At 41.4% G+C, this 112,500-nt stretch overlaps 10 protein-coding genes across 13 annotated transcripts in view; 5 read left to right on the top strand and 5 right to left on the bottom strand.

Moving 5' to 3' along the window:
- Window positions 1-7,791: 7,791 nt before the first annotated feature.
- On the bottom strand, window positions 7,792-23,226 carry LOC308073450 (cystathionine beta-synthase-like). The gene is made up of 15 exons (XM_080412372.1): window positions 23,096-23,226; window positions 18,942-19,304; window positions 18,329-18,435; window positions 16,043-16,177; window positions 15,839-15,918; window positions 15,540-15,744; window positions 15,340-15,431; window positions 14,844-14,969; window positions 14,501-14,585; window positions 14,222-14,327; window positions 14,033-14,110; window positions 12,615-12,749; window positions 12,376-12,484; window positions 11,593-11,677; window positions 7,792-9,153 (listed from the first exon to the last, which is right to left on the bottom strand). Exons 2-15 carry the CDS (start codon window positions 19,295-19,297, stop codon window positions 9,011-9,013), a joined length of 1,842 nt encoding a protein of 613 aa, XP_080268498.1. The 5' UTR covers window positions 19,298-19,304; window positions 23,096-23,226; the 3' UTR covers window positions 7,792-9,010.
- A 1,879-nt stretch (window positions 23,227-25,105) lies between these two features.
- LOC308073641 (splicing factor U2AF 35 kDa subunit-like) lies at window positions 25,106-34,409 on the bottom strand. 2 transcript variants are annotated; one of them, XM_080412664.1, is made up of 8 exons: window positions 34,334-34,409; window positions 33,224-33,311; window positions 29,724-29,790; window positions 28,367-28,416; window positions 26,345-26,443; window positions 26,096-26,229; window positions 25,641-25,733; window positions 25,106-25,550 (listed from the first exon to the last, which is right to left on the bottom strand). In XM_080412664.1, the coding sequence occupies exons 1-8, from the start codon at window positions 34,375-34,377 to the stop codon at window positions 25,346-25,348; spliced, it is 780 nt and encodes a 259-aa protein (XP_080268790.1). In that variant the 5' UTR covers window positions 34,378-34,409; the 3' UTR covers window positions 25,106-25,345. The 2 variants fall into 2 exon arrangements, with proteins under 2 accessions (XP_080268790.1, XP_080268789.1); XM_080412663.1 differs by having other exon boundaries at window positions 25,106-25,553.
- A 950-nt stretch (window positions 34,410-35,359) lies between these two features.
- On the top strand, window positions 35,360-45,067 carry gabpa (GA binding protein transcription factor subunit alpha). 2 transcript variants are annotated; one of them, XM_080456596.1, is made up of 10 exons: window positions 35,360-36,312; window positions 38,014-38,116; window positions 38,231-38,375; window positions 38,789-38,873; window positions 39,016-39,240; window positions 39,462-39,656; window positions 39,764-39,814; window positions 40,176-40,301; window positions 43,845-44,037; window positions 44,309-45,067. In XM_080456596.1, the coding sequence occupies exons 2-10, from the start codon at window positions 38,040-38,042 to the stop codon at window positions 44,529-44,531; spliced, it is 1,320 nt and encodes a 439-aa protein (XP_080312722.1). In that variant the 5' UTR covers window positions 35,360-36,312; window positions 38,014-38,039; the 3' UTR covers window positions 44,532-45,067. The 2 variants fall into 2 exon arrangements, with proteins under 2 accessions (XP_080312722.1, XP_080312721.1); XM_080456595.1 differs by having other exon boundaries at window positions 35,361-36,272.
- Window positions 45,068-45,461: 394 nt separating this feature from the next.
- Window positions 45,462-62,930, bottom strand: LOC308105694 (amyloid-beta A4 protein-like). 2 transcript variants are annotated; one of them, XM_080456591.1, is made up of 18 exons: window positions 62,695-62,929; window positions 58,771-58,938; window positions 58,367-58,496; window positions 58,086-58,198; window positions 57,502-57,692; window positions 56,088-56,326; window positions 55,744-55,911; window positions 54,293-54,426; window positions 53,996-54,070; window positions 53,483-53,641; window positions 52,980-53,108; window positions 52,116-52,215; window positions 51,744-51,811; window positions 50,530-50,674; window positions 49,341-49,394; window positions 48,255-48,346; window positions 47,956-48,102; window positions 45,462-47,817 (listed from the first exon to the last, which is right to left on the bottom strand). In XM_080456591.1, the coding sequence occupies exons 1-18, from the start codon at window positions 62,752-62,754 to the stop codon at window positions 47,716-47,718; spliced, it is 2,274 nt and encodes a 757-aa protein (XP_080312717.1). In that variant the 5' UTR covers window positions 62,755-62,929; the 3' UTR covers window positions 45,462-47,715. The 2 variants fall into 2 exon arrangements, with proteins under 2 accessions (XP_080312717.1, XP_080312718.1); XM_080456592.1 differs by lacking the exon at window positions 55,744-55,911 and having other exon boundaries at window positions 62,695-62,930.
- Window positions 62,931-64,496: 1,566 nt separating this feature from the next.
- LOC308105697 (uncharacterized protein) lies at window positions 64,497-69,797 on the top strand. Its single transcript, XM_080456597.1, has 5 exons — window positions 64,497-64,858; window positions 66,885-67,205; window positions 67,432-67,710; window positions 68,279-68,400; window positions 68,498-69,797. The coding sequence occupies exons 1-5, from the start codon at window positions 64,780-64,782 to the stop codon at window positions 68,618-68,620; spliced, it is 924 nt and encodes a 307-aa protein (XP_080312723.1). The 5' UTR covers window positions 64,497-64,779; the 3' UTR covers window positions 68,621-69,797.
- A 5,056-nt stretch (window positions 69,798-74,853) lies between these two features.
- piga (phosphatidylinositol glycan anchor biosynthesis, class A) lies at window positions 74,854-87,539 on the top strand. Its single transcript, XM_080457193.1, has 7 exons — window positions 74,854-74,969; window positions 75,704-76,184; window positions 76,427-76,697; window positions 78,379-78,511; window positions 81,703-81,835; window positions 83,292-83,498; window positions 86,422-87,539. The coding sequence occupies exons 2-7, from the start codon at window positions 75,738-75,740 to the stop codon at window positions 86,719-86,721; spliced, it is 1,491 nt and encodes a 496-aa protein (XP_080313319.1). The 5' UTR covers window positions 74,854-74,969; window positions 75,704-75,737; the 3' UTR covers window positions 86,722-87,539.
- Window positions 87,540-88,328: 789 nt separating this feature from the next.
- asb11 (ankyrin repeat and SOCS box containing 11) lies at window positions 88,329-90,664 on the top strand (the record flags this gene model as incomplete). Its single annotated transcript, XM_080412149.1, has 7 exons — window positions 88,329-88,335; window positions 88,623-88,759; window positions 88,918-89,025; window positions 89,184-89,340; window positions 89,471-89,605; window positions 90,193-90,381; window positions 90,482-90,664. The coding sequence occupies 7 exons, from the start codon at window positions 88,329-88,331 to the stop codon at window positions 90,604-90,606; spliced, it is 858 nt and encodes a 285-aa protein (XP_080268275.1). The 3' UTR covers window positions 90,607-90,664.
- A 490-nt stretch (window positions 90,665-91,154) lies between these two features.
- LOC308073272 (gastrin-releasing peptide receptor-like) lies at window positions 91,155-95,296 on the bottom strand (the record flags this gene model as incomplete). Its single annotated transcript, XM_080412150.1, is given in 6 exon segments — window positions 91,155-91,225; window positions 92,093-92,357; window positions 92,848-93,116; window positions 93,119-93,198; window positions 95,116-95,132; window positions 95,135-95,296. Coding segments are annotated over 6 exon segments (864 nt in total).
- Window positions 95,297-99,673: 4,377 nt separating this feature from the next.
- On the top strand, window positions 99,674-106,093 carry xk (X-linked Kx blood group (McLeod syndrome); the record flags this gene model as incomplete). Its single annotated transcript, XM_080412151.1, has 3 exons — window positions 99,674-100,212; window positions 102,305-102,567; window positions 105,141-106,093. Exons 1-3 carry the CDS (start codon window positions 99,968-99,970, stop codon window positions 106,091-106,093), a joined length of 1,461 nt encoding a protein of 486 aa, XP_080268277.1. The 5' UTR covers window positions 99,674-99,967.
- A 3,163-nt stretch (window positions 106,094-109,256) lies between these two features.
- The window catches only part of LOC308105948 (dynein light chain Tctex-type 3-like), a 4,028-nt gene continuing 784 nt past the window's right edge, over window positions 109,257-112,500 (bottom strand). The window contains exons 2-5 of the mRNA XM_080456919.1: window positions 111,876-111,917; window positions 111,657-111,780; window positions 111,441-111,518; window positions 109,257-111,134 (exon numbers count right to left, since the gene is read on the bottom strand). Of these exons, the coding sequence (XP_080313045.1) occupies window positions 111,064-111,134; window positions 111,441-111,518; window positions 111,657-111,780; window positions 111,876-111,917 (315 nt within the window). The 3' untranslated portion in view covers window positions 109,257-111,063. The remainder of the gene's footprint in view (window positions 111,135-111,440; window positions 111,519-111,656; window positions 111,781-111,875; window positions 111,918-112,500) is intronic.

The raw sequence follows: 112,500 nt of genomic DNA on the forward strand, positions 1-112,500 counted from the left end.
TCTAAACTATTCTCCTGTCCCTAGAGAGACTGTGTGTGACGCAAAAGGGGCATGCAAATCAGAGTAAACAGTCTGAACAGCTGCTCTGGCCTTTTTCTGTTTAATTCTGAATAGTTCCCATTGATCAATCAATCAATCAATCAATCAATCAATCAATCAATCAATCTATAATTATACATTTGTTCCCTTGTTGAACATTTCACCTGTCTACAGTATCTATATGTTGTTTTATCTGACTTTGCTGCCACTGACCCATTTTCCTCCACTCTTTCTTCCTGTACTCTTATTCATTCTCCTGTTCGACCTCTGCCATGGTTGCAGGGAGATGGGAGGGGAGGGGTGGGGCAGGAAGGTCTCCATCGTTGCTCGATATGTCATGTCTGTGATTTATGTGTTTGGAGGGGTAATGACGCAAAATGAGAAAATTAAAACCAAGACGTGCTTTCTCCCCTGCCACTGCCTCCTCCTGCACACACTTCACAGCCTTATATAAAAACCCTGTGATTCCACACAATGCTCTCCATTGTACCGTGTTCCTGTTAGCTAAAGAGGCATTTCCCAACAGAGATCAGCCTCCGGGAAGTGGTCTCAATATAGGGCTGGGCGATATAGACAAAATCAAATATCACAATATCAGTATTGTGACTATAAGTATAATATGTATTTTTTTCTCCACTTTTTCAAAAAGTTTCAAAAATAGCTGATTAATAAGCTCACGTGTCACATCACGATGCAGCTTGTAGATCTGCAATTTTTTCTATTTTGAAAATGTTATCCATCCATTATAGCCATGTTATGTGTTCTTATGGGGGCTCTGTGCAGGAACCTAGGTTAGCCCTTTGGTAATCAGAGTTCCCAGAAGTTCTTGCATAAAAACAGAAGGGGCGCCCTTTGGAAGCTCTGTGCAATATACTGACCTTCATACCTGCAATTATATTCAGTGCATTGAAATATAATTGAAATTGAATTTCAATGCATTAGTCAGGGAAATATGTAACAAAATATGTAACAAAAAAGTTGCATATGGCATCTTTGAAGGATGCTGATTAAAAATTTTGCCGGATCCAAGCACTTTTCCCATGGGATCTGGTCGTGAAGACTACCAGGAAACAGACCAGCCCCAGTTATGTTACTGGAATAAGGTCCTGCAGTTGGAGTGTCTTCTCCTGAAGTGACCTCCAGGAACTTCCTAATGATTCCCGAGATACCCATTGTGAATTTGTCAAAGAAAACTTTGTCACTCAGAAGTCATCACACAAGTTCTCTGCTTTGGCACACGATCAGATACATGAACAGCAGAACACTATTGTGAAAGATGATGGCGGAATCGTTGGAATTATTGAGAATGAGGGGGCTCTTCGCTTTGCTGAATTAGCCTCGCGTAGCCAGACTATATTACTGCGTGGACATGAGTCTGGTGCTTCCATGAGGACGTTTTTTTTCCCAAGGTGCGGGATCAAAACAATGGCCCTCGACGCAATTGGTTAGACCTACAACCATTACAATTACGTCTCCCACGTTCAAATACTGGGTCCTGATTGGTCACTCACATCTTCTGGAGCAGGAAATTGATTCTCTATGGAGCGGTGCCAAACCCAAACTAATTTTTTTTTTGCACTCGCAGATTCGTCTGGTCCCAGGCTATTGCTGAATGCCCTCAGCAAAGTTCATGGCCAGCCACCCATTCGAGTTTGAGATGTCTTGTGTGCAAGCAGTGGTGTAAAGTAACTAAGTATTTTTTACTTTACTGGAGTACTTCCAATTTTCATTACGTTTACTCCAAATATTGTACTTTTATTCCACTACATTTATTTGAAAACTTTAGTTACTTGTTACTTTGCAGATTTTGACAAAACATTATTACAAAACATACATTAACCATTTCAGCACTTTATATACTTCAGCTATTTGAAAATAGCTGATTGCGAGGCGTTGTGAACTTGTAGATCTGCTATTTTCAAAAGATTTAATTACATTTTTAAAACTTGTGAAATAGGACATTCTGCATAATGACTGCTTTTACTATTGGTACTTTAAGTATATTTTGATGCCAATACTTTTGTACTTTTACTGAAGTAAATTTTTAATACCGGACTTTTACTCACAAAGTATTTCTACATTGTGGTATTCAATGTGAGTACTTCTGTAACACTGTGTGCAAGTGGGAAATGTGTCCTAGAGCTACATGTTTCACCAAAATCAATTGGGTCATCCTCCAGGGGGTATAATGGTGCACAGCAAATTGAAAACTGATTGTTAACCCTGATTGGATACCAGGTTAAATTAAGAGGGGAAGATAATGGTGGTGAGCATTGTTTGTAACTGTCCTCTATCTATATCATCCATATGGATCAGACATCTAAAAACATGGAACAGATCTTCATCACCAGTAATTTAAACACTGTGGTTATAATGTCGCTGTCAGTAAAATGTTCACGACAAAAATAGACGAGCTCTGCAGATTGGCTAAGTTTTCTATTTTTCAAAACCTTTGGAAGTATAAGATAGGGATTAAGTGGTTAAATCATTTGTAAAACCCACAGAGAGAAGTGTGTGTGGCCAATAGCATTGATCTATTTACAAATATATAGTCATGGAGATTTCCAACTACGGTGACTATATGCTTGTTTGGAGGTAAAATGGGGACTATGAACTGACGCAAGTCTGGCTTTCTTGGCACTGGGTCATGGCTGTGCGGTGCTGTGCCCCAGTCACCCCCCTCCAGTGAGTTTAGGTAACGACAGCTGGGAGGTGCTCTGTATTACTGGCCAACATCTAACAGGGTGACATAACCACGGCAGCAGTGCATTGACGAGGGTTCTCCGTCATCGCCTACGGTGGCGCACTGGCTCGGAAATTGATAGGGTCCAATTAGTCCCACAAAGACTGAGACATGTCATCCACACCATGATGTGACCATGTGATTGGTGTACACTCTGTGTGTGTGTGTGTGTGTGTGTGTGTGTGTGTGTGTGTGTGTGTGTGTGTGTGTGTGTGTGTGTGTGTGTGTGTGTGTGTGTGTGTGTGTGTGTGTGTGTGTGTGTGTGTGTGTGTGTGTGTGTGTGCGTGCGTGCGTGCATGTAAGGAACTTACAGGTTAGACCAGATATCATGGGAACCAATGGTTCAAACACCATTGGTGAGTCATTGGAAGACACTAATGGCATCCTGGGGGTTTCCTTATGCCAGGCCAGAATTGATGATGACAGATCAAATGATGACCATGGAGGACAGTAAAGGATGATCACGGGATGATCTGTATTATTTCTCAGGACAATGCTATGACTCATCTCAAGGCTAGCTTGCCTCTTTTGCTTAGTTGATACCAAAAGTTAATGGTTAAATGGGGGTGGCCAGGGCTGTGGCTGTGCCGGGTAAAGCTCCTCCCCTGGAGATTGTTGTTGGATGTGTCCCTTCACAGGATAATCATAATATATACCGCCTAGAGGGGTGAGGCGAGTGTGAGCTGGTGGAAAATGGATATTATGATTGTGTTTGCTTTAGTTAGATCTTTACGTACTAGTTACTAGTTGTATTTTCTATGGTTTGCATTATTTTGCATGTTGTATTTAGATTGTGTTTTTCTTAATGATTTACTTTGTGTTTTGAGTTGCACGTTTTGTTTAGTTCCACCACTGACTAGGCAGTTGATTGGCAAAGACCTGCAACTGAGTGATTGCAGTGGCCTGGAGTGTGGGAGTGGCAGTCCAATTAAGGTGCCTTTAAGACAAAGACACAGAGACAAGGTGAATAGACATAGACAGACGCTGACACATGGCAAACACGGGGGAAATGAAGGAATCGAGATATGAGAGAGGATGTCGAGAGAGGAGGAAGTGGGGCACAAGAGACAGTGCTGAATGCTGGAGATGGCCGTGGGGCCTCGGCATGAGATGCTTCCCATGACCGGCCTACCGACCCAGTGTGGTGATGAGGGGATAACGCCAGCTTACAGTGCACAGACTTGAACTAATTCCCTTGGTTTACATGCAGCCAGCGACGTGTGTCTGTTTGTATTTTCTTTTGTACGTTTATTACATTTGTGTTGTACAATGTTTGTACTTTATGTTCTACATGTGCGTTTCTTGCTTATTTGTACAGTTTTTGTACAGTTTTACGTTAGCCTGTTAATGCAAGAGTGCGTTAATAAAGCCACCAGTATGCAGAACAAGATGTGTCGCTTCTTTGTGTTTCGCATCTACATCATTTTCTGCAGCCGTGGACCAGCTTAGAACAAACACTATTTCTGAACGACTGTGACCTTTGTGAAATACTCTGCCCAGGAAAATAAAAGACATATCACACATTGTTTTCTGCGGTGTTGCTTTTCGATGTGTACACTGTATACGTTTATTTACAGTAGCTATCTCAAGAGCACAAAGTAAGTTTCTGAACGTGCCAAAGTATCACGAGACTGTCCATCATTGACAGCCTGGCAACCAAATCTTGCAATACTGCCGAGCCGGAAACGATACATGCCGCTGTTTAGATGCCTCAATAAAATAATACAGCGTGCACATCAAAAAACAAGTCATTGGAAAACAACCTGTAATATGTCACTGACAAAGGTCCCAATTGTTCAGAAATAGTGTTTGTGCACAAGCTGGTCCAGCCGGGTCTCATCGACTTCACCCTAACTTCCGGTTCCAGTTTTGCCTCCCATGCGCATCAATGGCGTCTGACTGGCCCGTGGATTGGGGCCAGTCAGGGCGGACACTTCCTGGCAAGCAAATCTGTATTGCCGAAAACAGTCCGCCTCCTTTAATATCTGTTTTCGGAACCAGATATACTGTATAATGATAATAACATAATAATAATAATAATAATAATAATAATATATCAAATATAATCAGAAAATAATAAGTACCGTACAAATATATTAAGGGAGACAGCAACAATTAGTCTGCCAGGAAATGCCCCCCCCCCCTCTCAGACCAGGTGAATGTTACATGAAAACGGCCGTTGCAACTCCAAACAGCCCCAAAGACACAATGTCAGCATTATTTGATCCCAATGATTCCGAAAACAGAAAATAAAGGAGGGGAACTTTATTCGGCAATACAGATTTGCTTGCCAGGAAATGTCCAACCCCCTTTTCTCAGACCAGGTAAGTGGTAAATTAATGAAAATGGCTATGCCAACTCCAAACAGCCCCAAAGACACGGTGCCAGCACTATTTGACCCCACTGATTCCGAAAACAGAAATGAAAGGAGGCAGACTGTATTCGGCATTACAGATTTGCTTACCAGGAACAGTCCACCCGCCTTTTCTCATCTGCTGGCATCATGATAGGCAAGCAGTTTTTTACCCCCATATGGTGTAAGTGAACGCTCCTCCTTTTATAGCCTTATAGTGTTAAATCATCCTACAAATAGAATAGCCTATATCTGTGAAACTTATAGTGGACACTATTAAAAGGCATAGAAGGTCTTTCTTCAATATTACTACTGTATGGAAAAGCCCATTTACTTCCAAGTTCCATCCTACTAGACTTCAGTAACTAAAGGCTCTGGAAGTGACCAATCTGCTGGAGACACGTGGTAACACTGCCCCCTTGTGGTTTAACTACACAAAAGACCTTCCCAGAAGCTTTTTTCTTTATTTTTTTCTTTCTCAACAATAGCCGTAACCTTAGTTCATGAAAATGTCCCCCAGGGTGACCTGAAGAATTAACCCACAAGGTCAATATCTCCACAATCACCAACCTCACCAAAAACCGCTCCCCCAGCTTCTCCTCCTTCCCCCAGTCCCCTTGACTTTCTCCACTTTTTCAATGACTAAGTGGAGTCGATCAGAGAACAGGCCAAGAACATGCCCATAGCCCCGTGCACGACGCTATATACATCCACGACTAGCTCTCAACCGCCATCTTGCACGTCCACCACCCCTCATTCCAGCAGCACCCTATCACAGTTTAATGTAATCACCTGGGATAGGCTACTTGCACTAAACTGGTCTCTATCTCTAAATCTACTACCTGCCTATTAGACCCAATTCCATTCCCACCAATCTATTTAAAGAGCTGCTCTCAGTACTAGGTGCCCCACTTCTCCATATTATAAATGAGTCCCTAAATAGTGCCATTGTTCCATACATTTTCAAAACCGCCATAATTACAGACTCACACACTCTAGCGAATTATAGACCGATCTCTAATCTCCCATTTATGTCCAAACTACTGGAAAGAGTTGTTTGCAGTCAGCTTACAGCCTATCTCACAAATGATAATCTTTTTGATAGTTTTCAGTCCGGTTTCAGACCCCACCATTCTACAGAAACAGCCCTGGTCAAAGTTACAAACAACCTATTAATGGCGATGGACGCAGACAGGAGCTCTCTCCTGCTGCTCCTCGACCTAAGTGTCGCATTTGATACGGTCGATCATACCATTCTTCTTGATCGGCTGGAACATCTAGTTGGTATCAGGGGTCTCGCGCTTGACTGGTTCCGCTCTTACCTCTCACATTATAGATCACAACGTGAGCTTTTCAATAACTTAATGTCAGATTACTCTAGCGTCAAATATGGTGTCCAACAAGGTTCAGTCCTCGGTCCAATTCTCTTCTGTGTGTATATGCTACCATTAGGGGACATCTTCAGAAAGTCTGGCATAAACTTCCACTGCTACGCAGATGATACTCAAATGTACATCCCCATCACAGCCAATGATTCATCTAACCTTCACAACCTCGAAGCCTGTTTAACTGAGGCTAAGAAATGGATGAACAGAAACTTCCTGCTCCGGTAAATCTGAGATGCTGCAAGTCGGCCCAGCTAAGCACACTCATCTGTTCAATAACATAACTTTAAACCTTGATGGCTGCTTAATAACCCGCAAACCAACAGTCAGCAATCTAGGAGTAGTTTTTAACCCATCCGTATCCTTCGTAGACCATATAAAAAGCATCACAAAATCTGCTTTCTTCCACCTGCACAACCTAGCTAGAATTCGCCCAATACTATCACTTCCAGACACGGAAACCCTGGTCCATGCTTTCATCACTTCAAGAATAGACTATTGTAATTCTCCCTTTTCCGGTTTACCATCAACATCAATAAATGTCCTTTGACTAGTCCAAAATGCACCAACTAGGAAAAGGAAATTCAACCACATCACACCAACACTCAAAGCTCTACACTGGCTGCCGATACAGGCCAGAGCAGAGGTAATGTAATCAAGGTGCTGCTGCTGACCTAGAAAGCCTTAAATGGACTTGCTCCATCCTACATGTCAAGTCTAAAAGAACCGTACATCCCTGGACGATCACTACGCTCCCAGGATGTTGGTTACCTCAGTCACAAAGTATAATTAAAAAACTGTTGGGGCAGAGCATTCACACATCTTGCCCCGTTTCTGGAATGCTCTCCCTCCAGCTGTTGATCCCTCCAGAGATGCCAACTCTTTGGACATTTTTAAATGTACCCATCTTTTTCCCTTGCATTACGGTTCTCCCTAGTTTTATTGATTGCATTGTTATATGTCCACCACTTCTTACCCTGTGGTTTTAAACACTGTGTAGTAAACTTTCTTTGTTTCTGATCTGTTCATCGTTCAGCTGTGCACTGCCGCATGGTGATTGTTTGACCATACATGCTGGCACATTTTACTGTGTATTCTTTGCTACTGTGTTTTGTTGTACGACTTATTAAGTGTACAGAGACCCCTGGGGTGATGTTGCACTATAAATAAATACAAACTGAACCGTACTCTATCTATGGGGATATTTTGTCCTCACAGGGATAGTTGATTAATAGTCTACATGCACACTATAATGGTAAATAAGAAACACCTTTTCAGCTGAACAAATTTTTATTGAAAGCCAGCCATAAAATAATTACATCACAAGTAATGCTGAACCAAAAGATTAAACTAAAAGCAACTCTAACCTGGAAAAGTAACAGGCGGAGAAATTTTGGATAAAATTGCACATTTACATGAATCAGCATGTCCCTTTCCTATTTATACATATCCATGTCATTTGATATCCTATACTGACCATGCAAACAGTAATGATTTATACATCTAAACTAAAAAAACAGTACAAAGAATAGCAAAAACAAATCAATGAAGTACAACAACCCAACCGCACAACACAGACAGACCTCTATAAAAGACCTGTCTTGTGTAACTAGGACCATACAGTTTAAATACAATTAGCCATCAGCTCAACATAAGTCTTGTCTCAATACAAGAAAAAAAATACCCAACACCTGTCTAAATGTTAGGGTTCCAGTTTGGCTTTGTGCCAAACCCTCTTGATCTTTGACCAACCCCATATGCATGGTAAGAGTGCCAAACGATAGTCTCGAACAGATACCCTGTAATTTCTCTTTTTATTTTATACTAAGTTGTATGACAGTGCCACTCCCTGAAATATCTGATGTTCAACAATTCAGGCTATTTTTGGTGGGCAACACTCTCATGCAAAGAAGTATAAGCCTTGCATCAGTTTCTCTTCTCTTTGTATTGGATATGTTCTGTTCTGTTTTGCCATTGTCAGCCACAAGGTGGAGCTGTTGATTTGCATTGCTGTAGACCTACATATCTACAGCAGAGCTAGAAAGCCAAGCCAGATACAGAACTGTAATTGTGTGACACCATTACTATACTGTATGATAACCACAAACCAAAAAGTAAACAAAAGTGTAAATGTGTTAATTGATAAAAGGCATCCATACTGATTAATGTAAAAAGAGGATTAGTGTATTCCTTGAGAATACTGTAACCTTCAAGATGGAATGAGTGAGGCAAGATACTGTAGAAGGCAGTCTTAAGATGTGATTTCAATCACTCAGATGTTAGCATTAGACAACGTAATCTGCACTACCGCAGCATACAACTAATTTGCAGCATGTAATAATTCACCCTCACAGATGGAAATCAATCGATGATGTGCAAACAGGTGGAAATAGATGTGATTTAAATCTAAAATCACACTAGATTTATATCATCATCGCTCATGTTTTCATAGATGGGAGGCCGGATCGGCAGAACTTCAAAAGGAAATGGTTACAGAGACATGTCATCAGACAGTGAGCACTCAGACAGTGTGCGCTCCCGCCTCTCGTGTGTGGTGATGTAGTGGAGGAGGTCAACAGACGTCACGACGCCGAAAACCATATACCTTGGGCAAGTGGACCCATCAGCCATATCTAGAGGGACAGAGTTGTTAGCAGTTACACTGACATTGCTGGACAAACAACGGAACAAATGGGCATGATAAAGAAAGTCTTACTCGCTATGATTTTCCATCCAAATTAATTACAACCCAAATCATGCGATTATGAACATTGTCCAACACCTCTGTGTCCAGGTAATCATAACTCATTTAGGTCAAAATCCAGCATTTGGCTCATTGACAGCATGGAAATAACGAGTAAAGAATTTGGCATTCCCCCCCGTAGATCAAGGATATCACAACACAAAGCTGGCAATTGTTCAACACAAACAAGCCTAAACGCATCTCTTGAGAGGTTATGCAACAACGGGAACTTCCTTTTACTGGAATCGAGAGTTGTTTTTGTCATGCGTCACATAATAGGGCTGGCGAGGAACTACAACCCTCTGGATACAGATACCACACAAAAAGTTACTTCCATTATACTGTATGGCTGTGTAACACAGTAGTAGATGTGTAATGTGTGTTCAGCAGAGCAGTCATGTCATTAAATATGTCAAACTTAAGCCAAATTGTTTCTTATTTGTTTCTTATTCAAATGTAATATTGTACTTTAATGATCATCCACTTCCAACAAAATTTGTGTGTAGGTCGGAGAGACTTATTGTCTACATTAGCCAAGAACACAAGAGCCTATCCCCATTTCAATGCACTAGACCCCTGTGAGATGGATTGTTGAGGTGGAGCGCAACACCTACCATCAGGTACCATTACTACTCATACACTCGAGTCAGGATCGAATCCATAACCTTGAAGTCCAGAGGCGAGAGCTCTATCGACTGAGCTATCCGGACACAATATGTCTCAGACGTGTAACTGCTGAGGCAGAACAGTAAAATCCTTAGTGTTAATTTACTCATTTGTAACTTTGACAGGGTACAACATTTGGTTACATTTGTACCCTCTCAGAGTTAAATGAACACTAAGAATTTTACTGTGAAGAGACCACGTAAAAATAAACTGTTGCCTCTGTACCACAGTACACGCATAACCCATGTTGGTTGGCGCCATTACACAAATCTGTGTTGAATCTCTGCTCTGTGAAGATGCAGATCCCTAAAATGGAAAATGGCTGACTTTGGGAGGAGTTTGTTCCCTTCTGCCATGATAACACCTTTGTTTTGTTATAAGCACGAATACAGCTCCTGGCGAGGACTGGTGGACCTTGGTGCCACCATATGAGCTTGGCGGAAATACCAACACGCCCTTATTTACTTAAGCCACCCCAACGAAAAATGTCAGCACCATGATTTAATCTCAGGTCCTCAAGGCTGTGAAGAAGGTAAATAAGGCTTACTCAAACCTCTCATGTGAGTGTTTGTTGAAGCTTATCTCTTTCTAGTGATAAACAGCCTGTAAAGCTGCGCTGATGCAATAACTTTGTGCTGTTGATTATCAGTTAAGTTGGAATATATAGGGGACATGGCTTAATAGGAAAAACCCACCATGAATGACAAATGACTTACTATTACCTGGAGATGAGGCAGTGGACATTTTACTAATGACCCCTGAACCATGCAGCTCTGGGTGTTTATTGGTCAAGAGAGGATGGTCACCTGGCCAACAAAACAGAGCAGTGTGTGTCTCTGAGAAATTTGTTCTCTACTCACCACTCTCATAAGTCAGAAGAGATACAGTATATGGCAAAGCAAGAGTGGGCCAAATTGAAACCATGACATGGGACAGTAGTCAGGGGATATTAGCAGAAAGATTTCCAATCTTGGAATAAATTCCTTACCAAAAAGAATCTTCACCAATGTGTTTGTAAAAGGTGTCTAGTAACACATCTCACAAAGACTGAAATGCAGTTTCCCTAGGAGAATTTTTGACAGCTGCTGAAAGTTGGGGTACCCACCATTTCCCTGCATTTCCATGCAGGGGAAAAACAAAAACAAATTTTAATTCTGTTTTAAGTAGCATGTGAGGGGTCAAACTAGGGTGTTTTTATGATTCTGAATCCATTGCAAGCATTTGTTTTGCACCAAAACCACTTGGGCTAAAAACAGCCCAATCTCAATCTCTTTTTACACAAAAAGTATACCTGGAAAAGGATGGCTATGGCCATTTTTAGCCCAAGGAGTGGTTTTGGTGCAAAACAAATGCTTGCAATGGATTCAGAATCATAAAAACACCCTAGTTTGACCCCTCACATGCTACTTAAAACAGAATTAAAATTTGATTTTTTTTTTCCCTGCATGGAAATGCAGGGAAATGGTGGGTACCCCAACTTTCAGCAGCTGTCAAAAATTCTCCTAGGGAAACTGCATTTCAGTCTTTGTGAGATGTGTTACTAGACACCTTTACAAACACATTGGTGAAGATTTTTTTTGGTAAGGAATTTATTCCAAGATTTTTTTAATATCCCCTGACTACAGGAAGAGAAAGACAGGAAGGATAACAAATGTTTACTTACATTGGAGCTGCTCATGCACCACCAGGGCAAAATGATCCGTTTCTAGGATACGGGACACTTTTCCCAGGTTATCTGTCAGGCGCACCTGAGAAAGGGAAAGCATGCGAGGTTGGACATATGGCCGGATAAGCAACGCCTCAAAGCATCCATTGACATCAACATGTTTTTACCAGATTCTACAGCATTCTGAAACTCGTATAAATGTATACAAGATAAACCATTTTTAATCCCCGGAGGGAGATTCAAGTGTCATAGCAGTAAGACCGAAACGGTAGCACAAGTGCTACCATATATCTTTTAGAAATAGTCTAACAACAGTCTATGACTGTCATAATATATCGTTGCTGTCGAGTAGAAACCTTGTATCGCCACATTTTCTATTTGTTTTATATATTTTTGTAATGTAATGCCCTGCTTCGTCATACAACCATGTCACACAGAAGTAGCAAAAAATAGCAGATCTACAAGCTCACAAAGCGTCATGATGTGACATGAGCTTGTACAAAGATCTGCTATTTTTGCAACCTTTCTGAAGTCAAAGTTTAACACAGCTTAATGTGTCTGGGGATTTCATAAATATTGAACCAATGAAAAATATTAACAAAAGCTTAATATTCACTACATTGGATCCCCCCCCCCCCCATTTCCTGAAAAGTAATGGTTTTGGACATATGAGGTTTCCACCTGACAGGGCCGATATGTGGGCCTATACGTTTGTCTGCATATCTCCATGTGACTATGGCCACGCACATGTGTGGTTGTAGTCATGTGCATTTGACTAACCTGTTTGAACTGCTTGTAGAGCACCTTGCTGACAGGGTCTGAGGGCTTCACTTTCCCGGCCAACACGGAGGCCAGCATGTTCCCCAGAGTCACCATTCCCAGAATCACACTGTGTACAAAGACACACGCAGATAACACACCATTGATCATGGTTTCACGATCAACTCTGTTGTCTAAAATAATGGCAATTGTTCTATAAGTGCAAAAGCATTGTATTCAAATGTAACAGTTTGGTGTACCCTGATTCGTCAACAACTGGGGCTTGGTCAAAGGCTCTCTCTTTAAATATCTTGATGGTCTTCTGACAGGAGACCGAGGGCAGGACTGTAAGGGGTGCAGAGAGATTCAGACCCTGCAGAGTCAGATTCCACCACCTAATACACAGGGGGTTGGAGGCAGGTTTTAGTAGAGAGAGAGGGGAGGGGTAGAAGATTTAGAACGGTTATGGAACATGGTATAATCTAGCCCTAGAATCACTATGATTGTGCCATAAAGTTTACTTGGGGTCAGCTCTTGTCATCTAGTTTCATTTTCATTTTGATGTTGCAACAGAAAATGTGTAGTTAGTAAAATATCCACTTTTCAGTGAAATTCACTCGCAATCAATTATGTGTGCTCTATGGCTGTGTACAGTATATGGAAAACTTGAAATGTATGGAATATCATAACCAGTTTAGGGCTAGGTATAATCGGGTGTTTTCCCCACACAGGAGTGAATTGTGACTAATGCACAGTAAATTCCTCAGTGTTAATTTAACTCGGAGAGTGTAAACATTTTGTGTCAACTTTTACATTTAAAGGTATTCTAGGCAACTTTAAGCCTACGTTTTAAAAACATTTATATATATATTTTTTCCCCCTCTATCAGCCACTATATAATGATGCTGGGGTGTTTTCCTGCATTGAAACACAGTCCTCTTTCTGAAATCCGTATTTTCCCTACTATTTATGTTTTGACATCCGGGTATCCGGGATGTAAATGAAATGAAGTGCATGTGCGTGTGTGCGCGTCCGTGTGAACTGTCCCATCAGCGTCAGGTGGCGAGTTCGAGTGAAACCGAATGGAACCGAGTCCAGCCTGAGTGCACCCGACCAAAAATGAGCGGCAGCCATCTTTTCTGACCGCTATTTTAAAGGAATTTACTTATAAGACATCGTTTGGATAGAGTTTAGTTGTTTAACTTCATTATGTGGTCAATTAATCATGACAGAGCCTATTCAAAAATAAAAATTCAGAGAACCGGCAGGGGCGGGCAGTGACACGCATTGTATCCGAATAAAGCGACCTATTTTCGGCATGGCCCTTTCAGAAGTCCCTCTGCGTCACTTGTCTGGTGGTCGGGGAAACAAAATGCTGATGAGGAGGGGGGGGGGGTTGAGTGGAGGGGCGGTGTTTGACAACAGTTTTTTTTTTTTTTTAATCTCTGAAGTTGCCTAGTTCAATTAATTGTACTGCATTTAGCTGTGATGGAATTAACAATATGGAAGAGTCACATGCTTCTTAGATTAGCTGTGACAGTTATTTTCACACCAACATTTCAGCTAGAAAGCTTTCATCAGACACACACACACACACACACACACACACACACACACACACACACACACACACACACACGTTATTAAGTCTATTTATTTTGCAGCTGACATTTCTCACCATGGCTTAGAGACCATCAGGTCATCTGGGCTGAGGAAACCTTTTTCACACATCCACTTGTCGCTTAGGAACTTGGACCTAGAAGTAAGCAGACCAGGGAGTCATTAGAGCAGATTAGTCTCAGGGTTTTAAGTCAGGACCAGACGCAGTCAAGCGTTGCTCCCATCCCCCACCTCCTCCTAAACTTACATGTAGTTGCGGATAGAGTCTGGCAGGATGACCACACAGCGCTGTCCCTCCTTCAGCTCCTGTGCCACTCTTACGGCTGCTGCCATGGCTGTGCCAGAGCTGCCACCTGCAGTAACACACATTGTATCAAATATAAAACTAGTGGTAAATAAGGCATTTATAATCTCCGCCTGACAACAGAATAGAGTCAATTTAAGCTTGCAGGCATAACCTGCCAAGTTGCTGTTCAACCTAAACCAACGACTGAACAGCGTTAGTGAATGTTAAATTCAAACCTACCACACAGGAGTCCCTCATCTCTGATCAGCATGCGTGACATGGCGAAAGATTCCTCATCATTGGACTTGTACCATTGGTCCACCAACTGCAAGAGGAGTCGGGTAAGGGTTAGAACAACAGCACAATTATCCACTTTAACTCTATATACTTGGTTTACCAGTGTCCCCAGGGGAGTTACACTTGGTCCCCTCCTTCCCCCCCCCTCCCCATGTACAAGAAATCTCTTTATTTACAATGATAAGCAAATGTTTGCCTATTATGACATTGCCCAGAATAGGGACGCTAGGGTTCATGTGGTTAATGACATGTTTCTGAATTACGAACAGATAACAAACACACTTACAGATCTATCCATCACTGTGGGGATGAAGTCGTATCCAATGCCCTCCACTTCATACTGAGTCTTATCAGTCTTATTCAGCTCTTCTGGTTCAGCCAGGATTGAGCCTTCAGGGTCTACTCCCACAATCTACGACAAATAAATAACATTGCTGATGATATTTGTCAATCCAGCATCACACAATCATAAGTACATCACCATCGGTTTTAATGCCGTCATATTGGGCTGTATACAGGAACAAAGTTATCTTGGTTATCTTGAAGCTTTTGCAATGTGTATTATCTTTATCAAAGACAATTTATGTTCATTGGCATGCAGTCACGTGCCACTTTTGGGGGAAACTAATATGCAACAATAAGCTTACCAATGGTGTATCAGCGGGATTTAATAACACACCGACTGATGGATCAAAATGATGGTACGGCACACAAGTCTGCCATAAACATTCCTTTAGATTTAGCATTAGGAAAACAGAGTCAAAATAGTGTCAGCGCCTTGCCTTGATGTTGGGGCATCTCTCCTTCAGCTTGCGGGCAATGCCAGTGATGGTGCCCCCTGTGCCAGCTCCAGCCACCAACATGTCCAATTTACCTAGAAGGAAAGGGTACACTTTAACCTTCATTAAAAGATACATTATTTGGCATGTTATACATAGCTTGTGTCTAAAAAAATATTTTTCTGTTAACACTAACCACATACCGTCACATTGTTCCAGAATCTCCTCAGCTGTAGTATCATAGTGAGCCAAGGGGTTGCTGGGGTTACGATACTGGTCGAGGATGTGAGAGTTGGGGATCTCGTTTTTCAGACGCCAAGCCACACCAACGTGGGATTCTGGCGAATCAAAGCTTGCAGCAGTAGGAGTGCGCACAATCTCCGCCCCAAGGGCTCTCAGTACATCCACCTGGGAACATAGGACCAGATTTCAATTATAGACATCTGATATAAAATGTCCCCAGAAGGAGCCATGAATAGTAATGTGAAAATTACCACCTCACCTTTTCCATGCTCATCTTCTCAGGCATGACGATGATGCAGCGGTAGCCTTTGACTGCGGATGCGAGGGCCAGGCCGATGCCTACAGTCAACCAGAGATAAGAGTGAGTCATTATAATGTAACGTAACTAAATGGATACGGACTGTGGATTGTACTGTGAAGCATCATTATGCATGTATCCCCTTTTTTATGGCCCGTAATGTACCTGTGTTTCCAGAGGTGGGTTCAATGATGGTGTCCCCTGGTTTGAGCAGGCCAGCTTTCTCAGCATCTTCCACCATCCGCAAGGCAATCCTGTCCTTCACACTTCCTCCAGCGTTGAAGAACTCACACTTGGCCACTGAACACAGACATTTCACGTGGGAGGTCATTTCATGTCACTTAACACATACGTTGGAGGCCATTTCATGTCAGTAAACACAGACAGTCACATGGGAGGTCATTTCATGTCACTAAGCTCAATGAGTGGCTATAGTTCAGCGAGTCTGTATGGGTTATCAATGTAGATTAAACAAACCCAAAAATATTTTATGTGCACTTTTGTGGTACTTGAAATGTCATTTAGCAGCATTCTGTTGCTGCTAATGTAGAATCTGCATAGCCTTGTGACCCATTATCTGAATGTTATCTGCCACATTTAAAATACCTGTACTGTTACTGTCTGCTAAATACCTAAACTGCTATCATTCATTAAATCGAAGAGCATTGTCAGTGCCAAGAGAGGTAATCCAATTAAGTTAAACACCCTTGATAAGATGATCCTCAAAATAAGAATTCTGTGCAATTAATTAAATCTACTTTAGAGCACCAGTCAGTACAGTTCATGTTGCCCAAGCCAAAGGGTATTACAAGAAACGACTGAGCCGATTTTGAGAATTAAAGAAGGTCAACTAAAGGTCCAGAACTTTTCCATACACACTCACTTGCAAGTCTAGACTAAAAGACTAATCTCAGTCACGTGAAAACCATAGAAGTATGGATACAAGGTCCTTTGTTTCATTAAGCCATGGGAACAAACCAGAGATTGATATTCGACAATTACAGGGGTGCACAATGGCATTCTTTGGAAAGAAGCTTAAATTATGGCTATGACAGGGTTCCTCTTGAGTGAACCCTGCAACCTCATGGAGCCAGTAGTATAACACTTTACAGACTAGCACATACTGTACAAAAAACAACTTTCCAAAACAACTTTCTAAGTGCTGGGAAGAGCATAGCTGATGTCCTAAACAAGTCACTGATAAGGGCCTGATACAACACTGGCTTATGAGGACATGAGTATGACACACCATGTACCACTGCAGCCCCCTGGCTCGCTCTCTTGCAATACCTCTTGGCTTCAGAACCTGACCACCCAAATCATGTGGGAGTCACGATTCAGTCTGGTGTCACCTTAGACCAGTCACCATTCCATGCCAAAACCACCCTCCCCTCCCTATTTACACCACACTGGCTCTTAACTTTGCCAACCAAGAGACAGCAAGTCTTTCATGTTCATCTCCCCACCTCCTGGAGGCCACTACCTCAGACAAAACCCCTACAGTCACAGAGTGTTGACGTGAAGGACAGAGGAAAAGGCTATGTGATACCTTAATGTTCCTGTTGTTGTACCAAAGGGTTCTTGGTGCAAGTAAACAGGATTGTCCCACCTCACCTAAGCCTCACCTAAGCAGTTCCTCCATTTGAAAGCCTAACATTTATCCACATGCCGGCATGCTACATTCCTTAAAAGTTATTGCAGTCTCAAACCCAATGACTGTGCAGTGCTCAAGACCACTGCCTTCCCAACCACACAAATCCCAGCTCAATCAGGACCAAATCCTCTCATTTTCTTGTTTCAGTGAAGAGAAAAACACAAGCTGAAAATAATGCAGTTGAGTAAAAGTTTACCCTCAAGCCTATTTATACTTCGCCCAAAAATTATGATCGTGAAGTAGATTTTAGTGTCCATCTATACAATTTACATTGGTAGGTGTGTGGGTCACATGATATCTGTTGGCTGAGGCACACCGAGCGGCTGCCAGCCAGTTCTCCAAAATATGTAAATAACACAGACCGAAACAAAAACATGTTGCTAGCCAAGTTATTTCAGGAACCAATCAGTGTGCAGTGCAAATGATACTCAACCTTGCGTCTGAATCAGCCTTAATACAACATGGAATGTAACAAGGGCTAATTCAAACCTTAACAAGCCAAGCTTAGACAGTACCAGTGAAAAGAACTTTACTACAATTTGTACATTTGACAGAAAATATGTTATTAAAACATATACAGTACATATTCAAAGGTCCTAGTCAGATAGGCCTAAAAGAACAATGCATTTCCACTTTCATTGGATAACAAGAATTATTTCTCATGAGCAATTTCTGAACTGTCCCATGGGTCTTTAAAAAAAAAAAGGTTTGTGATTGGATGTGTTAAAGATAGAGTTTGTGTATTTGTGAGTGTCACATGATTTTTTAATTTAATATTTTTTTTTGCAATTACTCACAAAGCTCACACTTGAGTCCGAAGGCTTTGTTGATCTTATTCATACGGACCAGTGGTGTGTCTCCGATCCTCCTGAGGATGTTGGGAAGGATACTGGGTGCTTTTGTGCTGTGAGAACACATTTTTAAAAGAATGTTGAAACACAAGCCAGAAAATTCAGAATCCTGGCTGATTCACTTTTTCTTCATGAAATGTATTTTCCTAGTATCAACTCAATCTTCCCCAATAAGAGGAAGGGTTGTGAGTCTCTCAAAGTCACAGGTTATTTTTTCATTTACGCTGCACCTCTCTAGTTGCTTTGATAATGCCACTTATGTTCCCCCAAATACCATGATCAAGCACAGCCTGCTGCAGTGGACTTACTGATATATTATATGAGTACTTTATTGATTTCATGGAACCAGTAGAGCAGAAATTGTCAATGTCAAAACCGGAAAAGCTGTACTGGATGCGTAAAAAATAGACCACACATACAGTACACCCATTAACTCCTGTATTAGAAACTGAAATGTTATGATACATATACTGTAGGTGAAGGAACTGTGTACACCTAGGTTGATAGTGTCACTGTTGACACTACACTTTAAAGTGCATCTTATTTCTAAGTGACTCACCTTACTGGATGGGTGTGAGGTGACTCAGAATTGGGCATGCCTAGTCGCCACGTGCACCTGCTAGGCAAGTCAGGGCGGATCCACACCCTACCGTCGCTGGCCACGTCTCCCTTCTCCATCTCATTCTGACTTTTGTCCTCGTTCACGTGGGATGATCCGTTTGTAACCCTGAAGCCATCTTTGTCTCCAGTAACATGGGCTGATCCATTCATGGACAACTTCAAGGTTTTTGCATCTCCATTTGTGTGGGTCATGGCATCTCCACTGAGGTGAAGTTGCGCATTGCGAAGTTTAGCTGCATGGGGGCAGATGGAAGGAATAGGACTCACATCTGTGCTGGAAGGAACGGAAGGCATGTCTCACCTGTAAGGAGAAAAGAGATATAATGCACTAGGTTTAGAGACAAGTACACTGCTCAAAAAGGGAACACTTTGATCCCTTAATTATTTTGAGTTTTCATGAACTGTGTACATACTGCTAACAAAAACTGCCCAAAAGAATTAAGGGATCAAAGTGTTCCCTTTATTTTTTTGAGCAGTGTACATTGCCTGATTGTACAGAATTAAGTACGGGTGAATGACCTCCCCCGCTACCTTGATAAACAACTTTTGTTTTGGTTATTTGCAAAGCAGTTGTTCCTTTTGATATCAGTACAATATTGCCAGATAAACCACACAATACAAAATAGCATAGCAAGCATATACTATATTCAGCAAAAATACTTAATAGAATATGTAACCAAAGATAAGAAAACAGGCTGCACAGCTTTCTTCAGTCTAGTCAAGGACATGTCTGAAAAACATGTACTGAAAGATCACATAAGGCCAGAAACCTTCCAAAGCAACAGGTCAGGATAACATTCCCACCAGATTTTTAAGACATTCAGCTGAAGTCATCACTCACTGCATAACCTATATAACAAACTTGTCCATCGAACAACTTGGTAACTAATTTTCCTCATGAATTCAAACTGCAGAAACAAAAAAGAAAGAAAATGTTAACCCTGTAACTACTGTCTCCGTTTTGTGTTCCGTATCAAAAGGTATTAGAAAGCATCATATACTGTATGAACAAATGAGATGACAGTTCACACAATCTGCCGTTTGTAGAGGAGAGGCTAATGCAGTCGAGTGAAGGCATAAAGTTGTCTCTCCAGCTTGACAAAACAGAATTGATACTCTTTAGGTCTAATGCGAACTAAATAGGTCCCCTGGGTGGGAGTGGTGTGTGACTTTTGAAGTTACAATAAGTAACTACATAGCATATTAGTTCACAAAATATCTGGAGAGAGTATAATGGCACTAAATTAAGATTTCAAGGTCAATCAAGAAGTTAAAATGTCTAGCTAGGATATCAACCTTTATAGATAAAAGAGCTCTTGAAATATTGGCAGGGGCACTTGTTCAATGGCATTTTGACTATACCAGCACATGCTGGTACACTAGCATCCCTAAGATCAAGAAGCTATAGAACTTAAAATAAATGAGTTAGGTTGATCCTTAAACCAAAAACACATCTCCTCCCTGCTCATTTTATTAGCCTCAAAGGGCTCAAATTGGAGGAGAGTATCATATTAAAATGGATTTTGTCACAAAAAATGTCAACGAATCAATAGAATGGCATAGAAAGTATTTTGCTAAATCAACTAAAGTGCAAAACATGGTTCTCTCTTTGGACAGATCAAATGCGCCAACCGCCAATAAAAGTTTCTTCTGTGCCTATAAGTATGGCCACAAGAAGAGAAAACCACTACACTAGTAGCCTGGCAAGATGGCCGTTATATAACACAGCACACACTGCATCCATGAACTGAAACAGCTGGGTTAAATCACACTCAATACACACACGCACACATATGTACACACACACACACACACACACACACACACACACGTGCATATATGTACACACGTGACTTACGCACACATGTGCTGCACACACATAACACACAAAAAGCCAGAATAAAGAATAAGAGGGCATTAACTGAATTAGACAAAGCTGACAAGAAAATAAAAATAATAATCAAAACTTCAAGAATTCATTGTAGGAATAGTTTTTCATATTGGTGTGGTGATGTACAGAATAATCTCACAGCTCAACGTTTTTAACTGCCTTCTGCCCCATTCACTGTACACTAAATATCTTCGCTGAAGAATAGATGATCTACAAGCTCACATCGCTCCACAGCACGACTTTGTGAGCTTGTAGATCTACCATTTTCGCAGAATGTTGACCCCAGAATAGGGATGCCATGGGTTAACTACTTGAACTATGAATAGATGTTCTTCGTAACTATCTCCTTAAAGGACCCTGGTGTTATGGCCCTGCAACCTGAACCCTGCTTCTCAGCCCACAAGATGATGGCAGTGCACACTGGAGGTGTGTCCATCAGCTGCAACAGACACCACCAGTGCGTGAGTGCTGAGTGTGTATAATAACATGGCGTGCAGAAAATAACACTGCATCTGAGACAGCAAAACAGATTCACATGCTCATTATTGCTCTCATGCAAACATGGGGTAAAATAGGGAAAGGTTGATACTCTTCAGGTTTATTTACCACTTTAATAATTTTGGCCCCATTTTGGGCCGGTCGTTAAAGGAAAAGAAAATATTCAAAACATGTCAGAAAATGTAAACCTTAAAAAATTGCAGATCTACAATCACAACAGGTTGCGATGTGATTGCGACACATTGTGAGCTTGTAGATCTGCTATTTTTGACAGGACATAAGTGGTGAAGGTGCACAATAAATGCTGTATTCAGGTAAAATAATTGTTCATCCAGTATGGATGAAAATGGCAATAAATTTAAGTTGGCAATTCTCAATGATTTGATATGATAATTGTGGTACATCCAACGAAATATGAAAATGGGGTCAAAGAATGTGACACTTTAACAGAATACTTTTTGATGTAACTTCATACACTTTTGGAAGATGACCATGAAATGATCATCTTGGTCTTAAGCCTATTTACCTTAACTAGGCTAATCCCTTTTAGTTACACTGGTAGGAGCATAGTGTGTGAACCTGATGAGACCACACATTCATTAAGTCAGGACAGTAGCCAACCTCTCAGAACCCATACCAGTAGCCTACATGAAAGCATTGAACATCATTTATTACTTAAGCAAGCTTATAATACTAATATGTTAAGCGTAGGGTATAAAACAAGTGTCCTCTCTATACTAAAGAAAGACAAAAAAAAAAATGATGAACATATTCCAGATAATCAGAGCAGACCAGACACCCATGAACCCATTCATCAGTGAGAATAACACATTCGATTATTTAGTATTAGCCCATTTATAATAGGATTCTGAAGTACTACTGGGAATTCAATTCATTGTGATTCAGTGATAGTCAACATTGTATTGACAAAATTGGCAATAAGTGATGGATTCTGTGTGGTTCTTATGTTAAGAGGTGGCTAATATTTAAAACCATAACTCCATTTAGGAGATTCAGATGCACCTCCATAAGTGTAAGGGGAATATTCAGTTGCAGTTTTGCAGTAAAGTACAATTATTTACGGTCTACATAGTGATTGTTAAAGATGATGCAATAACCTAGCATAGACATGATCTGGCTGGTCAGGATGCTATGACGAATACCAAAACGCTCGCCCCAAAACATAGTCGCCCCGGGGCATTTCCGGCGGCATTCACCTGGTATTCCTAAACGTAACCTCAGTAAACTATGCCTAAACCTACCCTTACCCCTAAACTTAACCTCAGTCAAACTATGCCTAACCCTAAACATATTTCTAAACGTATCCTCAGTAAAACAAATACAAGAACCACTGGGTCCGCGACAAAATGGGGGCGAGCGTGTTTTGGGGCGAGTATTCCTGTTACATGATGTAGCATTGTTTCATCATACAAGGTTATTGTCATCCACGCAGGCGCCGGTTGATGTTTCTGGTTACAATAGTGTTTAGTAGACAGTCAAAATGTACTCTACAGACAGAGGGAAAAAAACTAGATTGTCCAAGAAACCGTGGTAAAGTTTTGCGCAGCGTGTAACGCTAATCCTGATGATGGAGCGCATGTGGCGAATCACTCTGAATGAAAGCACCTAAATGGCTTGAACACAGAGCCTATAGCTTTAAATCATCATTCCATTTCTTAAAGACAAAAAGAATGTTCACTCACCGTTTTGTCAGTGAAGCTAATGAAGGCAACTGGATGCGATTATGATGTTAACCTTTCGTGTAACTCAGGCAGACTAAATAAAAGACTAGCCGTAGTAGGCTGACTACTAGTAGGCTCACCTCACCTCATGCTTAAAAGGGAGAAAACGCTAGCCAACCTGATTGGAGGATTCTTCTTTGGTGTTTACGTTCATTGGCTGTGGTGGGGGAGGCTTAGCAAGTTCGCCCTCCAATCAGGGCTCAAATATCTGTCGGGCCCCCGCCTTGGACGAGTAGAAAGTAGATAGTCGCAGGGGCCAATTTAAACATCCCAAGATAGAAGAGCTGGCACACAGCATCACAAACATAAAAGAGCAATAAAACAACACTGACTTGTTTACCAATTTTAAGTGTATTACCGGCATTGTATGATACAATATAAAATATTGCCACAATTTCTAATAATATTTTTTGAAAGTGTTGATAGGCAACAGTTTGAGAATTTTATCAAATTTGCAGCAGATGAGGCCATCTGGAAAACGCCACATCATACAGTAGGTGTTGTTCACTTGCTTTTCCCCTTCTTTTTTAACCTAAACCAAGCACATTTTATAGTTTATGGTAATCATTGCCAGATTTTGCTCCAACATGAGAGCTTGCGGGCGTTAGTTTTATGTACTATATAATCATCATTATAGTCAAACCCAGAAGGGTCTGGCAAACAAATATTTGTCATGGAACCAGTAGTGTCAACCTAGCCACAATGTTCCTTCAACTTCTTCAAAAACTGACACCCACAGACACAAAAATCACGATGCTGACATTTCTCAAAATACTGCAAGAATGTGTAAGTGTGTAGGGCAGGGCTACTCAACTTAAAGGAGGAGTTCACCCAAAAAATTACTTATTTTCTATCAATTACACACCCCATGAAGCCTTGATTTCATGGATTTATTTTTGTTTTTGTGGCATTCCTAAGACAATAATTTGATGACCGTGTGTATTTCCGGTAGGAGACACAAATAATCTAATTTGTGTCTCCTACCGGATACATTAGCCGGTAGGAGACGGGAATCAAATTATTATCTTAGGAATGCGACAAAAACCAAAAATAATCCATGGATTCAAGGCTTCATAGGGTGTGCAATTGATAGAAAATAAGTAATCTTTTGGGTGAACTCCTCCTTTAAGATGGCTCAGGGGCCACTCAGCAAAATACCAAAAGTCCAAGGGGCCGCCATAAAAATGACGGTCCTATTTTGGATTTTTCGATTTTGTAACACACAAGAAAATGTACATTTTAACATCATATTCTTTTCACTGTACCAGTTTATTTTGTGTGTATGTCCAGTGGCATCAGTTCAGCAAAAGCTAAGGTATGGCAAGGTTAGGGTTGCCAACTCCCAGAGATTGAAATAAGGGACACCTATCGGCGCACGGCGCGCGGCCGGAAAAATGTGGGGGTCAAACCCCCCCAAAAACCTGAAATGCATAGAAAACTATGCATTATACCTGTAACACAGGTACCTGACGCACCTGTATGTATGTCTGTCTGTTTTTGAAAAATGTTTTAGCAACCCATATATTTGAACGGAAATGTATATTTTTATACTGTGCTTAAAAAGTAGCGCTGGTGTAGGGGTAGGGGCCCTAAAATAATGTGTCAATACTCATGGAAGAATAAGCAACTTTGTTACCATCAGCATACTGTTGAGCAGAGGTCAGTGTCAAGAGTGATCTCACTGGCCGAATGATGTATTGATTGTAAACATGTGATCATACAGTGAGTGCATTATCCATTTCTGGAGTGGCGGTAAATAGATAAGCTATATACATAATTAATCTGCCAAACCTTTCTTTGTATAACTGATTACAAGTTTCCAGGTTTTGCTTCCGTTTAAGCCGCTAGTAATAAAGTGTAGGGCAGCTTTACATACACTGTAATGACAACTATTGCATGGTGCACAGGGCCATGTACAAAATAAATTATAAAGGAGAAATCATTTAAACTGAACTATCAAAAACTATGCAGTGTAAGTGAGGAAAAAGAGTTATATTCAATACAAATCTTTTAAATTTAATGACACATTGTTATTTTCAAACACACAAAAGAAATCAATAAAAGAAAAACAAGTTTGTCACATTTTGGTCATTCATGACACCTTTCCATTAGGCTGGCGTTGAACTGGGAGAACAGAATAAAAACAGGCTGCGGTTGAATACAGGGGTAGATGTAGACGGTGTGGGGAGGGCTTTTGGCCTCGTCTCCAGTTCAGAACCTTCCTGAACGCTCCCTGTCTCTTGAGCGGCGTCTCTCGCGGTCACGGCCACCTCCGCCTCCGCCTCCAGCTCCAGCTCCACCTCCGCCTCCGCCTCCACCTCCACCTCCGCCTCCACCTCCACCTCCGCCTCTAGGCCTGTCCCTTGAGCGAGAACGCCTCTCTCTGGAACGAGACCTAGACCTACCACCGGTATGTCTTCTGAGGAGGAGAAGAAAGGAGGCGTTATGAAACAGCTTTATAACGTTTTGTGCACAATAATTGGTTTCAGAATCAGAATCTATGTACCCCTTCCTCCTGCGTCCATAGAGCTCTCTCCTAAGTTCACGGGAGATGGGTTTCAGATGCATGAAGTTACAGAAGCCACCACGGGTGCACTCTCTGTGGAGAAAGAGGGCATTGCAGTTTAAGGCTATGAGGAAAAAGCAGGAAAACATCAATGTCGCAGAAGAATCTTAGTCTATGTGCAGAGTGACTGACAAATCCAATATTTGGACTATTGGAATCAGATTGGAAACTAACAAATGGAAAAGTGAAAGCTTTGAATCACATTCTAAAGGTTATTTTAAATGAGATTCGAATCTGATTTCTAGTAAAGATGTGTCTCGATCTGGACACTGAAAAGTTCAAGTGCATAAAGTAATCTTACTTTATGCACTTGAACTTTTCAGTGTCCAGATCCTCAACGTTAACTTAACTCCAAGAGTAATGATTTTTTGGAGATTCTACACTGCAGTACTGACCCCATTTCATACTGGCGACAACAGGCTTCTCTGAAGTCTGTGACCGGAGACAGTTCGGCATGGACGGCTTGTGCATTGAACCACCGGTTATTTAGGTCCATCACTGCCTTCTCAGCATCCTCCTCACGGCGGAACTGTAAAAAATAAGTAAGAGGCATATTATACATATAAGTGTTCAATGCAGACAAGCATGGCAGTGGTAAATGTGTGTGTGTATGTGCGTCAAACGCACACATACACAAAACCAACCTTCACATACACGTTCCCAACCAGGTGGTCTCCAAGGTTATCGCACACGTTCATTTCCTCCACCTCTCCATATTTTTCTTCCATTTCTGTGAAGACCTCCTAGAGCAGCAGAGGATACAGAGAGAAAGGAAAATAGAGATGCAACAGTGATGTATATTGATAGATCTGTGTTAATAATCATTTGTCCAGTCAGTGTCATAACTGGCCTAATGTCAAGTTCATATAAAATGTCAGGCAGTCTCAGATTACTTCTCTCTATGCGAGGCCACTGGCTGCTCAGATAACACTCTCTTACTCTAACTTCCACTAACTTTGTTTTGGTCTGATGGGCTCGGCTTGACTGCCAGAGTATTTTCATAATGTACTCACCCAGTGCCAAGCGATTTTCGAGCGATTTTCGTGTTTTTAGGAGTTTTAAAGTTGTCATAAAAGTTTAGATCCATATTTATCGATCGATTCACTGTGTGTTTCCGGAGCAGGAGTCTCTGACTATTGCTCCGGATGCAAAACATTGCACCCGGAGCTAGTGTCCCCTTCGCTACAAGCCGTTGGAAATGCGCGTCTCCTCGGAAAAATTGACACAAAAAAAAGAAGAGAGATACAGGCGAAAGAAAAAAAACTACAAACATGGAGTCGACGGGAACGGAATGACGTTATATCCACTATTTCCGTATCCGTTTGTGCTACAGTTTTACTGCTCCCTTCGGATTCAAGATTAGACCTCTCCTTCTCTAAAATAACAATAATTACAAACGTGCGTCTAACGCGTCGACGGCCAAGTGGACAAACTAGCAATTGACTCGATAACGCGTCGACGGCAGTCAAAGAGTTAATAGTAGGTTAATCTCGTATTGTTTTAAAAACTTTCTGAACATTTAGGTCACGCCAACTCTGGACACACAACTGAACTTGAGTTGATTAAGCATGGAGGAAATTGGTTGCCACGGAAACAAACCAAGATAGCCGCCACTGACGAAAACGTGTGATATCTCTCATCCAACGAAAGGATTCCACCTCCGCCCGGAAGCTCTCCACTGTCAAATCCATTATGTCATATGTTTATGTTACCAAACTGATAAGGGTCATGTTCAATGTTTTTAACTTTCTGCAAATTTTCATATCTTCATGCTGGCTTTTGTGACTTTGTACACAGTCCCCAGGACTGCTACAACAAAATAAAGAGCAGCAGCAGAGTAGGCTCTGCCCCCTGACTACAGTTGGCTAGCTGTATGGAAACCACCACCAAACTGCTCAACTATTACGCCATCACTGTTAACAAGAACAAGTGACTCATCGCATTCCAACCGACACTGACCTCCACAAAGATTTATACCCTCAAGGACCCTGCTACGTCTCACACTGTGCTTTTACACTGGGCAGGGACCTGATGTGAACCCCGCTGGCTTCCTCCCACCGATGGGGATGCTGATCTCTACGTATTTCATCAGTGTTAGGACTAAAGGTAGATTAAAGGGCGGATATCCAACCCGCAACATAAACACATCAACTCTTTTCATATTCCACTACTAGCCTTTGCAGCAAGACAACAATGCACTGTAACACTTAACATGGATAATTTTATCGTTTTTCAGTGATTAAATAAAAGCATTAGAAGTGCTATATCCTCAAACCTATGGCAAACTCCAGGAATGGTGACACTCCCGTATTATCACCAGAAATTCTATATTTCAGTATTGAAGATCTATTGCATAAAAGTAGTAAATATGCTAAATTCTTCTACTTGCTTCTGGGACCGCATCCCAACTAACATTAAAAAAAATATGTCAAAGTGTCTGCTTATCTGCTATGGGTTTTCAACCACTCTGCAGACTGGATATTTCCCATCCATCTTTAAAACAGCCGTTTTATGACCGCTCTTGAAAACAAAACAAATAATTAATTATGGAATTATAGACTACTACTCTGCAATAGACCAAAAAAGCGTTGGGAAAACTGGCAGGGGAACTCATTGCAAACTCACTTCCTGTAGCACTCTATAGTAGGCACTAGGCAGGCACTCACCTCAAAGAACTCATCATAGTGCTCCTGCATTTCCACATCACTGACAGCACCTAGTGGCAATAGTAGAGAATTACACACTAAATATAGCTAAAGGCTGCCAGTTACTCAACACAGGTTAATTGTTACAAAACCTGCATAAAGCAGCTCTGGACAGCAGTAAACTTGTTTGACAGTACTTAAGAGATAATTTGATGTCAAACCATTCAGTTAACTAGTCAAAGACTCAACTTCAGTAAAATATTAACAGCAGTTTAAAGCAGCACTATGTAACTTTTTGTTAATGAATAAAATGTAATTGTGTACAATATTATATAACTTGTACACAGGATCTGACACATTTTGAGTCAAGATTCAATGTATCCCCTGAGCAAGCAGGCGGGCTCTATTAGCTCAATGGTAAAAATGTCAGCACTTACGCAGGAAACCGGGTTCAAATTCAGGGTAGAAGAGGAAAGTTACATAGTGCAGCTTTAAACAAAATAAAGCAAAAGGCACAGGAAGGAAGACAGAACACATTCACCCACAGAGAAAGTAACATCCATTTGCCCCAAACTATGTTGATGATGACACATTACGCTTCCAGTATTATGTAGTTGCTGGAAGCCATTAGTTGTGGATACACCTAATTCAGCAACAGACTCCCTAAGTGTAACAAATAGTCAGTGCTTGCTAGTGCAATTAAAATGTCAGTATTCCCAAAAAGACCAAATAAAAATCTGTCTTCTGGACAGGTCTCCAATGATGCACATTTATTTATATAGTACATTATATAGAATGTAAAATTGTGATCATTTAAAAAGACAGCGGCTATCTTCTTCTATCACTGACAACATTTCATATTTATACCATAGAAAGCTTTGTTAAATGTTTAACTCTGTCCCAGTGCTAGAATTTCAGGAACTAATGTTTATCTGGAGTGTCTCCAAGGCAACAAAGAGAAGTACAGTATTACCCCACAAGCACAATATGAGACCAACATTACAGTTACCCCTGTGGGTGGGTGTACAGTAGGATTAAATTCAGCATCACAAAATCATTCTAGGGTGTAAGTATTGGAAGGTTATCCTATGAACTTGTGTTCTATTTTTGCATTCAGATCTCCAGAAGGTAATTGTCATCATAGGGAAGCATATGTATTTCAAGAAGTAGATTTTTAGATTCACAGAAACAAACGATTAAACATTAGGTGGGGTAGCTTATACATTTACACTAACTGAAATATGCTATGGCAGTCTACAAACCCAGAATTACCATTTCATATTTTTGGGATGATGTCAGATAAAGAGAAAGGTGGGTGCATGAAAAGAGTGTGTGTTTTTGAGACCCACAGGTCACTGTTAAGGGGTACACAACTTACAGTTCAAACCGTCAGCAGACTGGGCACTGTTTTGAGGATTACGGTAAATGTTCAAGAGGGCAATTGTCTGAAATACAAAATGTACATTAGTGAGATTTGGTTTTATGCAGAAGATTTTACATAAACAGGCTAATTTGTAACAGACTCAAAAATAGTCTCCAAAAAGCCCCAGAAAAGGATTACATAGAATTAAAAAAATACATAATCATCATCATCCACTCCACTGGTCCAGGCTGCTGCAATTGCAAAAATCAGAAAGCACAAGTGAAAATCTCAGAATGTAAAATGAGACCAAACATTTTTTTCCCTCTCAGTCAGTCAGTCTGGGAGATGGATTGCTGAGGTGGAGAGCAAGTTACATCTACCATCAGCTCAGTACTTAACACACGGCTAAGTCACCCAAGCCTTAGTACTAATACACCGAGTTGGCGGTGCCCGGGATCAAATCTAGGACCTTGGGGTCCGACTGAGCTACCCGGACACAATTTATTTTAGCATTTCATTAACAAAATAAAAAAAATCTAAAAATGTTAATATAAAATGTACTGTATGTAATGTTATGTCAAAGTTATTAGCATCCACTCTGAGATTTTCAACATGACAACACAAGATTACCCATTATTATATGGTTTTGTAGGGACACGGAACAAAAACAAGAGGCAAAAATGTTATAATCAGAGGGGTACTTACTATTTACACAACTTAGTCTACTAATTTTCCAAATTATGATATATGTACGGTAATAAGTCTATAACAGATGCTAGGAGAGCATCTATGCAATCTAGGAATCCATCCGTAAAAAAATAATTTAACCTCTGGGGCAAGCTCGTTTCAAAACCAGACACTGAGGCTTTCGGTCGTGACCCTTTTCGATAATTTTATTGACCGCTCTATCTGGTTCTTCCTGTGTTTACAGTCTGACCAGCAACAGCACTGCAAAAGAAACATGGAGTCAACAGACGAGCTGTTTTATGTTGTTCTTTTGCATGTTGCTAAAGTACACAAAATTCCATATTTAAAACTTCAGCACCTTTGTCTGAGGTGCTTGTTAGAACAGTGAAATGTGTTGGCAAACTTGGCATGTCTGCCTAGTGCCTACACAGGATTTGGAAAATAATTTATCAAGCTTTGCCCACGTATAGTCACTAATTTTTAATGCATGCAATTAGAAATTTCGGAACGATACAAAAATCCTCCCCAGGACACAGGATATAAAAAAAATCCACTTGAAAATGTCAACGTAGCCAACTGTCAGTGCTCATATCACTGTCACTTGCAAACGGTGTTTAGCTGGTGCGATTGACATCAATTGGAGCCTTCCAGAAGCATTGTACGCACCGAGTAAATTCCACACATGGACGCGCATAGGCCCGTCTGATGTAGCCCGGGGCGTAATAAGGAGTCTATAATGTCAACACACAGAACCCGAGAACTCAAGGAATTCAAGTTTTTCTCAAATTTGTTTTCAACATATTTAAGGGTCAATGGACAGTGGGAGAAATGTAATCTGTTCTCAGGTTATTTTGATTTGAAAGATATACACACAATTACATATATGTTTTTGTTTTGAGAGGCATATTGAGGAGCACCACACCCTAACATTTGTTTTTGTTTTTTTGGGGGGGGGGGGGATCGAGCATTTTTTTTTACTTTGCATTAAGGTTTTTTTTCTGCGAGGCTGCGATCAATCACTAGTATAAATATTTCCCGCTTTTAGCACCCCCTGCTACCAGTACTGAGACCAACCCTCCAGAGCACTGCATCTGCTATTAGACGCAGAACTTAAAAAAAGTGAAAGAAGCGGGATTCAGCTAGAATGAAAACCTGGAGGGCTGAGAGAGGACTGGAGCAGAGGCACTTACAGTGGGAGCCGTCGGCCGTCTGTTCACTGTTTTGGGGGTTACGGTAGATGTTTTGTATCAAGATGGTCTGCAGAGGGAAAAATAAAGATATATATTTATAAAAAATAAATGTATTATCCTCCCCCAAAACTACAAATGCAGACTTTGAGGATTAAAGTTTATCATAAACAAAATCCAGGACCTAGAGGAACCTGGTAGTGATGGGGAGTGGAGGAGGGCGGTCTCTGACCCATACGACCTTAGGAAGAGGATGGGGGTACTTCTTGGACCTAGAAGCTGGTAGTAAGTTGGGGCGGAAAATGCCTGGACTTAAAACTTTGAAAGAAGAAAAGGACACCAAATTCTTTTTGGGAGGTTGCCAGAACTTGACTGGTGGAAACAGGTTTTGGGGCTTCAGTATTTGTAGTTCATTCCTCTTCTGGGACGATTATGTCTTATGCCTGAATAAAAGTTAAGGAGCAGGAGGCTCATTCCTGGTTTGCACACACTCAAAGACAAAATACGAAAATATCTAGCAAAGATTATCCCAACATTTGGTTATCTGAATGATTACAAACACCCATGACCTGCAGACAACTTGGAAAATACAAAGGAAACATCCATTTTAAAAGTGTGTGTGTGTGTGTTACACACACACACATGTAACCCTTAAAAGTGAAACTGTAAGTACTATCGATTAGAGCCAGACCGATAAACAGTTGGCCAATATTGGCTTATGGATGGCAGACATTAAGCGCACATGTGTCTAACCCAGTAAAAAGTGCTTGACATAGTTTTATGTCAGTCAAAACTCTGTATTAGCTAGCTACATAGCTCAAGCTGCATACCTTTGTCACAACCGAAATTGAGGGATCCATGCTAAAAGTGAGCATGTGAATATCGGATATATCGAAGTAATTGTTTTTACAACCAAAATTGGTATTGGCCACAAAAACCCATTATTGGTCAGGCTCTACTATCGATTAGGCTAGACCCCAGAATACTCAAGTAGTGGAAAACATCAACAATCAAAATTATCTTTACATACTACAGTAACAATGTAGTATATCTGACAGCTCTTACAGTACTTGTACAACAGTTGCAAAGCTTAGCCAAGAAATGCCATCAACAAATTAGTATCTTTGATGCATTATAATCATTGCACTTAATTACATCAGCAAGGTGTAAGCATCTCTTACATTAGCAACTTCTTGATTATCACATTGAAAGTCATTACAATTAGCAACTTCGAGACCTGGAAAAAAAGTGTTATATATTAAGACTTCCAAGGTGATGGTGAACCATCCCCACATGAAGCTGAGCATTGTCCTTAAATTAAAAGTTAGATTTAGGCAGCATCATTACAAAAGTCCATTCACATGAAAATGTATAACATAAAAGTCAGTGTGATTTATGCCAAAAGAATTCAACTGTTAAAAGATAGAGAAATGCATTATGGAGAATATAAATCATTAAAACAGTATTTAAAGATAACCTGCTCATAACATTTTATAAAGCAGAATAATTCACACAAAGTACTAAATAGTGTTGAGCAAAAACATAATGGAAAGCCTTGATATGACACCTACCTCCATACAGGTATGGCTATATTACATTCTTGGGTTACAATATATTTCAGCACTAGTAGCCTCAACTTACCTGGCTGAACGTGGGCTTGTTGTGCAATCTCGAGCAGCGGTCGCCATGTCGACAGGCACCAATTTTAAAATAAAAGGAGCAGTTCACCCTTTAAAAAAAACAACAAGACAATGGTGAAATGAGGGGGGGTAGTACAGTAATTAATGTTCTTCGGGTAATATATGATTGTCTAAATGTATAACAGATTCCATTTTATTTCAAGGTCTTTATCCGGTGGCAAAGTAACTAAGTACATTTACTAGTACTGTACTTAAGTACAATTGAGGTATTTGTACTTTACTTTCCAATACTTTTACTCCACAACATCCTTTTAATTTATTTGAAAACTTTAATTACTAGTTACTTTGTAGATTTTTATTATTACTACAAAACATTCAGTACCCACTTCAGCCCTATAATCCATTTGAAAATAGCCGATCTACAAGCTCACAATAGATCTGCTATTTTCAAAAACATGTATACATTTGAGAACTTGAAATAGGACATTCTGCATAATGAGTACTTTTACTTTTGATACTTCAAGTACATGTTGATGTCAATACTTAAGTACTTTTACTCAAGTACATTTTGAATTCCAGACTTTTACTTGTAACAGAGTATTTCCATATTGCAGTATAGATACGTTTACTTAAGTAAAAAATGCGAGTACTTTTTCCACCACTGTCTTTATGACGGGCAAAAGCTCACGACACCCTGACCCAACTCAACTTGAGGGTCGCACATTGCGGCGGTTAGTTGCTGGTTGTCTTCATTCATTCGATTGTTCCCCCAAGAAAAACGTGCCTGCTAATTCCCAGCATTATGCTTGATCGTGGTAATTTCACCCACGCAAATTGTACCAACTATACTTAAGCCTCTTAACTTGACTTTTTAACACAGTTATGAAGAAATAATAGCAATGAAAGTAAACACATTAATTAAGATGTTAGTTACGTTACGTTAGCATTAGCGAGTGGTAGCATCAGCTAATGCCTGAACGCTAGTCTTAACTTTAATCCAACCAACCAGTTCTTGCATTATTATTATACATGATACGACCAAGAGGGAGGGAAAAGTACCAACGGCTGAAGAAAAGCATACAATAGTAAAGTTATAACTCAAATTACTCACTTATCTTTTTCAGTGCCGAAGATGGACGCCAAGTATTCTGCCATCTTGGATGGAGCTACAATAGGCGCTTCGCAGTGTTGCCAGATTTTGTGAGATAAATAAGCAACCGGAAAACAAGCCCAAAAGAAGCAGTAGGTCACATGAGCACTTTAAACCTTTGCGTCGGATATTTGAAAATAGCCGATCTACAAGCTCATGCGACGTGTTGTGAGCTTGTAGATCAGCTATTTTCAAAAACTCTTGTAATAAATACAAAAAAATATATTAAAAAAAAAAGAAACATTCTAACAACACAAATGCTCCCTGGCACAAAACATTTTCATGAAAATATTTGAGAGCCACTGGTTTAAAAAATAATTAAAACATTTGGAAGCAAGCCTAAATAAGCAACTAACACTTTAGAAATTAGCCCAAAAACCCGCAACAACCAATATTTACAAGCAACTTACCAGAAAAACAAGCCCAAAATCGCTTATAATAAGCAGACATGGCAACACTGGCTACAATGGTCGCTTCCGGCTTGATATTTTCAAAGTAAGAGCAATTGTTTACGCATGGTGAAGTAGGAACAAGGATTCAAAAATGTTTTACATCAATATTAAGCTGTAAATAAAGTATGCTATATCAAGTATTTGTGTTTTGAATACTTTTTATTTAAAAACGGTACAAAACAGCTCGGAGGCAGCTAGAACAAGTAGTCCTCTAACGTGTTATGCTGTGTGAATGTTGATTGATTGAATACTTTCTTAAACAGAAATGTAAACAGCACGAGTACAGTCAAATACTTGGTCTAAAAGGATTACACCAAAAAAGTCCTGAGGACTTGTTTCCATTGTGGTCCATTCATCAACATAGTATAAAAATAACACCAAAATGCAATATAGTCAACAAATATAAAACACTATATGTGCTATGTAGGCTACTATATGTAATCGGGGGATTTATAGAATTAAAACAGTCATAGAGTGTGAGTGTGTGTGTCACACAAACACACACACAGAGAGATAACTGTGTACTTGAACTTGTGTACTATGTGAATTGAGGGATTACAGGAAAACTGAATTGACTGGGTGTGTCGCTGTTGATCTGTTCATAGCTTCTGAATTTTGTATTCAAAAGGGGGGGCTCCAAGGGCCCCGGCTCCCACTCTGCAAGCTGAATAGTAAAACATTCAAAACAAAGCCTGTCAACAGTCCATACTATCTATAAAGGCAAATCTATTTAGCAAAGCAACCGCATTTGTACACAATAACGTTAAATGAAAAACAAAGGGCCACCAAATCTGACATGTTTGTTTCTAAAAGTTTGTATTTATTTATTTCCAACAATTAACCAACAAACAAAAGATCATTAAAAAAAAACATGTCTAAGTTTCAGTACTACAGAGGAAAAAAAAATACAATTTGACAGCATTTTCCACATAATTCTGTCTGGTTCAGTCTCCTCCCCCTCCTCCGTGTGATGACCAAAACTTACATGAATACGTTGGACTGGCCTGGCTCACTAACTACTAGGGCTGTTTGTTTTCCTAACACTGGAATATATGATAAGACCATTTGGGGGCAATATCATCTGAGAAGCTATGATAACCTTGACAGTGTCCAAAGACTCAGTAATTCAACTGTAGTACATATATTCAGGGGAGTGTGTAGTAGGTTTCTATCCAGGTTCAGAGACGCACTCTTCCCGCTCTGCTGTACAGATCTCATCCAGCCAACCCACAATCTGCTGGAAGAGGCCGCCTACTGAACAACATTAGCCACAAACGAGGCTAAAGCTAGCGCTGACTGCCTGCTACAGACAGGGATCCGGGGGGGAAAAAAACGTCCGTCTTTGGGGTTCAACTGGATATCCGAGCTAATCTACGTAGTTTGATAACTTGCTAACATTAAAGAAGTTGTCCTAGTTGTTACGAGATCTCGGCTCCAGTGGGGAAGAGGTAAGCTGCTGCCCGCCGCGTCCCTGGACAACAACAACAGGTCGTACCACGGGCTTCCAAATGCGACAAAATGTTTCTTAATCCTTCTTCTCGGTGCAGTTACGATTCATGACGATTTTGGATGTTGTTGTATTGTTACCAAAACGAACCCACAGCCATGAGCACTGCATTTTATACAGCGAAACAACGTGCCTGGTGCATTTCGTCGCGCCCGCTCTCGGAAGTCTTAATAACGCTGTAAACCTAGCCAGGATTTCCGGCTCCTTTCCATTTGCCCTATGCTGTTTTGTTTCCGTTTATTCCATTTCCGTTTCAAAAAAGTTTTTCTACATTCAAAGTTGGCCCGTGTTTTTTATTCGAATCTACAGTAATATACGGCGCGATGTGTTTGAACGATGATTTAAGTGTTGTTTTGTTACACCGGGGAGCGACGGCCGGTCATGCGGGCGACGGGCGTGTTGTCTCGGCTCCTTCGAAAGTGGAGCTCCGTGTCTCGGCGTGGTTGGAGGACCAGACACAACCAGGCGACACGTGTAATGTGTCCAACTATTATAGCAACATATCTCTATATTTCTAACGACGTGGAGGTTGTTAAGACTCCTGTGTTTATAGTTTTTGTACATTAATGGCCTAGCATTTGGCCTTTAGACGGGAGTGAAGCCTCGCCCTCGAGTTGGCTAACGTTAGCACTTGAAGCACACTGTTAACTGTCCCAGACGGCCAATGATGAGTCGAGGCTGAAGCGGCCCTTCCATTTCAAACTGCTTTGTACTACATTGTACATACATGTACATACATCTTACATAAAGCAATCCGAACTACTCACGATTGCTTTTGTTTTGCAACCCACAGTACAGTAGTTTTGATCATTGTAATATATATATATATATATAATTTATATGCCGATTATGTTTTTTATTAAAACTATTATTATGCTCTTAATTAGAGTAGTATTACGAGCGTAATATTTTTTTATTTTATTATTTGCGTATCAATTTGAAAAAATATTTAATTTCGAACGGTTTTTGCATTTAAGTTAGTTTCCTGTAATTCACAGCATCTTTGAGATCTGTCAAATGCATTCCAGGCCGGAATTCTCTTATCTCATTCTCAGTAGACTACACTGTACTCTGTATAGTCATTATACAGGCCACCTAAAGTAATGCAGATAGTAGATTTATTGCATTGCCACAAAATGAGCGTTTCCTAACTAACAAAGTTGACCCTGTGTAGTGGTGGAATTGATAGAAGGCAGAGTATGTTTGTTTTTATTTCAAGTGCCTTTCATGTGTTTAACCCATCCTAACAGTTTTCTGAAAACCCTATGTTGCTATATCAGTCGTGCTCAAAACCCTTTCATGTCAAGGACCCCCATAATTATATGTATTTGGCAGCGGACCCCGATCTCAAAATATTTTGTTCCAGGGACCCCCAGAAGCAAAGATTTGAGTTAAAAATGTTTGCTTTATATATATATATATACATAATATTTGCACAAATGTTCACGATTTTTCAAAAATAGCAGATCTACAAGCTCTGCTTGTACATCTGCTATTTTTGAATAGAATTTAAAAAAAAGCTTTTTAGCTAAAATATAAAATGACACTGATGCTTTCCCGGTTTAAATGGGTTAAATGTTTACTTGGTTCAATCTTTGCTGTTTTGGGTTCAGTTTTGTCCCTTATGATAATTGTGTCTCTATGATAATTAAATATTTAACATTCTCACCTTTCTACAACAGCTTGCCTCTTGGGCGTCTAAAAGAAAATGTCTAAAAGCGAGACTGAAGAAATGATAGAGATTGAGATTGATGGCCAGGACAAACAGGAGTGCCTGGAGGAAGGGTGAGCATTATGACATTAGAACATGCACATAACAGTCCATGCAGGATTCCTATTTTTTCAAGTCAACCTTTTCCCCTCTAAATTCATGCATTCCTTCTATTATTTCCCACGTAGTGTTGAAGAACATACCATCACTGCTTCAGATTTGATCCAGCAAGATATTGACATCAATGAGCCAATCGGCAACTTGAAGAAGCTCCTAGAGCCTCGTATACAGGTGTCACTGGATGCATACGAGATCTGCCTACAAGACATTCAGGTAGCGATAAATGCCAGATGACAGTTTTCCGTTGGTGTTACATCTAAAGTTGTAAAGTGATTTTATTTTCATAGTTTTTCTTGTATGTTATTGTGTAATGGACGATTTGAAAGGAAAAATGTGAAAATATTGTGACTGTTCCTTCTAGTAATCTATTTCATTGGCATTGTATTGCCATAAAATTGCAGTTGTAGGAAAGAATTGTTACGCTTGGCAGTGTTTTGAAGAATTGCATGACAAGTTAAATGTGATGATGGTTATTAAATTGCTAGCCTTAAACTATTTATATTTTCATGGATTTGTCAGATCAGTAAAACTTCATGCAAGTTCTTGGAGTGATTGAAGTGACAATGAACTTGAGATTGAAATTCAGATCCATTCATTCTTTTCACCTCTTCCTCTCTTTTTTCTAGTTGCATCCCGATCACAGCCTCTTTGATCAGGGAGTGAAGACTGATGGCACCGTGCAACTCAGCCTGCAAATCATAACCAAACCAGGTATAGATTTGCTTAAGTACCATAATATATTCTTTCTTATTAATAATGATACGAGGAAACATGCAAGCTTGCCCTGTAACCTCAGATTGGATTTTTTTCCCAACGTGTAAAACGACTCTTGTATTCTTCTCCTCTTGCCCAGGTGAGGAGAAGTTGAACATCCTGGAAATCGTGAAGCCAGTGGAGACGGTGGAGGTGGTGATCGATCCAGATGCGGCGGGGGAGGATGGGACTTTGATGGAGGACGGACAGCTCATTGCGGTGGAGCGCTCTGCCCTCACAGACGACACTTCGGAGCAGGTCACACGCTGGGCTGCAGCCCTAGAAGGCTACCGCAAAGAGCAGGTCCGCCTGGGAATACCATATGGTAAGGAATCCTTTCAAGAATATTGCACAGTAAAATCCTCTGTGTTCATTTATCCATTTGAAACTCTGAGAGTGTACTAACATTTATACGCTCAGGGTTAAACGAACGCTGAGGATTTTTACTGTGTGTATACAGTGAGAAATGTACCATAGTGAGAGATAAAGATCTGCTCTGAATGTTTTGTATTCACGTGTGAATTTGTGTTTTTATCCATTCTTCAGACCCAGTTCTGTGGTCAGCTGACCAGGTGATCCACTGGGCTGTGTGGGTCATGAAGGAGTTCAATATTGACGAGATGGAGGTAGGGGGCATTCACATCCCCGGCCGAGACCTCTGTTCATTCAGCCAGGAAGAATTCCTTCAAAAAGTACCCAATGGAGAGATACTCTGGAGTCACCTTGAACTGCTACGCAAATGTAAGTCAGAAGGGTTTGGGTTTTTAAATGGGCCTCAAGAAACCGTGGTGAACTTGGTCAACATGAATTTGATGGACTTTTACCTAATCTTTTTGTCTTCATTTCAGATGTGTTGGCCAGCCAGGACCAGCAGGATGGCACTGTCACCATTGATCAACGTAAGGCCCTTCCCAAGATGTCCCTGCTTAAAAGTGGAATTAGTTGATATGATATGATTCATGGTATCCCTTTATATCCACATTTGTGGGTATTTTTTATTTTCTGACTCTTATAATTTATTTATTTTGGTCTGTTTCTGAATGTGAAAAGGAGCAAGATTAAAGCTTAAAAATTCATAATTTTGACCTAGCTATTTATAGTCTGACAGACTAGTCAAACTTGTGTTATGAAGATAAAGACATTGCTGTTGAATATTTCCTCTGATTGGAAATTATTGAAAGAATTCTGATCCAGAAATGTACAACTTGTTTTGAATGTGAAAATACTATACATCTGCATTTGTTCTGTATGTGGCTCCAGCTGTGCAGATAATCCCAGCCCCAATGAGTACACCTACTTCCATAAAGGTTATGAAGCAGAACCGTGCCCCCAGAACTCCCCGTATCTCAGGTGGTGAGGAGCGCAGCTCACCTGGCAACCGCACAGGTACACATAGTACACAAGACCACTTACACTGTATACAGTGTGTCTGTCTGTCTGTCTGTGTGTGTGTGTGTGTGTAGGTCATTCTGGCAGAAAGATCAAACGTTTGCGTGGTATGTGTGTATAAGTCTCTGTTTATGTGTGCATATGTTTGTGTGTGCAGTCTTACAGGACCACTTCACCCATTTTCAACCTATGGTCATATAATTGGTACTCACTAATGCTAATTATAATATGGTACCATTTTGTTGTACTTGGTCTGCGACTCAGAGGAGGGTTGTGGACAGTTCACCCCCCACCAGTGACATCATCGATTGGGAATCCAAGCTAATAGAAACTGCATGCTTTCTATTCCTGGAAAGTTGCCATGCTATAATAGAAGCCGTTGTTTTTGCATTAATAAGAAATACACATTTTAAATCTTGTTTGAAATGGCCACTGATGACATCACTGGTAGGCAGGTTTCTGAACTGTCCACAGCCCTCTTCTGAGACACAGAGGCCACTTTTACACCTGGGTTGAACCGGTCCGGTTCTTGTTTCCCCCGCCTAATTTTGAACCAACTATATTGAAGCAACTATATAAAGATAGGTTGAAAACGGGTGAAGTGGTCCTTTATTATGCAAAGTGCCATTTAGCGTGATATGATAAAGGCCAGTCCACACCAATGCAACTCCTTGCAACATGCAAGGAGTTGCAGTTGCAAGGAGTTGCATTGGTGTGGACTGGCCTTAAAGCTGTTTTGTTGCGACTAGTTGCATTGATGTGGTCTGGCCTTAAATAGTGAGTTAGGGGTGTTATGTGCAATTGTGTGTATGTAGCTGCCTCTGTGTGTTCGTACTGTCGTAGGCAATAGTGGGATATTTAATTTGACTGGTTCTTATGCCTATTTTAGCATGCTACGACAAACTGCTGTTGCCACAGGGAATCTGGAAATGTGATTACATTACAGTCAGTCATTTAGCAGACGCTTTTATCCAAAGCGACTTACAATAAGTGCATTCAACATAGGTAGGGAACGAAAACTACTAATCACCAGAAGTCTTTAGTGCATTTTCTGCAAAAACAAGCAACCAAGAGTATACCTAGCGCTAAGGTAAAAGTGCAATATATCAGCTACCTATTTCCTTAAACAGATGAGACAAAATAGCTAAATCAAATGAGCATGAGCTAAAACAAATAAGTGTATCGACTAAACAAGATCCAATAAACAATCCAATAATCCAATAAACAATACAGCAATAGAAAACAAGCGTTCGTACAACTAGTTAACAACAAGTAGGTCAGGCAGAGAGGAAGGGTAGTGTTTCCTGAAGAGGTGAGTTTTCAGCCTGCGGCGAAATATGGGCAGTGACTCTGCTGTCCTAACATCAGTGGGAAGTTCATTCCACCACTGTGGGGCCAGAACAGAAAAGAGTCGTGACCGTGTGGATCGGCCAGAAGGACCCTTGAGTGACGAGGCAATCAGTCGCCCCGAGGTGGCAGACCGAAGTGGTCGGGCAGGGGTGTAGGCATCGACCATAGCCCGGAGGTAGGAAGGAGCTGTTCCTTTCACTGCCCTATAGGCTAGCACCAGGGTTTTGAACTGGATGCGAGCCGCTACGGGGAGCCAGTGTAGAGAGCGGAGAAGGATGGTTGTGTGGGAGAACTTGGGGCGGTTGAACACCAGACGAGCCGCAGCTTTCTGAACAAGCTCCAGAGGTTTGATGGCAGATACCGGAGCACCAGCAAGGAGGGAGTTGCAGTAGTCCAGGCGGGAGATGACGAGAGCCTGGATGAGCACCTGGGCTGCCTTCTCCGTGAGGAAGGGGCGAATCCTCCTGATGTTGTAGAGCAGGAATCTGCAGGACCTCGTCACTGATGCGATGTTTGCCGAGAACGTCAGTTGATCGTCCAGGGTCACACCCAGATTCTTCGCAGTCCGAGTTGAGGTCACCACAGCATTATCAATGGTGATGGCCATGTCTCGGTGCTGACAGCCCTTCCCCGGGAGGAACATCAGCTCGGTCTTGTCCAGGTTGAGCTTCAGGTGGTTTGTCGACATCCACTCCGAGATGTCAGCCAGACAAGCAGCAATGCGTGTCTCCACCTGGGTATCAGAGGGGGGGAATGAGAGGATTAGCTGGGTGTCATCGGCATAGCAGTGGTAGGAAAAGCCATGGGAGTGGATGACAGCACCCAGAGATGTAGTGTAGAGAGAGAAAAGAAGAGGACCCAGAACCGAGCCTTGGGGAACCCCAGTTGTGAGCCTGTGTGGTTCTGACACAGACCCTCTCAGCATCACCTGGTAGGAGCGACCCGTCAGGTAGGATGCAAACAGGGAGAGTGCAGAGCCTGAGACACCCATCCCCTCGAGGGTGGAGAGGAGGATCTGATGGTTCACCGTGTCGAACGCTGCAGACAGGTCCAGGAGTATCAGAACGGAGGAGAGAGAGTTCGCTCTAGCGGCATGGAGCGACTCCGTCACTGCCAGGAGGGCAGTCTCTGTCGAGTGACCCACTTTGAACCCAGACTGGTTGGAGTCCAGGAGGTTGTTCTGGTGGAGATAGGAGGACAGTTGTTTAAAGACAGCACGTTCGAGAGTTTTAGATAGGAAGGATAGAAGGGAAACCGGTCTGTAGTTCTTGATCTCAGAGGGGTCAAGTGTCGGTTTCTTCAGGAGGGGGGTGACTCTGGCAGTCTTGAAAGTAGAGGGAAAGTAGCCAGATGTCAGAGAGGTGTTAATAAGGTGGGTTAAGAAGGGAAGAAGTTCAGGTGCAATAGACTGCAACAGAGTGGATGGGACCGGGTCCAGAGAGCATGATGTGGGGCGACTAAAGGTAATAAGGAGAAGGACCTCGTTAGGGGAGAGGGGAGAGAAGTGGGATAGAGAGGGGATGGGGGGGGGGGGAGAGGAGTAGATGAGGGTAGAGAGGGGGGGGTGGCAGGCAGACGGGTGTGGGTAGTGCGCAGGGCACCAGCCGGGGGAGGAGGGAAGGAGGATCGGATATCGTTCACCTTCTTGTCAAAGAAGTTGGCGAAATCGTCGGGGAGGAGGGACGAGGAGGGAGGAGGGGGTGGTGGTTGAAGGAGAGAGGAGAAAGTTTCAAAGAGTTTTTTAGGGTTGGAAGCAGAGGCCTGAATTTTAGTGCAGAAAAAAGCAGCTTTAGCAGCTGATAGAGAGGAGGAAAAAGTAGAAATGAGGGAGGAAAAAGTAGAAATGAGTGATCATTGATTATCTGTTAATTTGTCCCATTCTCCAAACTCACTCCAAACTCACTCCAAACTCACTCCAAACATGCACATTTTGGAAAAAGAGAAACCCCCAACCCCCAAGAAAAAATAACACTATAAAACTATACTTCAAAATATGCTATTTAAAAGGTATGATTTAGCCTGAGACGGGGACTACAATAACTCACAGTTCACAGGCTCACAGTTTGTAAAAACCCACGTTGTACAGTATGCTAAATAATGCAAATGTTTCAGCAAAGTGATGCCACTCTAGGGATGAAATGCCAGTAGATATTTCTCATATAAATACTAAATATCTTTCACCGTTACTAGGTAACAACGGTCAAATCCAGCTATGGCAGTTTCTGCTGGAGCTGCTGACGGACAAGGATGCAAGAGACTGCATCTCCTGGGTGGGCGAGGAAGGGGAGTTCAAACTCAACCAGCCTGAACTTGTGGCTCAGAAATGGGGCCAGCGTAAGAACAAGCCCACCATGAATTACGAGAAACTCAGCAGAGCCCTCAGGTTTGTGTAATTATTATTTTTGCGTCTCTATTGTTCTCTTTGTTAACAAATTGGCGTGTGAGTAAAACAATTTGTTTTCTCAAATAATCTTTTTCTGTATTATCAATATACTACCAGTTCTCACATCCATGCATTTGTTTTGATATACTGTATAAAACCATTTTCTATTTAATAAAAAGTATGATAAATGGAGACTCTCCATACAAGAGTATTTGTTGCAATTTAACATGCTTCGTACGTGTGGTAATTGTTATTTTATATTCTTGCCTAGGTATTACTATGATGGAGACATGATCAGCAAGGTACAAGGCAAGCGCTTTGTGTACAAGTTTGTGTGTGACCTGAGGACTCTGATTGGCTACAGTGCTGCAGAGCTCAACACATTGGTGACAGAGTGTGAACAGAAGAAGCTGGCTCGGATGCAACTGCATGGGCTCGGTCAGCCTATCACTACAGTGACGCTGTCCACCACTGCAATGGACAAGGACAGTTGAAGGAAGCAGGGCACAGCGCTCTTTGACTGCTCTGGCATAGGTTGCCGTCACCCACTCATTAAAAATTGGTCGACTCGTTCCTGTAAGGCAAGGATCTTTGATCCTTGAGAAGAGTGGATTGACAACTTAGAAGAGTGGGCCTGAGGCAAGCGGAGAGCGCCTATAAGTTGCTTTTCTGTTCTTTTATTCTTTCTTTTTTTTAATTTCTAACCAAGGAGAGAATTTTGTTCAGGAGAGAGAATGCATGTGACGTGAGATGTTTGAGATGCAAAACCTCACTATTGTACGTGTGTCTGGATGTTTGAATGTGATCGACAACCCAACTTTGAGCTCTGCATCATATGTTCCTCGTCTGTAGCTTAGCTTTGTTTCCATTGTATATACCGGTACTCCGTGTTTTTGATAGCCACATGGGCAAGTGTATTTTCATATTTTCCATTCATAGAGGATCTGTTTTTGTATTTTTATTTAGTGTCTTTTCCCTATATTGTGGACCCTTTTTGTCCACCAGGGGGAATAAAGTGGAAAGCATTTTTCTTAATGTCTAGGATTCTATTCATTCAACTTTAGTAACTTCAGTAGCTTACTTTTAAGAGGTGCACACATTCAGGACTTTAAACTAAGAGGACACAACCTCATAAATCCCCACTAATAGAAACAAAGGTAAACTGGAAAAGGTGCTCCTCGGAGCACAGGTCTCCGCCAGGTCAGGTAGGTTAGTGTGGGCCAGCAATGTTCGGAATTCCCCAATGAGGATGGAATATGAAAAAATCGGGACAGATCTGTATTGATCACATGTCTATAGCGATAATGTGACCGATTTGCGCGATGTTTGGACAAAATCTGTAGGAGTAATATAAAAAAAATGTTAAGCAAAAATCTGCCTCCTGGTCGCGCTATAACGGGTGACAGAAGAAGTACAGAGCCAGATGGTTATATGTACATTCAAAATTTTATTCATGGGATAGTGAGTGTCGAAAGCTTTTCTCATGTCTAAGCAAATGGTTCATTTAGCTACGCAGGGAGAAAACAAATACTAGCTTCCAAAGGATACCCAGAATGAGAATCCACACAAAATTTAAACATTCACCTGATTAAGAGCTTCAGTTAGTGTCTTGTGTATGTACATGTAAGTGGAAAGAGGGTGTGAAGGTGATGGTGAAGTGCATGTGTCATAATAGCACAATATGCATGTCACATTCATGTTTATTGGAGGCGGTATCTGGATATTTTGGGGAGAAGGAAATGTCTTGTCTCAATACACTGCTCAGATATGTGCTTCCAAACTTCAGAGAAGCCATTCATTTGGTGGTGATGCTTGACTTAACCCTACATGATGTCCAAATACTGGCCTACAAGTAACATTAGTGTTTAGCCTCCATTTTAACACAAAGGCCTGAGACTTGAAAAAAGAGACATAACAACAAATAGGCAAGCAAGGGATATCCACCACAAACGGACACTGTACATGTATAAACAACCTAAGAAATATAGAAAAATAGAATGTGTTTGTGCGACATGGAGAAGGGAATGTGAGACAGAGTAATGTATTGAGTGTAAAAGGGAAGGGCCAGGGCAGAGAATGTTGGTTTGACACATTATAATCTCTCTAAGCTAAGACATAAGTCCCATCTCCTAATCAAATTCTTGCACAGCCTCCAGGGTGCTGCACTGCACAGTGCTGCTGACGCAGCTGAAACGGAGGAGACGGGGGACGGGGGGGGGATCAGAATATTCGGAGCAGGATCGAGGAGAACACAAAAAACGAATGCGAGATGGAGAGTTAAGAGTTTGATATTGAAAATGGACTATTTGCATCTGGAATGTAAATGATCCAAATATTTACAGGCAAGAAGGAGAGTGGAATGTTAATTCTGGAATGATTGGAGGAAAAAACGCAATGGCAATGTCATAAAAAACAACAAAAAACATAGAAATGGAACATTTTCAGACTTCCTAAATGAAATTCAGAGTGCATAGAACGCAAACAGTAACACAACTGACTTCCTTTCGGACACTATCACACTTCATAATATTATATTACATATAGATAAGAGCATTCTGCCCATGCAGCGAACACAGAGTGAGTCATGGAGACGAACTTAAAGAGCAAAGAGATTCAGTTAAAGCACGTCTCTGTGTGACAACAAAGCAGACCAGATTCTAAATACTCTTTTTTTCTTTTTTTCCTTCTTCATATCACAAGATCACAAAGAAGACACTAGAAATGTACAATCCTGCTAAAACGTCTAGTACGATGAGGACCAGTCTCACAGGTGAAGCTGAGGACCTCAATGTACAGAATACTGTATCTGTCATCAATATTGCCATGCACTACATGTACTTACAGCTAATCTCTGTCTTAAATTCAATACATTACACAAAATAAAAAAAAGAATAATAAGAAAACAAAACATTCAATATTTTTTCAACTTTTACATATTCTGATGATGTGTAGATATACTGTATGCATTTTTTTCAGCTTTTTCTCCTTTTTTGAAAAAACAAACCTGTAACGCTTGGGGTATTTTGATCCTGCAGAGAGGCGCTCAGAGAGCCCCTCCTCCCATCGCCAGCTCTAAAGAGCTTGTTATGTCACCAAACACAGCACAGCTGTCATCTGAGAGTACGGGAGCAGGAACGCATGGGAGAGATGGAGAGTAAGGGAATATTGAAATAGTGGGGCTTTGCAGGCTTTGTGGTTTACCTTTGAGGTTTGAGTGCAATACTGCAGGGGGATGTCTGAACTCTCGATAAATTACTTGATATAAATAGTAGATATGGTGTTGTTGGCTTCTCTGTACAAACACTATGGCATATCTTCTTTGATTGGCTAAAATGTGCAGGTGAAACAGGGTGCCCTTGTCTGACCAAATTGCCGATGTATGGATGTTGAAGTGCTGCACTTCACAATCAAGGGATAGAGGCTTAAGAAGGCATTCCATTTATGTTCCATGCCATTTCCTTTAAACAAATCCACCAAGTTAACCATGCCTTCAAACAGGATGAAAATCGACCTGTAGAATACTACTTGGGCCTCTTTGTTGCCGTCAATACTACAGGCAATAAACAGGTAAGAGGTGAGCTGGAAGGGGAAATGGCAGCGAACCAGGATGGAACAGCGCCAACAAGCAGAATAGTGACATGGGAGTAAGCCAAAAGAAAAATGATTATGAGCAGCTTCTTAGTTATGCATCTGCTCAAAGAATTTGTAGGTGGGGTTCTCATAGCCGTTCTGCTGCATCTTGGACAGGTGGCGCTCCTCCGGTGTCACTGCAGCATCCACCTACCAACACAGAACATTAGGGTTAGCAAAACAGAAACTACCATATTCCTTTTAGCCCGTGTACTACAAAGAGTCAATCTTCAACAATAGTATATGACCACACACACTTCACCCAAGTTAAGAAGTGCTCTCCTTTACCTCAATGACTCCATGGTGGATGGAGGTGTACTGCTTCTTCCTCAACATCACCAGGGTGATGACGATGACAGTCGCAATGACCACTCCTCCGACCATCAGTCCGATGATGGCGCCCTTGTTGGACCCTACGTCCTCTGCGAAGAACACCTGTGAATCAAGACAAAACAAAAAACCTTCAGTCAAACCCGACACTTGCACATGAGAGCTCAAATGAATGAGTGATTCTGTCCCACTTCAGCAAGGCCAAGGTTAAGGCGATGTACTAAAATTTAAATATAATAAGTGATGGGGTTTAATACCAGTTTTTGATGGTGAACTTCATAGCCGGCACTTATTCTCTCCTCTGTCTCCATCCGCACTTCTGGCATCTCCTCTGGCTTAAGAGCAGATACTGAACACACATTTGGGAGAACATAGAGAAAATATATGGTCAAAAAGTTAAACACACACACAAACACACAGCACTATAGAGGTTAAGATGTATGAGAACACTATAGTAGTGTTTTCGCATGCATAGTTTATATATATGCAATCAATGACATAAATGCAGCATTTTATTGCTATTACAGTATATGGTAGAATACTCTGATAGAGAGATCATGTGTATTTGTGCCCCTCTAAACAAACAGGCATGTAGCCCGAAACATCACAGCACTTTAAGGGTGCAATACACATTTTCTTTAAATGGAGCCCATCATTGTGTGAGTGTTTGTTATTTTTTTACTGGGATACCACCCCCATTATGTAAAAAGAAGACAGTAAAATGTTATATACATTGTTGTTTAATAAGGGATAAATGTTAAATCGGTTACTTCAACATTATTTTGTAAATATAAAGACAATCAAAAGTGATATAGCCTACATTGGTGATTAATAATGAATAAATAGCCTATTTAATAGTTTAAACGAGGGGGATCCGCAAAGGTATTGAAAATACTGAAAGGGTTCCTTGGGGACAAAAAAGTTGGGGACCCTGCGGTAGGGGATATATGTTTTACATACACAGATTTACAAATAAAAGACAAAATTATGTTGATGTTACTTCCTCATTTTCCTGGTCTGCTTGATGCGAGAGAGGCGACTCAGAGCAGAGCTCATACTGTCACTGATAACATTGTCTGGCAATCAATCTGTGATATGTCCCGCCCTGTTTTCAGACTGGAATCCCCGTCACATTTATGTCATTTGTTCTTAGTTCATTGTTATTTTTTGCTCAGCACCTGCCCAACACGTGCAAGTGCACGTCTTTCTACTCTTTTCCTCTAAACAAATGGCCATAACAATCACAGATTCTAAACTACAAAAACGTGCATATTCACACCCATATCAGATAAACTACCAGAAAATAGACCACAAACAATCACACATGCACATCACATACACACCAGGTCGTGTGGGGAGGCCTCTGTCTGGCACTGGACGAGCATCAACAGGTTCCACTGCAGCAAAACAGTCAGACCAAAAGAGAAACATAAACATTTTGGAGGATAAACATTAGGCTTCAAAATCGTGAAAAAACAAGCAGTATTCTCTGATCTCCCTGCTCTGAATGCTGGGTACATGTCAACTGAAGCTCGCAATGTTGATTTCTCAGGTTGCCCCTGGGCGCAGGAAGTGTGTTTTATTGTGTTGTTTACGTTGTTATTTGAATATGGGAATGCGTTGGGGATATATGTTGTGGGGCTGTGTGTAGACAATGTGTAGTGTTGTGTCATGTTCCATTTCATGTAATGGTTCATTTGGTGGTTTATGTTGATATAGGTGTTTTATTGTAACACCATGACTGATTTCTATTTGTACTGGGATTACCCCCTCTCCCTTTTCCCATTGATTTTGAGTTGGTTTGTGTGTGGTAGTGTCATATGCAGTTCCCACAATCAAGGCTAAAACGAAGCTCAAGTGATGGTCTTTGCAATACTATATAAACAAAGATGACTGCCAATATTTATTATTTTTGACGCTGTTGGATCTCTGCTTGCACCGATGGTGACGCAAGTTGCTGCCTACGTGTCATGTGTGAAGGGCTCGTTATACAGAGGTACTATTTGGGGCAGAGCTGAAATCAAGATTAGTCATAAGGCATAAGAAGCTGTGCAAAATAGGGCCCATTGAGTTAAATGAACAATGAGGATTTTACTGTGTACAAGTCTATTGTGTGTATGTGTGTTTTACCGTGGTTCTCTGTGAGATTTGGGGCGGAGCTGAAATCATGGTTCGATGATGCATTGCAGTAATGATTGGAATAAGGCTACAGTAGGGAAATGTCTTCTTTATCTTACAATGTGCGAATGTAACCAGATGGACCCTTCCAGGTCCATTTGCGTCGTATGCCTTATAATTCTTTATTTTTAAAAACATTTTCAAATAGTGAAAATAGCCAATCTACAAGCTCACAACGTGCAGCTATAGATAGGCTATTTTCACTATTTAAAAATGTTGTTCAAAATAATATAATAAATGTGTTATAAGATTAGTCATAAGGCATAAGAAGCTGTGCAAAATAGGGCCCTCTGAGTTAAATGAACAATGAGGATTTTACTGTGTACAAGTCTATTGTGTGTATGTGTGTTTTACCGTGGTTCTCTGTGTTGGGCTGGTTGAAGCTCTCTGGGTGGATAAAGCCCAGTCGGTCAAGGTCAAAGCCAGGCTCCATTGGAGCAGAGCTATAGGTCTGATCTGGCATCAGGGCGTCGTTACCATAACTCACTCTGCTGTCCGCCTGGAACGAACACATACATATTACTTTCTGTATGTGTACACAGTGTTAATTTAACCACTTAAGCCCCCCATACATACTTAGAATCCCCCAGGGGTCTATACTAGGCACCCACCTTTTTTCCCTGTATACTAAGAAATAGCCGATGTACAAGCTCACAACGCGTCCAGTTGTGACACGTTGTGAGGTTGCAGATCTGCTGTTTTTGCAGAATGATTGCCCCAGAATAGGGATGCTTCAGGGGTGTAGTGCTATTTTCAGAGGTGGGGGAGCACACCTATAATGCATGTGCATGCGCATGCTCCTGGCCATGTGCATTATGCATGCCAATATGAAAATATTGTGAGAGCGCACGCACCTTTACAAATATAAAATCATTACATTACATTAGCCTACACATACATTATGAATAGTAGACAATAAAATCAGTAAATATAGTAACAATAATAGCGTGTGTATGTGAAACTTGCAACTACTGCTAATAAGAAAGAACTGCCGAATAGATTAATTATTTAAACTGACCTGATGAATTGAGACACTCACTTTAACGATTATGTGAAAAGCTCACCAGATGGGGGAGGTATTCCTCTGGGTAAAGAATCACAACTTAGTTCGGTCCATTCATCAATCAAAATTTAAAATAGAAAATTATTGATATGATCACGTAAGTTTAATTTACCTGTGCGTGAGTGTGCTATGACTTTTTGATCACACATAGCATGTTATTTAGACAGATGCCAGGTTCATTTGTTGACCTGGCATCCTTTTTTTTATATCATACTATTTAAACTGTTGCTAGGTTCTTGTTTTACCTGATCCTAGATGATCCTAGATTACTGAGGCACTTCTTTCTATTTCATGTAATTCCTTATATCACCATGTGAGGTGCAAGTGAGCACATGCTCGTGCTGTATGCTTCTCTCTCCTGTGTTACCTTGACAGAGAGAGGTGGTTCTATTTATGTCTCAGAGAGAGAGTGAATGAGAGAGAGAGAGAGAGAGAGAGAGAGTGCAGTTTATATGAGGGGAGAGAGAGAGAGAGTGCATATGTGAGTGGGTACAACTCAACTCACCCTCCCATCGCTCTGCAGGGAGGAGACTTGCTGAGACAGCTCAGACTGAACCCTCTGCATCAGAGCAGCTAGAGTGAGAGAGAGAGAGAGGGGGGGGGGGGTGGGGGAGGAGAGAAGGGTGTAGAATGAAGTTAAGCTGGAGAGGAAAATGCAAGCTTGATGATGTCCAGATTTACGACACCTATTCTACTTACTCAACATTACAGAGAACCTGACTATAGAATACTATACTACCAGCAAGGCATACCACAATTCAGACATGCTACAAAATGCTTCATTATAGTGTAGGCTTTTGTCCTCCATAAAGTAGCTTAAGGCACTGAGGCGTGTTCATGAAGTATGTCTTCATTAGATATTAAAACCAAAACTCACAGACTTGGTCCTGGATCTCACTGGCAACACCAGGCACCTTGTAGAGCAGCCCCAGTGATTGGTTCATCCTCTCATCAATCACACGCAGGTGGGTCAGAACCTGATGACCAGATAAAGTTAATTTCAGTCCAAATTCCTTTAGAAACAGTATTTAATGCAGAGAAGACAATAAAGATTGAACACAGGCTAATAAGCACTTATTGATTTAGTTGTATCAACTCAAATTGTGGTCTCCTACATACGTAGGTTCCTTGGGGAACCACCGACAGAACACATTAAATGTTATGACAACACTAAGAATTTTCCGGCATTAATTGGGTGCACTCTAAAAGAACATATTTTATATTAGCACATTTATGATTAAATAACGGTGGCAATCTGTTTCTTTAAAAAAAATAGATAAATAAGCCTTTTTTTTGGGGTGTCTTCTGTTTCTTTTCCCACAAGGATTTGGTCCTGTGAGTTTGTCCTTGCCAGATTAAGGGTTTTAAACAAATGATTTGTTTCCTTTGTTGTGGCCATGTAAAAGCCTTTGTGACCGCAAGAGCCTTAAGGAGGTATTACAGTTAAAAGTTGTAATTGTGTCCTGTGTGTGTGTGTGTGTGTGTGTGTGTGTGTGTGTGTGTGCGTGCGTGCGTGCGTGCGTGTGTGTGTGTGTGTGCGTGAGTGAGTGCACGTGCGCGAGAGAGTATGTGCGTGCGCATAAAATACTCTCACAAAATACTATACATACAACATTGAAATATTATATATAATATTAATAATTAATTATAAGAAAATTCAACAAAGTGACCAATGCACCATTGGTAACATTGGTAACTTTCCCTCTCCAACTGTACTTGTGTGCGGACGATTTAAGAGTACCTGGGGTCGGATCTGTGCAGCTTTCTTGGGGTCCACGGTCCGGACATGCTCATAATGTTTCAAGGTGTGCTGCCTGTCCTTCTGCTCAGCACGTACGTACTTCTTCAATAGACTCAACACCTGGCGAGGCTGGTTGTAGGAGAGGAATGGTTATATCACACTGTATTGTAACCATTTAGTCACTAAAGTACGGTAACAACACAATAAGACAAAGAGGGAACGACAGTAAGGATTGACTTCTCCATGAATTAGATAACTGTTCAAGGTGCTCACTGCCACTTAGTACTTGCAGAGTGTTGATCAGAATCGTACTTTGATGATGCTGTATGCTTTTATACAAGATTAATTAGTAATTATTCAGCTTAAGAATAACCCTGCCTTTGTATGCTAACAGCTCGGCATTCAGAGCAATGTGTGTGGTACAGTAGTGTGTAATATTTATCTCCTATGGTGTGACTGTGTGTAATGTGTATATGTGTGTGTATGTGTGTGTGCGTGTGTACCCGTGGAGGGTTAGCCTGCAGGGAGCCGAGGTAATTTTCCAGAGCCAGGCGGCGGCGGCTGTTGAGCAAAGCCTCCACCCGTGCCATGTGAGTCTCCACCAGCTGCTGCCTCTCTCCTGCAGCCTCCTGCTCCAGAGCCTCCACCTTCTCCTGGAAGTGCTGCACACCCACAGCACAGGAACAGCTCAACGGTCACACACACAACGGACACACCTTCTAACCCTCTAACCTAATCTATACAGTATAATCCTCAGTGTTCATTTAACTCTGAGAGTGTACATTTGTACACTCTCTTAGTTACAGACATGTAAAGGTCTATTTGGTTCTTAACTATCAATCCTTTAGCTGGGAACCCCTGGAACCCCCTCAAGAACCCCTCGTGGGATACAGGATAAGACATGCATTCTAATGCATAGGCAAATGTTTGCCTGTACGTGTGTGTGTGTGTGTGTGTGTGTGTGTGTGTGTGTGTGTGTGTGTGTGTGTGAGCGTGAGTGCGTGTGTGTGTCCTACCTGGATGACAGCTTTCTTGTCAGCACGAGGTAGACTCTTGGCCTGCCTCTCCGCCTCCTCCCACTCCCTCATTACCTAGATAGACAGAGTCTCATGTCAGGGTGCATTAATAACCCTCTCTGCCTGCATAGTATGACTGTGATCCACTGGACAACCCCCTTCAGGCAACATGATGTTGAAACATACCCGACAGCAGGAACTGAGGTTAAGTGAAACAAGCTAAACGTCACATTAATTAAGGGCACACGTACGCACTCACACACTCGCACGCACGCACACACACACACCCACACATACCTGGGACATCCTTTCGTGGTGCTTGGCCTCGAGGCTTTCTTTGGCCTTCTGGAAGTCTGCATGTTCGTTGTCATCTCCAGGAGCTTCCAGGTAGCGGTCCACGGCATCAGGCGGGCTGGGAGCCATGGTGGGCACTGGAGGAGGGCAGAGGAATTAAATGGAAGACGGGGTGGAGTGTGGTGTAGGAATGAAGAGGACACAGAGGGAGAGAGATGCAGAGGATGATGGGGGGAGGGAACGAGAAGGATTCATAAAAGGGAAAGAAGGCAAAAAAACATCAATCACACGGAGTGTGAGACATGCATTTCATTGCAAAGTATATCAGTCGTTCAAGTTTAGTTCAAGACACACTAAGAAATTATTACAAGTTCAGTGAGAGCGAAAGGATGAACAATGTTAGCTTATGCATTGTTCGCAGTAAAATATGTGACGAGGACGAAGAGGAGTCCTAGACTGCCAGATAGTGTGTGTGTGTGTGTGTGTGTGTGTGTGTGTGTGTGTGTGTGTGTGTGTGTGTGTGTGTGTGTGTGTGTGTGTGTGTGTGTGTGTGTGTGTGTGTGCGCGCTTGCACGTGTATCGTTTGTTTTATGTGGGAGAGTAGAGATAAGATAAATACTGCTTCGTCAGGATCAGGGCAAGCGCTGCGTCATCCTCTACCACTGAGGGAGAGTTGTGCTTAACTGGGCAGAAATTGTCACCAAGACTAAAGCAACGATTGCCCTTTACAACCTTCGTACACACACGCACGCACGCGCGCATACACATACACACACACACACACACACCACCACCACCATCACCACCAAACTATCTATGAAAATATTGCAACACTCTGCTAGTCAGGACATGATGTCATTAATAGACAGACAACTGACAGGTTTAGTAGTATAAGAAGAAATATCAGTTTGTGCTACTGAGCAGGTTAGAGTGAAGGCCTGAGTATTACTTGAAGAGATAGTATTATTTGAAGAGAGAGTGAATGAATGATTCGTGTTAATGTGACAGGTAACTAGTAGAGCATTGTGGTTGTTTTCCACCAGGGACATTGGGGCTTGATCAACTTGATCTTAGTTTTTTTGTTTTCAGACCATAGATTAATATCGAGGGCATTTTCTATGCTGATGTCATAAGACACAACCAAACCAGTTATTCCAGGGGAATAACAGGTTTGTCTGTTTACTTTTCAGATCAAAGGCACAGCAGCAAGTATTAGCTTGTTGAGAAATAAACGCGATAACATCCTGCCCTTTGTTTGCTACTGTGCCATAATGCACCACACACCTATCATCGGGCCCAAGTGGTTAAGAACCATCAGACACTCAGGAGAAGGAGAGGGTGAAAGAGAAGGCATGACGGGGTGCAGAGGAAAAGAGTTGGAGTAAGAGACCCCAGCCTGGAGAGCGGGATCAGGCCAGTTAAGGCGTCAGAGGGCTCCAAATCCTGGCACTTACAGGAACTGCTGCAGACAGATAGGCAGTACTCCTCCGAGTCAAAGTTATTTCTGTTTCCCCCACAGCCCCCAAATAGGAAGGGGGCACAGGTGCCCTTCTCGGGCATGAAGTACCAACGCTCCAGCATGGCATGACACGGGCCAGAGTCAGCACGTGCCCAACATACCGCTGAAGTACATACAGACAGCCAGCAAAAACAAGCACACACAAATGAAATGTAAATAATAAAATAACATGAATTCATGATGTGGACATTTTCAAAGAAAACAATGATTACAATGATGGAAAATCAACTCCATGCATAGTGCACACGCCTGCTAACCGGCTTGCTCCAGAGTTCCTACCTCGAACAACTTCCTCAACCGATTCAGTGGTGGTGGTGGTGGTAGTGGTCATGGCGACATTGGCGTTGCGCTCGTCGCTATCCCGCTCCTCCGTCATGTCGTCCTCCTCATCCTCATCGTCGTCATCGTCGTCTTCGTCGCCGTCTCCATTCTCGTCCCTGTCAAAGGACTCCTCCTCTTCGTCCTCGTCCTCGTCGTCCTCCGTGGTGGCAGGCTCTGTGTCTGCCTGACGGGACATGCTATAGAGACAGTGGTAGTGGTAAATAAAGACAGTATGTCTTGTTCATTAGAGCCAGATCGATATATTGGTCGGGCTGATATATTGGCTGTTATTTGACTTTATTGAGGAAATTAGTATCGGCAATTATGCTGTCGATATGTCCCACTTTGTAACCCTGCAGCACCTTACAGCACCCTGTAGCACCTTACAGCACCCAGTAGCACACTGTACTCTTTTGGGCATGACATCATAGGTGGCATGTTTTTTTGGGCGGTGAAACCGCCCCTATAAGTGAGGTTTGGAAATTTGTACAATTATCCTGCGCTGTGATTGGCCAAAAAGTACCCCGCCTAACCCTGCACCGTGATTGGCCAATCACAGTCTATTCAAGACTGTGATTGGCCAGTGTCACATGACACATGTGCATAGCCCTATATAAGAAACCATAACTTTAAAAAAAACATAAATTTGTTTTTTTTAAGTTATGGTTTCGTCCATCAATAAATGTATTTATTTTTTGTACATGATTGGTTGACTCCATTCAGTATTGTGATTAGCTAGCAAGACACCGCCCACTTCACACAGGGTGTGATTTTTTTATGTTGAACAAGATCGCAACGCACTGCGTTGCAGCAAGTTGCAATCTTGTAAATCACCTATTTCTGATTTGACTATTTTCTAAAACTTTTAATCAATTCAAGGTTTTTCAAATCGATTTTGCAATTATTTATAGCTTTTTTTTACCCCCTTTTCTCCCCAATTTGGTAGTTATGCCAATTGATTCCTCCCCACACACATTTTTGTGTTGTCACTGCTGTTGTATCCTACTGATTCACCTGCCAGTGAGGAGCCCCCCGCCGCCCCACCCCGTAGGATTACATGACAAATATCACCCTCATCACCCGGCTTCCCTCCCCCGAACACGGGCCAATTGTGTTCGTATAGACGCCCCAGAAAGCCGGATGCACCACGGTGGATTCGAACCCACAACCTCCGTGGTGGTGGGCAGGTTTAGCAGTGCGCCATCCGAGCACTATAGATTTTCACTTTTTGATCAAATATCGGTCAAAGCATCGGTAAATGGTGAGCTAGGACTCTCCAAAAACAGGATCGGACAAAGAAATCGGCCATTGGTCAGACATAAGCAGATACACCTTTAATGGAGTCCGTAGGCATAGATGTGAATGACGATACCTGTTGTCGGCATATTCATTCTCGGCTCCACCCCACCAGACGTCTGACTCCTCCCCCTCCATTTCCACGCTATCGGAATCCCGCTCTGCCTCCACCGGACAGCAGACGAATTCCACCCCTCGGAAACGATCAATGCCGCACGGCAACAGCATCCCGTAGTCGTGGAGATTCATGGAGCGGTCACCGCAGGACTAATAATAATAACAGCCATTAATCATAATGCTGCTACAGCACTCCTCCTAAGCACTGACTTCTCCCACTCATCTATAAACAGCACACGAAATGAGAGTACAGAACCTATAAATCATAACAGGCCTTTGTGAGGGCTCACTATTGTGGTAAAACCTCAGTGACTGACAAAAAACAGCAATAAAGATGACAGCATTGACCATATTCACAGAGTTACCTGACGGGGTGGGGACTAGACAGAAGGTGAAGATAAGGAATCACTGAGTAATTTGAGAAAAGACATCCCAGGGAAAACTACAGGGAGTCTACAGAGGACCAGAAATGGAGTTCGACTGACAGCCTAGCTGTGACTATAAGCAAGATAGTGCGTAGGATATGTGTCTCTGTCACCTCACCTCTTTGGCTACCGTGTGCCAGTGCAGGTGGCTCTCACACTGGTCCATGCGTTCCTGGTGCAGGAACTTGCACTTGTCCGGAACAAGCAGAGCATCGCTGACAAACTCCCCGACTGCAACATGAAGAAGTTTCAGTTCCCCACAAGTAGTAATGTAGTATTGCAAACAGGCGCGCACGCACACATGCACACGCACACGCACACGCACACGCACACACACACACACACACACACACACACACACACACACACACTCATATATACATTGTTAGGAATGCTTACCCAGGCAGCGGTATGGGACCACAATGTGTACAGGACTGCGGTACTGCTTGCGGCCCTTCTTGCTCCAGTTGTGGATGCTGACGGGCTGGTTGGCCTCCACAACGTTCGTTATCTGCAGCTCAGGGTACACCTGGAGAAAAGCTGAGAGCTTGAGTTTTCTGCACAAACACCAGGTCTTTGCTCTGCTCTGCACCCCTTACAGCCATTTCCTCTAATCTCACACACATGCCGAAATGTTTTAATATCACGCTCCCTCCTTCTGTAACAATCACATAATAACGTTTTAATGTTTTTGTTCCGTTCTTCTATGCTGTCTCCTCTGCATAAATTTCAGACATCTCCTATGCAATACCCCGCCTCATTTTTCTCTCTCAAGTCGCTCACTCTCTCTCTTTGTCTCTCACCTCTTGGCAGTACTGCAGGATTCCCTCCTTGGTGCCAATGCAGCTTTTGGTGCCCGAGGGATCCGACTCCCATTTGCCACTCTGCACATTGACGTGCATGTTGAGCTTCCCACAAAACATGGCCACCTGGGGCTCCGCTAGCAGACCCACAGAGTCATCAGCAGGCACCTGGAGAGACAAGTGGTCAAGAGAGCAGAGGCATGGGAAAAGGTCAGGATGAGTAACGAATGGCACAAGTTAATAATTGTTGATTATTTACAATATTTAGTTACAGTTAAATACAGAATAACAATAAAACGATGTTCATTCATTCACATCCCTAGACATTGTGCTGAGAGGGTTGTGGCATTTGAATCCCATAGCAATGCCACTCTTTATTAAAGTTGAGATTCTAAAGAGCATAAGTATGAAGCAAAAAGCTACGCATTCTATTTTTGTGTGCGCAGTAGTTTTCTTCTCTTGTGCACGAGTTATATCCTGCTATCCCCACCATCACCAAAGAAAATACGCACCACAGCTGTGCACAGAACACCCTAGTTTTTAGCATAAATAGTGCTTTAAGCCCGAGCCGGGCAAAGCAGTGTGCTGAATCCCTTACACCCAACAGGCCTAAGAGCTCAGCATTCATACTGCAGGGTGTGTGAATGTATGTCCACCTTTATTAGGCCCATTGTCTCACTGAGTCAATAAGGTGTGAGAGAAATGTCACAAGGAAAGAGGAGAGTGTGAGGAGGTTGAATCCTAATATAGGAAAAACAGTCATTAAGTGTTAGTATTATAATCTATAAGCTATAGAAATGTGGCTCTGGGCGAATACCTTTAAGAGGAGTTACTCCCTGTACTCTCTGACGAGGCACAAAAGAATCACGAGCTTCCTACTACCCAGCTGAACGAACAGCATTCTGGGACATTGGTTTTTCCCCTCTTTTTGTTTGCCAATACAATTGGAGGAAGTCTCACTCAGACTAGCTTACCTTCTGGTCCTTCCATTTATCTTGGAAACACTGACAAAAAAACTGACACTGCAAGCTAACAAAACACTTGCCACCAAGCCATCTGTTGCCATTCTGGTGGAAAAATCACTAATTCGAAGTTGATGATGGCTTGTGGTGTGAGGAAGGGTGAAAGAGCAATGGCACATTTATTGCAACAGTGCAACAACAACAAAAAGTCGGACGGACGGACGGACGGACGGATAGACAGACAGACAGACAGACAGACAGAGATAGATAGACGTGTATATACATTTAAGTATTAAAACCAACATTTTAACAGCATTGTCTGGTTTGTGCCGCAACACATAAAATTTACCAGAAGTGATTCATGATGGGATGTCCTAAAATGATTTTCTTATCAGCCTGCTGCAGTCTATGCGATCAATCAATCATACCATTATGTGTGTGGTTGGACCACTTTGTGTGTAGAGCATCTGTCTTGCCCTTTAGGTTCTAATCATAGCAGTGGCGCAGAAACAAAACTGCAATAGTAAGCAGACTAAGTGCAGGAACCAACACCCTAGTGTGTGGGGATATCGGTTATGCTACTGAAACCTTGTTCTTATGGCATTTCTGACAACATTGTTATGGTTGACATCTGCCATTCAACTAATTTGGTGATCAAAGCACTTTAAAGCAGTGATACTGCATGCATAAGATGGTTTATGTCAAGTGTGAAAGAGCTTTACTTCATTACTACTGTATCCTGTGATTTTAATTCTACTAATTAGTGATAATAATTTTTTACTAATTGCATCTACCTTCAAGAAAAAACTCCCCTTTTTTCACAGAATGTGCAGAGTCAGACTACCAAAAGCATTTCAGTAATGACTCCAGATACAGTTCTTCAATCTACAATACAACAAGCCACAAGCCAAGTGACATTTATTTTATTATTTTGTCTGGGATATGCAGAGGTTTCCCTTGGAATGCTGCTGGTGCGTATATCTGACATCTAACATGCTACAGTATCTATTCTCGCAAGTGACACATCCGCACATTCCTCGGTAGAAAAATGCTCATACTGTGTAATTCATACAATGTGTCAATGACAGTGGTGGAAAGTAACTATGTACATTTACTCAAGTACTGTACTTAAGTACAATTTTGAGGTACTTTTACTTGTACTGGAGTATTTCCAATTTTCAATACTTTTACTTCTACTTCACTTCATCTCAGAGACAAATATTGTACTTTTACTCCACTAAAATGATTTGAAAACTTTAGTTACTAGTTACTTTGTAGATTTAGATTATTATTACAAAACCTACATTAACCACTTCAGCCCTATGTATACTTAGGCTATTCGAAAATAGCTGATCTACAAGCTCATAACGCAGCAACATCATACAGATCTGCTTTTTTCCAAAGCATTTTTATACATCTGAAAACTTATGAAATGGGACATTCTGCATAATGAGTACTTTTACTTTCAGTACTTAAGTATATTTTAATGCAAATACTTTTGTACTTTTACTCAAGTACATTTTGAATACCAGACTTTTTTATTTCTACATTGTGGTATTGGTACTTTTACTTGAGTACAAAATGTGAGTACTTCTTCCACCACTGGTCAATGGCTCTTCTAACTAGGACTGACTGTGTGCAATCATCTCTGTCTGTCTGACTGACTGCCGTGGTCCAGCGCAGCAGCAGCAGCCAGGCAGTCGACGCCATCTTGCTTGTGTCAAACTAAGCTACACATCCTTTTCCATTCTCCTCTGCACACACAGGCCTGCGTTAACTATCCCACCAGTGTTGCCATGTCTGCTTATTATGAGCGACTTTGGGATTATTTTTCTGTAAATATTGGTTATTGCGGCTTGCGGTTTTTTGGGCTTGTTTCTAAAGTGTAGTTGCTTATTTGAGCTTCCTTCCTAAATGTTGTTTAAACCAGTGGCTCTCAAATACGTTCATTTTACGGACCCCCAAATTAATGTGTATTTGTCTCCCATAACTCCCATTTGCAAATATTTTGTGCCAGGGAGTCCCATACCAGATTTGTGTTGTCTTTCAAAAAAATGGAATGGTTGCTTATTTCTCTCACAGAATCAGGCAACACTGTATCCCACCCCTGCAGCTGGAGATCTGCAACAATGTAACAACGTCGACGCAACGAGAAAATATGTAGCATTTGAGCAAATCAAAAGTGAAGCCTCTATAAATTGCCATAATAAACGACTAAACAGACAATCATAGAGCTTGCAGGGTATTCTCCATCTATGTGGCCTTTAAAGCAACTGACAAGTCACCAATCTATGTATTGAACGTAACGTTGCACTGGAAGAATTATTATTTTATAGTACAACAAAGTATAGCGACTGCTCAAGTCGACCACCAGAAATGAACAATTAGTCATTTCATTTCCCATTAAAGGATAACTGTATAATGTCACTGGTGGAAAATAAATCACCAACACGTCTGCTAAACAGGGTGTTAAACGGCATAAATAATCTATCATCTGCCCCAATCAAAACATTTCCAACATGGCCAGTGGCAAGCTGTCAATCACTGACTGACGTCTAACGGTTAGGCCCTCGTAGCATTCCTGCAGCTAGGAATGCGTTGTCTACTGGTTTACACACTATTGATTTAAGCAGATCATTGTAATAGATATATATATACGTGTTACGACGAGTATATGTTAGGTCAGATCTTCGTTCACCCGGACAAGCAGGCCGCCCCAAGCTGAGCTGGGATTATGTTTTAGAAATAGAATTGCGCACATTGTCCAGGGTTGACCAGTAACGCACATAAGTAGTAAATATTTGTTTATTGACCATTTAAAAAGAAAGAATAGTAAGATATAAGGTGGTCGTGTTTCAGTTTATGAAGCTATCTTTCAGCTCCTAGTTCTGGGCCTGTAGGCACACACGACTCTCGGAGAAACGTTAAGAATTCCGAGATTTCTCCACATTTATATACGCACCTCAGATGAGAGCGTCAAGGTCGCCACCAATAACAGCAGAAATGCCGTTTGCTCGCCCATTCCGTCGACCCTATATCCAGCACGGTGTATGTTCACGATTGTTCAAGCAAATCCGTTAGAGATTGATGCAAGGGGCCGAGCTGCTCCGTTCTGTCCCGATCCCTCCCTGCCGTGTCCCGGTGATGATGATGTAGCCGCGGCTAGGACTGTGTTTGGATGATGGAGGGCGATAGAGAGGCTGGCCAGCCAGATGCTCCACCAAGGTAGCGTCAAGAGCCCATAGCCCGGATGGTCGGTCACGTTATGATTGGCCAGTTTTTGGTTGTCAGGCAACTGCAAAAGATATGAGGATCACAATTGTATTGTTGTTACAATTGTAAAGCTGTGGTTGTCATGCTTGGGCTGCTACATATAGCCTATAGGCTACTGTATATTTCACTGTCAACAGACCTTATTCATCTGATGAAGGGCATGAGTTCTTGGTGACTACTGTAGTTTTAATCAGGTGTGGTGGAAGGCATTTCCTGCCAGGGAAATATGTAGACCTATTGCCGAACAAAGCCCCCCACATTATAATTCTGTTTTCCAAATCAGTGGGGTCAAATCGTGCTGGTATCATGTCTTTTGGCCTGTTGGAGTTGGGTAGACAACTTCATGCATCCGAGCATGCAACACTCACCTGGTCTGATACATACATGTTTTTTAGGGGCATTAAGGGGTGCTGAATCAAAATCTGCTGTATGCCCAGCTCAAAAATGTCTAGAAATGTTATTGAATTTTGTTGTATAGGTTTTCATATATGGGAATACATGCCATATTCTGATTTGAGATCAAATGTGAAGAAAGTGCTTAAAATTCATATCTATTGTGAAAATGTATAGGGGATATTACAAAAAGCTTGGGACAAATTCCATAACAAGACATTTCTTCACCAATGTGTTTGTAAAAGAGCTAGCAAGACTTTCAACTCCCAGTGTTTCCCAAACAATGGGTTGAGACCCATTTTGTGTCACAGACCCATTTTATGAGTTGCGAGTAAAAAATATGCAATTATTTCACAAGATAAAAAGTCAAAACATTTTCAGAACTTAAAAAAGTCAAACATTGGTGGAGATACAGTGAAGAGATATGGCCCCTAATATTGGCCTGGAGAGGACAGTGTAGAACTGTCAGAACCTACAGTGTCTACTCAGGTCGTAATGTAGGAGTATGCAGGATAGGATTTACCTTTGCTTGGAGCTTTTTAACAGTTAGAGGGGAAAGGTGAACATGATGCATGGGGTCCATTCTCTATTATCCTAGTGTAACCAACCTCCAGGCCCTATAGCCATGTCCCTGCTGCTATGCTATCCGAAAGACAAGCATTTCCTTCCGCATATACTTAATGCTCTGTGGTTTTTGGTTTAACTATGGAGAGGGTAGAGGGGAACAGCAGGCCCTAATGATAAGTGCACTTGTGACCCCTGGTAATATAATATTACTTCAAAATCTATCAAAAATGGTTACTTAATAGCCAAATAAAACATTGATGAGTCAGACATCAGACCAATTATCATCATTAGAAAGAAGGTATATCGTATTCATATTTATTTTTAAGTTTCCAGAAGTCAGAACTCGGAATATTCCACGCACGCTCATATGTAAAATATTGAATACATGTGCTGCCATCTAGTGGGCCCAGAGTAGAGAGCAACCAGCCATAAAGTGCGGGGGCAATATTGTAGGCGTGAAAAAAGTGATTAGATTTCAGATGGCTCTAGATCAGATCAGGGCCATAGTCCGACTAGCCTAGCAGTCTGTTTCAACAGGTTGTCCAACCTGACAGTAGGCCTGCAGGGAGCCTGGGAGGTGAGGCTGGAAGTGTCGTCAGAACTGAAGAATGCACATAGCCTAACTATCTGCAATTTCTACTTTCACTTTTCTGATAAGTGAATGGGATCGGAGTTAGACTTTTTTTTTTGTGGAACGATGCCACTCTTTACATAAAGGATTGTACAATTGTTCTTGGATTGTAAAAATCCCTGTTCCAGTGTAATTTAAACCGGACAGGATTATGAAATTAACATAAATAAATCTAGCTGATTAATGAATCGTGCTCTTTGCAACACGCGGTTTAATATGCTCACCTTTCTGGGATTATCGTTGGTTTTAGTTGCTGCCTCGGGTAAGTAAATTCATTCTTTAAATTGGCACAGTGATTCACACATTAACTTCTGTGTGGGGCGTGGGTCCGTAGGCTACAACAAACGCACGATGAAAATAGTACACACTCACTTTAGATTCATATTAGCTGTAGAATACAACTCTCGTAGACGTGTTTATGATTCTGACGTTTTCAATCTACGAGATTGAAAACGTCAGAATCATAACTACGAGAGTTGTAATCTACAGCTAGAATCATATAAGCTTTAATTGCTTATCATGAGATGCCCCTTGGCCTGAGCACGTGTGCTTATACCCCCCCCCCCCCATCTGTCTATCTGTCTGTCTGTCTGTCTGTCTGTCTGTCTGTCTGCCCGCCCGCCCGCCTGCCTGTATGTCCTATGTACGTAGTAGGCCTACATACAGTATTCCTATGTCTAGCTCTCTCTCTCTCTCTCTCTCTCTCTCTCTCTCTCTCTCTCTCTCTCTCTCTCTCTCTCTCTCATGAAATTAGATCCTCTTTTATTTAAGGAAATACAGCCCTGCTTTGATCTGTCCATTAGCTATGACGCACACATAATAAATGGTGCTAAATAGCACTACACGTTTGTTTGGCTCATAATCATATGGTAATCTCTGTTGGTTCTCAATTGTTGACCACTGGCATATTTTAAACAATCCTCAAGGACCGACCCAGCCCCACCTCCCCACAACAATTCAAGGTTCTTTGTTACATCTTGTGTAAAGGTACATAAGAGTAAAACATGTCCAAAACATTCTAAAATTGTGAAAATAGCCGATCTACAAGCTCACAACACTCCACACATTGTGAGCTTGCAGATCTGCTATTTTCACTGCTTTTGTGTCACACTCTTGTATGATGAAGTAGGGCCTTCATTTACCTGAACAGGTTCTTTGTATGACAGTGGTGCAATATAAAAACAAATTGTGTGTAGCCCTACAATTACAATTACAATGTGGGCATTTAGCAGACGCTATTATCCAGGGTGACCTACATACAGTAGTCACATTTCACAGTCACATATCACATACAGAGTGCAGAGAGAACATTGTAGTGCCTCAAAGAAATTGGATACCAGATAAACAATGAACCTATTATACATAAACATCATCTAAAACACATTTGTGGTTGAGAAAAACAAATCTACGAAACAGAAACACGAGAACAAGTGACCAATATACTGTATGTCTGCATAGACTAGCATCATTCGAAAGAAAAGGTGGCAAATTGGGTACTGGGAGAGCAAAGTGCTAGGGGTGACTGACCTATTCAGACTCCCCATCTGAAGAGGTGAGTCTTCAGACTACAGTGGAAAATTGGGGGTGACTCGAGTATTAATTATTCTCTGTTGCTCTGCTGAAATGTAAGCTGTCAGACAGACTGCTTTGTATTAATCATTCTCTTTCTTGACCTTTACTTGACCTTAAAGTTAAATGCATCCGAACTTGGAGATTGATGACACAAAGAACAATAGCCAGTCAGTGCAGTATGAATATTTTCTGTGTCAAATGCTTGGTGGAGGAAATGAAAGAGGAGAGTAGTGGTTTTACAACTTTGTAAATTATTATGGATTTGGATTGCAATATGTGTGCAGTATTTCCCAACTATATAAGGGTGCATACATGATATTCATGTAATTGTTTACACCAACAACTTGATTCTAGAAAACATTTCACCCAATATGACGCAAGACCACATTTGACCCCTCTTTGTTTTTTTTCCGTGACGAAAACATATCCGATTTGGTATGCAATGTTGTGCGTCATCTGAAAGAATAGGATGTCTTGAGACTGAGAGTACTTAAAAGCAGAAGTTAATGTGCGCATGTATCACTGCATTTCTATGTGCAAGAGCAGTGAAAAAAGGAAAGAGAGCTTTTGTGGCTGAGTTTCTCATTCTTGACTTAAAAGGGAAACAAAACAAACATGACATGACCTTAACCGAAGGAAGTGTTTATTAAAGGAAAATACTTTGATGAGACCTTGATAAAAGACATGACCATGCATGTTTCCTTTGCCTTATCTAGGCCACAAAAAAGTGGATATCCAAGTGACCTGGGAAGACAGCATTCTCCTGTCATGCCCATGCTCGAAGAGAGACATGGCCAGGGATGTTAGTTGGCAAACTATCAACCAAGGAGAACAGACCAAGAATATCCTCAGCTACAAGGCAAACATCACAAAGCTCAGTGATGGATACAAGGACAGGGCTGAAATCTTCCTGACAAAGAATAGTAACAACTGCTCTCTTCTCCTGACAAACATCACAAAGGATGATCAGGGGGAATACAAGTGCAATTTCTACAACCCACTGTACAACTATACTGAATTTAACTTAACGGTTTTAGGTGAGTCTCACTCACTCACTCACTCACTCACTCACATACGCACGCACGCACGCACGCACGCACGCACGCACGCACGCACGCACGCACGCACGCACGCACGCACGCACGCACGCACGCACGCACGCACGCACGCACGCACGCACGCACGCACACATGCATGCACACACACAAATTAGTTCTATGTATGCATCTTAATCCTACAGAAAATCTATCCTTCCTTCTCCAGTGAGCTACACAGTCTGTCAGAGGGCTCTCAGAGGCACCAGTGAGAGAGTGAAGACCTTTCAGTGTGATGTTGCAGGGAGAACCCCAGGAGCCCTGGTTCACTGGAAGTTATATGGGGAACGTCTACCAACACCTTCCTTAACCATTCAGAATGTTTCTAATGGACTCTACCACCTGAGCAGCAAGTTGACAATAGAACTGAACGGGGCAGAACCTGTGTGTGCTGTTGAGCACGCAAATTACCCACAATTATATCTTACCAACAACACCTGCATTATAGGTGATTATTTGATCTTTTATTTTGTATTTCTTAATTTTTTAAGGAGAATGGTCTTAGAATGATCTCTTCCATAGGCCAAGCACCTGACTCATCACTTGTCTCGTCAGTCACAAGAAAGTAAATAGTCTAAAATGTATCTAACACTGGAAGAAGCAGAAGCTAAAGAGATTTCTGATTCCAATCAAATAAAAACCAAATAATAAAATAGGGCCCAGGAAATCTATGGCCATAGTGCAGTATATGACGTATAGATCTTATATGTTGTGCTGAAAATTAAATGCAAACAACAAAGCTAGTACATAAGCTAGTGCATAATTGGGACATTTGGCAGTTGACACTATAGTACAGGGAGAAGATATATTGAGGATATCCTAAAATGGAGCCATTATATTTCCAGATATTTCCAGAGTGATATGTTTCAGGACCTGGCTTTGAAAATGAAAACCTCACAATTCACTTAAGTTTCCATATAAACTTCATGGAGCTTTTTGTTTAAAAACAAAGTTCCCAACTGTAAGTTTGGTCTTTTCAAGTGCCATATTTGCTTATTTCTATGTTTGCTTTTCAGAAGTCGGAAAACAAACAAGTGAGTCAGTGATTGCTATCAGCTCCTCTGTCGTCGTCGTCATCATCATCATTGCATTGTGTCTGCTTGCTTTGTATCTGTTCCTGTATCGCCCAAGAGCTAAGGTAAGTGGTATGGAAACAGGTTGATATTGCATGCCAGACTGCACACCTGGTAGCTTCTTTGTAAACATGAGTGGTTTTACATTTTTCCTTGTTCTAGAGAGATACAGAGAAGACGAGACATGAGAGAAGAGGAGAGATGGGAGAGAACGACTCAACACTGATTGAACAAAGTGTATCAGAGCATATCAACAGTGACAGTTTGATTCAAAATACCGTTTAGCAATTATGACACTTGTCAGTTAGTTCTTTGGCAGATCTTTACCACAAGCCTATAACTAAAAGGAAGCCATCTGCCATACACAGAAAACTGTGCAACGCTCTTGTGTGCAAAGGGTATTCATTTAACTGTTAGTGTAGATGTTGATTTACGAGGTCCTATAGTAATCGCCATCATCTTCAGGTGAGGTGGTATAAGAACGCATGTCCAGTCGTTAAAGTTACATCATACAAAGGTTTATTATAGAAGAGTTCACAGCAACGAAGATACAGCAAGCAGCGTGGTGAGCAGCATAATGATCTGAATCTCTCTCTCCTCTCCTTTACATGACATATTTATCCAGATGTTTCTGGGTGTGTCACTACTCTTCTCTACTTCTCTCTCACCTCCTCTTGGTCATCTCTGCAACACTTGATGTTCTCTGTATCTACTGTCGTTTCATGTAGCTTACTTCTCCTTCAACCCATTGCGACCGGGGAAGCATCTGCGCTGTTAACCCTAAACTTGCTCCTACATTAGTTTTTTGTCTCCGCCAGGCCAAGACTATGTTTTCGCCCCTGTCCGTGTGAGCGTGTGTCCGTTACTCTGTCTGTGAGCAGCACTAATCTGATCTCCGGCAACGTTGGCCGATTGGCGTGAAACTGTGCACGCACACTCCCTGGAGGCCAGGGATAAACCTTTGCCCCAAATGTTTCACATTGGCCTGTTATAGCACCTGTTAGGCCTTTTTTTGCCTCCGACTTTTACTCCTGCTGAAGCCAATCGGTACACATTATCTCTATACTCATGTGATCAAGACGGATCTGACCGATTTTTCATATTCCATCCTGATTGGCTAAGATTGGCTTCCAAAGTTTGCAGGAGTGGCCCATTTTGAACAAAATGCCTCAAATCACGAACGCAGCGTTCGATTGCCGTGAAACATTTCTAGCCCACAATAAGCTACCTGCCCTGGTGGAGACCTGTGCACTCAATAAATGTCCTTTTCGCATAGTTTTAGTAACCTCTCCTAAACAGAGCAACGGACACGTTTCAACCCAACAGGTCTTCCTCAGCCTTGTAACAATGCTGAGGAAGATTGCATTTACCTGTGTTTGTCTAATTTAAAAGCGGAATCAAATAACACACCAAGGTTTTTGGCATGGGGTTTGACCATTGTGGACAGGTTGCCAAGATGAAGTCGGGGGGGGGGGGCAAATAGTACAGCTTCGACCGTGCTTTTGTTTAGGTGTAGAAAGTTTTGTGCCATCCAACATTTTATGTCCTCAAGGCAGTTCCTGAGGCTGGCAAGGTTGGGCTTGACATTTGGTCTCAGGGTGAGATAAAGCTGTGTGTCAGTGGTATAACACAGTATCACAGGCACAGTCACTGTGAGAAGTCAGAAGATGAGCAGGTCATTGTGCACCTACAGCAAGGCAGACTCAGCACATGATACGCCTTAAAACCTGACTGAAATATTTCCATAATGTTGTTTTGGTGTACGTAGGACAGTAATTGATTGACGATGACCTTTTCGAGGACCTTTGATAGGAATGGCAGCTTGGAAATGGGTCTATAGTTACTAGGTATTTCTACGTAGAAGCAGTGTACTGGAATCCTGGAAATCTGTTTTGACTGAAATGTCAAAGAGGAATGAGAATTGCATCTACGCTATGACAACTGCTTTATTGTTTTGCATTCTGTACAAATAGTGAATTTGCCATTTGCCTTAACGGTGTGGGGTTTTGAGGAACTGTTAAGAGAATGAGTCTAGAGTTTCCAGACCAATCCAAACACTTGATGAAAACTGATTTAACTGAGAGTTAAATTAACACCCCATATTTTGTTGTGTAATGTTTATACAAATAGTGCCAATTGTAAATTATGTTGGTGGTAGCAGGTAGTAGCAGGTAGTGTACTCTGTATAGTCAAACATCCGAAGCAGTTAGTATAAGTTGGACAGGTGGTGTTCTTCCTGCTTGGCATGTCTGCCTGCCATACCTCCTCCGGTGTATATTGAGTCAGCTGGAACCACCATTCACAGATGTTTCGCCCCTGCCCAGTAGGCTACATTTCCTGGTGGGGGTGCAATGGCTGAATTGTTATCTCCCTGCAGCTCATTATGATGTTGCACCCCAAATACAAATCAAATTGGCCACAGAAATCTATACAAAACCAGCAGTAGACATATTTTAAACTTTTGTTATTAACTTGTTAGTAACTGTTATTAACTAGTAACTAACTTTGATATGTACATCATACTGTATATGGTGTGTGTGTGTGTGTGTGTGTGTGTGTGTGTGTGTGTGTGTGTGTGTGTGTGTGTGTGCGTGCGTGCGTGCATGTGATAACCCTGAGATTTTTTTTTAGGAGATTCCTAAAAACACTGTGAGACCTGATGACTTAGAAGTATCTTTCTCTCATAATATCAGCTGTCCAACAAGAATATACAAGCATCTACCATTGTTCATTGTAGTTGTTTTGGCGAATAATCTTTTTTGTATTGTAGAGAGAAGTTGGATAGTGACCCTAATGTGTTATGGTTGATATTGAAGTCAAGTAAATGTGCTACTGATAATCTTTCTTTTTTTGGCCTTAATATACAAATCCCATCAATGTGAGAATTGCAGTAAATAAAACTATTAATTGCAGACATTTGTAATGGTAACTGTAATTGTGCACATTTTGCGATTGTGTAGGGTTAATAAACTGTGCAAGTCAGGTCAGGTAAATTTTGCACTGGTATATTTCCTAGATATGTTATGATTTTTCTTTCTCTTAGTACAGTGTGTTACCTTTTCTCCCCTATAGCAAACAAAACAGATGTGCCACACTGAATATTGGGTATAATTGATTACCGTCAATGATTTCACTGGATCTTGGTTTTTAGGGTACTCTTCTAAGAGCCAATCTCATTCAAATATTTTATTTGTCCTTTTTTGCATTTATAAATGTTTAGAAATACTTGTTTCAAGAAATAACATGCTATTCAACTTATTTCCATTCACATGAATGTACCATGTTGTATTGTAATTATGTTATATTTGTAGGAAAGGGAATTCAGTAAAGGAAAACAGTTACAGTTGAGTTGTCAAATGTTTTCCAAAGGTGTATTACGCTAGTTGTGTTAAACATATTGATAAAGCTTTTTGGAGAATGTAGTAGACATGGGTGCATTTTTAACGCAACTATTCAATGATGCACTTTGCATTTGTTGTTAGCTTTCAATAGTGTATTTGTTTATATATAGGATGCATAATTATGTTACTACTGTCCACTATGATTGTGAAGTGAGATTTTTTAATTTTTTATAAACACATGATGAATATCTCGAGTTGTTTGTGTATTGGATTACTGCCTTAACTCTTAAAGGAAAACATCTGCCAAACACAGCTAAATCCAGTGTTTAACTCAGCACAAGTTGTAATCTTTCAACTTTCTAGAATCTAGAAAGTTGAAAATAATCTAGATGATGTAAACTGAATTAAAACCAATGAACAAATATTTCAGAATGCCTTTTCATAATGCCATGACCTTTGGTACAGATAACTAGCTCATGGTCTATTTTATAACAGGGTATTGAATCTAGTTTCTGAGGACGATAAGCTTAGGGCTATGACTATTTACATAAAGGCTCTGATAAATGGCCAGCACTACTGAGGCAAGCTTTCTGTCTAGATGTGATCAATCACTTTCACAGACTGGTCCCATTAAAAGAACAGTAATATATGAGTCTATTCCCATTCATATTTTCAGAATGAGAAAAGAATGTCCATTCATGAAATGGTTAATGGGGAAAGTCCAAGCTTTCCATGATACCTATCTGGTATCGACTACTTGGCAATGAGAGTTCAAACATGCTTTCACTTGCCAGTGTTGTGTAAGGTTTTGTATTTCTAAGACTTGGGTCTGACTGTCACATTTTGTCAAGGTTGAATTACCTGCTAAGCCTGTCAGAGGCATGTGTATCTGAAGCAGTGGTGGACAATCACCACCCAGTTTTTCAAAGGTTTAAATAATTATCGTGATATTTTAATCCCTATGTGTACAATCCATAATCAGACTGATTCTGCAGATTTTGTGTCAGTTTTTCAAAACATTTTCAGATTGGATCACTCAGTGATCACCACAGTCTCAGTGGGTCTAACCATGTGACACTACCACAAGATCAAGAAAAGATTACATCCATATTTGTATTCGACATAAGGCTCTGTATTGCCATCTGTTGGCCAAATAATGTTAAGCTATAATATTTTGGACGGATAAGATATAAGTGGAATGAGCTTGTCTGACCAGGAGTTACTGTAGACTGCATATTACCCAGTTTGTAGCTGTTATTTTATTACCGGTAGTCTACCTTTATTTGTGTATTTGTTCAGAAAGAAGTCAGAAGACAAGACACCATGCAGATCTGCACATACAATTTTTGTTTTTTAAAGAATGTGGCAATTGAATCAAATATTAACATTACATTTTACAAACCTGTAATGAATTCACCCTTGTGAGAGCAACATTAGCCTATCCTGATTTTTGGCATATAAAAAACTAATATCCTAATCTTTTGAAAGATGCATACATTTTTAACTTGAATCCCAATGATCCAAATAATTTCTCAGTTTTCAAATGCCAAATTCTAAGATTTAATCCAAACTGATTACTGAAATCTGGGCTCTGGGCCAAGTTATTCAAAATCTGATATTGAATCTGATAGTATTTATATAGTACAACTAGCCTGTACAAGTTCTAACATCGTCAGTGATGTAACCTGGGGCCCTCAGATGTTTGGGGGTTACCCGGTTATCTACCTCAGATACCGTCACCCAGGGGACCCAGCTGAGAGGTTGATCAAGCCTCAGTTTATGCCCAATTAAGCAGCGACCTCCCACACATCCCTCTTGTCTGCCGTCAGATGCTAGTCCAGCGCTGTGTTGAGAAGCCCCACAGCTGCTTTTGGTGTTGAACTTGGCTTGTCTCTCTCAGGAATTTAGTTTCGCTGTCAACGACACCGGATTACAGACGTTCCCACAGAGACTTTAGACAGCAGTTCAGGACATGCACAAGGGTCAATATAATAAACAATAAAGTTGAAGTTGAAGTTGAGGGTATCCCTTTTCTTCAGGTGGCATGTACGCTGGTGGAAGGCCCCAGTAATGCAAGTTGGGTGGGGGGAGTGGGGGACATATAGACTGCCTGAACCAACCTTTTTGTATTTGGGAGTTGATACTCGATACAAAAAGGTAAACTGCGGTCCAGAAAGGGTCTAGCTGGCAGTCTGACCATAGGTTGTAAATAGTGACAGTCCATGAGACCTGTTCATCTCCATATCCTGCTGGATCTCTCCTCGGTGGCTAGAGGTCACGACTGACCTATGACTGTCAGAACCGCATTAAAGCCAAGATCTTGGTCCAGGCAGTCTATGATAATCCCAGCCTGCATTTCTGGAGCCTTGTGGATACAAAAATACAATACATTTATTTATTTATCTGACTGTGTATTTGATGGTTTATTGACAAAACATGCATATGTGTCCATACATTTGTGCATCTTTCAAAGGGATATTAATCAAGCTCAAGAGCTTATTTATGTATTTATTGTAATCCGTTGAGTGCAAATTATATGTGTGTGTGTGTGTGTGTGTGTGTGTGTGTGTGTGTGTGTGTGTGTGTGTGTGTGTGTGTGTGTGTGTGTGTGTGTGTGTGTGTGTGTGTGTGGTGTGTGGGGTGTGTGTGTGTGTGTGTGTGTGTGTGTGTGTGTGTGTGTGTGTGTGTGTGTGTGTGTGTGTGTGTGTGTGTGTGTGTGTGTGTGTGTGTGTGTGTGTGTGTGTGTGTGTGTGTGTGTGTGTGTGTGGTGTGTGTGTGGTGTGTGTGTGTGTGTGTGTGTGTGTGTGTGTGTGTGTGTGTGTGTGTGTGTGGATGTGCGCACGCGCGCAGGCGTGCGTGTGTGCATGTGGGTGCGTGCGTTTGTGCGTGCGCGCGTGCGTGTGTCAGTGTGTGAGTGCGTGTGCGTGTGCGTGCGTGTGTGTGTGTGCGTGTGTGTGTGTGTGTGTGTGTGTGTGAGATTCTGACTTTCAAATGTACATATTTTTTGTTTTGATTGTATTGCTGTATTGTTGTATTATGCTTTCTGCTTTGGCAATGTAAACGTATGTTTTCTCATGCCAATAAAGCCCTTTGAATTGAATTGAATTGTGTGTGACTCAGAGCTGGTGGGCGGGGTAGCGGGCTCTGGGCTGACTGTCAAATCATGACGTAGGTACCAGGAAGTGACTGCTGCTGATGCCAGTGTTTGTTGTGTTAGCCGGCTTATTTGTCACTCACATCTATAAGGGTTTGAAGTTACGTTTTATACGGTGAATCAGCCCTTCTTGTACATGGTAAGCCATTTATATGAATGATACAAACTTATTGTTATAAAATCAACTGCCTAGTTGAATGTGACTGTAGCTAACGTTAGTTAGCTATCTCTGCTATGCTAATAAAGCAATGCTTATTATGTAGTCTACGAAACGTTAAACTAATGAATCATGCGATGGGGACATTCTTACAAACATGACGAGGTTTACGCCTAACGAGCTGTTTGTGTACATTAGAGCAGGGGTCTTCAACAGGGCGTCCAAGACAGGGGGTCCTCAGAGTTACTACAGGGGGGCCGCCAAATCTTTGTGTGATGGGGTATTTATTTTACGAATTTCCACTTGAACCCTAGCATCTATATTCTGAGGAGAACTTTAGCCAAAAATAGCAGATCTACAAGCTCACGTAGATTGGCTATTTTCGGCAAAAAGGTTTGGTGTGTAGAGGAAAGTACAGAGTGATAGGTCAGGTTTACTAATTATTGACAGTAGTTAAATGTCTGAAAATACTCATTAAGGAATCCAACAGGATGATAGTGCTGTCAAACAAGTCTATGAATCTACCTATGAAAACGTTTATGTAAGGGGTCCTTGGGCTGAAAAAAGTTGAAGACCCCCGCAGTAGAGTAATAATAGTATCTTCTGTAACTTTAACCATGTCGGGTCAAGTCATATGTTGCCAGTGTACAAAAATATGAACCATTTGCCGTGTGTGAAAAGGGTGGATCAAATTGCATTGTTGCATTCTCTTACAGGCACCTTTATGAACATTGGAAGTTGCCCTGTACAATGGGCCAACGGCGGAGGGACCCAGCTCTCCGGGGTCCTCCTTCCACGAGGTCTGGCACCCCCCCGGCGGTGTCCCAACTAGTCACTGGCAGGAAGCACAGCATCTGCATGGTGTCCGACTTCTTCTATCCAAACATGGGAGGCGTGGAAAGTCACATATACCAACTGTCTCAGTGTCTGATAGAAAAGGGACATAAGGTGGTGATAGCCACTCACGCCTATGGCAGGAGAAAGGGCGTCCGCTACCTGACCAACGGACTGAAGGTCTACTACCTGCCCCTGCAGGTCATGTACAACCAGTCGACGGCCACCACTTGCTTTCACAGCCTGCCGTTGTTGCGCTGCGTGTTTTTTAGGGAACGCATAACCGTGGTCCACGCACACAGCTCCTTCTCTGCCATGGGCCACGATGCACTGTTTCACGCTAAGACCATGGGCCTTAACACGGTGTGTAACTCATTTGTTTATTTTGATCTTAGCATCAGTCATTGTTTGTCATTTCTTTGTATATTTAAGTTATTAATGAAATCTGCCCAGTGTGATTTTTGTTCACAAAGCCTAAAAGGTCAACAGAAATGCAATTGTTTTTATTCATATGTTCCAATGTTCAAAGCCAAATAATAGGCATAACCTGATGTCCTCTTAAAGTTAACAATGTGTTTCTTTCTAATGTGTAATTGCATTTCCAGGTGTTTACCGACCACTCACTCTTCGGCTTTGCAGACCTGAGCTCAGTGCTGACCAACAAGCTTCTGACAGTGTCCCTGTGTGACACCAACCATATCGTGTGTGTGTCATACACCAGTAAGGAGAACACGGTGCTGCGGGCGGCGCTTAACCCAGAGATAGTGTCTGTCATTCCCAATGCTGTGGACCCCACAGATTTTACTCCTGACCCGTCTCTGCGCCAAGACGGAAGAATCACTATTGTGGTGGTCAGCCGACTCGTCTACCGCAAAGGTACTTTGATGATTACTAATCGATGACTTGTGTTGATCATCGGAAGGAAATTCAGGTGAAAAACTTGCAGGAGAGATACAGGCATTTTGTTCATAAAATGTGTTTTGTGAAAATCGGCCTGTGGTGGCGCTATAACAGGCCAATGTAAAAAGGGTGGCATTTCTTCCGCACCTAGTGTGAATGTTCGTGCAAAGTTGCACGGCAATCGCACACTGCTTTCATTATGTGAGGCATTTTGTTTCTAAACACACCAATCCTGCAATCTTTGGAAGACAATGTTAGCCAATTAGGATGGAATATGAAAAATCGGACGATCCATCTTGATCACATGACTATAGAGATACTGTGTACCGATTTGTGTGATGTTTGGACAAAATCTGTAGGAGTAATATTAAAAAAACGGCCTCCTGGTGCCGCTATAACAGGCCGATCTGAAAAATGCAGGGCAGAGGTTTTTCCTTGGCCTCTATGGAGTGTGCGCCGGAGTGCGCCGGAGATTAGCTGGTCGCAGACAAACATACACACACGGACACACACACACACGGACGGACGGACAGGGTGCTAGTGATGCATGGGTCAGGTATTTTCCATAACCCGTTCGCCCGCCCCGCGGTTCAACCCGCGGGGCCTGCGGGCAACGGGTCGGACCGCACATCACTACTGGGTGCAAAACATTAGCCTGGTAAAGCCACTCCCTCCGGAAAATCTCATTTCCATTTGATTTCAGGAAGGAGTCTGGCCTGAAGGCTTGTCTGGGCGTTTCTAGCCCGTTCACCAAATGGACGAGCCTATCAGCGTCGTCGCTCATCGTGATTGACAGCGAAAGTTGGCCAATCAGGTGGCGAGTTCGAGTGAGCCCGAATGGAACCGAGTGCAGCCTGAGTGCAACCGACCAAAACGGCAGCCATCTTTTTTGACCGCAGTGTTTTCTACTCTCTTTTAAACTTCAAAACGCTCTCAAACTTCTATTTTGAGGCACGGAATTTACTTTTAAGATATCGTTTGGATAGAATTTAGTTGTTTAACTTCATATATGTGGTCAATTAATCATGACAGAGCCTATTTAAAAATAAAAATTCAGAGAACCGGCAGGGGCGGGCAGTGACACGCATGTATCCGAATAAGGGAACCTATTTTGGGCATGGCCGTCTCAAAAGTCCCGTTGCGTCACATTAGTCTGGAGGTGGTAAAAATGCACTGGCTGAAGGGGAACACTGCTGATTGGCTGAAGGGGTTGTCAGTCAACGGTATTACTCCCGCCCAACTCCAGCCCACAGCCAAATTGCCGAATTGCCAATCATGCCAGACTCACTCCTGAAATAAATTACAAATGAGATTTCCGGAGGGAGTGTTTACCAGGCTAGCAAAACATAGTCTTGGCCACACCTTTGGCCTTGCGGAGACAATAAGATGACTAAGATTCTGGCTCAGAATATTTTGCAATGGGTCTCTGAATGTGCAGTCTATCCATATATACTATATCAACAATTAATATATTGATAGTTTATCCTCAAGGAGATCATTCTTTTCCTAACATTAGTAGTAGTCAGATTGACAGCATGCAATTGGCACGGATGAATAGTAGCATGAACAGTAATGGTAGAGTAAATATAACAACAATAATTAGTGCAATAGACTCCAGAGTGTAATTGTGAATGTTGTCATTATTATTTTTATGTAGGTATCGATCTTCTTGGTGGAATAATCCCAGAGCTCTGCTTCAAACATCCTGACCTTCATTTCCTAATTGGTGGAGAAGGGCCCAAGAGAATTGTACTGGAGGAAGTGAGGGAGAAATACCAGCTACATGACAGGTAGTGTGCGTGTGTGCGTACGTGTCTGCGTGTGTCATAGGACATGCTTAGATGTGTATTTTTTTTTGTCACTTAGATTTTTATTAGATTTTTCCACACACACATACAACATATAAAAGAATATAAAAACACAACAGGAGATAGACCTTGTCATAAGTAAAAACAAAAGACCAACAAGGAAACACATAACATTTCAATTCAGTCATGACTGTAATATCACACAAGGGCTTGATTTTTTTTTATTATTATTTTATTTTCCTCACTCTCTGGGGGAGCCTAGGTATATCACCTGGTTCTTTATCTAGTCTTCCCCTCATTATACTTTACATCCCCTCTTTATCATTAATTTGCTTTTTAAAAAAACCCTCTTTTTCTGAATTATAATGTGATTTCAAATCTTTTTCAGTTCTCTTGTACTGTTCTTGTTCGAAGGATCTCCACATATAAAAGAAACAAGACAAAAAACGTGACTTCCAAACACGGGGTAAAGACCTCCGTGACACCTAAACTAAGGCTTTCACCAACTAGTCGACTAGTATAACCACTAGTCGACTTTGTTGGTACTAGTCGAATAGTTGGGGGGGAAAAGTTTTTTTTTTTTTTTTTTTTAATGCCATAGTAATGGCCCATCTTACTATTATTATTATCCTCCTGACTTTATTTTTTATCAAAGGGGGGTCAAAAGTATGCCCAATAAAAGCCTATTATTGGGCAATGGGGATCCTTGGAGACGCTGCTGTGGTGCTGTGCTGCTGTGCCAGAAGCGCTTCCCTTAAAACGCCATAAAAATAAGGGCAGGAGGATAATAATAATAGTAATATAGTAGTAGGATGGCATTACAACAATGCCCCCCCCTAATTTTATTTTATTTTATTTTTTGTAAAAAAAAAATTAATGTAAATTTCGACTAGTCGACTACTACTTGGTCAAATGAGTCGACTAGTAAAAATCATTAGTTGTGAATGCCCTACCCTAAACCCTCCTAACAGGGTGTGGGGGCAAAACCCATCTTAAATGGGGGACCCACCCTAGGCAACTAGTTCTAATCCCATCCTTGGGTTTCCCCAGCGCCTAGCCATCCTCCTCTTAACATAAAAAACCTCTCTGTTGGTACATTTCCCCCCCAAACAGAAAAAAAAGGACTCAAACATTTCGTTTGTACACACAGCCCAACTTCCCACTATACTCCCCACATTGAGTTGGTGGTATTCCCAAAATATGATCGTTGAATCAAAACGGTAGGAGGGTTCTTTCTTTATTTTGTTGTTTCTTTTTTTTTTTTTACATGTCTATTAGCATGACGTCAATATCTTCTTCTTTTCTCTACAAATTGTCCTTCCCTTGTCATCACCCCTTTCCCCCCTCCACCTCCCATCCTCCCATCCTCTGTCGCATTTCTGTAGATCCTCACTCCGTCAAGCCAATGGATCCTCATCTTCGTGAAGGGGGTCTGGAAGCGTATTCCTTTTTTTTTAAATAGTTTTTTAGCAGGGAGATATTCTTTCCGTATACGGACAACTTCGTGTGGGTAGTCGTGGTCGAAGCCCAGTTGCTTGTTACCAACTTGGATCTTTGTTTCCCAGGCCTTTTTAAGCACCATCTCTTTCGTCTCAAATCGAAGAAAGTTAATCACAATGGATCGGGGGGTGGCCGATGGGTTGTTGGTTTTCTGAGTGCGAGCGCGGTATCCCCTCTGTATGTGGAGTTGGGTCCCTTTAGGTAGAACAAGCTCCGTTTGAAACAATTGTTCCATATATTTCACTACTGAAGCCCCTTCTATACCCTCCAATAGACCGAATACCCGTATGTTACAACGTTTTGCTTGTAACTGCATGTCCAGTAGCTCTGTTTGTAATTGTTCCACACGGTTCACCAACCCCGTCACAACCACATCATCTGCCCCCGTTTTCCACTCTTCCATTTCTGATATGTGCATTTGTGCCTCGTGTGCACCAGCCATCAACGTTGCCATCTCTTCATCGTGTCGTTGAATCTGGTGATCTATCTCCCTGCGAAAACTTATGATTTCCTCCTTCATTTCCTTTTTCACTTCTTCTTTAAACGACGACAGCTCCTGCTGTCTTTCCTGCTTGTCAGATTTGAGCTCTTTAGTGATATTAGCGAGTCCTGTTCGCAGTATTTCTGCGAGGTTTTCGTCCATTATTCTACCCGTTAATTCTTTCTTTATATTGGCGATTCCCTCATGTAATACCTCGGCCAGGCCCCCGTCCATTTTCCCATTCGAGTCTTCTTCTCCGCCCGTCGTCGTCGTTGATTTTGTTACTTTATTTTTCTGCTGTATGTCTTCGAGTGTTTCTACGGCCATTATTTTACCCGTTAATTCTTTCTTTATATTGGCGATTCCCTCACGTACCTCGGCCAGGCCCCCGTCCATTTTCCCATTCGAGTCTTCTCCTCCGCCCGTCGTCGTCGTTGATTTTGTTACTTTATTTTTCTGCTGTATGTCTTAGAGTGTTTCTACGGCTTCATCTGTGTCTCCTTAATCTCTCAAGAACAGATTCTGCTCTGCGTTGGAATCTGTCGTGAAGGTTCGTCATAACGTGTACGCACTGTGTGGGCGTGGGCTTGCCTTCAGATCAGGAAGCAGGCCGCGCTTTACCCAATCAAATGTAGTGGGCGGGATTTACGTGTCCGCCGTTCCTTCCCTACTCGAAACAAGCCGAAACTAATTTAACAATAGCGTCCGCGGAGCAGACAAAACCACGGAAAGATATTCACATTTTAACTTGCTGTTTCATCATAGAAACAAGTGGGCTTATAACCAAAATGATCCATGTTCTCTGGGAGAAGTGGTGTTAGTGTTCCGTGTAGAAATATTGTTAGTGGGAATGAAAACATAGTCGCACCACCCGGAAGTGGAGCGGTGAAGGCAGACCAAAACCCCGGTTTCCTTGCGCACAGGTGCTGCGTCGTCATTGTCCCAGAGCCAGATAGAGATAGTACAAACAGCAGAGGGCGCTGTTTTTCCTTCTCATTTGGCTCGGGGTTCCCAGATTGGTGTCTAAACATTACTTTTCATTCCTTTTCCACTTTGGTTCTGTTTTTGTCGAGTTTTTTATGTCCAACTGTAGAGAGCTAACTACTTAAGCTGCACCTCTCTCCGCCATCTTACTGGAAGTCCTAGATGTGTAATATTAAGATAAATCTTGTTTTAAATCTCTTCCCTCCAGGGTCCGACTTCTTGGGGCTCTTGAGCATAAAGATGTACGAGGTGTTCTGGTTCAAGGTCACATCTTCCTAAACACTTCTCTGACGGAGGCCTTCTGCATGGCCATAGTGGAGGGAGCCAGCTGTGGACTGCAGGTTTGCTCGCACTCATATTATACTGACTGGATAGCATGAATGTCTTAAACGTATATGACAGCGGCAGTGCGCTGTATCAGAATTACAAGAAATAAAATAAATACCTGCAATTGTTCCTAACAATAAAGTTGGGTACATTTGGATTCATTGTACCCCTAACATTGTGATTTTGGAAAGATTTGGAAGACTGGTCCAGTGCAGGTTGACTACACTAGCCTCCACCAGCAGTCATGGAGGCTAGCATATATGAAACTATACTAAAGCTGCTCTGTCAAAGATAATCTTATCTAACCATTACATAACCCAACAACAGAAGGTGGCAGTATAGTGGAGACAATTATTGAAACCCCACTGAAGCATACTGTTTTCACTTTTATCAGTGTCTGTCCAAAGTAAAAAACTTACCAGTAGACAGAGTAGAAGCCACTGGCTGAATGTAATAGCTTAAGGTGGCATAATGTCAGTTTTACAAAGACATTCTTCCTATTAATGTAAGGTCCCAGGTAAGATCTTGGCCTTTCACTTCAACATTATTGAGAATAAATGCAAGATCCCATCAAATGTTTTGAGTCACTTTCAAACCAATTAAAGATTAATCATACTACCACAGAATTGTGCACGTATTGGAAATTGACCCTGTATTTAATCAGTCCCACCAAGATTTCACTGAGCATCTTTGTGATTTATTGTATCCCAAAGAAACTGAGTTATGAATGCAATCAGGTGAAATGTTAACTTGCACACTCATTTTGGTGGCAGTCTAGAGCCCTGTACAGGCAGGGAGATCCAGAATAGGCAGGCAGGCAGCTGCAGCCTGCGACTGATAGGAGAAATCAAGAACAGAAACCAAACAAAACGTTGCTTACTTGCCCATCTGGGCCTGTCTTGGCAGGTTTTGCATGCCTGTTGGTTTTTCTAACATGCCGACGGGCAATCAGGCAGTCCCTATTGTTGGACACTTGCTTTCCATTTGACCATTTGTGTCAATTGTTGTGGCATTATTGTCTGATTTAATTTGCATCAATTCTTGCAATCGCAAGATTGCAAAATCCTGGAGGGTGTCGTGTTTAATAAATGGTTAGGATGGATCCACATATATTTATCAAACTACAGCTCTCTACCCATGACCCAAAGCAATGAACAGCTCTCTACTGTCCACTCCGTAACTTGATGGAAGTTGTTTTGAGAACAGCTTCAAAGAGAAATTTGCTGCAGAAGTGGATGGCATATTTGGTCATTTTGGTTCTAAGAGAGTGACTTCTGATCTGCATCGCCCCACCACTTCAGAAGGGGTTTCAGAAGCTTCAGAACACATTTGAAACCTATTCAGAACTGAGCACAAATAAATCCTGCTTTACTGGACAACTAGATGATGAGTTATCGTAAGTATCATAGACTTTGTTTAGTGTGATTTACAGTACATGTGTATGCATGCTTATTTCATATTTTTCTGTAGGTGGTCAGCACTCGTGTAGGGGGCATTCCTGAGGTTTTGCCAGAGGACCTGATCACCCTATGTGAGCCTACTGTGCGGTCTTTGTGTGCTGGCCTGGAAACTGTCATTGCAAGGCAACGAGCAGGGTCTGTCCCCTCCCCCACCTCTATCCACGCCCGTGTGCAAAACCTCTACACCTGGAGAAATGTGGCTGAGAGGACCGAAAAGGCAGGTTTCACAAACACATTTAACATTTATAGTGAAAGAAGTTCATCATTGTGCTTTGCTAATGTCAGTTCTCTTGTTATGTCATGCTAAAGCTGCAAATCTGCAATGGAACATGTCCATTAAATTATGGGGGGGCGGGGGGGCTTGTATTTTTGGAGGTAGTCCATATTTTCAAACATGTTTCCCTAAAGTTTTTTTTTGTTGTTGAAAAAATAGAGAATCTACAAGCTCACAACGCGTCAAGATGCAACACGGTGTGAGCTTGTAGATTAGTTAGTTTTGCTATTCATTGTACGAGAAGTATATAGGGCTTAAGTGGGTTTTCATGCCTGGGAAAACGCAAGAGTGTGTGTGTGTGTGTGTGTGTGTGTGTGTGTCAAAGGTATGGCTATAGTTTGTATTGTTTCAATGTTTCAATAATTTTTTTAATGTATATATTATAATGTTTAGACTGATGATAGGTTCTTGGTTTACCTATGATCACCGTTTCTATACATTTGATGTATTATCTTGTGTTGACCTTGCGTACTGTAAATTTGATTTGCACAATAGTTAATATATACATATGCATGATATGATAGTTCTTTTCCATGGGAAAGTTGACAGTTTAGTTGTTCTGCCGGTGAGGTAAGAAACCCAAGGGGGGCTTATGCGAGTACCTCACCGTTTACATTGCGTATAATTTGAATTATTTAATATTAACAACAAAAAAATCTATAAAACATGATAAAGAAAATAGGACAAACATAAATATGAAAGTACAAAGCAAAGGCATGATACTACTATAGTCATGTGAAAATAATAAAGATAATCCATACGTGACTCACTCTGGATTAAGAGAGTCTTGTGTGTGTGTCCGCGCACAGCTTTTGTCAGATGTAAGAAGGGGGGCTCCAAGTACATTTTTTTGTGAGCCACTGGAAAATTACCATTCACACCCTCCAACAAAAAAAAACATACTCAGGCTCGGTGATTTGAATGTGAAATGGTAACCATCGCATCATAGCGGTGTGGCGCTTTGCAAATTAACACTAATGGCTCTAGCTGCATATCAATGGGGTGTGTAACCTGTTAAGGCCTATTCATACTCGACGTAAGACCCTTAAGTAAGCATAAGGAACGGAGGGGGAGACCAAAAAGGGGAGGGGGGATGGGGGGTTTGTCCGTCGATTATGTCATCCGTCAGGTTGAGCTCTAAGCTCAACCTGACGTACCTGACGTACGTTCACTGCTTCCCTCTGGAGGATGAATAGCCTCTTGGCCCTAATCACGCATAAGAAACGTGTTAAACTATGAATGCACTGAATGCACTGACGTAAAGAACGTACCAGTTCCTCACCCCCGACGTACGTCAAAGCCACTTTATATGCCTTAATACATTAAAATTGCCCTCTATAACTAAAATGAGAAATTACTATTTATTTTAGAAATAGTTAATCTTTCACTCAATAGGGACAACTCCAGTCGCAAGTTGATTATGTTATATGTCCATGTGTGTGGTCCAGCTCAATGGAATGGAATGTATGTATGTATGCAAAAGTTGCAAAAAACAACTTAATACTTCCTAAGGTTAATATGAGCATCAAAGCAATATTTATTATCAACTTGCAACGGGAGTTCTCCCTATTGTGTGAAAGATTAACTATTTCAAAAATAAATTGAATTAAAACGATTTGTTATTGAGGGCAAGTATGATATATTAAAGGTAGTGTAAGTGATTTGCAAAGTTTCAAATAATTGCAAAATGGGTCTATGTTCTGATAGTGCTCGTTACTATAGAGTGTCCTGTCCATATAAAGAGTCTCCATGTCTCTCCAGCTCTTTATAAAACAGAAAATGTATTTTGTAGTTATTTTTTTTTTTTTTGTAGTTTCATTTCCAATTTTATCCAACCAGGACAGAGAACTCAATCAGGATACAGATTAAACAAGTGAAATTGGAAGTGATGACACTAAGAAATGAGCATGCAAAATTGGAACTGAAAACTATACAAATTAAGCTTAAAAATGGGTACTTTCTCCTGATTGGCTGAGATTTTGACACCTACCGAAAAATGTATTTTCTGTTTATTAAAGAGCTGGAGAGACGGGGAGACTCCTGTTACTGAACAAACACTCTATAGCAATGATTACGATCAGAATATAGTATTTTAACCTTTAAAAAAAATACTTTTTGTTTTAACCAAAAAATATCACTTACCCTACCTTTAAGGCTTATTAGCCATTGTCTCACACTGGTTGGTGATCACACCAGCCCAAATGATCTTGTACCCAAAAGGCTGACCACACTTCTTTCACAGTGTACACTACAGCCTCCATACTGTGAGTTTTCAAAGTAATGGTTATATTAGCTAAATTATTTGACACATTATAATTGTATCTGCCCATGCGGTGTCTTTCTACTATATGCCCTATTTCTCTGTTCCAATTCAGTTTAAAAAAGGCTTACAAATGCAAGACTATTATTGTGTAAATGTTGCTCATTGCAATGAGGGCGGGGGGGTCCAGTGCAACTGAATAATGGTATCAAGCTGCTTGATCAACTTTGCTCATCGTCTTAACATTTCTAAGTGTAATGAGTGATGAGTGGAGTTTTTAAGATTTAAAAGTTATCTATTCCAATGCTGTGTCAGTTGAACAATTGACCCAAATAAAAAGTATATCCAATTAGCAGTGTTAAGCTATTGAACAGTCAGGTTCACTCAAGGAGACTGCCGCAAGGAGCTGGGATCAAACCGGGAAGCCCCACTAACTCAGGGAGCCCCGGGGCTCCTTGAGGGGGTTCCAGGAGATCCAGCTAGATAATTGATAGTTAGGAACCAAATGGGGGTCTATGGCCTGCCGCCTAACGCATACCAAACGGGGGGTCCTTGAAATTAAAAGGTTTGAGAACCACTGCAACTAAGCAACATGGTGTCTTTCAGGTTTACGACAGGGTTGCTGGAGAGGAGGTGCTCCCCTTGAACAGACGTTTGCTCAGGCTGAGGGCTCACTGTGGCCCAGTGGCTGGATCCATTTTTGCCTTTGTGGCTGTCCTAGACTTCCTGTTCCTGCTCCTCCTGCAGTGGCTCATCCCAGATCAGGTCATGGACATTGCTGTGGACGCCACTGGCCCTCATGGACTGTGGGGACCAGGGCTGGGCAGTAAGAGAGGTCCGAAACAGAGTGCCATGAAGCCAGCAGCTGTACTGTCATTATCAACCATCACTAAGCTACAACGATAAATCCAAGGCCTCTGCTTCTCTACCTGCTGTTTGTGATGTTGACTCCTCCTGGTGCACTGATGTTAAAGACGATCAAGTGTAGTACTTGATCAGCCAAAGCACAATGAATTTATTTGAGTCTTATTCATGTTTACATTTAATATAAAGGGGACTAACAGACACTTGTGATGAAAGCACTTGATCAACCATTTAAAGGTAATATGTTATAAACCACTGATTGAACTGGGAAACACTTCTTTGGGCTTTATTAACCATATTCACATGGCAACTATTTTGTTCTTATGTCATACTCAATGATGTAAGCAAAATGGCTGCCATGACCATGAATGAACATGCCATGACTATGATCCATTAAGGGTGATTTATACTTCGTTGTGCACAGCTAGATGTGTTGTGAGCTTGTAGATCTGCTATTTTCGGTGTGCAGCATATGGTGCACATGCACAATCAAGTATAAATCAGGTACACGTATTGGGCCTCTTTGTTTTGGTATGTTTTCCTAATACATGCAAACACAGAAAAGATGAGTGCATTCTCATTGTATGTATTCTAATTCATACAATGCCAAGGAGAAGGCGTGGCTATGCAAAGAAATATTATAGTATATTCATACCTCGTTCCTGTGTATTTTTAAAATCCCATATTCTTTATTTTTTCTGCTTTTATATGACGTATGCCTTTTTATGTGGTTATGCTTTTATAATCTTACATCTTATAAAATGTTTTATTTATAACAGTTATAAGGCTTTCAACTACTGTAGAGCTTCTGTGGATATTGGGAGAGTGAAATAAATTATATACATTTATTGTTCCATTAATCTTTTATAGTCCTTTTTTATTCCTAATGATAACAAAAACTTTGTTTTTAGTTAGTTTGCCTGGGCTCGTATGATCATTTTATCTTGTTATGGACTACTATCCTCCCCTGTGTTGCTACCTTGCCATGGTGGGGAGTCTTGTGTTCTTCCGTGACCCCGGGGGCTATACCGGCAGGGGTCATACCTCTGGCAGGTTCAACCAAGCCGGGCAGGTTGAACCGGGCAGGGGGTATCACCCTGATTCATGAGAAGTAAGAGCGGGGCGGGAGTGGGGACCAGGGAGCCCCGGGGCTCCTTGAGGGAGTTCCCGGAGATCCAGCTAGATAATTGATAGTTAGGAACCAAATTGGGGTCTATGGCCTGCCGCCTAACGCATACCAAACGGGGGTCCTTGAAATTAAAAGGTTTGAGAACCACTGCAACTAAGCAACATGGTGTATTTCAGGTTTACGACAGGGTTGCTGGAGAGGAGGTGCTCCCCTTGAACAGACGTTTGCTCAGGCTCAGGCATTGTGTGGATAGCTATTGTCATGCATACGGTACAATGCACCCATACTGTGAAAAAGCCACATGGGCCATCATAGGGTGTGGTGAATTAGCCACGGATATAAGAAGGCCAGGTTTGTGTCACATTCAGCCAAACAGAATTACTGTCAGTCAGTTGTCGAGGAGTCTGCTCTACAGTTTAGATTTACTATGGCTGCCGCTCAAATAGAAAAGGATATGTACACGCACGTCACTTGGCAGAGTTCCCTCCACATGTATGGGGGGCTAACGTACAACGCACTCATGGCGGGTAAGATTTACTTTCTCTTGTGTATCATTCTTCAGGTCAGTTACTTTAATATAATTTAAATGCAGTGACTGTTTTCTACGAACATAGAACTTGTGAGCAGGACATTGGTGAGAACTGAGAACACATGATATCAACAACTATTTAAAGGTAGACTATTATTACTAGGCTTCTGAAGAAATCAACAAGGCACTGAGCATTGCTCATTTCACTGGTTTGGCTTTAAAAAAAAAGAAAGACCCTGAAACCAGACAAACATGCTAACATAAAGGACATTTTAACATCTTCAGAACATTCAGATCTGCTTGGCAAATGTGAAATCTATTCTGATATTCTTTGTTTCCCAGATACCTGGTCGGACCGGACTGTTCTCCATGATGCAGCATACCAGGGCAGACGCCTGAACGTGAGAACCCTTGTCTCACAGGTAAACCAGTTAAAATAAACACGGCATGCTTTACATCTTGTTTAATAATCAGCCAAGATTATAGGCACTTGACTATTCATGTATTCACCACTAGTGAACTATAGCCACGACTGCGAGTCTCATTCATTTCTCATTGCCCTTCATCTTGTCTTTTCCAGGGCTGGGATGTAGACATCTTGACCACGGACAAAGTGTCTCCTCTCCATGAGGCTTGCCTGGGTGGCCATTATGCATGTGCCAAGATTCTCCTGGAAAATGGGGCAAATGTAAGGAGGACATTTTTCTCTCAAAGGAGTTGTCTTTATGATATAGATCAATGTAAATGTGAATGTATTACTTTGCTATGAATTCTGTACCATTACATTCGTTCGGCTCACACGATAGACAAACCATCAAGCTGTTGTGCATATGTATTTCTCAACAGGTAGAGGCAGTATCAGCTGATGGTGCCACACCACTCTCCAATGCTTGCAGCAGCGGTAGTGCTGCTTGTGTTAGACTCATCTTACAATACTGGCCCTCTGCCTCTATCTACACGTCACCCCACCTGGTATCTCCCATCCATGTGGCTGCAAAAACAGGTGTGTGTGTGTGAGAGAGAGAGAGAGATTATCTAGGAATAAAACAAAATCCCTCTAAATATGGGGCCATGGTATAAACAAATTTGAGAACCCCTGTTGTAGAATGAAAACCCTCTTTTCTCTTCTTCAGGCCACAGAGAGTGCCTGGAGCTGTTGCTGTCCCATGGAGCTCAAATTGACCTGGAGCTGCCAGTGATCGGGACACCTTTGTATTCTGCCTGCCTGGCCAAGACCATAGACTGTGTAAAGAGGCTGTTACACTCAGGTTAGATTCTAACCTGTACTAACTGTTTGTAGTGAGTGAGAATAAGTTTTGCTCTGATAGTGCTTCCAGTGTCTCAAGTCATATTTCAACTTTGTTGTCACATCACATTTACAGAGCCAGGTGTAAAAGAAAAAGTGGGTAAAATACTACAAGGTCACCTCATTTGCCGTTTTCAAGAAAGAAAGAAAGAACAAGGAAAACAAGTCAGAAGTGTAAAATATTCCTAATATGAGTAGACTAAATCTACGCATAAGGAAGAAAAGAACATACGATTCATAGTTCAGAGCACAATAGTAATAAAATAGCAGAAACAGTCCCTTGTGCGTATAGTCTCACATGCAGGTGAGACATAATTTAGCAGCAGACATGTCAGTGTAAACATAATTGGCAGTTCCAGTGCAGCAGCAGAGGAGCGCCCTGCAGTCTTAAGTTATATACACAGAAAAAGTAAACCTGTGTGGTGGCATTTTGGTGCGTTTTCGTTAGTTTGTTTTATACAGATACACCACACTCAAAAGCACCTCAATATCGTCAAAGACGGATTAGAGTTAAAACAATGGAAATGCTTTTCAATTGGGTACATACAGGAGCAGATGTCCACGTAGGCTGTGAGCAGGACAGCCCTTTACATGCAGCCGTTAGAGGAAGCGGAGTCAATGTGGTGGAGTTGCTGATGGACTACGGGGCTGATGGGAGTTGGAGGAACGCAGAGGGAAAGACCCCTCTGGACCTGGCCCCACCAAACAGTGCAGTAAGAAGTGCACTGCAGAAGAAAGGTACGTCATTGAGTATGAAGACAGGGGCGTTCCTATGCACATATATATTATGGACACAACCAAACAGTAACTCTATTCTCTCTGCCGTGTGACTCTCCAGGCCCGTGTTTGCTGTCTGAAGTATGTCGGTTCCATATACGGCGAAGTCTGGGAGGGAGCCGTCTCCACAGAACATCTGGGCTCTTCCTTCCTCACAGCCTTAAGGACTTCCTTCTCTACCAGTGACATCCCCCAATGCTGTAAAATGTGACTCTGTGAGGATCCGTGGAAATCCTAAATATAATATACATTGTATATTATATTTAGGTTTTCCACAGGTCCTTAGAAACAATAACCAGCTTGGAAACAATAACCACCTCTTTTGTAAATGTTGTTGTTAGTAACTGTTAATAACTATTGATTGATGACATCTTTATTATCAAAATGCATAATATGCATAAACATATTTGTACATATTTGTCAAAAGGATAAAACACAATAAATCTCTAAAGCTTATTTATATTGTGGTCCATTGAGTGTAAGTGTGTGTGTGTGTGTGTGTGGGGGGGGGGGGGGTTAGGACATACAAGGTTTCTGCCTGACAGCAATGTTAATGCTTATAGTGACTTGCAATGTACTAGATCAGAGTAAATGGCATGGACCCTAGTCAAGGAACAATGGGATAAGTGGTCAATTACCCCTTTCGACTATTTTTCGCTATTTTTTAAAATAGAGTGTGGTAAATAGAGTGGTTAAATAGAGTGGTTAAATAGTTCCAAGAATAGGATAGCAGTTCAACCTGAACATCTGTCAGGTTTCACCCCGCCCGGGTGCCAGGGTGTCAGGGGCAGGAAGGAAAAACATCCTGTCCAATCACCAAGAGCAGTAGAACAGGATTAGGCCACTACAACTAATGTAATAAGTGTGTACTGAAGTGAAACATAACAGACCCCTGTCTCCTGCCTCTTGCGCAAAATATGACCATGCCATTTCTGCCATTATAAAATGCACTCAATCCATTTTACAGTCGGGAATAAAATTACAACCACCTTGTTAGTCGTAGCGTTTTTGTGTACAATGCTCCAATCACGGTGTTGTATTATAACTTCTGCTCTACTTTTAGAGAGCCGTAAAAGATTCGTAATGAATCTGCAGACACGGTCTACACTGAGGGTGAGAATCACCCACCACGCCCCAGTCATTCTATTTATAGTACCATCATGCCAAGTGACTACAGTGTTGCACTGCAAATATATCACTTGTACATTGTAATCAATGATAAACTAAATGTAACAACTTGCCAAGCAATTGCAGACTTGTGTATGGTTAGTGACAGAAAAACTGAACAGAAATATTTCATAACTTCCATATTTTTTTACATTCATGCAGCATGCCATGCACAATCTTGATCTGTTTTATATCAATTACTGCAGTGTCATTATAAAAAACACACATTAGGATGAATGTAATTTCACATCCGTTTTGTAGAAATCAAAACCAACTGGAATATAACATTAACGTACTGTATAATGCATGATAGAGCTCAATGGCCCTGAACATTTACTGTACCTATCTAATCACACCAAAGCTCATATTTGTCACTATTGAAACACCAAGCAGATGCGAATAAATAAAATCAGTCCTTCTAAAACTTGTACATCTGAAATCAAAGTTGTAGCTTTAGACAGAGGTTATCTGTGTGTGTTTCCAGCACTTTGACTGGTTAATTTACTTGAATGGCACGAGCACATAAGCTGTCTTTTGAACTGCTTGTGGAAGCTCTTGCTCATCAAGAATAGAGCAAAAGGGTTCACGCAGGAGTTGGTGAAGGCCAGGATACGAGCACACACACTGGCAACGAAGTGGCCCATTGACGTGTCCACCTGGCCATAGTGGTAGGAGCGGTAGAGGTAGATCACATGTGTAGGGAGCCAGCAGATGGAAAATAACCCGACAAACACCAGCACAGTCTTTGAAAGACGCTTCCGGGAATCAAACTGAAGGGACAGAGAGGGCAGTAATCAACATCTGTTTGACAAAATTTGATAATTGATAATTCTTTGGTCAAATCAAAAGTGTTTTGGTTAAAAAGTGAAAGCTCTATATTGTGAAAGACTCATCTTTCCAGCTCTTTAATAAACAAAATATACATTTCCAGATGGGTTGCCAATTCCAGTCAATTAGGAGAGAGCACCCATTTATCAGCTTCAATTTTATAATGTTCCATTTCCAAATTTGTCTGCTTATACTTCTTTGTGTTATCACTTCCAATTTCAATTGCTTATCCTGTATTCTGTACGAGTTCTCTCTCCTGATTGGATAAAATTGGTATCCCGACCTGAAAATGCATTTTCTGTTTACTAATGTGCTGGAGAGATACGGACCCCTGTTACTGAAACACTCTATAGGAATAATTGCAGAATATAGAGCTATTTAACACTTATTTAAACAAAACAAAAAACAGGAGGCAAAACAACACTCCCAGACCTGTCTACTGCTCTGCAAGTGTCCCGCAACAGGTATGTCCACGGTGCTTCTCATCAAACTGCGTGCGATGAAGCAGTAGTACACAGATATCATGAGGAGGGGGATGATGTAGAAGACCATGAAGAAAGCCATAGAGTGGATTTTTGGGTGCATTTCCACTGCATGGGGATAGGGGGCACAGGTCACAAATGTCTCATTGGTTTCACTGATGTGGAAGGTGTGCAGGTCAGAGAAGATGGCTTCAGGAATGGCCAAGGTCATCGAGAGAACCAGATGGCAGCTGCTTGGAAACAGATGTTGACTGTAACACGTGACCTCTGGATATCCATGGATTTATCAACAGCTTTGTACCTAAACCGAGAAGAGAAAAGCGTGTAACCAGTATGAAATGAAATAAGAGCAAGTTACTGTATATCCAAATAAATTAAGTTAATACAGAAGCTACTAATATCAAAAGAGTGTTAGTGCTAAACAAATTCTAGGCTAATGATATGGATACACATTCTCACTCTAACGTTGTACTATGATGAGCTGGGGCAACATCTCCATGCATCACTCGCCTGACGCGATAGGATTCCCCGTCGCACTGGAATGCGGAAGTGCCATTTTCACAGGCTCCCAACTCGTAATAGGTTGACGCTAAAAACACGTAAAACAAGGCAGGCACGCCATCAGATGCGGACTTTAGCCCTATGGCATGAGGTACCGCAAGCCATTAGGCAAGCGAGTGGCCATGCCTCGGTGCAAAGTCCACTTCTCCTGACTCAGCACCATTCAAGTTACAATGGGTAGAGAATCTCATAAATCATCACGTGCTCGTCAACATGCAACACAATGGGGCGATTAGATTGGAGCATCAGTGAAACCTTTAAAGTTAGTTATTCATACTTTAAACTAGGCAAACTTGAGCACATTTGCACAAACATAGGCCTAATTAATCAAATGACGCAACACACAATTTTGTGATTGTTCCAAGAGACTAATAGGAACAAGACAAATTGTTAAGTCCAATGTGGTGTTGAAGATAGTTTGACAAGCTTAAAGGACCACTTCAACCATTTTCAACATATCGTCATATAGCTAATTGCTCCTAATGCTTAATATAATTTGGTACCATTTTGTCCACTCACTCTGTGTCTCAGAGGAGGGCTGTGGGCAGTTCAGAAGCCCACCTACCAGTGACATCATCAGTTGGCAGGTTTGGTCATTTCAAACAAGATTTCATTTATAATTTTTTTGGGGCAGAGCCTGGTCTTTCCTTGGCCTCTACTGAGTCGGTTTCACGTCGATTTAAGCCAATGGTGGGGGGAGGGACTGATGCACGCACGCACGCAGCACGCACGCATACACACATGGGTGAAGTGGTCCTTCAGCACCTCGGACAGCGACCAAGTGGGATTGAGCGCACATGCGCGCAGTTACGCACCTTGTTGCACTCCACCTGCCAACCTCACCTACCCTTTTAATGGCAAAGAAATCAATGGAAATGTGGTAGGCTACTACTCACCACGACAGCAGATCACTGTTATTAATAAACATTCAGACTGTTCCCCAAAGGCAGCATTTAAAAGATGTTGTAGTATATGACAAACTTCAAGCTCTGGGCACATTATCGGAAAACCACTCTGATGTAGGCTAACTTGTAAATACTGAATATTCATTCATTTTATATTCCACGCTATTAGAACCACAGTCCACACCAAAGAAGACTGTGATCATGTGCACACAAGCAAACATTGTTTAAAAATAGTAAATAAATAGAATGGAAAATGGAAAATGCTTGCTTCTTCACGGTAGGATAATTTTCCATGTAATAAATAACAGACGTTTCGGCGCCAGTCGTCGTCAGTGAATGGTCCACTGGCATAGCCTAGGCATATGGCACTGCAAATCGATATTGTGTTAAAATAGGCGGCATCAACACAAAAATAGCCAAAGGCCATTGATAACTTTTTTGATAACATATTAAATAGGCTAATCTGGAAAACATTTCCAATGGATGTCCCAGAGATTTAAAAAGTTAATTGTTGCCTGCCTATACTAACTGCACACAAATGTTGAGGTTATTTGTAAATTAGGCTAGGCTAGTAGGCCTGCATGGAGATGTCGATAATTAATTTAAGGGCCTCGAAAAACACTGCAGAACTGAGAAAACATTTAGACAAGTTGGCCTACTTTTACAAAAAAAATATATTTGAGGATGTGATGTGAAAGAATATAGGCTTAGGCTACACATAGTAATAATCAGTTATGGTCCATTAATTGTACCGGTCAAAGGATAGAGCTGCGTGAGCGTGAAAACGGAGACCCCCACTGAGGTGAGCTGGATGAATGGGATGAGTTTGCATCCAACTCGGCCGAACAGCCACTCGTCCACGAGATACCGACTGGCATCCACCGGAGCGCAGGTGACAAGCAGCAGCAGGTCACCGAGTGCAAGGCTTGACATCAATAGGTTAGGCACTGTTCTCATGGACTTCACGCAGATACATATCTTCATTAAAGTGACATTCCCTATTAGTCCAATAATAATGATAATAGCATAGACAACGGCGATTCCAATACCGGGGAGCCAAATGTAGTATTCCTGTGAGTCGATAATATTCCCAGATAATTTTGATACATTAAAAATCATGACCCTGTTCTCCTCTGTGTTTAAAATGAGCGAATCCTCCAAAGACATTGTAGCCTCAAGTTAAAAGGTGTAGTAGCTATAGCCGAAATGCATATCCTCTTCTGAAACGTTCGGTGAAGACTGTAGCCTACTAGCCTATGCTTGCTGTTGCGTGCATCACTTACCTGAGCTGAACGTATAAGGGAAAGGACGAAGCGAATGCAAAATAGGAATACTCGTTTCAAAATGGATTTGGCTGACCTGCTATGGAACCTGGTAATGAACTTGAATTCCTTCTCCTCCTAAATTCATAATCTTGCAACCGCCTATCAGTGTCTGATGGTGTGATTATCAACATCTCCAATATCTGTCAAAATGTGAAAAGGGCTGTTGCAAAGTTTATTATGATTAATTATGTATTTAATTATGTTTACCAGAACACATATGCCTAGAAGAAACCACCTTCTAAAACTAGCACAGGCTACAGTTTTTGCCTATACTCCATTCCGTCAGTCAGTTAATACCCAAAGCAGACTTTTGATTTTTTCCCCCGACATCTACAGTTAATTTGGCTAGGTACGAATTGCATATGCATCATCCATGCTGCTTTTTATGTCTGTTAATAGCCAGCTTGGTTTTGTTGTTTCCTGAGTGAACAACAAATAGATAGTGTTTAAGTTACGTTTTTTGATTCTGCCCCTTGATAAGCCATTGATTGCAGCATTCAGTGCCTTTAGCTGCAGATTGCAATGAGTGTTTCTGGAAAAACTATGATGCCTTCCTATCCGCTTGCATATGGTCATATAGATTTAATTGTGACCCATCTGAAACGTGTGGAGAATATTAGGAAATGATGCTCACTGTGTTTGATTACAAAAGTAACCCCAAATTAATTTGAACTTCTCTGAAATCATCCTTGAATAGAATTGAACGTCATAAATTTCATTTCAAATGTTAGAAACACTGTTTGATAGTGTTTGACATTCACTACATGATTGAAAGAACAAAAGAAAGAAAGAACATAGATTTCTCAAATTAGCCCTATTAATTAATGAATAACAAAAATGTAGTATTTGCTATACTTTGCTAAGGATAAAAGGAAGGAGAGCATTTACAGACAGTAACTTCAGTGTTTGCAGGGATGCCCATAATAAGACATATCGCCCAGGAAAGAGACAGCATTTCAAATGAAAGGGTTATCATTAAGACCACATCTCTCCTAACACCTCTCTGGGATTTTACTTCCCAAATAACCTATATGATTTGAAACAAGGTATGAGTATGTTGTCACTTTTGTGTACGCTACTAAAGTTATTTTGTCTTTCTAAGTGAATTGACCCCCGCACTGCAGATAGAGGATGCTGACAGACAGAGAACGTTGTGTGACAAGTTGACAACTGCTTTTTCCACTAGGGTACAGCACCATCAGCACCATGGACAGGGCTCCTTCATGAACAAGTCATGTTCAAATGCCCCCACTGCCATCTGTTGGTAGTGATGATGACTTTGCTGAAAATATCGGGGTTTTTTTTCGTCACAAAGCTGAGACTAAATAGACTGTATACAGGCAATTATTCGATTAGGCGTGCAATTTATTAATGCATTTTATATAGTCTCTCTTCAATAGTGAAAATTGCATTGGAAAATTCCATTGAAAATGTCATTGGCCTGGCTGTCATCAGGCTGTTGAACAAGGCTCATGCCTTGTTCAGCAGTCTGATGGCATTGCATCATCATTGATTGCATTTGCATCAGAGGAAAAGATCCATCAGTGTTGAAGATCCTCAGTAACTTTCAAATCCAACACAAAGTCCATAGTAAGCAAGGGCAGCAGTGGCTCAGGGGTAGAGTGGCCGGTAGAGCGGCCGGATGGAAGCCATGAGGTTTTCAGTTCGATCCCGGGCTCCCCCTAGCTGTAGAATACAACTCTCGTAGACGTATTTATGATTCTGACGTTTTCAATCTACGAGAGTTGTAGGGTTCACGCCCCATGGAGACAGGGACTTTCTGCACTATGCCCCGTAGACATCCAAACATGTACAAATTGAAAATAAAGGTGCTTACCCCCAAATGTTACCTGTCTCTACGCGGTAGTAGTTTAATGTAATAATCCATATCTTTCAATAAAGAAGTGTTTTGTGGCCGAACGCCATTTTTTCACCCTGGTTTACTTCCCGTTTACATTTAGTGTAATTCCGGGTTTCACCAGATGCGCCCCGTCACTACCCGTCACTACCGCCCATTGGGAACTTCCGACAGAACCGGCCACAGACGGCATTAAAACACTTCTTTATTGAAAGATATGGATTAAGTTTAGATGGAAAGTGGGGTCCACTTATTTTCACCACCTGGTTTTTATTAATCCTTGAAGTGTGTATTTTAAGATTTTGCCACATAACAAAATAATGTCCCATGGGATTCATCTTTTTGCATATCCTGAACCCAAACCAGAAAATGGAAAAAATAGAAAAGAGCACAACTTTTGAAGGAAACAACCTACAGAGACAAAAATATGATTTGTTTCCCCCCATACAATTTGGACCCAAGGAATTCAGTGTGGTTGTATTCAGGATTCATGTACATCTTGACTCTATTACAGGACAAATGGTGACTAATAGTGGATTTTTTTTCTTATCAACTGCATTTTTTCTCAATCCTTGAAGTCTGTATTTTAAGATTCTGCCAGGTACCAGGATGAAATAATGTCCCATGGCGTTCATTTTTAACCTTATCTTACACATATCCTACCCAAACCCCAAAAATGGAAAAATAGCAAATCTTAGGAAGTATACAACATACAGAGACAAATGAACACATTTTCCCATACAATGTGGACTCAAGGACTTCAGTCAAATTGATATTGATTCAAGCATATCTTGACTCTATTTAAAAATACCAAAGAACAGAGCCAAAACTGTTCAGATTACATCTATATTTGTCTTTTTACTAAATACTTGATTGTTTTCTTGCCTACTATTTTCTCATAATCCTTGGAGTGTGTATTTAAAGATTCTGCCTGGTACCAGGCTGAAATAAGGTTGTGTGTGTGTGTGTGTGTGTGTGTGTGTGTGTGTGTGTGTGTGTGTGTGTGTGTGTGTCTGCTAGAGCAGACTCCAACTTTTTCATGTCAAGGACCCCCAAATTCATATGGATTTGGCCACGGACCCCCATCTGAATTTTTTTTGTGCCAGGGACCCCCAGAAGAGAAGATTTATGTTAAGAAATGATTTTTAAAAAATCAAACTTTTCCGAGATTTCTCAAAGAATGTCAAAAACAACAGATGCACAAGCTTGCAGCAGCATGGTACGAAGTGATTTGAATAGCCAAAGTATAAAAGTATAAAGTACAGCCAAAGTATAAAAGTATAAAGTACAGCCAAAGTATAAAAGTATAAAGTACAGCCAAAGTATAAAATGGTGTTTAAAGTGGGTAAAATTATTGCGATGAATTAATTTTGCTGGGGACCCCCTACCCTGGAACCTCCCCAAGGACCCCTGGGGGTCACTGTACCCTCCCAGTAGGCTATGAAGGCTTACTTTGTGGCTCCTAGAATCTCCAGGAGGGAACTTTCAAGTATCAGGCTCCTCTCCTGTGGAACCATCTTCGAGGTTTGGTCCAGGAGGCAGACATCCTAAGTTTAAGAGCAGGCTTAAAAATGTCCTTCCATTTGGGGAACAACAGCACCATCATCATCCATAGTCTCTAATATCATCAAAGCCAGTGCAGTGCCACATTTGATTACCTCATTAACAAATGACATGACCTGCCTTGTGAAACATCATGTTTACAATTTAGGCATTTAACAGACACTCTTAATCCAGAGCGATTTACAGTAATCAAGGTAAACACATCAAATGCATAGAAATAGTAATCTAGGATCATAGGTAAACCAAGAACCTATAATCAGTCTAAACAGTATAATATTTTTTTTAAAAGTCAGTAATCTGTACTTTGCAACTATACACAATAGGATGCCAGGTCTACAAATGAACCTGGCATCTGTCTATAACATGCTATCTAAATTTTAGCCTTTGCATAAACCTTTGCATTTTAGCCTTAATTTGCATAAGCCTGCAAGGCTGTCAAGGCTAGGGCAAGTGCTACTACACTTGTTCAACAACTCTTATGAACACACACACACACACACACACACACACACACACACACACACACACACACACACACACACACACACACTATTGTGTGTGTGAGTATTCCTTTTCCCACCACCACTGCTCGAATGACATTCCACAGCCACACACGTGCTCTTGGGGCGCAGCAGTGGAACACTTTGGGTCACTGTGCGCCCCCCACTGTCCGGCTGCGGGACGACACCATCGGTTGGGAAAAAAACAAATAGATGAGCAGCTAGAGTCAAGTGCACCGACGGAATACCAACGACAGCATCTCTTCTTCTTTACATTATCAGACCTCGATGTTATGGATCTGTGGACCTTGTGGAAAGCCGCTCAGCACAGCTTTCCCCGATGGCGGAATGAGTGAGGATGCGACTCCCCAGTTCCATATTAGCGTCGGTGTCCCTCTTCACGGCCGAGACCACAGCGGCTCTGTACCTCAGCTCCACGTACCGCTCCGCGGGAGACCAAATCTGGCAAGGACTGACGCTCCTCTTCACATTCGTAGCGTCTGTGCTCGTACAGCTGACGCTCACCTTCATTCACAGGGACCTCAGCAGAGACCGACCGTTGGTGCTTTTGTTGCATATTCTACAACTCGGACCCATCGTAAGGTTAGTGCTGGGCTGTTTTTGTTCACTGCCTCTTGTTGTTTACCTCGGTGCTCTGCAGAGACTGCCAGTCAGCAACTGTCTGCAACCGAACCCAAACAGCATGGGCTTTAAAAGGATGGTCCTCCTGAACGCGCAACGCCTCCTGAACAGGTGTTGTTGTGTAGTTGTTGTACCCACACTACCACTACCCTCAGTGTTTGAGTGCATTATTACGCATGTCCCCAGGCTGCAAACACACTATGCTGGGGTGCAGTGTGGTGTATGTCTGAGTCTGACCCATTTAGTGAGGAAATAAACGCAGCACTGATCAATACGCCTGTCGCCCATTAAATGTAAGCCTGATCTAGGTTAAAGCGGTCATGGCTGCCGCAGTAGACTAACCAGCCACCAGCCTGTCTGCTGCTCAAGCACCATCGAAATCCGTAGCCTAAGCCTACTTCTTTTAAAGATCTGCATAGCCTATGACATGAACAGTAGCCTACAACATTTGTCAAGAAAGGCCCCTTCAATTTGGTCGTTTTTTTATTATCACCCATAATGTCTATCAATCAATCATTCAATCAATCATTTCTACACGAGAGCTTTATCGGCTGAAAAAAGGCCACAATATATAGCTTATCCACCACAAGGCTCAACTGGAGTATGGTAAGCTTCTACATTTAGATAGATAATAATGCTGATAGAGCAGAGCGAGTTTCCAAATTCAGAAGCAATATGCTCGATATTAGCCCAGAATCTGAGGTATTTGATATTGTGTGGTGTATTTTTAGCCCCATTTGGAACCTCTCCCTCTGAGGGAGAGGTTCCGATTGGAGGTAGTGTATTTTAAGAGATGAGTGGATGTATCGTGTGAGTGTGTACATGTGGTAATCTCATGTGTAGCACTTTCCATATTGAATAGCAGTCTGGTCTGTGAGATTCCCTGGATGAGGGATTAGGTTTAGATTCCTACAGATTGAAGGGCAGATGGCCATGCCAGTCCCAGGCTCATTCAGAGCAAGACGGCATTATGTTTCAGTGAGTGACATCCCTCCAACACTGTTGATTTAAGTTAGCACTAGCAGTGCACCAATCTTTCTGGTTTTGTGTCCCTGGGTTGTTTAAATAAGTGTCAATCATATATATATATATTCTTTCTGGGAAACAAACTGTCTCTAGTTGCTTTGTAGACCAGTTGAACAGTCCTATCTGTCACACTGTTTATTTACCTGCCAGGGCTTCTGTAGACCTGACCCTGGACCGTTTCCCCTTGAGTGTACAATGTAATGATTAGTTTATGAGCCTCCCCCCTCTTTGCCGCCAGTGAAGAGCATAGCCAAGAATAGCATGCTGTTGGGTTCTTATCTTTGAAAACACAACTTGAGAAGGGGATGTCCGTCTCTACCCTATAGCCGGTGCATGCACTTCCTCCTCTTAACAGAGTCTCATCCATCCAAACTAACCACACTCTCATTATCTACCAAGAGACCATTTAATTGTCTTAAAATAAAAAATAAAATAAAAATGTACATTAGAGGTTATTGGACTTCTTGGAGAAAAACAAAATCCTATTGCATTATCTCCACCACCAACACAGCTCTGTTTCCTCTTAATTAGGTCATTCCCTTCCTACTCTACTCTTAAGTGCCAGTTGGAGATAGTAATAGTATACTGTATGCATCTCATCTCATGTTACTTCTTCCTGTGCATGCCAAAGTGGATATGTAACACTTGAACCTAACAAAAAAATGTGTCATAATATAGGTTGTGGAATATGGTTTGCTTTGGGTACTTGTTTTATGATGTAGGCCTATCATGTACAAATGATTATAGAAATGAGATGATTAGAAAGGCGCCTATGATTTGAAGGCTGTTCATGGTGGTGACTTCATTTAATTTGCTTCCCGCTCCGCATGGATGGTTTGATAGGAGTCAAGATGGTGCCTGTGTGCATTTTTGTGTATGGCAGGTATGTCTCACACAGTGTGTGGATGTTGCTGTCATCTGTGTGTATACTTGTTTGTGTTTGTCTTCGTAACCTCTCGCACTGAGAATAAAAGACAAAAATATGCCACCAACTTAAATGCTATTTCCATGTCCCTTCTGTTGTTAGGTGTCTGGAGGCATTCTGCATCTATGGCAGCGTGGGTCGCGTGGAGGAGCCCTATGTCAGCATCACCAGGAAGAAGCAGATGCCTCGCAGGGGTCAGTCTGAGGAGGTGGAGCGGCAGGTGGGGCAGGCGGAGGGCAAACTGTTCACACACAGAGCGGCCTTCGCCCGCACCTCTGTCATTCAGGCCTTCCTGGGCTCGGCCCCACAGCTCACCCTGCAGCTCTACATATGTGTTCTACAGCAAGGGGTGTCCATTGGGAGAGGTGAGGGGTATGCATGTGTGACATGTCTTTTTGTATCGATTGATTGACGTTTTGATTGTCAAAAATGCATATACACAAACATGCAGTATTTGTATATATCTGTTACAAGGACAAAACACAGAGATTATTTCCATTGGGGTCCTGTGAGGGCAAATGTGTGTGTAAACTCAGTGCTGTGTGTGTTTTCTTTTCTATTGTACATTCATACAAAAAACAACATGGGTACTGTAAATGGAACCTCTTACAATTCAACTAATTGATGGTTATACCTAGGTCCAGCTGCTATTCAGACATCTCTTTATGGATGACTTGAAGTTAACAATGGAACATTGTGGAATGTGTGTTAGGGATGGGCGTTTGGGCATTTATTTTGTTAATGTACACTAGGAGTGCCCAGCGATTAAACGGGCACAATATCATATTTCTACAAACAACCATTGCAGCTCATATCACAATTCACAATGCCTAAGATGCCTTGGACACAGCAACGGTGTCATAATATCGCAGTTGACATCACGTCAGTAGCCTACTTGAAGGCAGTGAAGCCAACTGTCTCAGTAGAGGCTGTCTTCCTGGAAACGTCTTCCACCCTGCCATGTGGTTTCCTAGATGTCTCTATCAGCTACAGTTTATTTGAAAAGACAAGACATTAAACATTTTGGAAAAAACTGAACAAGCATGTAACATCTTGTATGAGTCTTGTATGAGTTACAAATATATACAATATTTAAACTAGTCATATATTTCTATCAGTTACTTTAATGTTTTGTTAATTAGTCCTAAACAGATAGTGATTTATTTCGTGTACATCTATTTCCCTTATGTGCGTACAGAGTTGAAGTCGACTCACCTTTCGAGTCCAAGTCAAGTCTCAAATCATCAGTGTCATGGAAATCTCAATCTGAACTCTGGCTCAAAATAACTTCCATGAGGGTGAGACCAGAAAGTGATGAGACAGACCTTTGTTTATCAGGATCTCTCAGAGAAGATGACCTTGAACAGCATGCATAGGGTGGAATGTGATTTCACAGCACCTTGACAAGACAGGAAGGGGAAAGGAGGAGTACTCTGTTTAGTACACACCATAAACAATAAACCCCCTCGGGCTTGCCGTGTAGCTGTTGTCTATCCAGGCTCTGGGCCATCCTCAATGGCTCACACATGTTTGTTTTATTCCAAATACATCCTCCTCCCGGGACCCACAAGGCAACACACAACAGCTAATCAAGTTTCTCTAAGCATGAATATACATACAAACTTAGATACGCTATTGTGTGGTCAAGTCTGTCATCATGCCAGAGTCCAAGTCTTGAGTCATTGCCGTCCAAGACTCGGTCAAATCTAGAATAAATGTGACTCGAGTCTGAGTCCTGAAGTTAAGTCATACAGCTATGGGTACATTCAGAATACTGCAGACACAGAGACCCTGCTAGCTGGCTTAGTGTCTGACTTATTAGCTAGTTCCCTCCACAGGGAGTTGTTTGTGGTCCCTCAGTCCCTCTCCACTGAGTGAGCAGTCTATCCCCGAGTCAAGAACACAGCTCCACTGTGACGTGGGCTGATTAGCTAAGTGCCACGTATTGGACTTAAGCATCTGTTGTTTTCATGAGTCAAACTGGTATTATGTAACTATGTATGTAAAGGTGTTTTGTGTGTGTGTGTGTGTGTGTGTGTGTTAGTGTTGATTTTGACACCAAATTTTGATTCAGTTTTAGTCATAGTCTTTTGAATCAAATTCCATTTAGTTTTAGTCATATTTTGGTCATCTTAAATGTTTTAGTTTTAGTCTAGTTTTAGTCGACTAAATATCATAAGATTATGTCGACTAAATCTACAGTTGATTTAGTCGACTAAAATGTATTTTGGTGATGCCTTGATGGCGTCATAATGGCTGATTTTACACTTGGTTGAATGCTGAAAATAGCCGATCTACAAGCTCACAACGCGTCACAGCGCGACGCGTTGTGAGCTTGTAGATCTGCTATTTTCAGAGCGCAGCACCTGAGCGTAAAGCATAGTCTTTTAGTTCTACTGGATCTCTTCTCCACTAGTCCACTCCCTAACATTTTAGTCTAGTTTTTATTTGTTGACGAAATTGTCAATATTTTTAGTCGTGGTTTTAGTTTTCATCATAGCTTAGTTTTTATTTAGGTCTTATTTAGTTTTCGTCAGTGAAAAAAGGTAGTCGACGAGCATTTTTCGTCATAGTTTTAGTCGACGAAATCAACACTGGTGTGTGTGCACACGCTCTTTATTGTTGCGTCACTTAGTACAAGTATAAGAGAGGAAACTTCTTGGGTTTCGTCTCCTTGACATTGCAGCTACAAGAAAAACAGCAACAAAATAATAATAAAATTATGTATTTGTTTGTGTTTACAAAATTTCTGAATCTCTCAGGAATAGAGGTAATCTTTAAAAGGTCAACAAAGTGTCAAACTGAAACATATGGTCCTGCTGATTGAACACGATGGCAAAGGATAAACTGTCATTATAAAGGAGCGCCTTTCATTTGCTGTCCTCGTAGACCCTTGGTTGATAATGCCTTCCTATTTCTCTCTCACTCCCCATGTCAGGCACCCTAATGGTGATCTCTCTGCTGTCCATCGTGTACGGCGCGCTGCGCTGCAACATCCTGGCCATCAAGATCAAATATGATGACTATGAAGTAGATATACGGCCCATGGCCTATGTCTGCATCTTCCTGTGGCGGAGCTTTGAGATCGCCACGCGCATGGCGGTCCTGGTCCTGTTCAGCTCTGTGCTGCAGCTCTGGATCCTGCCTGTGGTTCTTGCCAACTTCCTGGTTTTCTTCCTCTACCCCTGGATCCTGTTTTGGCACAGCCACTCTCCATTCCCTGACAACATAGAAAAGACACTGACAAGGGTAGGAACCACCATTGTGCTCTGCCTGCTCACTTTCCTCTACGCTGGCATTAACATGTTCTGCTGGTCAGCTGTTCAGCTGAAACTCAGTGACCCAGACCTAATCAACAAGTCCCAGAACTGGTATCGTATGGCTGTGTACTACATACTGCGCTTTGCAGAGAATGCCTCACTGCTGCTGTTGTGGTATATCTACAAGACGGACTTCTACAAGTTCATCTGTGCCCCACTGCTTGTGCTGCAGCTGCTAGTGGCCTATGCCATTGGCATTTTCTTCATGCTGGTGTTCTATCAGTTCTGTCATCCCTGCCGAAGGCTCTTCACTTCCAGCATGTCCCAGGGCTTTTGGGACTGCTCCGCCCTCCTCTGTTTGCTCTGCAGTGATAATTCGTCGGAAAATCGTCCATTAGACAAGGCGGCCCTGGAGTCAGCCAGTCCCACTCCACTCAAAGAACCAGCTAATGACAAAGTGTGCGAAACACCCAATGACACAACCTATGACATGCCCAATGACACAACTTATGACATGCTCAATGACTCTACCTATCAGTCACTGAGCATGTCCAAGGACATGGGTGAAATTATAGGCGGTCAAAGGAACGGTGATGTTGGGCACAATGTATCCTGTGAGTGTGATGCTTAAAGGTGCAGTAATAGTCAGGGGATATTAGCAGAAAGATTTCCAATCTTGGAATAAATTCCTTACCAAAAAAAATCTTCACCAATGTGTTTGTAAAGGTGTCTAGTAACACATCTCACAAAGACTGAAATGCAGTTTCCCTAGGAGAATTTTTGACAGCTGCTGAAAGTTGGGGTACCCACCATTTCCCGGCAGGGGGAAAAAAAAATCAAATTTTAATTCTGTTTTAAGTAGCATGTGAGGGGTCAAACTAGGGTGTTTTTATGATTCTGAATCCATTGCAAGCATTTGTTTTGCACGAAAACCACTCCTTGGGCTAAAAACAGCCCAATCTCAATGGGCTTTTTACACAAAAAGTATACCTGGAAAAGGATGGCTATGGCCATTTTTAGCCCAAGGAGTGGTTTTGGTGCAAAACAAATGCTTGCAATGGATTCAGAATCATAAAAACACCCTAGTTTGACCCCTCACATGCTACTTAAAACAGAATTAAATTTTGATTTTTTTTCCCTGCATGGAAATGCAGGGAAATGGTGGGTACCCCAACTTTCAGCAGCTGTCAAAAATTCTCCTAGGGAAACTGCATTTCAGTCTTTGTGAGATGTGTTACTAGACACCTTTACAAACACATTGGTGAAGATTTTTTTTGGTAAGGAATTTATTCCAAGATTTTTTTAATATCCCCTGACTATAAGTGATATCTTTTGTTAAAATAAGTGTTAAATAGCTCTATATTCTAATGGCAATCTTTGCTATAGAGTGTTCAGTAACAGGTGTCTCCCTCTCTATAGAAAACAAAAATGAGCCGGGTGCACGGCTCACGAAGATTCACCGTAAGAAAGGATTAGGCAGCACTCCGAAGACCTTCTGGTACTTTTAATTCATAGATGCAGGGACAGCATACATGAACGCATTTCGGCGTCAAGCCTTCCTCAGCGTGTATGATACACGCTGAGGAAGGCTTGATGCCGAAGAAGGACCAGAAGGACTTCGGAGTGCTGGTTATTACTTTTTTTTCTTCTCTGTCCCTCCAGCACTTTACTAAACAGGAAATGCATTTTCAGGTCAGGATATCAATTTGAACCAATCAGAAGAAAGAACTCATACAGGATAAACAAGTGAAATTGGAAGAGGTGGCACAAAGAAATGAGTACACAACATTTTAACTGGAACACTATAACATTGAATGTGATAAATGAAATTTCATCCAACCTCCTCATTGGATTAAATTGGCAACCCACCTGAAAATGTATTTTCTGTTTACTGAGTTTACAAGCTGGAGAGACGGGCGTCCCCTGAACAAACACTGTATTACTGTATTGCAGTGATTACTATCTGAATATTGAACCTTATAACAAAAAACAAATGTTCAGTTTTAACCCAAAAATATAATTTAATGTACACTACCTTTAAATTGTCTCCATCTCTCGACATACCATTTAAAGAGAACCCTGACATCTGGCACACAGAACCTCTGATACTTCATTCCTCTCCTGTCATGCTGAATTCACACCAGCAGCGGCAGCTACTTTACCGCTGTTTTTCTGCTAAATGAGGGTTTACAAAACGTCTGAATCCCCCAGGTCACCTTTGTTTGCACGCTTAGTCCATGTCTACTGTATTTCAGACCATAGCATGCTGCAGGTTGGCTGCATTGCGGCAGCGGCAAAGTTGAACTTTTTTCTACTTTGCTTCTCCACCTTTTGCTGGCTGCTGCCGGAGGTGGTGTAGTCGCTCCTCGCTATAGAGAATGCAATGAACCTCACTGCTTTCTCAGAACACGGAAGCCTGCTGCTGATGTGAATTCTACGATGTCTGTTACTTTCACAATTGGAGCACTACGATCTTAGTGTCATATATCCACCATGATGCTCCAGTATGTTCTTGACCAGTCCATGAGAGTTGTCTGCTATCCTTAAGAAAATGATACAAGTATGCATAACTTGAAATACTGAAATGTGAAATCTGTGTTCAAATCACTGGTGGATTTTAACATGATATAGGTACAGTAGGCAATGTACAATCAAATATACTGTAGAAGTGGTGTTCATCAGCCTCTTCAGAACAGAGACATTGGCCCCGATTCACTAAGAAATTTACGACCATATTTTGATCTTACCGGCATTTAAGACAACATTTTGCATGAAGAAAATTGTCTTATATGCCGGTAAGATCAAAATATGGTCGTAAATTGCTTAGTGAATCAGGGCCATTGTCCTAGCTATTAATACTGCAGCCTTCAATGTAAACAAAAGCATTTTCTTTTCTTTTTTGGGGGGAAAGGTTTGGAAAGGGTTTAGTTGACTACATACTGACCACTTATACTATATGCTGCAATACTGAGCACTGTATACTGTGCTTGGACTGATTGTATTCAGAGGTTTTTAATGTTGGCATGTGCATGTAAAGAGCATCAAATGTGGGCACTGTATTAATCTGCCGGGGGTGAGACTATTTTGTATTTTTCCTAACCCCCTACTTTTATGGCTGCAACCAACGCTGCTTTATTTACAACTCGACAAGAGCTTTATCATAATATGCGCTGCTGATGTATTTGTGCTTACAGTGAAATGTGAATCTCCACACACTACTGTGCTGTAGACAGCCATTTCTCTAATTAATCACAGTACTGAATACGCATGGGCTCTTTGCGCATCATTTATTTGCACGTTTACAAAGGATGTTTGTGGTTTCCACTCAACTCTTGAGCAGCACAATAGCTATGTCAATGTGAGATGCTTTGTTTGGATGTTTATGGTTTTCGCTAATTCATGGTGTGCCATATAGTTCTGAGGTCTGCCTTTTGGTCACTCCAAAATTAGTGTGTCATTAATTAGGCTTTTTACTCTAGTGGACACAATTTAGATAATATCCGTGTGTGAGTGTTTGGGGGGTGGGGAGATTATCACTTGGAATGAAGTGTCTGTAATTGTGTGTGTTGAATGTTTGTTTTTGTCTATTTTGCACTAACTCTTTCTTGCAATGCAACTGCAGAGGGGGGATCACCTTGAGTATCATGCGAATACTCTTATTGTCTGTACAAATAAGACAACAAATTGAAGCCAAACTAAATATAAAAAATAACATTGCGTAATGTACACATGAGCCAGCTCATAATTACACACACCAAAAGAATTACAAAAAAAAGAAGTCTACAAAAAAATAATTCAAGTACATTTATATTTATACTGTGATTTAGTAGTTTTATTTTGAACACAACTATAGTAAGCATTCCATAGTTATGCTGACCTCATGTGGGCTATGGTGGTAACAGCTTCTTCCTACAGTATGTCTAATGTATACTTTGTTGTAAGACTGTTTTCACTTGCTGAAAATAACTGATTTGTTTTTTAGTTGAAAACCTGTTATTTTCAGGGAAACCTACAGTCATAAAACAAAGTATATATCAGGCCTTAATGGCTCAGTTTTGTGTGCCTGAAGGACTTGAGCATTGGAGACTGATAATACTGCACAAGCCCTTTTTCTAAAAACTGAGAAACGGACCTAACCATCAGACATCCATTTCAACATTTGCCTTAATGTAATAAATAATTCACAAAACCCTTGCATCATGACTTACTTTCTTAAGGTTGGGGTCAGTGTGACATTCAACCCATATTCACACGGGACCCTTTGCTGTTTGTTCATGGGTCATTTTACCTTTATCTTTAAGTATTTTAATGTTTTCTGTGCAGATTTGACCATTTCCACATTAATGTGTAGACAAAGATGTGCTTCCTTAAATACATTTAATGATTTAACAATTAAACCCAATTAATTTGTTCAGGCAAACAGAACTCAGAATGCAGTTTTCTATAGTCTAAAGTCCAGAGGAATATTCTGTCCTAAGGGATTGGACGTTAAGCAGTTGTAGTGTTGCCCTGGGGCCAGAAACATCACACATACACAAATCCATAAACACACATCTTCATAGACCTTTACCCAGGTCAATACAAAACATTAAAATGTCAATTTGTGGTCCAGTTGGTACAAATATTTTATACAAGTAACAAGTTGGCTGCAGGTCATCAATCATGACAAACACTACCAATTCAGAGCTTTTCTTAAATATATTTTACACAGTATTTCTTAAATAGTACTTCAGTCATTAATTAACCTACCTACCTAGGTGTCATGTCTTATTTTGGAATGTAATGAACCAGATCATGTATTGTATTATGGAAAGTTGATACCATTTTGGCTGTTGGAATTACAATTATTAAATCTTCTCACTCTCACAGAGAACATCATATATAGGATATCAACTGATGGAAATCATAGTTCTTATCCCAAGCTTACTGCGAACTGTGGGGAGAGATTACACAGTAAAACCTGAAAGTTTAAGGACGACTTCACCCATTTTCAACCTATCTTCATATAATTGGTCCTCACTAATGCTCATGATAAAATGGTAAAAAAAAATCTACTTTTTTTTTATTAACACGAGAACCATAATAGCATGCCAACTTTCCAGGAATAGAATTCCCCATAGATGATGTCACTGGTAGGCAGGTTTCTGAATTGTCCATAGCCCTCCTCTGAGACAGAGTGTATAGACAAAAATGGTACCATATAATGAGAATTAGTGAGGACCAATTATATAAAGATAGGTTGAAAATGGGAGAAGTCGTCCTTTAAGTTAACTTATGTTAATTTAACCATTTGTAACTCAGAGTGTACAAATGTAACAACCTTAAGGTCCCTTACAGTCCATTTGGTTACATTTTGTACACACTTTTGAGTTAAATTAACCACATGAACCCTATGAACCCTATAAACTCACACGTGAGCTTGTAGATTATAACAGTTTAAGAGTATAACAGGATTTTACTGTGTAGTTACTCTTGCAAAACTTTCAGTCATAAGTAATCAGCATAGGATCTTCCGGGCTTGTTGGTCACTGTGTGTACGCCTTTTGAAAGAGCTACTAGCTTTTGTGCAAACAAAATATATGTAGAGCATTTTTGTGTCGTTTACACAGCAACAGCAAAGACACTGACCACGCAGTACATGGTGCGGTTCTCCCACCTGACTGTGCAGCTTCCTAGGAGACAATCACAACATTCACTGTAGTAGCAAATATTAATTCAAACACAAAAATACACTACATCACCAAATAAAATAGGTCTTAGTGCTGGTTTAAATACAGGTATAGAGCAAAGGTTTTAGTTGGAAATCAAAACCTTGGGATTTTTGCATTGATTTGTTGATTTATTTTATTTATTTAAAAAAAAACATGCTTCTCGAATAGAATAATCGCTAAGAAAATAAAGTAGAGTTGCAGCCATAGTTGCAAGGTGCATCTTGGTAATGCATTGTTAATGAGCAGTGAAAGTTGCCCCTCCCTCACCATCAGTCGCAGTGTCCCAGTAGCAGGAATTAGCTGTGTGGAGACCAGCGCCACTCTTCTGCATGATGGCACAGTTCACTGCAAAGACGATACGAGGCAGAAGTCACATAACTCACAATACAAATCCATCTGCTCCTTTGTATATAATGTTCATCTTTACTGAGAACAGAACACATCCCCACATGTAAACACACACACAGTAGCATATTACTTTACCTATGTATTTGAATGGTCTCCCTTGTTTGACAAGCTGAGTGAGAGAATGCTCCACTATGGTGGCAGTCCACTGGTTCACTTTGTTCTGGTTATAGTCTGTTCCACCAATCACGCCTTCAATGCACTTGAGACAAAGACAGCAAGAGATAATTATGAACCCAAACATAACAAAGATTGTCTTCACCATGTAAAAAGGTAGAGTTTTTTTTTCTTTTCTACCTCCTTAACTGAGACACTGGCCTCATCTGCGTTGAAGATCACCTACAATGTGATGAAAAAATAATTAGTACCACCTGGATATTGGAACCACATGGATGCTTTTCCTTACACATACTTTTATTTTCATTGCTTATTGATCTCAATAGGCTATCATAAAGTATTTTCAACTACGTTCCAATCAGTGAAAGGCACTGTACAACAAATACACTTATTATTCTTTGATCATGTCAAAGTTATAATTCATGAGGACATAAAACCTCTCCCTTTACCATCTAGCACAGGCCAAAGGGTCAATCATCACCAAAAACAAAGACACACTTTTAGTATTAAAAATATGATTAAAAATATGATTATGTATTTATTATTTAATAGTGGTCATGGGCTATCCTTCTAGGGCTGTGCAATATATTGATATAACATGCCATTGAATATTGTGATAGACAAAATATCAGCCTTGGATCAAGACTATCATAGATGTATTTGATCGATTTTGACATTTTTATATCTACGATCATATTGGCTAGCACCCCCCAGTACGTCCTGCACTGTCATCAGTAAAGCCCGTACTTCCCGGTTGCCCCAAATTTTAACTCGCGCTTATGAGTCTTTGTACAATGTATTAGTT

This window comes from Gymnoscopelus braueri (genome assembly GCF_963280865.1).
Source record: "Gymnoscopelus braueri genome assembly, chromosome: 18".
Classification (NCBI taxonomy): domain Eukaryota; kingdom Metazoa; phylum Chordata; class Actinopteri; order Myctophiformes; family Myctophidae; genus Gymnoscopelus; species Gymnoscopelus braueri.

What these genes read in the sequence shown, in the direction of transcription:
- gabpa (XM_080456596.1), top strand. Translation starts at nt 38,040, where the DNA reads ATGTCTAAAAGCGAGACTGAAGAAATGATAGAGATTGAGATTGATGGC. An exon ending in GCAAATCATAACCAAACCAG is followed by an intron (nt 38,874 to 39,015) that starts GTATAGATTTGC and finishes CCTCTTGCCCAG; the next exon opens with GTGAGGAGAAGTTGAACATC. An exon ending in CCGCCTGGGAATACCATATG is followed by an intron (nt 39,241 to 39,461) that starts GTAAGGAATCCT and finishes TCCATTCTTCAG; the next exon opens with ACCCAGTTCTGTGGTCAGCT.
- LOC308073450 (XM_080412372.1), bottom strand. Translation starts at nt 19,297, where the DNA reads ATGCCTTCCGTTCCTTCCAGCACAGATGTGAGTCCTATTCCTTCCATC. An exon ending in ACCCACCTCTGGAAACACAG is followed by an intron (nt 15,919 to 16,042) that starts GTACATTACGGG and finishes GGTTGACTGTAG; the next exon opens with GCATCGGCCTGGCCCTCGCA. An exon ending in GATTCTGGAACAATGTGACG is followed by an intron (nt 15,432 to 15,539) that starts GTATGTGGTTAG and finishes CTTTCCTTCTAG; the next exon opens with GTAAATTGGACATGTTGGTG.
- LOC308105697 (XM_080456597.1), top strand. Translation starts at nt 64,780, where the DNA reads ATGAATCGTGCTCTTTGCAACACGCGGTTTAATATGCTCACCTTTCTG. An exon ending in ATTTAACTTAACGGTTTTAG is followed by an intron (nt 67,206 to 67,431) that starts GTGAGTCTCACT and finishes TTCCTTCTCCAG; the next exon opens with TGAGCTACACAGTCTGTCAG. An exon ending in CAACAACACCTGCATTATAG is followed by an intron (nt 67,711 to 68,278) that starts GTGATTATTTGA and finishes TTTGCTTTTCAG; the next exon opens with AAGTCGGAAAACAAACAAGT.
- LOC308073641 (XM_080412663.1), bottom strand. Translation starts at nt 34,377, where the DNA reads ATGGCAGAATACTTGGCGTCCATCTTCGGCACTGAAAAAGATAA. An exon ending in TTGGGAACGTGTATGTGAAG is followed by an intron (nt 26,230 to 26,344) that starts GTTGGTTTTGTG and finishes TATTTTTTACAG; the next exon opens with TTCCGCCGTGAGGAGGATGC. An exon ending in TGTCGCCAGTATGAAATGGG is followed by an intron (nt 25,734 to 26,095) that starts GTCAGTACTGCA and finishes CTTTCTCCACAG; the next exon opens with AGAGTGCACCCGTGGTGGCT.
- piga (XM_080457193.1), top strand. Translation starts at nt 75,738, where the DNA reads ATGGGCCAACGGCGGAGGGACCCAGCTCTCCGGGGTCCTCCTTCCACG. An exon ending in AGACCATGGGCCTTAACACG is followed by an intron (nt 76,185 to 76,426) that starts GTGTGTAACTCA and finishes TTGCATTTCCAG; the next exon opens with GTGTTTACCGACCACTCACT. An exon ending in AAATACCAGCTACATGACAG is followed by an intron (nt 78,512 to 81,702) that starts GTAGTGTGCGTG and finishes TCTTCCCTCCAG; the next exon opens with GGTCCGACTTCTTGGGGCTC.
- LOC308105694 (XM_080456591.1), bottom strand. Translation starts at nt 62,754, where the DNA reads ATGGGCGAGCAAACGGCATTTCTGCTGTTATTGGTGGCGACCTTGACG. An exon ending in CCTTGACGCTCTCATCTGAG is followed by an intron (nt 58,939 to 62,694) that starts GTGCGTATATAA and finishes TTGTCTCTCCAG; the next exon opens with GTGCCTGCTGATGACTCTGT. An exon ending in ACCACGAAAGGATGTCCCAG is followed by an intron (nt 54,071 to 54,292) that starts GTATGTGTGGGT and finishes CTGTCTATCTAG; the next exon opens with GTAATGAGGGAGTGGGAGGA.